The sequence below is a fragment of the Motacilla alba genome, chromosome 3 (assembly GCF_015832195.1).
Source record: "Motacilla alba alba isolate MOTALB_02 chromosome 3, Motacilla_alba_V1.0_pri, whole genome shotgun sequence".
Classification (NCBI taxonomy): domain Eukaryota; kingdom Metazoa; phylum Chordata; class Aves; order Passeriformes; family Motacillidae; genus Motacilla; species Motacilla alba.
The window spans coordinates 99,496,836-99,640,175 of NC_052018.1; the positions used below are offsets into that span (position 1 = coordinate 99,496,836).

Consider the following 143,340-nt stretch of genomic DNA (forward strand, 5'->3'; position numbering starts at 1 on the left):
CTACGGCATGAGAACATTTTATGCTGTCATCTCTATATTGGTACAAGCCCTCAGTGTAATTTTAGCTCAGGAGGAGGTTGCTTATGAAGCAAATATAAAATGGCAAGAAGCAACGTAGCCTCCAACCAAACGTGTGTACACACCTTCCAGTCAACTGACAGAGCAAACCAGGAGCCAGGATTGTCGCCTTTTTAAGGACCACCAGGCAGCTCTGCTGGAAGGAGATCCTGCCATCCTGCTCTGTCCAAGTGCTGGCCTGCTCAGGCTCAGCTCCTGCTGAGCCAGCTCAGTGTGGTGGGACATCCTGCTGTGACCAGGCTGGCAAGGTCACAGCCCTGAAGGGAAAAACAGGGAACTGGAAACCCTTCTGGGAGCCTCTGTCAGCGCAGGGGCAGCAGCTGCTCTGCAGCTGGATGTTCCAGCACAGATGTGGGCACTGCAACAGCCAGGAGCCATCCAGGCAGTGCAGATCCTGTGCCCCTGACCTGCCTCTGGCAGAGTTCTTCACTCACACAAGTGTTTTACTGATAAACCTTCAGGCTTCGGGGCTGCCAAGGGCATTTTCCTTTAGCCACATTCCGAGCTGAGCTGTTCGCACTTACAAACCTTGGGTTCCATCTGAGGCTTTCTCAGGTCAAACCAAGCCATGGAAAGCAGGACTAGGAGCAGCCAAGTTCAGCTGTGCTCTGACAAAGCACTGGCCCCTCAAACACAGCGTGCAGCTCCATGCCAGGGCTGCACCACCACGGCCCAAGAGCCAGGAGGTGCTGAGGCTGGATGGTCTTTGGGGAAGCAGGTCAGAGGTGGCTTTGAAGGCACCATCCAGCAAATAACTGGATCAGGTGCTCTGCACACCCAGGACTGCTCCTTTTGGAAAACCAGCACCTCCCATTGCCTAGGAGATGTTCCCCTGATTGTCCCCTGGCTTCTGCAGCCAGGTTGGCCAGCCCTTGGGAACCACTGAATCCTTGGCAGCACGGAGCCCACAGGTATAGAGAGGTGTGTTTGTGCCTCTGCTCGCTGAACTCCCTGCACTTCATCTGCTTTCCTGGGAATTAACTCTAAGCAGACAGAGCTCACAGAGGTGGATTTGTCCTACAAAGTCCGCGGTTTGGAAGCATAAACATGAGTTCCCCCTGTTCTGCCTGTTTCTTCTGCTCATTTCTCCTCTGCCACAACTGGCCAATTTACCTTTGCTGTTCATCTAGCCCAGCGTCCACAGCATCTGGAAGACTCCAGAAGTGACTGAGGAGATAAAGAGAAAAGCTGTGCTACACCCCAAGGCCTGATTACACAAAGCTTTGTGGAAACAGTGTTGCTGCTGCCTTGGAAAACAGGTTGGGAGGAGGGGATGAGAAAGCTTCACAGTGTGATTTAGCCCATTCTTGGGGTTATAATCTGGATTTACCCAGCACACCCTATTTTATGTGCTGAAATAGGACTTATGAAAACGTACCAAGGGTCATTTTTTTTGTAAGTTGCAATCTCTTTATTTGGTTAAGTAGTCTGAGTCAACAAAGTCATACTCTCCTCTATTTCTGACAGTTTCTTCAGCATCTGGCTCACCTTGGCCTCATCAAACTCCAGGCAGAGAAACTCCGATTCCTACAAAAGAAAAGAGAACAATATTTGAGAAAAACAATTGTTTGATCACTAATTTGTACCAGTGATAAAAATCCAGGTGGGATCTGCCTGAGGCTGATGTGTTTGCAGGAGACTACGTAAGAAAGTGTGAACAAAATCCTGGAGTACATCTCGGAGCATTCCTTGATTAGGAAGCACTGGGAAAGTCAGATCTCAAGCAATCCATGAGTTAACCCCCGAGGCTTTGAGGAGCACGATGCAGAAGACAGACCTAGACCCTTGCTGAGTGAACCATTCTCCATGGACACCAGCAGACCCGGATAGTGTCAGCTTACCCTGAGCAACTGCTGCAAACTGGGACTGCAAAGCCAATGCCTCTTCAGCTCCTGCTGGATCCCCCCAGTTTTAACATCCTTGCTTTTCCAGATCTGACTAGAAAAGTCCAGAGCAGGCTTTCATGCAACAGCTCCTGCAGGAGGAGCAGCTTTTCTCATCACCCCAAAATAATCCCAGTTATCTATAACACATTTCAACTCCTTTCACAGACAAGATCTGACAAGAGCTCTGTGTAACCTGACCTCTCATTGCTCCACGTGTGTTCCAGCCAGGGGCTGGTTTCTATCCTGACCTTTGGGGAAGGAGTAGCAGTGCCATAATACGCAGGGACCTGGTCCTCCATGGGATGACCTCCAAGGCCAAGCTCCTGTTGACACCTCAGGCCTTCCAGCCACGACTCTGCACCCCAAGTCATGTGAGCCCATCCACAGATTTAATCAGGCCAGGGCTGCCCATGCAACCTTTGAGATCTGCTAAAGCTGATTTCATGGCTTAATCCCAGGGGGAATGTGAGTGGACAGGAGGAGATGTTTTTGCCTGAGCCTAAGGCATGAGAGGCATAAGGAGGACTTTTTTTTTTTTTTGTTCCCCTCTTCAGGTTTTGTCAGTCAAAAGGAATGTAAGTTGATCAAAACAAAACACTTTGATTACACAGAACTCTTTGATTGCACAAAGACACTGCCACTGTACAAGTGTAAGTGCACTCACAAAACATTCTTTAGCTATAAAGCAGCTAAAACTCTCCCATGTGGGCTGGACGGTGTCTGGTTAGCCACTCTCATGTGCACCAACCTAACACCTGACCCAAGAGGGCTGTGAATCAGGCTCTCGGAACTGAGCTTCAATTTTATTTAATGCTTTGTCAGTTTATCTCCCCCATGAACAACGGAACAAAAAATAAGATGGAGCCATGAAATACAGAAATCCTTCTTCCTTCCCTAAGGCATCCTCCAGGAGCAGGACAAATGGTATCTGTTATAGGTAGAAATCTAGCAAGCCAATTTAGTAGGAAAATGAAAAAATAGAATTTATTTCGCGACCGCTCTACAGTCCCGATAGCAAATCAATCGAGGGACAGCGCCGAGCCCGGGATCGCAGTGGGTGAACACTGGCCCGACCTCAATCGCATCAAGCCCCCAGGGTTCACGCATGCTGCACGGCAGAGTCCGTTCCTTTACTCTTTTTCTAGCCCGAGGCTAAGTTCCTTGTCTTCTTTCAGTGTCCTCCATATTGATGTTGGTTTCCTTCAGTGTCCTGTGCGGCACAAAACCTCGTCCGGGAAGCGATGTGTGTTGTCACTCGGTTACCGGAATCGGGCATTCCGATGAATGTTCCCGATGGCTCCGATTATCTGTACTGGACATTTTCATGGGCCATCATCGCTGGGTGGCTCCTGGTCATGCCAGCGACGATGGTCGTCTCCGGTGCCGGGCCAGGTCCTGTTCGTATGTTAACTCCCTTCCTGCCAGCTGCAATTCTGTCATCCCGTGTGGTTGCTCTCTGTCCCGACCATGGTGTTTCTCAATATTTTTATAATTCAGACATATTCCGTACACATACAGTTTTAATCCGCACGAATTACTAAATTACTCTTAACAGTATCCCTGCTCATCCTCAGCAGGAAACAAGGCATCCCTTCTGATCCTTCCTACTGCTAAAAAATAATTCAGCCCCCTTGGAGAAAAGCAAAACCAAACCCAGTCACAGACTCGAAGTCCTGAAGCGCAGCACTGCTGCTGCCCGGGCTGGAACCTGGGCTTCAGCTTCAGCCTGGGAAGCCGAGCTCGATGCCCAGAGGAAGGTGTGGGAAAGGACCCCCATTTCCTGCAGTCGCCTTGGTTTTGTCCCTCCACACTTTCCCACCCCTCCTCCCCTTTCACTCCCGAGCCCGAGCTATAAAAAGGAGCTGCAAAACAAAACATCCAAGAAACACAAACTGCCCCCAGCCTTGAATCGGATTTTCTAGGAGCTGCAACAACAGAGTGCTGCAAAAATATTTATATGAGAGACTAAAAGAAGCACTACTTTTTCTGTCTCAGTAACTATACTTAAAAACCCCATGTATTTTTAGAAAACCGACCCTCACAAATTGAAAACTTAAAAAAAAATACGATTGCTCCCTATTGTATCAGTTTGACCAGCTACTTTAAATGCTTTCTAGCAACTTTGATACACGTTATATTTCTAAGTTTTAGCCACTACATTGGAACAACAGAAAGGAACCCCTCAGAATTCGCATATCATTGTATTTATATTCATTTTCCCTTGATTTGGAGGATCTTCCAACAACATTCAGCATTTCAAAGCCATCAGCCAAGGCGCCAGACCCACTCTTAGAAGCCGTCTCAACTCGACGCGGTGCTTGTAAGATCATTAGCGGCTCTTTGTAAAGGAATTATCCCAGCTTGAATTACCAGGAAAGCTCTTCACACAGTGCGAAGGCATCAGCTTCAGGTGCCTGTGTGCAAACACAGCCAGCCAGCCGAGTGCTTCTGGACTTGGGCACCCAGGCAGGCAGCTGCTTCCCGGGGCAGTGGGAGGACTGCAGGGGTTTAGGTCCGATCCTTTCGTCGATTCTTTCGGAGCAGGCAGTGCAGCCATGTGCTCTGGAGAGCCTGCCAGTCAATGCAATCGCACTGCAGGAAGAGATTTTATTCTCTTCTGTTATTTTAGGGTTTGCCTTAGAGTAGGATGTTTTGAAGATTTAGCCTTCTCCTTGCATATGCAAAAATCCAATCTGTAATGTCACCAAAACTTGCCCTCAAAACAACCTGGTACCTTTCACTGTGATTAAGAACCCACATTTATTTTCAGCCTCCCCCTTTTTTAAAATTTTTTTAAATTTTTTTTTTCGATGAACAGAGCAAACAAAAAAGTCAGAATTCCAATGAAAAAGTAGTAGAGTTCAGAAGTGCTGCCTTTTGGGACATTTTGGGCTTGGCTCGTACCAAAGCGCAGGGCTCCGGTTAAAGCAGAGATGTGTTAGCACAGACGAGTATCTGACCGCTCCCGTTAGCAGCAAATTAGGCTGAAACACCAAACCGGTGGGGGATAAATCAAACAAGGAGCTGCTCCCCGAGACATCACCGAGCCAACACACAGTAAACGTGCCCGGGAATTCACAGCACATCAGCTTCCCCAGCAACACCCACGGGCACAAACAAATGTCATTTTGGTTCCAACGCATTAATTAAACACAAAAGACAAAATACTCGTTTCAGAATAAATTTACTGCTGATTTTTTTGGTCCTATTTTGCAAAAAAGTGTTAAGAGATTGCTTCTCTGGAATAAAAGAAAACACCTGCAGGGGCTTAGGTATAACCTGCTGTTGCCAAAAAGTCTGGTTTATCTGGTAATGTCAACTCTCCCACTTCCTCCAAATTTGCTAATTCCATGTAAATACTATTCTAATAAAACACCTGCAGGGACTATCCTGTAAATATTATCCCAAGTCACAAGTGTAATTGTATTTCAGCAGGAAAATCAACCACAGAATCACAGGATGGCCTGGGTTGGAAGGGACCTTAAAGCTCATCCCTGGGCAGGGACACCTTCCACTAGACCAGGCTGCTCGAAGCCCCATCCAACCCGGCTTTGAACACTTCCATGGATGGGGCATCCACAACTTCTCTGGGGAAACTGTGCCTCACCACCCTCAGTCAAGAATTTCTTCCCAACATTTACTCGAAACCGACTCTTTTAGTTTAAAACCACTTCCCTTGTCCTGTCACTCCATGACTGTGTCCGAAGTCCCTCTCCAGCTCTCTTGGAGCCCCCTTTATGTACTGGAAGGGGCTCTAAGGTCTCTCCAGAGTCTTCTCCATGCTGAACAACCCAAACTGTCTCAGCCTGGCTGAGGTGCTCCAGCCCTGGTGCTCCAGCCCTGGCAACAATCACTCTCCTTTGGACTCATCCCAGCAGGTCCATGAGGTTCACTGGTCAGTAATGGACAACTGTGAGCCTCCATCCTCATGGCTCAGCACCAGAGCAGGTTTTGCCTGAGCCAGTACCTGCTCACAGGCTCCCATGGTACACAAATGCAAATCTTAATTTAAAAACAGAAAAAAAGAAAAAAAAATGGAGGGGGAGGGGACAGAAAAAAAATCCAAATGCCCTCCCCAATATAAAAACAGGCAAGAGAAAAGAAATTAAACACCACACCCCCTGCCCCCCAAAATCTCAACATAACCAGAAATTCAAAATGGAAATGAGACACTTTTTAACAGTGCAAGGACACATTTTCCTTGGAAAAGGCACATCCAGAAGTCATTTTTGCAATGATGCTGCCAAGCTGTATCACAGAAGCCTTCCTTCACTGCAGATTGTCCTTACTCATTACCGTGGGAATTCAGTACTGTGCTGCCCAATGGCAGAAAAAAACCCTGATAAATTCACCCCTGCAAAATAAACTTGCTTCCAAACCTTTCTCTGGGTCGCCTCTCCCTGACACTTGGTGCTCACCATTCCCAGGTGACTCCCCAGGGCTGCCTGGGTCAGAGGGACCTGTCCTGTCACATCTGCAGAGCTCTCTCCCATCTCCTCTTCCACTCAAACATCTGCTGCAGGAATGTCACAATACACAATATCCACCTTGCACGAATCATCCAAAAAGAAGAAAACCCTTGGATTTTAGCTTGTATTTCCTTCTTAAAAAAATCACATTTATAGGACATTAAACTGGGTAGTTCCACTGGGTGCAAATATTTCATGTCAGAAGTTTATGAGAGCAATTTATTTTTGCCATTTAGATTCTCATCTTAGGAACATCTGATAAGTGGTAAAAAGAAAATAAAACCACAAAAAGTTGCCCCAAACCAATGCAGAATGACGAAAGTGTGAGATGCTGCATCGATTCTTCTATCATGATCCCACTGCAAACTTCTGGAGTTATTTTTATATTCACTAATATTCTGGAAGATATACTGGGGCATATGATAATGACAGCAAAATCTAGATAATTCCACAAAAAATGCAACAGATTGCAATCCATTGATTTCACAGTCCCACATTTCTGACAATACTAAGTACATTCTTTTTAATTCAATTTAGAGCTATTTTTGCTAGATATCTACAATCATGCCCTTCAAAAACTCTAATGTAAAGTGCAATTCATTTCCATAATAGTGTATAAAATAAAGCACAAACATTTGTAACCGTGAGAGCCTTTTAATTCTCCTTTATTTTGGTATTACATGAACCAGGAACCTCTTAAGCAAATTATTATTACATCCCCTTAAAAAAATTTAACTCGATTGCAGATTTTTAATATTTTAATGTAACATCAAGCCTGTACTATCACAGATTAAGCAGATTAAGGATTGCAGAAAATGGAACAATTCCAAAGGATAAAAGTAGATCCCTGATACTGCATAGCAAATGTAATGTCATTCCTTTTACATTATCAGCCTCCTGAAAATAGTCTACCTCATATTTTACATCCTGCATGAAAATTCAGCGTTTATGGATGCAGCTTTAACCTGCTGCTCCCCATGCCTTTTGAGGCGCAGCTTTCTTTTCAGGAAGTGTTGAAGAAAAACAAAGCCAAACCATAATTTAAGCAGTATAACTAATTAGAAGGTATCATACTCTGTAGCTTTTATACCTTTTATACATTAAAAAGCTAACAGGAATAACATGATTCTTACTAATTACAAGAAAGAAGGACAATACTTTTATGAAAGCCTCTTCCTATATGGCTCTGGTGATACTGACTTTCATTGCTTTCTGTAAACTTTACAATTTCTCTTTTTGTTAAAAAAAAAAATCACACTGATTGATGCCTGTTTCTGGTTTATGACCTTATGCATTCCCCAGATCCCACCCCGAGTGCCCAGCCCTGTGTGCTGCCCCTGCACAGACTCATCACTCCAGGGGTTTCTTATCCACTGTTCCCCCCAAAACCCTTCCACCACAGTGTGCAAATGCAGAGGCTGGCAATGAACAAGTGCTGGATGTCCAGCCCAGCTTTGGGATATGTGATCCCTGATTTCTGTTCCTTCAGTGCTAATCACAGCTCCCAGATGCTGTGGGGACACCGCTCCTTCCACTGTGGATGTCCCTCAGACCCTTGGCTGATCAGGGGAGGCAAACATTCCAGTGCTGAGGGCAGCTCGCTGTGGTCAGAAAGGAAAGGTTATAAAAGCCACAGTTCTGCTGGAACCAACACAATGCAGAAAAAATAACCTGTTTATGCTGAGAAAATGCAGATCTCATTCTCATTTATGGATGATTCTTTGCAAGGTCATGCCTGTGACTTTTTGTGTGGCCTCACCTGACTGACTGCAGTTAGCTAAGCCTGCTCACCTGGTTCCTCCAACACCCTTTCACAACATCTTTAGCTACCTCAGGCTACCCCACAAAATCTGCTGCAGTCACAAGAGCTTCACAGGACAGAAAACCCTTCATGGCTCTCCCTCACTGAAGAGTGGTGGATGTTTGACTCTATGTAATGCTGCATCTGCACTCTGGAACACGCTCAGTTTAGCCTAAATCCTCTTGGAATTGAGCTGTTGAACACAAGCTCTACCTTGTAGCGTTCAGAGTATCCTAAATTTTTAAGGCAATTCTTTTTCAGGAGGGCATCAAGAGCCTTGCAGTCACCTTGAGCTCACTATTTCCAAGGTTTGTTTTTTTCCTCAACACCGACCCACCCCCATTACAGCACTACCTATGTAAAAAAAAAAAAAAAAGGTATTTAAGGAGAAGCCTCCAAAGTACTTTTTTTCCCCCTCACAGTCTTGATCTTGGATTTGTGCAAAGCAGTTTGGGGAAGGATCCAGCCTGGCATGGGAAATACTGAGCATGTAAGCAGGTTATAGCTGAAGGCCACTAAATACAGGGCTGGGTAATCCCAGCCAAAGGCACTGCCAGAACTTCTGCCTTCTGAGACAGGAATGGAATTGAGACAAGGGAACAGAAAGTGTTGTGATCTAACTCCTGCTGCAGGAATGAAAAGTGAAACCTCTCTGTATCTGAACTGTTTCTAAAAAATAATGCAAAAGCACAGACTCTTCTGACCCCCTCTCTACCCCTAGAGACACCGTTTTGTCCAAGAAAGCACACCGAACTTCCCATTTGAATTCCAGCATCTTTGAAAGCACAGCTGAGCTCCAGCTCTTTCAAACCTCTCCTGGCCCTTTCAAACCCTAAAACAGTGAGTGTGGAATGTTTAATCTTTAACAGGAGCGTTTTTCCTCTGCTGCTTGACTGGCTTGAGGTAAATAGGTGTGATAGCATACCAAATAAATCAATTAACCTGCTTAGGCTAATGACACTGTCTTGGAGACCCGGTATGCAACTCTGGTTGGGTCTTGAGCCAGCTGCTATTTAAACAAAGGTGTAAGCAGAGCTAAAATCATTAACTAAGAAATGCATGAAGAGGTTTTAAAAGGAAAAATAAAAAAAAAAAAAACAAAAAAAACCAAAACAGTGATATCTGCAAGCTTCATCAAACTGTACACGGAAGCACATAAAGCCAGCATAAAAAGTATATTAAATTACCTTTGTGAGATTTGAAACAAAACATGTATTAAAAAACTAAATTTAAAATAAAAACTATATGTAACTATATAAGAATATATACATATGTAGTTTATACAGTTATATATACTGCAGGGAAAACTACATAAAAACGATTTAAAACCTCCAATTTCTGGCAGGGCATCAGGCTCTCTCACAAGGGTACCAGTGATGAGAAAGCTCCATCATCACTTATTCAAGCCTGCCTGCTGTGTCAGCTCTCCACTAACAGAGTCTCTCAGTGGAACCACTGCAAGGTGAGGTGCTCTCCTCTCAGAGTCCTCTGCAGGGGACCTTGGATGGTAAATGCTCTTCCTCACTTAAGATCTACATTTTTCTACCTTGTTTGACAGCTGTCCTAGTTTTCTTGCACCGTGTTTTGTTTGGCTGGTGTTTGTAAAGCTGCTCATGGAGCTGAAATATCAGTCTACAGCTTTCCCTAGACATGTTTAATGTCCCAATAACTAGTAACTAGGCTAGCCTTTGTTTCTTTGTTTTTTCAATCTTGTAGCACTTATTGTGGTGTGAAATTAGTCTAAGAAAAATAGTCCTTACTGATGCATCTTCTGCTTTTACACTAAATCCAACTTTTCTAGTGAGAACATTCTTTAGATCTGGAATTAATTTTCATTACATTTACATCTACCTATTACCTAACACGGAAATCATTCAGCATGGCAAAAAATTAAAATCAAACATCACTCATTATCATAACCCCCCCCTCCCACACACACTTTCTCAGAACAAAGTTTCAATGACTTTATGTTATAATTCACCATTTTCTTGAACGTTTCAGGAAGTACCCTATCACAGCATCAAACCCTCCCTGCCACTGGGGCATCTTTTTGTAACAGGGTATCACCAAGACCAGGAACTTGGTTAACTCCTAACGACACAAGGACATTTCTGTGCTTTTAATGTAATTTTTTATTTAATCAGATCAGTGTCAACCACATTCCTCTCTGTTACTGCAATAAACAATACCACTAAAACAGGAGTGAACTCAGGGGGGTAAGAATTACTTTTATACCAAACCAATCAACCCACTTAAAGTAATCTGCATTTAGAAATAATCCCACAGTTAAAGAATGCACCAAAAACCTGAGCAGAGAATTCCTGACCTTTAGGAGGCTGTGTGACTTGGGATTCTGGCATATTCTGGCTGAGAGTACTGCTGGCTTGCAGGCTGAATAATTTGGTTAGCAGCCCCAAAAACAGATCACTCTTGCTCCTCCACAGCTCTTTCATTTTTATGTGTTACATAAATGACTCAGGAATCCATTAATGTCCTGCTCAAATATAAAAGTCGAGTAGAAATGACTATCCTCTTCCAACCCAAATCATTCTATTGTTCTGTAATATTGGGATATTGGGACACAAGACAGATGATGGACTTTGGACCTGGTTAGCGTAAGAGATTTGAAAGCAGGATGCCTTGGCAATAGCAAACAGAACTTTGAGGATTAAATCAAGATTGCAAGAAGATTCAATCAGACTGACTTACCATAAAAAGAAAATGACATCAAGACTTCTGCAAGCAAGAGATGTAAGTTTGTTAATGTGATGATTAACCCAATCATTGTTGTAAAACATTACTAGCCTTCCTAAAATACCATATAAGCATTTGTTCTTCACAATAAATTTGGATTATTTGACCATCACACCGAGTCCCTGATTCATCACTGATACTGTAACCCTAAAAGAATGTATTTTCCATGAGAGCAGACAATGGTGGCTCCTGTTGATGGCAAAGGCTAGAGGATCTTGCCTTTTCCTCTCCAATGAGTCTTCAGTCAAGGCCATAACTGGTTTTCTCAGAGAAGAGACCAAAGATTAGAATTACTCTGAAACAGCATTTTGGAGTAAGATGTGTCTAAAACCCTCCTTTCTGCTCCCTTCTGAACCCTGCACATTTGCCCTGTGGCCTGAAAGGCACCTGGATTGCCTCACACAAGAGCAATGAGGGGTAGGTGGGTCCTCTTGCTGAAATGCTTCAACACCCAGAGCCGAACTAAAAGTACAAAGGTGTTTATTTTCATTGCTGCAAGTCTTGCAAGTAGTGAGTAAAGGCCATGCAAACCCTCTGCTGATTTATGTGTCTTAATGGCAACAGGCAATGCCCCCAGAAAACCCCATTTCAAGAAGTCCCTATGTTCTTCACCTAAGCTCTGGGATCAGCATGACCCAGCTATGGCAAATTTGTTTTGTGCCCACAAAATGGCATTTTTCAGAAATAATTTTTGAAGGGCAGCTGTTTGAGCCCTTCTCTCCTGGCTGTGTTCACAGCAAGCAGCAATGCCAGGCATCCATTTGCTCCCGGGCATTTTACCATCAGAGAAGGGAGAGACAGGGCTGGCACAACAGACAGGCACACACACCACCAGCAGCATCCCCATCTCCTCCCAGAAACATTAACCCTCTGTCCCTGGCACACTGATCCCACACATCTGGAATTACAAGCAAATACACCTTAAAATGGATGTGAAAAGTCACTGGCATTTGGGCAGAACTGCTCATCTAAAAATATATAAACAAGGTACCAAAATATGCCTGCAGTCCAGCATGCATTCAGCTGGGCTTTCCTTCTTAAAATATTTAACAAGACAAAGCAGTCAGACCAAACAGGCTTTTTATTTTTGCTGCTTTTATGGCATTTATCCATAACCTTTCCAATGATCTGAAAACAGAACTTATCAGGACAAAAGAATCTACTCAGAGTTATGTGACCACTGCAAGCACGTCTCCTCAGTGGGACCAAAATAACTATATTTGTTTCTTTTCTGCAATTTGAGTGTGTGAACTTACAAAGGGGACAAAAAAGTAAAAAAAAACAAAACAAACAAACCAACCACTCCAGTCTAAATAATTTTAGGTATTTTTTCCTCATTACTTTTAGAATGCAAACTGCTGTCTTTCAGTTCACCATGAGAAATCTCCCACAGCAAAGGGGGCAGCCACATGTTCAGAGTCCAGCCTGGTTTACAGCCCCTCCAACACTGCTGCTCTTGCTGTTCCAAAGCCTGGGGGACAGGCATCACACCCGGATTTATCAGCAAAACAGCATCTCCTGCTCAGTGTGGTGCAAAGTCCGCTGAAGATACAGAGAATCTCTGCACTGACATCAGTGACCTTCAGATCAAATGCACAGAAATATCAGCATTATGTGCCAGCAGGGAGACACCAGAGGAATACAGCTCTCTTCTGAAAATAGAGGAAAAGATCCAGATTTGCATTTTTCTTTGCCTTTTTTTTTTAAACCACAGAACATGTCCTTGGTATTATTTGCTGCACAATACATAACTCCTTTTTCTTTTTCTTTTTTTTCAGCCTCTTTTTTTTTGTATAAGGTGAAAAGCAAAGGCTCACAGTGAAAGCTGCAGCTGGAGGTGCAACCCTGAAGGGACGAGCGTGGGAGGACACTTCTGCCTGAGCAGAATCTCACTGCAGCCAAGGGACTGCCTGCTCTGCCCACACAGCTCTCCTTGCCTCAGTTAAAACTACAACTTTGTTTTATTTAATCTGCGATTTCACAATTCATTCTAGAAATGAATGTGGGCAATAGAATACCAGCTCTGCACTACACTCAACACCACACCTGGATTAATCTGTTTAAAGGTCTCATTAGGACAGATCAGGACACCAGTTCTCAATATGATCCCCAAACCAGCCTGGCCACAAGGATTATTTTAAGGTTGGAACTTCACAGTCCACTTGACAGGCATCAACATGCTTTGAACCATATTTTTTTCCAGAAAGAGAAAAGGTTTTGAACAGAAGTTATCTAATTTTGGTTGACCTCCTATTCTCAATTCAAGGGCAAGTGGTACTGAAGTAGAAATTATTTCCATAACTGGACTGCACAGCAGTCATTTAACAATTAATAAGCAATCCACTCAGCATATGAAAACTGAATAGGAAAATAAACACATGAGAATCAGACATACCTCTGCACAAAGAAAGGCTTCAGCTCTTCCACATCAGATATTTAATTAGTTGTCTCTTTCTTTTTCTCATTGTGAACAAGGGGAGAAGAAGGCAATAAAAGACCTTAACCACTTCTCCTGAGGAAAATGGAGATGATGTGAATGGCTCATCTAGCTTTCTGTGCCTTTGAAGCAGAGAAGTCTCCTTGGTTTTTTATTCTTCACAACAGCAGTTTTATTCTCTGTGCATTTTTTTATTCTCCACCTGTCTTTCTGGGCCTGCACCCAGAGTTTGGACACCAGCCTTCAGCAGGGTGGGCACGTATCTCCTCGTGGTAAATCTGCAATGTCACAGCCTGCTTCTCCTGCATCAGGAAAATGTCCCATTTGTGACTGTCTCCCCTTGGCAGATGTAAGGTCACTGCTCTTGCTGTAGGACTGTGAGAAATAGAATGTATTTCACCTCCTACCCATTCCTGGGCTCAGGCTAAAGATTTCCTCCTGGGACACCAACCTAAGCACCAAGGACTTTGCCTCGTGGGCCTCATGCTGGCCTGGCACACCGTGACCACGAGGGCACAGGGACATCACTCCTGTCTTCACCACCAGCCCCTGCCTTCTCACTGCAGCTTTTGAGTGGGAGAAGGAGTCACGTAGCAGCTCTCAGATAAAAGAAAACAGAATGCTGCTGTGATTTCAGGCAGGGAGATGAGATGGAGAACAGCATTACACAACTCAGAGCCACCCCTCCTAAAGAAGAGGGAAGAGGAGGATGATGTGCAATGCCAAATGCTGTTGCCTGGTTTTAGACAGCTGTCCGAAAGTGGAGATACAGTAAAATCTGTGAGTGGACCTGTGTCTCTAAAATGCGTGTGGCTTCTTCTCTTTTCAAGCATCAAAACACTGCACAGGATTTTTAATCCTGCCAAGACTAGGGGTTTGTACCAATGGCTGTTCTTTTTGCTGCCCTCTTGACCAAAAGGTGATAACAAAGCCAGGACAACTGTGCAGCATTGTGATAAAAATAGCTGGTTTTGGTTTAAATATCTTGCTTTTCAAACCCCCTGCCTCCGGGGAAGCTAAGCCCTTAGCTGTGAAAGGGGTGGGAGGTATTGGAAACTGTATGGAAAGATTGGATTATTTTGAGGGCTAGTAGGAAAAAAGGGGTCTGCATATAAAGGCAAAAATGCCAGTGAGAACAGGGAATGTCTGTTTGCCTTCCCTGCCTGCCTGCAAGATTTTCATGTCTCTCCTAACCCTGCTAATGCCTATTATTACATCTTTCCATGCCTGTTACATCTTTCTTTAAGGTTAGGAGACAGGAGTTAGCACGTAAGCAATAAATAATTCAATTCTCAGCTTTATTTCCTCCCATTCTTTAAGCCTGCTTTTATCTGACCCCCTGCTGAATGCCTAACAGGGATTTTCACTGACCAGCCAACCCTTGCACCCTGGTTTTCCCTTCCTTCTCAAGACTTTACAACACACACGAACTCAGGGAGGTTTACAAAACCCAAAGGACTGCTTCTCCAAAAGCATAATTTCATCTCCCTTCTGGAGACTTTTTTAAAAAAAATCATACATTAATTAGCAAAGCTGGGTTCAAGTCATGTTAGCTGTTGTCTGTATCCACTACAGAACTGTTGGGATTAAATTCCCAGAGCCTGCCAAGGCATCTGCAGGGAGAGCAGAGCCCAGGACGCTGTGCAGGCACAACACCCTCGGGACCTGCCTGCTCTGTGCCTGAGGCAAAGCCAGAAGTGGAGTTTCATTTTCAGAAGGGCCAAACCTGCTCAAAAATTAAAACCAAAGTTTGATAAACAGCTATAAGGTTATAGGAAAAAAGGTGGCATGCTGGGTTCCCTGCATTCACTCTGCTCTGCTGTAAGCTTGGTAATATAGTGGATATTATAAAATGTGCCTTAATTTCCTTGGAGAAAAGGATTATCCTGAGATAAAGAGTGCTGGGAAGAAGCCTTACATTTGGAATGGCCTTTCATCCCACAAGCCCAATTAACATTTCTGGAAACAAGCTGTAGACATATAAAGACATTTCTAAAATATCAGCCTGAGTTATGAAAAAGGTATTGGTACTGTGGTGCTCCTGAAATAACCAGGGAGAGAATTTGGCATTTCTGACCTCCTTTGATTGGATCCCAAATTAACAAGTTCTTGAAGAGAACTCAGCATTACTGTTTTATGGGTTTGTGCTACTTCTATATGCAGCCACTTAACAAAGGACTGTAATTAAGTGCTGATGAAATACCTTAAATTGACATTACAGATCTCAGCTCCTCATTTCAAACCAATGCAGTGGCAGTGTTTGGATGTGGTTTGGGATTTTTGTGGTTGTGTGGCAGCAGAGCAGGGGAGGCACCACGAGCATCCCCTGCACCTAAAAAGCAACAAAAAAATAATAACTTTCAAAACAGTAACTTCCACTATACTTTTTAAGAAAGCCAGGCAGTCACAGAAAGAAATCTAATACATTTTGAGTGTGCTATAAAACCAGAACAACAACCCCGGCTGAAAAACATCCCAGAGGTGCTTTCCAGAGGGAACACTGAATCCACTCTTAGAATCCTGTGCTACTGCAAAGGGATTATTACAATTTTCAGGCTGAATTTTAAACAATAAAATAGGGACAGACAACATCAGATTTGGATTTCTGTTCCTTAACCTCACTGTGCTTTTCCTATCACACAATCCGTTCCCAAGAGCTGATCCAAGGGACTGCGGTCACAGACCTCGGGCTGGAAAGAATCAGGGGTCAATTCCCAGCAGCAACTTCAGGGATGCACCTGCACTTCAGACAGCGAGGGGCCCTACACCACTTGCCCTCACAAGAAAAAACAACAGGGATGAGAATGGACCTGCCTGTGAACCACTTGAGAGGGGCCATGAGGGACTTCCCTTGCTGGAAACCTCTCCCAGAGGTTATCCCAGGTGGATAATGCACTCCCCTCCCTCCACTGTCCCCCAGCACTGCTCTTCAAGAACATGTCTGATGAAATTTCCATCACGAAATGTCCAAGAAAGCCAAAGTCTTCCAGAACAGGGGACTAATTTTAGTGCTCCCACTGCAGATGAGCCTCAAAACCACGAAGTGGTCCTTGCACTGCATCTCTTAAGAGGAATTAAAGAGGAGGCAAGAAGGTCACTGGCCATGTCAAAAAAACCCACCCCAGACAATATTTTTCACCTGGACCAGACCTCTAATGCAACCCCTCTTTTCTTGCTAGTTTTTGGTTGCCTTGGATTCTGTGCCTCAAAATGGTCATGAATAGAAAATGATAAGGAAATACATCTCCACTCACTCCCACCACACATTACACTTCCTTTGTGAGCAAAACTACCAGGACTTGTTCAAGTGTGGAAAACCATATTTTTAACTGCTACTGAAGATATGGTGAGTCATTAATGATCTGGGTGCCAGGAGACCGTGATTTGTGAAGTCACTGCTGCTCATTATTTCCAGAAAACAATTAGTCAAAATGAAAAACGAAGCTCTAGAGCTTCCAGGAATTGGATACTGTTCTTTGGACCATTCATGAACAGGATGAAGATGTAACAGCTGTCTGGACCATCCCCTCACCCCTTTAAAATGGGTATAATAGCTTGAGATGAGCTCATCTGTAAGGGACAATAAAAATAAGAGATCCCTTTCAGGAGCTGTGGATGGGGAGGATGAAGGGATATAAAGGCTGAAAAATTATTCTTATTTACTGACCTGGCTGCATTAAACTACAAGCTACCTACTTTTTATTTTTAAACAAGAGTCTTAAGCATATAAAATAGCCTGGGAAGGAAACTCATGCTGGAAATAAGTTCAAATAACAAAACCCACAGTGGTTAGAATTGGAATTAGACTTTCAAAAGACAACACATTGAATAGAGACTATATGATCAGAAACAGAACATTTGAAGACTTTTTCTTTTCATTAAAAAATGAATCACCATACTTTCCCCCAGCTAACACCCATTTATCTAACAATAACGAGGGGCTGGCATTTGATGTTTTATTTGATGTCTACAGATTCACCCACCAGAACATAACTACTGCAGGAGCAAAAAGAGCCTGGCACCGAGGTCTGAAGCACCAGTAGCACTGTGTAAAGTTCTTTAGTCTCAGAATAGCCACATCCATATGGACAGATGCACTCAGCTCAATGAGATTTATTGATATGAGATAAAATGGCCAGAAAAGCAGCTTTCCTAATTTTTTGTCTAAGGTAAAAGCTCTAATCACTGTCCTCTTAGTTTTCAGCTATGAAGGGCAAAACGGAGTTATTTGGTGGTTTTTCTCCCTTAACAAAACCCCAATCAAACTCCCAAAACCACAAACCAAAATTTTTGCTTTAAAGCCACCCGTGTGTGATACAGCCAAAATGTCCAGCACTTACAGCAAAATATTTCAGGCTTCACAACTCCAAAAAGATGATCCCAGGCACTGTCCCAAGGCTGTATTAAATAGAAGGGGGCTTAATACCAGCATGTGCTACACTCATTTTGAGTCATGTCCCCTCTCTCCCTAATTCTGCTGTTCCTTTCTTGGGGCTGTTATCCATGGGTTGAGCATTCCAAGGTGTGCAGCAACACACCACTACCCCCCAAGTGCAAACCTGGGGCACTTAATAGCAGCAGTATTTCACAAGTGGTGTCCAAACACGTAGCAGTGGATGTGCTGCTCAATACTTACAGCTCAGCTAAAAGCAGCTTTGAAAAGGCCATTTTTCAGCCACAGGTACAAATGTTAATGATTAATGTGCTTTTGCATGAAGTGGGAAAAAGGAACAGATGTAGCAAAAAGAAAACAATAGTAGGAAAAGGGTTGTTGGGGAAAAATATGGTGTAGAATTTGAAGAATGGAGGAATGGTGCACCCTTGGAGGTACCAAGTGTAGCAACTCACAGTACAGGAAGGAGGTACAGTTTCACTTTGGGGAGAAAACAACTTGCCATCAGCACAAATGCTTTCATAGGTGACACAACAGGCCAGCAGTCTTTGAAGTGAATACAGAAATGTTTCTTGCTGAGGGAGAAGAAACCCCTTCACAACCTTTACAACAGACATAATTACCCAACACACACCAAAGGCTTCTGGCTGAAGAAATCAAAATTAGCACATATTTTCTTCTCTTTCCTTTTAGCAAACAATCAGATATGACAAGGCACATAACTGAGCACTCTGACACTTCCTGTGAAGGACAACACAACTTAGGATGGGAAAGTAAAATCTAAAGCAGCCTTTAAACAAAATCTGTCTCAGAAATATGCTTCAATACCTTAGCATGATTTTGAAGGTTTGTTATCAGAAAAAGCCTGAAAAATAATTCAGACCTTTCAGGAATTTAGTTTCCTGTGGTGAAACACCATGGCTGGGGAGCAGAGGGCTCCTTCTGGATTCCCCTTCCTGAGAAAGGGCCACCAGAAAGCTGCCACTTCTGACTGCATGAGGAGAGCCGTGGCAATGAATTACTCTGCTCGAGATCCTTCTCACCTGCTTCTTGGAAGTTCCCTTTTCCTCAACCCAACAAGTTGTTTAATTTATCTTGTCATGTGCTTGAAGCACTTAGGAAAAGCACGGTCAGGAAGGATGTACAAAGCACCCCACTCATACGAGGAGAACAGTAAGACAGCCATGTATTTTAAATATCTAATCAAGGACTGGTTTTATTACCAGAATTTTATATTCTGCAGTATCTGAGTGGTCTACACAAGAAAGCGAACATGCCCAATTCAATAATCCTGTTGCAGCAAGGAAGTTCCTGCAAAGCTTTTCCTTTAATGCCTGAGCTGGGCTGGTTATTTAAAAGAGATGCCAGTTCACAGGGCAAGTGACCATGCTGAGAGCTTCGAAACCTGACATTCAATAATCCATCAGTAGTCATTAGCCTCCCATTTAGGCTCTAATGCCCTTTCTGCTCTGTTCATGGATTACCCAGTTCTGCTTTAAAAATTGCAGAGATGACATAAGACTCCTGTTATACAAAGCTGTATCACATTCAGCAGGGGAACAGTTTGTGTAAGGCTGCAAACCTGTTGCATAAGCTTTACAGAGAACCAGGTTGTATGTGGATTTTATCTTGCTCAATGTGTCTAGTCTATAATCCAGCTTCCAAAAATATCATTATAGTTCCTTCTTGAAAGAAAAAAGACCCTGAAAAGGTTTGAGATGAGATGATGCTACCTGTGAATGTTTATATTGGTGATGCTTTAATGTTTGCATAAATGCTCATGTGACACTTGCTTTTTATCCTTCAAAGTGAGCTTTACATGAATTCTAGATGTATTTACCTTCCATTAATAACAGTACCCATAAATCCAGACTGTTTTCCTTTGAAATAAAAAAACGCTTTTAAAGAAGCAGGGAAGAAGCTCACAAATCAATTGCCTCCCACACAAATCAATTGCCTCTGTCAGATGACAACAATTGGACTTGTTTTTAAGTAAATGGACTTGTTTTTAAGTCATTGGTGAGGAAGAGATCAATACAAGCAGGCAGCTCACAGCCAAACTCAAGCTTGGATGAATATTCAGAGCTGCAAGATAGGCTTTGTATCCTAAAATTCAGAGGAAGGTGAGAGGATGTGAAAGACCCAAGATTATGACCAATGAATCTTTCAGATCCTCAAATTCACAGAAAAAAAAACCCCTGCATTTGAGACTTGCCACCTCAGAAACTGAAGTCCTGGCAGCAAGCAGTCTTACCTACCCCTCCTCCCATCCAAAATAAGGAAAAAGCCAGTGTTTTTGAGCACCTTTGAAGCTTCCTATGCTGGGAAAGGACTGATCATTAATGACCAGAAGAAACACCAGGCAGAACTAAAAGCAATAGGACTGGCTCCCATCTGCAACTCCAGACATTATTCCTGGAGCCTGAAGGAATTTTTCACCTGTATTTCAATTTTTTGGTTTTTTTTAAAGGGATGCCATCCAGGCATCCATCAAGAACTGAGGAAAGCATCTTGCCTGACAAACGCTTTTCTCCTGGTTTTCATTTTTCAGTGTGTGCTTTTGAAATCAGAGCTCTAATCAGAGTTCCTTCCATGTCCATCAAAGGCCAAAGTACAGTCCAAATTCTGATCCAAATCAAAACCAAGACTGCAAACTTCTGCTATTACATCCAGCAACCTTGATTAATTCAAGGCTTGAATATTGTCAGTACAGCAAGGGTGAGTGTAATGCTCTGTGCTGATGTCCAAGTGCCTCGCTCAGCTGAATGTTACTCCCATTTGGAGGTTTAATTAGCAAGAATTACTTGTTTTTCTTAAGCCTTTACTTGCACATCTTGGAAAATCTAACAGGTTAAAGGTGGACAGAGCAGAGCACTCAATACCCTAATCAATACAGCACTCAGTGTGCTAAGTTCAAAAGGCTGGTAGTAAATTTATCCATAAGGTATGATCTGGGAATCTCAGTGCATGGGTTCAGAAGTGGACAGAGAAAGAGGAGAGGGAGAGGGAGAGGGAGAGGGAGAGGGAGAGGGAGAAGAGAAGAGAAGAGAAGAGAAGAGAAGAGAAGAGAAGAGAAGAGAAGAGAAGAGAAGAGAAGAGAAGAGAAATCTCCTGGTTTTATCTGAGGAGAGCACTTGGCTGCAGCCCACTGGCCCCTCCTGGTCCCAGCTAGGGACTTAACCCCTCTGCACATATTAATTTAATAGGCTTAGGATCACCAGAAAGCTTCAGCATTTGCCTTTTATAACTTTGTTTATTGATACCTCTTAACAAGTTTGTCCTAAAAAATGTAGGAAATGGAGGTCGATGGAATTTGCTAATGAAAGGTTTAATTGAGGCTGATGCTGCATCTGGGTTGGGTTTATTCATTTATGCTGTTGAACACTGATGAGCTCATCAGCAAGTTATGTAAAACAATCCATATTCTGCAACATGAAAAGCAAAATTATTTTCAGCAATCCATGTGAAAAAAAGCAAAATGCATCTCCAAAGCCCTTTCAATTTTGCTCCCTGGGTGCATTTGTTTCAGCAGTCTCGCTTGCTATCTACGTCCTGAATCTTCTCACAACTGTGATCCACAAAAAAATGGGGACAGAGTAACTAAACACTGTTTTCAACTTATAAAACAAAGTTGTTCACATTTGCTGGTAAAACAATCCCTATTCCTGTTGGACTGAACTTCAAAACACCTCTGTTAACTCACACCACAGATAAAGCTCTAAAAATAGCTTGTTGCCCTTAAGACCAAAACAAATGCTCCAGTTTAAAAGGCATCGTTCCCTCCTTAACCTCTGAACGTTATGCACGCCAAAGGAATTAGAAACAAAATTAGTGGGTTTATCCTCTATTTTCCTCAGAACTACCAAACCTACAGGCTTCTCTGAGAGGGCTCCAGTGCAGAGGAGTGCAGCAGCCTCGGCTGTACAGTATCGGGAAAGAAGGACAGAAAATGGTTATTCAGCTTTGCAGGTACGTGACAGTGCAGGATGTATTACAGTCAGCAGCTCCCCAGGCTCAACCTGAACTCCTGCTCCTGGATTATCAGTTGCTGACACTCTCCCCAAGGCACAGGATTACAAATATTCCCTCTGAAGCTTGTCATTAAGCATTCCAAATAAACTCCAGAACAACCCCGAACCTGACGGTATTTTAAGTAACAGATGACTATGAAAAATACAAAGTGAACATAGGAAAAGACTGTGACCTTAACGAGGCTTTTTTTTTAATCCATCCTTTCTTGAACAATCTGTTTTTCTCCCAAGTGTTTTTAAAAGTTAAATAAAAAGGTTTAAAAGGTTAGTAAAACCTGACGGTTTATTCATGGTTATTTATGTCTAAAACATAAACTTTTGTTATAGGTGTTTTTCCTAAGAAAAATTACCGAGGAAGCAGAGATGGCTTTAATTAAAACAACGTAAAATGGATTGTAAGTGATTATTTACATATGGTTTAAGAACTTATGGGAGGCGTGGGAAGACAGCTGGACAAATATTGAACACTATCAGTTTCTCCCTCCTTTAGGACAAAGAGCACCCACTCTTACCTAATTCTAAGAACAAGTATTATTTGAAGAATTACCAATTATTTCTGAAGCAAAGCTTAGTCATCGACTAAGCATGAAAGATCAGAGTATTTTTCTAAATATGTAATGAATTCCAGATTTCCTGAACAACAGTAATAATTAATTTTATAAGATGTAGCACTAAAGTAATAAACAGTATTCTTAGAAATAGGTACTTTCATTTAGAATAAAACATAAATTCATTAAAATCCCCTCTTAGAAAATGAAGCTTAGCAGCTCAGGGATGGGTGATGGACATCTCACAGGGGTAACCTGAGATTGCAGTATGTGTCTGCCCAATAAACTGGTGTCTTAAATCAAAGGACTGTTGGTGCATAAGTAACTTCATGAGGGAAAAGCAAACACGTAATTGCCAATAAAAGCCTTGCCGCACGACTGATATGTATTGTCTAAAAAACAAAGTCCAAACCAATTAAGTTTATTTGAACAGCAGCTGATGTAAACCTTCCACCCTCAGCGGTGAACACTGCAAACAGGGGGAGGGGCTGGGTTCACACTCTGAGCATGGCTTCAGGTCACAAAATGCCCCTAAAGCTTTTCGGGTGACCTGGATGTGCCGTGGGCATATCCACAGGGCATTCTGACACCGGGATGTGTCGTGGGTGGCTACCACAACAGCTGCCAGAGCTCTGGTGCAACAGGACAGCGGGCAACGCCTTGGGAAAACAAGCCCTGTCCCTGGGAAAACATACCCTGCCCCAAAACCTTCTTCAAGGACCCATGTGTAAACAGTCAGGCATCAGCATCTTGATAGTTAATGTCCTCCATCAGATCCCAGCCCAGCAGCAAGGCTGAGACAATCCAAATGCTGCCAGCTGGGCAGACAGCGCTGCTCCCAGGACTCGGCCACCAGCACTTCACCAGACAAACATGCCTTTCTTGGCAGATGGGACTTTACAAGCAGGCACTGCAACAAGGACTGCAATTCAGTGCCCAGAAAACAACAGGAGACTTGATCCTTCCCACGTGAACATGCAGAAAGAAAGTGTAAGGCAAGCTAAGCTTTAGCCATGGTTTCATGGAGAAAAGCCTGAAGGTGCTAAATTGAAACCCTGATAATGAAGGAGATGCTGTGGTGCTTCCTCTCTGAGAGTGCCTCCCCCACTACTCTTTCACCAGGCACTGAGCCAGCCACCATGGAAGAAGCTGAATTTTGTAGGGAAACATCTTCCCTGCTAGAATGAGGAGAGACTCCTGTGACCCCCAGCTGCCACAAGACGAGGCAAAAGGGTTTCTCCTCCCTGCACTCCTTGCAAAACATTGTTTTGCAGAGGTAATTCATAAGTGGTTTAAGCCTGGTGTGGAACTCACCTCATGCAGGTGCAAATGCTACGATAAATTATACTGTGTGCAAAGGGGACAGAAGGCAGAATATCATGCCGGAAATAGCCCTGTCTCCATCACTGTTTACTGTTTTTCTTTCATTTTCAATACACTTTGGAGATAAGCATAAAAGACATTTTTTTCTCTTTCCAGGTCAGATACAATGAACTTGTCCTGAAAGAATTTAACCTTGTTCTCCAGAAACGCTACAAAAATAAAGTTTTCCTCATGCTGAGAAGAACAGAAACAAAACCGTAACTTTAAAATCTGGCTGCTGTGGGCTGAGCTCTCCTGTTCCAAAGCCAAACACTTTGCTCATCCTCACCACGCTGCACCCAAGAGCTACAGCCCAGCACTTCAACATCATTTTCTGCTTTTTGTCCGTGTCAATACACGCAACATTGTGATAACACAGACAGTTGATAACATAAAAATGTGAGGATTTGGGAAGTTTTTTTAACTTGGTATCAGCCATAGTGCAGGATTTGGCCAGACAGGTCCTTCCACAGAAAGCCATGCAATGAAATACAGAGGTTTTCCCTTAGCCATGAATAATCTGATATGTAATTTCAAAGATAAATATTTACAAATTTCCTAAGAAGCAAAGGCACACAACTCTTGCTGGTTTATAAGTACAACAAATATTCTTGTAAAGGAATATTAAAAATATTACCAATAAAACCTTGACTAAAATTTCCCTCTTGTTGACCTATGTATTTCCTGGTACGTTTTTTTCAGACAGTTTCTGGATTCTGAGTATCAACAGGGCTGCTCCCTGGCATGAAACTCCTTCACCCAAGGAGTGCACAGGATAAACAGGGAAAGCAGGCTAAGTTAAGCCAGAAGTTCAAGACACAGAGGTCAGCAGGCATTCCTGTGGATTTATCCCTGGTGAAAATACTCCATAGATAGTGCTGGCTGCTTCCTGCTCAGACAGAAAGGAATTCATGTTGCCATTGTAGGTGATGCTTCAACGTTGAATAAATGGTTGGTTTTTAGAACACACTAACATTTTCCAATGAAAAAATAAAACAACCTGGGTATAATTCTGGCTGTCTTCACAGTTATGCTGTCAAATCCAGTCCCTCCTGCTCCAAAGACCACACAATCAGCAACTGGATACATAACAGTTTCCTACTGTTTTTAAAGACAGAATATCTAGGTAATTTTATTAACCCTATGATACATCTTTTATACTGTAATGGGTATTCACTGCAAAAATATTGATATGATGTTAAATTTATTCTATTTATTCAATTTAATGATATTAAATTATTCCATATTCTTAAGATATAAAAATACACTTGTTAAAGACTAATAAAGGCAAAACAGTCTCAAGCAAAATAAAGAGAAAGGAAAGCAGAATTATAGAGGTTTAATTGTTTTTGCAGAAGTGCTCACATCTTTGCTTGCAAGTCTAGAAAACTGCTTGGAGCCACTCAGAAATATTTCTGGGGGAAACAGATGATCAGTTGGTGGATGAAGATTTTGTTTCATTTAGAGCACTAGAGAAACAAATTCCCTCTTTTTTAATCTATATATAAGTATTTTCACATTATTTCTATAACAACTTTTATAAATGTGCAATCCTCACCAAAAATGGCAGTCACCTAGAATGTCCTTCCTGTTTTAAAAACTGAGAAGTCAAAGTGTAAAAGACACAGGAGGGAACAGGACACCACTCCAGCTCTGGAGGGGAACAATCAGCAAACTCTCAGCTTTAACTTAAGGATAATGTTACAGGCACGGCTGTTACAATGTCACCGAGTTAACAGGAGACAAATACCTCACTAAAAATCCCTTTCATAGCAAACCCTTTCTTTTTACCCTTTCTCACCACTGGCGACAAGATTAAATAGTGTGACCTCCCAAAAGAGGCAGGAGAAGGTTGCCACTCAAAGCATCGGTGTGTGTGGCTTTGGAGGGATCAAGGGGCAGGACAGGAAAAGATGATGAACAGTCGAGTTCACTGAGGATGTACAGCATGGGTACCACAAACAAACTTCTCTTTGCTGCATCACTTGAACTTGGAAGGTGGCTTTTGGAGGTGCTGGCTGAGTAACCAACAGGCTTTTACAAATATTTGTGCAATAAACCACACAGAGGAGTATTCACCCCAAGCCCCGTTAGCTGCAGTGCTTAAGGCAGTCTTTGTCAGGCTGAATCTGCCCTCTGAACTGACCCGAGCCACTCCCTGGAGAAGCCTCTCCCTCCACTGACCACACACGGAACCTACAGAGACAAGACTCAACACACACCATTCAGAAGCAATTCTGACTGCCAAAATTTAGGTGGGGAATAAATCTTGCCAGATGTCACCTTGTACTTCTTGGAGGCAGCCGTTTGAATTTTGTGTTGTTTTGTTTTCTTTGCTGTTTTTATTCCGACTGCCCATCAGGTCACAGTAATTTTGTATCCTCCTAGGGAAAAGATCTCTTCCAAGGATACCTCTGGTATCTTGGATACAAGCTCCAGGGAACTGTTCCCACTATCAACAAACTTGAAATAGCCCAAAGGTGTCTATCAGGATCCATAGCAGAGGGGGAAAACCACCCTGCTTGCAGATGGAGACTCTGTGGGTCCAGCCAAGCTGAAAGACAATGAAGTTCTGCCATGTCTCAGGAGAACAGCATCAGTCACGAATATCACTGATATGCTGGCACTGAACTTGGGAAACAAATCCTCTCCTTCAGCTGCTGGAGGGGGAACAAGCTAAACTCTGAGTAATTCCACTCCTTTCACCGTCATTCACATTTTCTGATATCATCCCAAGCCCGTGTGTAGCAGGGAAACAGCAGCCCAGGGTAGGGAGGCTACACTGGGGAAGATGATCATCACATAGAAAAGCTGGAATTCAAGTCCTCATGGACATAAATAAACCCTGCAATATTTTCAGAATTCCTGCTGTAACAACCAATACCTCTTTGAGGCAGCGATATTGCCCCATTTCAGCTACATCCTCAGTGAAACACAAGCCTTTAGTACAACAGTAATTCATCTCTTCCAGCCTTATCTTGCTCTCTGGACTCTTTTACAAAAAATAAGGCCAGCCACAGACAGAGCTTTAGCTGAATGAAGACAAAACCCCAGGGATTTGCCCAGGAAACTTGACCTCAGGTAGGTGTTGCAAGCATCAGCCCCAGGAAGAGCCTGTGGCCTTCTTTTTGAAGTAGGAGATAAAAAATAAACTATTTTGAATCTCAGATCCTGAGATTAATAATGAATAACGCTCTCAAAAATCAGTAGAAGTCCCCTTTTACTTCAGATGCTGAAAATTAGCCTTTGTCAAGCCAACACAAGTTATTTAGATATTACAGAACCAGATTTTCTGTGTTTCGATATTTATATTTGTAAAAGTTCTCCCAGAAGAAAGCTCTCCCACTCAAAGATTTATTTCCAGCCCCTGCCCCAGTTTCCCAGCAAGTTAGTTTCTGGTGCTTCTGGCCACTTGATCCTTATGAGAGCCATGAATTAGGAGGGGGAAAAAAAAACCAATTATGGCATGCTTATACTTTGTCATTAACTTGTTTGTTGGCTTTCTCAAACTTCACAGCCCCTCAAAAGAAAGCCTTTTTGATTGCTGAAAACAAGACATGCTTCAGGTTAGGAAGAGCTAGGAATCCAACCTCACTGGGTTAGAGACAGCACAAACCCTTGCCAGCAGCATCCTTCACAGGATAATACCAGCTGGATCATGGTACTAACCACTCTCATACTGCAAGGAGGAGGACACTGTTCTACCTGGGACTCCAATATGGTTTGGAATCACAGGAGGCTTAGCCATGTTCTGGGATCACAGGGGAGGGAAATTACATAGCCCTGGTGCCACAAGGGATGTCTAAAGACAATTCTGAGTTGGTTCTGCTCTTCCACCTGTGGCTATGGCCTTGAGGTCTGTGTGCAATGCATTTTCTGCATTTTAGAATATCATTTCAAGCCCAGAACAAGACTGATCAGAACTGCTTCCTGAACAAGTTAAAGGCCAGGGAAGTTAGGTGAATATTGTTTTGTATTTCTACTTCAGAGTTCCTTACCAGTGTTCATCTGAAATCCATGTCCAGAAGCAGAGCTCCATTTGTATTTCAGTGATCAGCACTTTTACACAGGCAGATTCCCATGTCAGAAGCTGCTCTTGTGCAGCTACAGTAGTACAAAGGAGTAAGGAGCTGATAAGCACTAAGCAAATCATTAAAAATTAGTTTCTTCTCAGGTAAATAGCATTGACATTGTAGTGGGGATTATATAGGCCTCTTTTTTTAGCACCTTGGAATCAAAGCAATAAAAAACACCTTACAAAAATGATTTGACAAGTACATGCAGGCAGTGTGACAGTATTTAAGATCACCATGGTACCTGACTACAATGCTGTTCAATGATGACAGTGACAGCAAACCAGAAATCTGGAGGTTTTTCAAACAAGACAAGCTCCAAGGCTCCCTTTTAGATTCTGATTTCCTTGGGTGGAAAAAGAAAGGGGAGGCAAGTGCACAAAAAAAAAGATGTGATGATGATGATTGTGTTGAGTCCCCAGGGGCTGAAACAATTCCAGGGTGATGCAGCTTACACTAATAAGCAATTCAGAGATTTAAAGGCAGCATGTACTCCCTCTCTTCCCCTTAAAACATTTTCTTAATATAGGAATCATTAGAAATTAAATGCTAGAGGAGAAGCAATATCTTTGAAAACACACAAATCCAGTATAAAAAAGCATCTCTGTAAGGTTAGGATTGGGCCCATCCATAAGCATCACATATGGGATTAACCCATAGAATCACAGAATGGATCAGGTTGGGAAAGACCTCTGGGATCTCTGAGTCCAATCCATACCCATCACCATGGTGTCAATCGGACCATGGCACTGAGTGCCACCTCCAGTCTTCCCTGAAACACCTCCAGGGACAGTGACTCCACCACCTCCCTGGGCAGCCCATTCTGAGGCTTGATCACCTTTTCTGGGAAGAAATTCCTTCTAAAAATTCCAGAAAATACCTCGGGAAAGAAGTCAACAGCTTCTCCCAACTTAATTCCATCAACAAACTTCCTTAGTATCCCTTAAGACCTGCGTCCAAGGTATTTATGGAGATGCAAAGAGCTCTGGGCCTGAGTGAAACCCCACTGGTGCCAGGTTGCCAGCCTGATGTCACCCCATGGAGTGTAACCCACTGAAATAACCAGATCTCTATCCTTGCAAGAACCTCAGAAGAAACACGCTCTGGGTATCTCCAGGGCCTCCTCCACCCTGGAGATTTCTCTCGTTGTCAGTAATTGATAATTTGCTCCTGGCACACCCCCACACAGCAAGTTGGCAGGGGTGCAGCCTTGTGAGTTTGAATACAATTTTCCAAAAAAAGCCCATGGGCATGTATGTTTGTGAGGGGGTGAGCTACACGAGTACCTAACACATTGCAGTGACTCAAATGGGAAAATAAGATAGGAAGGAAGCTAAGAAGGAAGAGGAGACAAAGTGAAGAGCAGAAAAAGCCAGAACAGCTTGTTTTAGCTAGCTGTTTGTGCAAATGGGAGGCTGCACATGAAACCAAATACACTGAGAATTTATTAGGGGCACGAAGATGTGCCATTAGCTTTGTAAAGTGTGAGATTTTCACCCCATGAACACAGCACAGAACTTACAGTGGCAACTGTAAGATGCAACTTCTTTAGTGGTATAACATACCCATGATCATAAAACCTTTTTTTTCCTGTTTAGGTTCTTATGCTATTACTTTAATAAATACCCTGGCAGGACATGAAAATCTCCTCCTGCTTAACCAGAAATCCAGACTGTATAGGTAAAGCACTTTGCTTCCATAGAAAAAAAGCCCACATCTTTTCCTCAACATCTGACTCTCTGTTCTTCACCTGATTTGTCTCTAATTAGTACCAGCCAAGTCTAAAGATTAAACACAAGCCTGAGAGATAAAGGTTTGCTTGTACAGAGGAGTGTGAACCATGGACAAGACACATCTTTATAATCTCAAGTGTAAGAGATCTCCACGTTCTTGTTTTCAGCACAAAAAGTCATGTTCCATCCACTTTGGTGACCCAACCCCTGCCTTCATCAAAAATACCACTGAGTGTCAAAAGGATGCTGGCATTTGCATTAACAATGCTCATACTATGAAGCATGTTTACCACTGAGGAGAGGAAAAGAAAAAAATACTTATTTTTGTGTGCAACGGACTCATTTGTTCATATTCAGTTCTCAAAATCTATTTTCAAGTAAGGCCAACTCACAATAAAGGTCTGAAGAGGGAGATTAGTGCAGGCTACAAACAGATGACAGATGAGGTTAAGGGGAGGAGAGGAGAAGGGATAATGACCCTTTGGTTTGCTGATGTTCAATGAGGCATCTGAAGACTTCATCCAGCCCGTGCACAATCGATTCTCTCTGTAAATCCATTAAACCCCTTGACAGCATCCTGTTTGAAGCTGGGATTGCCGCATAATTCACTGCTCCAAAGGGGAAAAGCCATCAGAAAGAAGGAGCAGTGTCGTCATGCACCCCGCAGCCACACGTCCTGTCACCAGTGTGAGGTTCCACTGCTCCAGGCAGACGGACAATTCTAACTGACAGGGCGAGCACGCTTCATTGCAACTACAGCTCACTTAAATGCAAACAGGCTGCTTACTTTCAACTGCCCTCTGCCCAATTCTAATCAGGTCTCCAGGGTAATAAGCCTTGTTTGAACCCACATGCACCTCAGCTAGCAAAGCTGGTTCTTAGCATAATCATCACTATGATCAAAATTTTATGGCTTAGCTACACAACTGTACCACATAAAGCTCATTACTTCAAATATATTAGAAGAGGCAGGTGCCAAGTAATTCTTCTGTATTCCACCCTTGTTTTTGAAGCTCTGTTCACTAAATCCACAGAATTTTAGACAAGGAATTTCACTAAAAATTTCAAGTGAAGATTTCATACACTGCTTTAAAAAAAAACTAAACATCAAACCACACATAACCATAAGAATACAACTGATTCACAGCTCCCCAGAAAAATGAGCTGTGCTGCAGAGCAAGAACCACACACTGTTTCCATAACACCACTGGGGCTCAGTGGGATGATGTAAAGCAGCAGCACAGGGAGACACCCTTCAAACCTGAACCTTCCCCAGGACAGCCTCTGTGCCTTCATGTGCCCATGGGCAGCTTTAACCTGGGACGCTTTGTGGTCTTTTGTGGTGTTGCACAACTCCAGTAAAGGAAAAAACCCAGTAGCTCTGCTGATACAAAACAAGGAACCAAGTTTGGGAGCGAGGAGAAAGCCAACGGAACAAAAAGATGGAGGAAAGAGACAGAACAGCAGCCTGAGGGGAAGAAGGGAAAAGAGGAGAGGCAGAAGAAATGAAAGCAGAACCAGTAGAGAAAGACTGGAGGGAAAAGAGGAGAAGCAGAAGAAATGAAAGCAGAACTAGCAGAGAAAGAGAAGAAAGAAATGGGGCCTCACACACAGCAAGGCAGTCTGTGCTGCTGCCAAGGGGTGACACCTGCAGCTCTGGACCTGCTGGACTCTGAGCTCACTACATGACTGCTCTCTCCTTTAGCAAAGCCTGAGAGTGATTGACAGTATTGATTAGAGAGCATGCAATATTACCAAATCACTACATTTTACTAGGTGCAAAAGTTATTGCTTCACACTTGAAAATTTGGAAAAAGAAAGATGTTCAGAGAAGGACAGAGGATGAATAATACCTGGAACTGGCATGGAGCACAGGTCTCTGGGGAAACCACTTCAGAGAAAAGGCAGCATTTGACGTAGGTTTTAACAATGGGGAAAGGAAAGAGAAGCACTAAAAGCCATTTCCCAGATTTTGGATGGGGAGCATATTAATAATCTGCTCCAATACACCTCCATTTCACATATTCTCTGGCTGAAAAAAAAAATTCCAGTAATATTCCCTCCAGTAGCTTAAAGATATGAGTATTCTGCCATTATAATGCATGGAGCCATTAAATAAACTTCTTGGCCCACAGGTAAATGTTCTTGTGTGCATACAGGAGGCCCAAGCCAACATTTGTCCCGGTGATAAGTCACTGTGTGTTCCATGTTTTTCCAGGCTTAGCCAGAGGCTCCTGGGGGCTAGTTTGCAGGACTGATGTCCATCAGTGCCACGGCTGCACTGTCAGAGATGTACCCTGGCAATACCACAAAAATTCTGCACTCTGGGAACTTGGGTTGAGGGTTTTTCACACCAGCCACCAGAATAATGTAAATCCTTTTGTTTATGTTCTCCACCTTCTGATTGTATTCTTGAAATGGGAATTATAATACCATCATAACTGATTATAAGTATTCATTTATGAGGTTTTTTTATAGCAGTAAGAGGGGTTGTATGGGAGCCTCCATAATAATAAATACCATTGAAACAAACTACAATGAAATTAATAATTTTGTATTCAAAGCACAGTTAAAACAAACATTAAACAAAGAGAGAATGAATGAAGAAGACAAATTACTTAGCAGTACCCTTTCAACAAACCTCTTATTATTCTGGGCAGTGAATGAAACAGAGTCAGTGTGGGAGAGAAAACAAACACACAAGCAGAGCCAAGCAAAGGGCACAGAAGAAAGGAGGGTGCGGAGGAGCCGTGCTCAGGCAGGGAGTGCTGCCAAATGGGGAGGGTGGTGAGGCAGCAAAGGGAGAGGCCTGGTGACAACTCCCTGTCTTCGGGAGAAAGCCCTACCCTCTGACAGGACCCAGGGCTGTTGGACAATGCTGTGGGGCTGCTGGACACTGCTGTCTCTTCCTAGGATGGAACATGATGAGCCAGGCTGACCCGGAGCACAACAAGTACCTGAAGTCAGTGTAAATTCCTGGCTGGCAGCAAATCTCTGTTTGCACATAGAAGCACTGGCCATCCTCAGCCCTCTGGCCAGGAGCTCTGTGCGCAGCCCCAGGGAAAGGCAGGAGCTGAAAACTCTCCAGGGAGCCAGAAAAGTTCCTGCAGAGCTAGCTCTACATGATGTCATGCAAATGCACCAAAAGGGGTAGAAGGAAGGACCAGGCTTGGATCACAGCATCTCAGTTCTCACAGTACACAGATCTCAGCTCTCTTCCAAAAAGCAATGCCAGAGAACAGCAACATCTCTTTGAAAGAAAGTACTTGCCTGCTCAGAGCAAAAGTCGATGGTTTAGGATAAAATACAAAGATTTGCTGAACAGTTTTCTAACCAGGTAGCTTTTGCACAAAGATCATGGCAAGCCAAAATCTTTCAGACAACCCAAAGGCCACTGGGATGTGACAGCACCACCTAACACCCAAGTCCTTCAAACTGAGTTCTCCTCCAGCAGCTCTGGAGAACAATCCCCTTCAGAAGTGAGCAAGTCCTGTTGATCTCCAAGCTCTATGCCTGGAAAAACAAGCATCTTCTTTTCTTTTCTTCACTGCCTCCTTCCCCAGAGAGCAGCTCCAAGGCCTTCAAACTGATCCATTTGTCCATCATCTTCCAAAGCCTTGCTCTCAGCTGCAGGTATTGTCTTTCTTCTCCCTTAGCACCCACCCAGCTTGACTTGGTGTGCTTGCAGAGGAAAGTGTTGGGGAACAAAGCGGCCCAGTCACACCTCATATCCAGGCCATGACATATCTCAGTGCTCCTGGATTACAGCTTATCCATGCTATTAATTGTCATGCAAAGCACTTGGTGTGCTTAAACCTGCAAATACTTCTGCTTAGTAAACTCACTGCTTGTTCAATATGACTTTTAAAAAGAAACATTTAAAGAGGTTTTCTTTATAATTTCATTTATAACTTGCATTAATTTTTAGCCCAAGAGTTTTGATTTAATGCAAATACAGGTCTCTCACCCAGCAGCCCGCACTTCTCTGGCTGACAGTTTAATGACATTCACTCAACTACACTTCCCACAGTGTAATGGGAGGTGCTGCATTTCTTTTCTGCTTTTACTTCCTAAAAAATGAAGGCTGAGGCAGTTTGCCTCCACTGCCCTGAGCTGAACAAAGTGACGAGGTTTTATTCATATCACTCATTTGAGAGGAGTTGTCAAGCTACATTAATCACTAGGCAGTTCAGACAGAGGCTGGAATCTACCTCACCAAACCTGAGGCTCCTAGAGCTGACCTAGTAATGCTTGCTTTCCTTTGGAGTCCATATTCTTTGAGGGAATAGTCCAAGGCAGACAGATTTATCATTCCCTCAAGCAGCCTGGGTTTCTCCAGCTCCTCTCTGGTGAGCTTACCAGGATGCAGATAGCTCATAGCTCATTGCTCAGCTCAGTCTTCAGTGAGAAGGAGCATGTGAATCCACACCTCCCTTTCACATTCTCACAGCAGTAGCTATCACAAAAGATAATTCTGTCAAGTGGCGTGTCTCTTTGTATAATCAAGATATTTGTAGGCAGGAACAGGTTCCAGTCTAATTAAATTTGATCAGACTTGAGCTTTCTCCCAAACAGTTGCACTTCATAGCTGTCTTGGAGCATCATGATGATATTTACTGGGAAACATGAGAGTTCCCTTTCTGTAAAAGCAGGCGGTTTACAATTAGCTGCAGACAACTCAAAATGACTGCTTAGAGCAGAAATGTAATTTTCTGAAAGGGGTTATTGGTCCTGACCATGATGCACTGCACTCCTGATCTGTCACACCTCATTACTTCCGACCAAGGAAGTCAGGCCCGTGTAACTGGCTCTAACTGGATACGTTAGAGACTCTCCTCAATGCTGAGTCCTTTTAAGATGCTGCCTTCCAGGCTGAAGTCTTCCAAAAAAAAGCAATTATCAAACTCATTCTCTCAAGTCCTGTGGCGTATTTACAGGTTAAATGGAATGAAAATTTTTAATAGTCCTTAAAGCACAGCTTCACTTTTGAGGGTGATTCAACAGAAATGGAATCAATTGACTGAAAAGTTTATTGCCTGTAAGCATTCAAATACCACTTCAGGGCTTTAAAAAAATTCAGGATATTATACCAGCTTTGCATGTTCAACCAAGATTCAGAAGCTGTCTAATTCTAATTCCAGTAGTAATTTTTATCTCATTTAGTAAGGCCACTGCAAATTAAATACAGGGCAAGCACATCCCTGATTTGCATTGGTGGAGCTTGACCATATTTGAACACAAGGAAACTTTCTTCATCTTCTATCTGCCTGTCTAACTCCACCTAATGCAGTCTGGGAACTCAAATTACAATACCACAATCCTCACTGGGTCTCCACTGATGCAATTTATTACAATTCAATCATTAGGAATGTGACAATGTGTACAAGGAACACTGATTCTCAGCATAAAGGTCTTTTGGTTGTGCATAGTCAGGGCAAAAAGCACCACAAAGTTATTTCTGTACATAAAACAAGAGGTTTTGTACTCTCCTTGTGATTTAAAAGGGAAAAAAAAACCCTGAAAAATTGGTATCAAGTACAGCTACTTCTAAAATTGGGACTGTATTTCAAGCATTTATTAACCAAATTAGGCATATGCAATTTAAATTATGCTTTCCTTGTCATATTAACATATTAATGAATCTACATCAGTGAGTTGAACTAAAAATATATTGAAGATTTGCATGTCTGATTATCTCTGTGGAGTTTTGCAACTGATAATTTGAAAGGAGGACAGGAAAAAACCCCCTTGTGTCAAGGTCTATGCAAAATTACAGCTGCAAGAGGTTTCTTAATCAAAGGATTGTCTTGTATCTTTTGTAAGCTAGAATCTCTTTTTAAATGAAGAGGATTTGCTCCAGGAATTATGTTCAAAGTAGTCATTTCCTCAAGTAGTATATAGGACAATGATGTCTTAACCAAAAGCACTTGCCAGTGATCTCCTCCCAACCATCTCCTTTCAGAGAAAAGCAGGGAAACTTATGCTTCACCCCACTGCCTCTCTAAGTATTTTCAAAACAAGCAAAAAGAAAAAAAAAAAAAAGGAAAACTGGACCAGATGCATGCAAGAAAACAGAGAAAGCTATTTTGAGGATGAAATTGTCAACACCAACCAACTTCTTGTAACTTATTGAACAAAAAAAGAAAAGAACCCTGAACAATAAATGAGTTTGTTTGTTAAAGCTGTGAGTAAGTCAGGACTGTTGCTGCTCCCAGACTTACAGGATCACTTCAGGCAACGCAGCCAAGCTGTGGCTCAGCTCACCACATTTCCCACTAACATTAGACAAAATAAGCAGGCAAGGAATAGGACCAGTATTTCAATCATGCTTCTCCTTACTGCTGTCACAAATCCACGTAGCTGAGAAACTTTCTAGAAACAAAGAATATCAACGCTGTTAAAGCACCCAGATTCCCCCGTTCTTGCAATCTGCGCAGATTGCCACCTCCAGATCCCCTTCCAGATCATCTCCATATCAGATATCTTTTCCACCCTTCTCCAGATGAACTCCACAATACAAAATGCATTCAACAGCCGTGCCTCTCATTTTCTATTCCTCCTCCATTCTTGGAAGAAAAATTGGCACTTTAGAGAAATTATCCTCAGCATTGAAAGAGAGCTGCTTAATTTCTGTTCAAGAGATCACTAGCTAGAATTTAAAATGGTGGCTCTTTCAACATGTATGCTTAAATGAGCATTTTTTTCAAGGCAAGACAGAGCTCTCAATTTCTTTTGCTCAATTTTGCCCTCAACCTGTCCCTTCGACAAATTGATCCACACTTAAAATAATGTGGGTGAAAAAAAATAAAAGGGTGGGGAGGGAACAAAAATAATTTCATTGGGACTCACTCAGCCACTTTCAGCTCCATGAACACGTCACTGCTGGGGCAGCACAAGGCTGAGGACACGCAGCAAAAGTCAGCAACTTTTCAAGTCCACCTGGCAGCAAGGAAAAGACCTGACACCACAACCCACTCAAACCCACTTCTTCTGTGTCATCTTCTGTGGCAGCTCCATTTACTGCCTTTCTTTCAGTCTACACTTTGACAAGATGAAGCCAGCATACCAAGGAGCAGACAAATCCATTTAACATAGAGGTAAGTGAACCTGCAAAAAAAAGGCTTTGTTTCCTACAGTCTTCATTCACTCCCTTGGGAAGGGGCATGGGCCTCTCCCAAAACTTCTCTGCTGGCCTCTAGAAGTCTCTAAGCAGCACTGCTAGTGGTTTGTAACAGCAAGAGCAACTGCAGCAGGAGTGAGTGCCCGCTTTTATCCAAACAGGGTGCCAGTATTCCAAGCCTCATGCCAATTCACTGCATTTCACACAGCACTTCAGCATTAATGCTCAGCTACCAACTGCCCACCAAGGGCAGCTTTGCCCACCAACAGATTCCAGCCAGCTACCTGTAGAATCACTCTGTCAGAGGTTCTGTAAACAGAATGATAAGAGGAAAAGAAAAGAAAAAAAAAATGTTTATCTTTCTTCATTTTTAACTAGGATGAGTAGAAGCTCTAGAGGGATGGAAAGCCCTAGTTTGCAGAAACTAGAATGGAAATACCTGCTCCATGAAAAGATTACACTGAGAATTAGCCATGAACTGAAGGGATTTTGCTTTGCCACTGTGGACTGTGTTGCCTCTTCTGTTACATCAATTCTTGCACAGCAAAAACTGGGGTCCATCTTTTACGAAAAGTGTACAAATATATATAGATATACACATATATTTAAGATAGAATAAAGAGAATCCAAAGGATTAAGCAGCAAAAAGACTGGCATGCTCTGCAAGTGCTTCTCCCCAGTTATGCGCTAGCTTTTTTCTTTTGTATCTTCTAATACTCCCTCCTGCAGTAGCTCTTCCTAATTAAAATTAATTAAGAACCTGTTTGTTCTTACTTGCACCCCGAATGCCAATGCTCAGAGATCTCAAAAGAGATCATGACACACCTGAAAGGATCTCCAAAGCATTTCTCAGCAGCAACATGGCATAGTGTCAAGAGGGGCCAGGCTGGCTAACTGGCAAAACAACAATTTTAAATGTACTTGGCCAGGCTAGGCCTGTAAAAACAAGATGCCTTGTTAGCCAGTGCAGTGGGCATTTATGTTCATAACAACTCCATCTTTTCCTGAGTTTCCTAAGAACAAATTACTTGCTTATGTTGATATCCAAGTCCTCTAAAGAACAAGAACACAGATGGACAACACCACCAAAGCTAAGATGCAAAGAGGCTTTGATTTGCTGTATACAGGCTCTCCAGCAAAGAAATTTTCCCTTTTTAAAACGTTTTTCAAGAATCATGCAAAACTCTTGACTTCTGTTAAATAGATGCTAGTGGAGACTACAAATTTTGGTCCTTCAACTACATTTCACCTCAATTACAGACTGGCTTTGCTGCAAGGTCATGCAGTCAAATGGTGCCAGTCTGGCATTCTGTGCAAATGCAGTGCTTCAATTTGCATGTTTGCAGACACTTGCCACCCAGCCCCAAGTCTGTGGTGGTGGGAATTGCACAGACAGTGGGACTGCCTGTGATTATTTACACAATAATAGAGCAAGTGTCGAACAGAAACTGCTCAGCCAACCTGCCTCAAACAGAACAATTCCTTTGGTGATGGGGGAGATGCAATTTAGGGTCTCTGACTCTGCAGAGCCAGCTCCAAGAAAAGCTTTGTGGTGAAACACTTTTGCGGGACAAATTTTCAACAGCTGGGTCTGTTGACCCCAGCTGCCCCTGTCCCAGCCTCGTTGCAATCTGTTTCTCAAGGCTGCAAGAGATGCTCTGGAGGACATTTCATCAAAGCTATCCCAAATTTTATTGCTGTGTGTGAATGCCAGATTGATGTTATATTGCAAAATATTTGTTGATACCACTGATATTATATATAACAGATTGCAAGTCCTCTGTCAATAATGTGCAAGACCTGAGAAGGTAAAAATTTCAAGGGTCCAGGACTGAATCTGAATTTAGGCAATCTATCTTTAGATGAAAAGCAATAAAACAGGCATCATTGCTGGCTTCACACAGCTCACTTTCAATTAATGCAGAATTTCCCCTGTAATACCCTGAGCTCAGCTACAATCAAAATTACTTATATCTCAGTTAACTTCTTCTACTTAATTACTTCAGCTAATCCAGTTCCAGAGTAAAGACAGGGAATATATGAGTATGCATGCACTTGCACATCCACATACATAGGGCCCAAATAAAGCAGCATGGAAACTGTCAGCACTACTGATTACAGAATGTCCTTGCTTTGTACAGGATGTATACATGAGGTAAAAAATACTGTCAAATATACCCAGTGGAAAAGTGACACTTTGAGTCAGACAGTTATTTAATACCTCCATTTAATGCTCTTATCTCCTTAACATACTTATTACACTACCACGTCCCAAGAACCACAAATAACAAAATTCTCTTCTTGCTCCCCAAATTTCTCTCCACTCCAAGAAGGTGACAAAAACTGACCTGTCAAAGCAAAGGACTACAGAGAGTGCCATGCAGAGGATTAAGTAAATAACAGAGCTAAGTCAGTCAGCTGTGTTCATTTCCTCTCTGTGGAGTGACCTGCTGGTCTCTCCATTTTTTATTTGCTTTTGCACTGTACTGCCCTTATGTAACTGTTCCCTCCAGCACATAAATTTCCAAGGTGAACAAAAGCTCAAATGATTACATTCGGCTTGGCCACAAAGATGATTTTTTTCCCAACTGACTTCTACTTACCAGATTCCATCATTTTAATCATATAAAAATATTAAGCCCATTGGAGTTGATTAATTTGGCTTCTAAATGCCCATGCTTTTCCCATTTCTGATGGGAACATAGTTTTTGATGATGTTAATAGCTACAAAGACTAAGACAGATTATGGCTGGAAAGGGAAAATGGTTTGGTGGTTGCTTTTCCTTCCTCTCTGCAGGCCTGGCTGGAGTTATTTTGGTTTGGGTACCTGGAGCTGCTTTTCATCTCCCCACACATTGCTTTGCCCACACCGATATCTTACAAAAAGCAATCCGCCTTTTCAAACAGTTCCTACATAAAAAAGACTGGAGATCCATTATCTGGGGCTATTTTCAGCCATATCTCTGAAGCAGCCTGACCTGCAGTCACACAGAGGCAAAAGCAGGCACAGCCATAATCCTTCCTCCCTTTGGCATGAGTGTACTCCTGATGTTCTCTTGGTCTGACCTCTCTGCAGCGGTGACAGCTATGGCTGGGGATAACTGTAGCTGACAAAAGCCAAGAGAAAAATGCACAAAACACCACCACATCCTCAGCGGCGTTCAGCATGTACTCCCAGCAAGGGAACGAGTTTTTGTAGAAGATAAATTCTAAGACTTTTTTCTTACATCGTGAAAGCGTGCTCATATGTGGATGCTAAAAATATAATTTGTTTATAGCACAGATAATAGAAATTTCAGCCTAGATTTCTGTAGCATGGACATAATTAACAAGTCGGGAAAAAATTATTCTCCCAGAAGTTTACTTTGAGACCTACTTTACTCCTTCTCAGAACATTAATTAAACCTTTATAATCATTGGAACTAAAACATGAAATGTCAAGCTCCAGACCTTCAAAATACTGGTAGCATTTTATCTCCAACATACAGCACATGACAATTGTCCATACTCCTTATGAACTCTCTCCAAACATGAACTAATAGAATTATTACCTGAATTATTATTATTAGTATTATTTTCTCTGAATTATCAGGGTCTGGACCCAGCCACCAGCAGACAGCAGGTAAACTGCCAGTTGGCAGTTCCTACTTTTTCAGCATCAAGTATGCTGTTGCACTGGCAAAGGTGCACTTCACCTAGCAAGTCTTTCATCAGAAAGTATTTTATCTCACTGGGGAGAGTTTTAAGTGACAATCAAAATATAATCATAAGTATTGAATATTTGACTTTTACTGAAAAGGCTGTTTCTAATGCTTGCCTCTTCTTTAAAGAAAAACACTTGTTTTTTGTGAAGATACACTTCCCTGGTGATTTCAGACCAGAGAAAGTATATCGAATAAAAGGCTGCTGTTTGCCCTGAACTTTGAAAGAAACTAATGCTAATTTCTTACCTTGTATGTAGCTTCTAGTATTTGCTACATTGTGGTATTTACTTACTTTATACCATTAACTGTTATGACCCCTCTGTCAGGTAGAGGCTTTTAGAAAAGGAAAGAGAAGAGAGATACAATATTTTGGGGAAAAAACCCCTTTAATCCATAATCCTGATGTGATTTTCTGGGAAGAATGGTCTTTCTGGGAAGAATCCTACAGGAGAAGCCCAGCTTCATATTAAAAAATACTCTTTGATCATAAAACATGCTTTAAGATCCAACAAAGCCCTAAGAGAAGTGATATTACATGGATTACTGGTATCCTAAACACTGAAAAGAAATGTATGTGGGAATACCCATTTTGTAAATAAGCTAAAGCAAAAAAGCCAAGAACAAATTCTCAGCTAATCTGTAATGTCTGATGAGTCTCAGACATTTAACTGCAAAATATATAATGCTATATATTTATACATATTTATATTAAAAAGTAAAACTTATTGGCAAATCATCCCACAGGAAGAACACAGTCCCTGGGGAGAGGCAGATCTCACAAGGAAAATAACATGACAAAGTCCAGAAAACAAGTTTAAATATAATCTTAGTGCCAAGCCACAGTGCAAAAGCAATGCATTAATTTTCTGTCAGTGCCAAGGTCATGTATAAACCTGGGACTGAAATGTGCAGGTAAGCCAGAATTGCACAGCAGTGGCTGCCCACCATGTGGAGCACTGCTGGTGCACAGGGGCAGGAAGGGCATGAGAAGGAGGATGCTCCAGCTCACTCTCCCATCCCTCTAACCAGATTCATATCTGCCTGAAATTTCATGCCAGAAGAGCTTTATAGACATGCTCAGAGAAGGAGAACAAGATAAAAAAGGACATAAAGAAGGGGACAGGTAGCTACAGATGTTTTAAGAGAAAGCCAGTAAGGTAGATAAAAAAACCCAAGAGGATAAAACCATTGTGCCAAAGAAAAGATGGGCTGTTCAAATGGAAAAAATGGACCAGCAGTGATGAGCACTAAATACCACAGGATGAAGGCAAATGCAGGCCAAAGTGCAACTGCTTTACCATTTTATTTTTAGTCACATTGTTAAAGAAAATGGGCTTTCAAAGCTGGTGGCTAGCATGTTCATCTGCCTTTAATCTTAATATACACCTGCTAGGATCTATAAGGACTACAACACCAGCATAAAGGAAACTTTTAATGTTGCTTTAAAATCTTTACTGAAGAAGAGTTCAAACTCCAATTTACAGGTCTTGAATCAAATTTTTCAAAGTTCAGAGCATGGTATTTTCAAATGTTCCTCATTAGAAGTGTTTTCAAGAGCACTTAGGGAAAAGGGTTCATTTTTTTCTCTTATCAGTAATGGCAAGGCTAGCAAGAATTAATGCATGCAAGTTGTGATGGATTCTCAAACCCAAAAGTATCTCTCTCCAGCTGGAAAACATTTACAAAATTTTACAAAATTCTTGTAAACTCAGTTTAGTGGCATTTATGAACCAGTCACTTCCAATTAATTCCCCATTCCCAACCACATCAGGTTTCACACAGAGTCTTCCTCTCCTGAAATAGCTGACTAAAATTTGAAGAAGGCAAGCAGGAAGCAAAGTTATTACTGAAGTAGAAGGAGCAGATGCTCCACCAAGCAGCCTGGCCTTCTGCTGGGCAGAGACCTAAATCCAACCCAGAGGCTCTGAGAAGAATCAGTGTGACTTCTGGAAAGGTACATTTTCTACAGAGCATTTCTTTGCTTCTGTTGAACCATGAAATATTCATGTCAATTCATTACATATCAATGCATTTGTATATTCCCCTGTTATCATGTGTCCAAATGAAAACAGTCTGTTGTGAATAATTTACTCCTGAATCATCAGCCAGCTTTCTTCTTCAAAGCCAGATCTTCATTATTCATCAAATCCCATCTATGGCTGACAACTGCTTAGAAAATGTTCTCTGCTAAACTTAAGAAAGGAACCGGTATATGTGTATTTGATGTGCTACAAAACTTGATATTTAGAAGAGATGTGCTAACAATAAAGTAAAAATACTTATAAAGACTATAAAACATGACAGTTTCAATTTAGTGGGCCGGATCCAGTGTGCAACAACAACTTGTTCCGCCTCCAGTAGGAGTCCCTGTGACCAGTCTTTCCAGGAGGTCTCCAAAACCCTGTGGTTTCCCAAACCTCATCCCATCACAAGAGCACAGAGCCTGATGCAGAGTGCCTCAACCCAAAGATTTACAGCAGAGAACTTATTTAATCCACAACCAAAGGCTATGTGAAACCATTGACTCAAGTGGTGACAATGCTAATTACTCCATGGCTGCATCAATAAGGATCAGTTTAAGTCACACAAAGTGTCAGGCTTGCTACAGCTCACTGGTATTCTCAGGGAAGGAGGCAAAATTGTGTTTGATGGTAGTTCCAAAAATGCATTTACACAACCATTTCCCTTTGCAGCGTGAAAGGGCATGGCTAAAATAATTCATTTTGATTTTGCTGTGGGGCTCTTTGGTAACAGACATTACAGTGTCTCAGATATGCGTATTCTTCCTCCATCCCCTGACTCTCTCTGCAGAGGGTGAAAGAAATACAAATATCCTTGCTGCCTGATGTTACTGTAAAATCCATTACTGGGAGAAAAACAGTTTCAAAACAGGAGTCACTAACTACATCATCACCTTGTGAAACACAACAGTGATTCTGAGTTAAGGATGCATTTTTTAATGAGTGTAGGTATTTCTCCCATTTGCTCACTAAAGTACTCAATGTACTCATTATAATGTGCTCCCTTGTAACCTTCTTATTCAAAGTAACCTTTTTTTCCATTTGCTGCTAATAGAACACAATCATTTTCAATCTCAAGATCCTGAGCAGAAAACTCCACTTCTCTGAGGTTAGGAAAAAACCTGAAGCCACACACCATTATTGTATTGGTCACTGCAGAGAACCATGAGTGGAAGGCCCAGGGAGGATCAGCTTCCACTGACTGCAAAGAAAAGTGAACCAAGAGAACGACTCCAACAACACCTTCTGTCTCTGTAGAATCTCAGATTATATGTACCTTCATCCTTGTCTTGGCTTAGCCACACAACTGGAATTCAATCATTTCTATGCACATGTATATTCCAGGTGTATGGATTGAGGCATTCCTAATTCAGACACTCTTGCTATTACAATACTATGAAATACAAGGAACCTTGCTAAACATTAACTATTAACATCAAAATTCTCAAATCAGCTCATGGCATGATTTGCAGTAGCTACTGCTAAGAAATGAGGTTTTGAAATTTACTAAAACATCACAGAGAGAAAAGATACCGAATTGAAACACATTTCCTGTTAGAAAACAACAGCAAATGTGAAGATGGGAATCTGTGCCTTTAGCTGTACATTCTTATGGACTATAATAATAAAAAGAGGAAGGCAATGTTCAGCACTGATAGAGCTATATATATGTCAATATATATATATATAGATATCTTTCAGGCAGATAAGGCCAGATTGCATAATGTGACAGGTAATAAGTAACATAAGAATAGGTGTTACGTATAATAAAAAGGAGTCTTTCCCCTCATTTGTTCTAAAATGTAATTTGTGAACTTTACTCTTTTTCAGTTCCTACTTTGCATATTTTAACTAACTTTAATGTTGAATTTAAAGAAAAGAAGACTAATTGAATTTGCAGTGCGTGGTATACAAATGGAATTATAAGATCATGTTTGATTTCAACATCCTCTGATTTTTCAAGCTTAATGTAAAGAGAGTTGTCAATATATATGTCATATATATATATGTCAATATATATGTTGTATCTTCTTTATATGAAGATATGAAAAAAACAAAAATTGCATTCACCACCCAGAATGTTTCTTTGTATCCAAAGATGGACCCCAATTTCAAGTCCATTAAAGGGTCAGTGGTGATGAATCAACTGGCTTGATTAAGATGCAGTGAATTCAGCAATAGGTAATATGCCTCAGTGCATGTGTAGCTACATCAGGTTTATGTACTTTGCAAAAGGAAGCTTACCTGCCCATTTTTTCCCAGTTCCATTTCAACTATTGCAACAGGAGTGTTTATCTGATCAATGTGCCTCAACTGTGACTTCAGGTCCACTCTCCAGTTCATGTTTTTCAGGACATTATCCCAGCGGCTCTGATTGATCAGGCTCTCGTGGATTTGAGTCCGGTGGTTCTTCCAAAATTTTGCAATGACTGCAGCCTGATCTGATGTGATGCCACCTTGTTTTTTGGTTTGGGCAGTGAGGAAAGCTTCCAGCTGATTCAAATCCATGTCTGCTGAAGCAATTGACTGTAGGAAAATAAAGGGAGTAAAAGGGAAAAGCTTGCTTAACTGAGGACTTAAAGGACACATCTTTAGGGTTTGATAAATACAGGATCTTAAAGGGGTTGCACAAACAAACCAGGTTATGCAAATAACCTGACACCTTTCATTAAAACTCAGTTTGCAAGTGTCTACTGCTTATTCCAGATTCCTTCCCCACAGCAGCTGGAGGGGAGTGGGTTGGCTCCAGCAATGAGCCGGGAGCACCTCTGGGAATTCAGCACTGGTATGGGATAGCAAGGAGGCTTCTCCCTGTCTCCTGGCCCTTTCCCCACTGTGCCACAAGCATTCCAAAAGGACAATGCTACAAACACTGTGTAAGGTCTGGCACTGCACTGCTGCTCTGCTGGGCCAGGACACAGGAAGGCTGGGAGAAAAAAGGTGTGCTCGTGGGCTGGAACAAGTGAAGGGACAGCCCAGCTCATTGCAACACCCACAGTTTCATCTGCCACCTCCACACCACAAACAAGGAAGCAAAACTGGTAAGTGCTGCAGCAGCAAAGCAGGGCCTGTAGCAGCAAGAGCATGAGCCTTTCAAGGGAGAGTCAAAATGCAAAATGCAACTGCATTTTTTTGTCTGTATTATTCTATCCATAAGGCCCAAAAACCCTTAACAATGCACCTGCAGCTTATTTTATAGCATTGGTGGACTTTGTCGGGCTTTATTTGTATTTTGCAACAGAGTGGAAGCAGTCATTTATTCCTCGGCCCTGTGTAGCAACAGAAATTATTATTATTATTATTATTATTATTATTATTATTATTATTATTATTATTATTATTCCTAAAAACCCTTTTTTATATAGCTATCCAATTTTCCATCTATTTTTTTTCAAAACTGATAAACCCAAAACTGATAAAGCCTTGTATTTGTATTGCCTCAGTGGCAATAGCTGCTACTATATATGGTCACAAAGGGAGGATGGGAGGTAGAAAAAGGAAGCTGTGGTTAAATTTCCCCATCGTCATTTCAAGCAGATGCTTTTGCTTCATTTTCACACAAAATGGATGCAACTTCTCCAAAATGAACACAACACCTCCAAGCACATGCTGACATGGATCACAGCAAGGTGAAGTGTAGCCAGTTCTTGGGATTTGTCTCAATTTAATCTTCCTTGACTTGGTACTGCTACAGCTGCATTCCAGGCACTGGGGAAACCACAGCCTCATTCCTTTAGCCAGGGGTGTGACATCATGTGGCTTTGGGCTGGACACACACACTGTGCACCTCACACTGCCTGTCTGCAAACTGGGCAGTGCTGATCTAAAAATGGAGGTGTTTGTAGTGTTTTTTTACAAGGGATGAGCTGCCTTGCCTTGCTTTCACAATAGATCAGCTGCCATCTGTTATGTGATTGAGAAAAGAAATGGCAATCAACACTAGGAGTAAACCCTTGGCTGTATTAAGGCTCCAGCTTAATAGGAGCATCTGTGATTTTATTATAAAATCCGAGCTGCCTAGTGCTTTATTCTGGCTTTTCTATAGGGCATTTGACATATTGGTACATACTGCTTGCTTTATAGCAGAAATATGTAACTTAAGAGGTAATTATCCTGTACTAACTCATTATGCTGGAAGTGAAAACAGCACTTCTTTTCACTTCCAGAAGAACAGCTATTCAGACTTACAGTCCTTTCCTACAGCCACATCTTACACTGTCTAGTAACAGCAGTGGGGACTATTTTCTGCTTCAGTATTTTTCACATCACTACATCTGTGTCGGTGTGCTGTGTGACACCGCTACCGCTCGTGCACTCCTCCTGTGTTGGTTGATGTGAATGGGGGGAGGAGGGCAGGTGAATCAACAAGCACAGACCCCAGCACCTTAAGCAAGCCCTGTCAAGATCAAGTTCAGATGCAAACTTTCTTCCCAGTTCAGCTGTGCAGAAAATTGCCGTCTGTTTTATTCCTGTGCAGAAACCAAGAACACGAACTGTGTTCTCTGCACTGAGTGAAGCAAAGGTGTCATGGCAAAACAGCTCATCTGTGTTAAATGTGAACCTAATGCAGGTTCATGGCGATACCAGGCACCGCTTTTCTAGGCTTGATTTCATAACCTTCAAGCATTTCACATCTGCAATCCTCCGGAATTTTTTTTAACCTCACCCTCTTCACAACAACCCTTTTTGCAATATGCAGCAAGATTTCTGGCAGTGCCCTTCTAAGCTGATAAAAAACTGCAGACACAAAGTTCCTTACTGTGCTTGACACGTGATATAAACCTGACTTTGAAGTGTATCCAGACAAGGAAGCTTAAGACCAAACTTGAAATTTTAAGCATAAGGAACACAAAACAATATTACTAGAGCATATACAGGACAGTTCAGTCTGCCTATTTGGTAAAGATCATCAAGAGACTGACAATTAATTAAGGTGTGGTGTGAGCTACATTTAAAAACTCTGCACCTTTATGTATTATAAGCACCCTGATATAGTTTGCTACCAAAAGAGTGCCACATAAAACCAGAGGAAGAAAACCATGTATGATAATTAGCCATCATTTATACCCCCCTCATATACATGTGTACATGTACACACAATAGAGATAGTTTGATACTCTACACATAAAAGAAACTTACTGCACACAGCCAAGAACCCAAAAGGTAGCAATGATACTGTATTTTGGTGGAGTATTTATCAGATAATGCATACCTTAAATAACACAGCCTTGCAATCCATCACTCAGACTAGAATCTCTCCCTTCTTGGAAATATGACTACTGCTCAAAAATTCCTTAAAAAAATTAACTGGAAGTGGGTACAAACAATCCATGAATTATATTTTGGTACAGCTGCATGAAGACTTTAATTAATGGAGATATATTTTCTTTGAAATTCCTAAACAAATCCCACTGGCTCTAACGGTTTTCAAGTCACATAAGAACAGTAACTCATTTTAGTATTCTTTTTCATCTTGGAAACATTTCACTGTGGACAAAAATTGAAAGACTATTTAAAGTCTTTGCTGATCTTTTTGGTCTCTTGTTCCATGAACGTTTACACAACCTACTCTTTAAACAAATGTAGTTCTACTCCATTGCTTATATGAAGGGCCTCAGTTCAGAATTTTTTTAAGCTTGGGAAATGTTTTATTTTAACTTGGAAAAAATTATATTTCAAATCATATTCTGCATAGCATTACAAACAGTTCTTTCTATTACTTTTACCAGTGCTCATTTATTACATAGAATATCCAATTATAGTGGATACATCTGATTGATATTTCTAAGGATTGATTTAAGTTAGAACACAAGTGGTTCTTCTGAGCTTATAACTAGAGATGGATGAAATATATCTGATTATAACTCTCCCTCTCATGCTATTAAACTCCAGGAGCTTCAGAGGAGCATTTATCAGCCCCAGGACAATGACCAGCTGTTGTTCAACTCCAGCTGCCATGGTGAGGATTGTTTCACTGCTGGAATAAACAACACATGCACAGTTTAGCATCCTAACTGGAAAATTCTCAGAACTTAAAGGTATTGAAACATGTTTTATCCATCTGCTGCTACAGCTGAATCACTGTCAGCATTGGTTCTAAGACTGAAACATCTTATTAATGCCAATTACTTGGCCCAGACAGACCTTAAAGTGCAGAATAATTGCCATATCTTCAGTCACTGTACTGTTAGTGACACATCATTATGTTATAGAGACTTTATACTCTGAGGTAATTTCAGTTTTTGCTGGTAATCACAAGTAATATACCATTTCAACATAAAAATCTTCAACTAACAAAAACCAGAGAAGTTCTCTTAAGAATGTATAGAATCACAGCTGTTCTATGACAGTGCCAAATGTAAATTAACTTTACTGTGACTATTCACTTAAATGTCTAAGTAAGAAAAGAAATGTCTATTTCAAAACTAGAGTCTGTAAGACAACACCACTAGATATTAAAAATTTCCTGACATTATGTATTTTGTGATTTGATAAAACACTTTTTCTTTTCCCTCCAAGAAAGCACAGCTTCTGGACAGTATGTCATTACATGCACACAAATCCTGACCTTGGTGACTGGCAATACCTTCCTTTCTAGAGGCTGGGCAGATGCTTTTGAACAGCAAGAAACAGTTTTAGTCATACTGAATTCTCCTTGTGTTCTCCTTCAACACATACCCACTGTGTCTTCAAATACAATTCAGCCAATAAAAATAAGACTTCAAATACCATTTCCTTAATGAAACAATATTTGGTAATCTGGAGAGTTTTGTATTAGCCTAATTAGATCCATCAGACATGTGCCCTGGTACACAGAACAGGAAAACAGACTTAAATTCATTATCTCTTCTGAGAAATAAAGCCTGACAAGCATGCAGTACTAGTGAGAAACAACAACTGGTAAAACCCACTGGGAAAAAAAGAACACATTTCATTTTCAGAAGAAAAACATTACTTGTCAAACATCACAGAAGAGCTCTAAGAGCTGGACATAGCAGCACGTGGAGGCATTTCCTCCAGCTGACCCCTAGAACTGCAGGCTGCTGCCAGCCTGTAGCACAAAGAAACCCCAAGCTCAAGGAAACAAACAATTCAGTGCTGTGGACCGTGCTTCTGAACTTGCCTCCTCAGGCTTTTGGTAGGTGGGATAAAATGTTATTCCTGCATCACAGCCCCTCTCATTCATGTGCTTTTAGAAACAGAACCCTGCAAGCCATTTCTCAGACCCCAGGAATGCATGCAGGGAGACGTGGAAGCAGCTGCAGACAGGAGGAACATGCCAAGGAACCTTGCTCAGCTGAACATCTTCACCACACAAAGCCCATTCTGGGTAACACCAGTGTGCATCTCTTTCACTTATCAGCCTGAGAAAAAACATTTCCTGGATTTGGGGGCAAACAGCAGCTGCCTGCAGGGGAAGAGAAGCAGCACAGAAGAGCACTCGAGTGCTGTTGACACTGTGCTATCTGTCACAGTCAGCTCAGCACGTTCCTCTGCAAAGAGCAGCTTCTGACAGGAGGAATCCAACATCTTCCCAACCCTGTGGTTTCTGGGTCTTCCTTTGCACGTACGAGCCTGACTCTCCCAAGGGCTGGTGAGATATCCAGCCCTGTAATAAATGAGCTGTTCCCACAGATGGTCCCTGGATATAAGTCAGAAGACTTTCCCACGTTTCTGGAGATAGTGGAGGTTTTCAACTAGTTGGTAGGCTGTGCCTCACAAACACTGTTTGTTACAGTCCAAAAGCTCTCCTGAGAATCAGAATTAAGATAAAATTAGATACAAAGGCCTGCAGCCTGTCTGCACTTGGAAATGGTGATCCATCTTTTGGGGAAAAAAACCCCAAAATAAAGGTTTCTACACCCCCCACAAATTTCTAAGTCAGAAATCAAAGTGAGCTTAATACATTTAGTAATTCTACCACAAAGTAGAAAAATTTTAACTCATCCTCAAGTCTTCATTGAATGTATGGGAGATCACAAGAATTCTTTTACTCACATTCACCATGCCCCAATATTACTTTTATTTGCCTCTTATGGAGCTATAGTGAAAGCTAAAAGTGAAATAAAACAGTTTGCTAAGAGAAAAGAACCACTGAACCTGTGAACCATTGAGAGGTTAATAAATACATTTATTTAAACCCTGTGCCTTACTTTTTTTCTAGTATGTAACAGGTCTTCTGCAACAACTATTATTTTATTCCAACCTTTTGGTTCCTTGTCAAGGAGGCACTCACCAGGTCAACAGAGGTTCAGCAGACTTGCAAATATTTTTGAATTTGACTTCTGATTTTCATCAAGCTTTCTTCTTGGATGGGAAAACTCGCAACTCAGACCAACACAAAAATTATGGAACTGCTACTGCAGATGAGAAAAACGTGTGTGTGGATGATGAAGTTTCAGGCAAAATTACATCCTTCCTGTGTTCCTGATCTTATTAAGCTTGATTCCACACAGACTTGTCAACTGTGCACATGGAAAGAAAAAATTCTTCTCAATGGATCACTTCCATGCTTCTTCACTGACTCCTCCATCTTCACCCCCACAATTCCCAGGCTCTCACCAAGCAGAAATCCTCTAAACACCAACTTTTTTGCTTGCATACAAGCTCACCAAATAATGTTCTCTGTTAAAATTACTCTTTTTTGCTCAATCACAAGGGAGGGAATACTCAGCTATTTTTGACATAGTTTACAACTGAACACAAAAGAGACCATAGCATTAGTTTTTAAAAGCATGTGAAGCGACCACAACATTTTTTCTCCAGCCTGCCCCTGCCAGGAGTCTGTGCAGCTGCGAGAAATGCCCTGTTTGAACTCACAACACCATAAAACACCACTTCCTAAATTTATTTGCAGAAGGTGTCATTTTACTGTGGTGTGAAGATGCATGTGATGACAAAAGAGGATGAAAGACTGATGAAAACAGGCAGCCACCAGAGGAGCCGCAACCTGAGCTGTGCTCCTGCAGTCACATAGCACTTCCTGGAAACCTCAAGTGGCTCCCCCACTCCAGAAAATGTCTTTAGCTGAAGGAAAACTGAGAGTCATCAGGATTACTCAGGCTGGACCTACTCTGTCTAGGCCTTGCAGCACTTATAAAACAGGAACAAGCAATAATAACAAAAACAACAAGCCCACCCACGGATAACACCACTCATAGGTAGATATCCAAACGATGTCTGCAGACTCCGATTATGAGTAGATACTAAAAGCTTGGATTTTAAGCAATAAACATAAAAAAAAGCACCAGCCCTTCCTTCCTTCCTAAGTTTTCAAAACACTTGTATTATTTAAAATAGAAAGAGGAAGAGTTACACAAGAAAAAAAGGCAAAGGAAAGTGCTTCTCAGAGAGTACAGATGGGCTGGACGGGCTGGAGGGAGATAAAACATGGAACAAACCAGAAGTTCTATTAATAGCAGATAAACTTGCAACAACAAAGGTGATACAGCAGGATTAAAAATATAAACATACTGAAATTAAGAATACAAATATAAATTGTCCAACCTGACCTGTACTCTACTAAATTACAGCAAACAAGAAAAAAATCCCAAACTTCATCAGCAGTTTTCCCCCCACTCAAGTTCAATTTTTTGCTGTGGTTTAGAAAGCATTTTGCCACTTGGGGTGGAGGGAAAGAAATGTCACTTTTCCAGTAGTTCTTAAACATGCAACCATATTACAGGAAAGTTTGAGAGCTTCAACCTCTTTCAAAATGAATGTGCACACACATGTGCTCCCTGAACTCTGCTTCAGCAGAAGGGAGCTGTTTTTTGGGAGAATATACAGATCTTTAGAGGTTACATTATTTAGTCTAAAATGGTTTCTTCTTCAGTCCTGAAAGAGCTGGATTCAGAAGCAAGAACCCTCATCAGATGAAAGCCATTTAATGGACTATTGCCAAAGACAGAGAGGTAAATAAAAGGCAGAAGAAATCCAGATAGGACAGAAAATACCAGACGGTAAATAAATTTAAAAAAAATATTCAAAGGAGGGAGTAAAAGCAGGAAAAGAGAGACAGACACCGTGACAGTCCTGGAACTGGTGACATGACCTGTCATTCCCTTAGGAGACCACGTGCTCAGCCTTTTCTTCTTCCCCTCTGCTCTTTTACAATAAAAGAGATCTGTGTTTATCAGGTTTCTACAATCATTCTGGGAAAATTACTTGCTGCTGCGGACTACTGCTTCATGTCTAATTCCATTTCACTTAGGAGAGTTAAAAATAGAAGTTGGAGCACTTCATTTTGAAGACACGGAAAAAAAAAGTTGTAGCCCTACCCTGAGTGCAGTAATGGTGCAGACATTAGCAGAGCTTGTCGGAGCTTTGCAAGCAGTGATCCTGTCAGTGAAATCAGCACGAACTTGCTTTTTATGAACCAAGCACAGAAACAGACTTAGTATCATGAATTAAATTTCCACTTTTACTCAGAGTGCCTTGATTGTTTGCGTCTTAAAAGTTAATGGTTACCTAATCTGTCCCTTGGCTTGCATTTGGGCATAAAGCAGAGATGTTCTACCAGTGAAAAACATGAGCCACATGAGTCACATCCCTCCACTGCTCCCTTTTAGTGACAAATTCTGACTCCAATCTCTGGTTTCCTTATTTCCCAGCATTATTATGCATTACCTGTTATTGCCACTCTAAGCAGCAGCTGGAGCTCCATTTCCTACCGGGAAGAAGAAAGATTTCTGCACTCCCAGCCCAGGCTGGGAACACATTCCTGCCTTAGCCATAACCCTGCAGACCCTGTGTTTCAGAGCAGCAAAGAGATCAGCCAGGAAAGGAGGGAAGCTTACAGACTACACTGCTTTACAGGAAGCAAGCAGCAGCTCTGCCAGCTGGTCCTTCACCACCTATTTTGACAACTCATGTTACATGCTGACAGAGCTGACAGGTGAGAGGGAAGCTTCCATTCTCAGGATCCCAGCCACCAGGGCTTCCTTTCAGCACAGGGAAAATGCTTTTCCCTCCTGTCAGCTCAGTGAAACATAAAACATGTTCTCCAAACCAGCAGCAGCCACAGTGGCTGCGAACACCCAAGCCTTTATGAGGAGAAAGGAGCAGCAGGTCAAACTCCTCAGCACAGGAATCCCAACTGTAAATCCTCCTCTCCATCCCTGTTGCTGGAAAACATCACCCGATCAGAAGCAAAGGCCAAAGCAGGGAGCTTGGAAGAAACCACCTCTCACTTTCCTATAAAGACCTAGTTGCCATTTCCTATACCAAAAATAATCTCTGCACTAAAAATAATTAACATTTTGGGAAGAGGAAAAGCTAAAGACGTGATGAAACAGCTAAGACATCAACCAAAGCCCTCTCCAATAGAATCCCATTAAACATTATTGACTGCTTTGAGTACCCCAGAGAGGGTGGTTCTCTGTCTCTATCAGGTTGGGCTGCTGGAGTCATCCATCAGCAGAGCTGGCCAAGCCATCAGGTTTTCCCAAGCTGGTAAGAACCCCTCCCCAGCCCTGTGCCTGCCCAGCCCTGTGCTTTGCTGCACACTCTGCACACACTGTGGCTGGCAGAGCTTGCAGGGACACCACCAGTGGAAACTGCTTGGTGCTGAAAATCTGCTTTTAGATTTCACATTTTTAGGCCTCAACTGCTAGAAACTTCAGCAATCAATTGCTCCAAGACACTGCAACCCTTGGCATCAAAAAGAATTCGATCAATTTTTCCTGTGGCTTTTGTCTTTTAGTCAAATTGGGGGCTACTCCTATTCAGTTAACTCCCTGCCATTTGTCCACATGAACTGGACAACTTCATTAGAGCTTTCTGTTCATTATGAGACTTTTCACAGATTTCTGACATGTCATAAAATGAACAAACCCACTTTCCTTGCCAAGCAAATGTAAATCATAAATGTACCATTTTTTCTTTAACAGAAAAAGGGAGTTACAAGCATTCTTCTCACCTCAAAAATGTTAAAATATTGGGCTAAATGAACAAATAAAAAAGGAATCACAACGAATCCAAATACACAAAATATTTCTGCCATGTGTGACTGTGTAAAACTAAAAGGTACTTATACAAACAGCTTGTCAGAAGAGAATAAAAACTACTCTTGAACCAGAAATGGCAAAAAGAGTCTCTGTGCTGAGAGAACAGCACATCTGATGTGACAGTCTGAAGAGAGACAACAAAGCCATGTGTAAATGTCAGACAAGGAGGAAAAATGTCTGTTGATTACTTGCCTTTCACACAGATACTACTTCAGTGTCTGCATGTATCTTCAAAACATATTTCATAATCCTGGCATCACAGTTCAGAGAGACTGCAAAGAAAGGAAAGGAAAAACTACCCACCAAGCTGAGGTAGAAATCTTTGGCAAAGATCCCGAAACATCTCAACCAGAAAAAAATTCTAACCTTATTTGGAAAAAAACCCACAGATTTTGCTCAAACTATATTTGTATTGCCACTTTTTACTGTCAGGGAAGAGAGAGAGAGGAAAAAACGTGCTTTCAGAAATGTATTAACATATGCACAATGACATGACAAAATGACAAAAATATTTTTTAAATAGTTAGAAAAATACTTAAGGCTATAAACTGTTTGGACAAGTTGGCTGTTATGTCACATTTTCTCTGAATAATATATTTTATGTCTTGTTTTCACGAGATTGTTACAGTCTGTTTTTACTTAGATGAAATCACATATAAACCAGCATTGTAAATAGGAAAATATAGAATATGCCAAAGAATTAGAGGAATAAAAAAATGCATTCCAAGATCACTGTCACCTTTAAAAATTCAACTTGAGTCCTCAAGCACAGCAGATAAACAGATACTGAGCTCCACTGGGAACTGAGAATGAGGAGGGAGTCCCAGGCTTGCTGTACAATTCTAAAACGAACAACTTTATAAAAGATAGAATACTCTGAATTAGATCTTGGCTATCAACCCGAACCAGGTGCTCATGCACTGTAAACAAAGAAAAAGGCAAGTCCAACTTACATTGTTCAAACAGTCCAATTTTTAAATAGTTGGGTAGCTAAAATAAGTAAAGGAAGATTTGGTTTCCTTGTTTATGACTGGTAAATACAATGGTAAAAAAATATGGGAAATTACAGTGCTTAAGCTTCAGGTATTGAGAATACAAAACAAAAATGCCTTTCCCTCAAAACAAACAAACAAACTGCCAAAACAAAACAAACCCAGCAAAACCAACCACACAAAACAAACCAACCAACCAAAGCCCACAAACCAACCAAGCCAGTTTGGTTTTCCCAATAATGAACCCTTAACCCTTCACAATGGAGGCCATTAATGTTCTATTCATTCTTACTTACCCCATAAATTAATCCTTTCCTTGAAATTCATAGTGTAAAAGCATACATTTATAATGATAATTATAAAATTAAAAACTAGGTATTTTAGGCCCTGCCTTTAAATAAAGTGACTCAATTCACCTTGTTATTAAATAAGTCATACCCCAGGGATGATCTTGGAGCCCTCCCAGGAAGCTGCAGCTAATCCTGACTGCCCAGGGAGGCTCCTGGGGAAACACAAAGGGGCCACTCAGTAGCTCGAGCTGTCAGATGTCCTTACCTGACAAATTCTGTCCCATTGAGTTTTAGGACTAAAACATCAAGGAAAATGGAGTTCATGTAACATTTGCAGTGCCTGGTATTTTGTGCCACAAAGCTTTTCTTATTTTTTTTAATTAAATAAACTATTGAAAAAACAAATGTCATCCAAATGTTGAAGAAGTTAGGCTCCATCAAATTTGGTCACCAGACTGGAAGAAATCCAGAGTACAAGCTTCAAACTGCAATAATTCTAGCCATACAAGCAGATTCTAGCCTTATCACACAAAATTTTTAGTCTTGTCTGCATTTTTTTTTCTAAAAAGTTGTTGGATATACTGCACCCAGTTGCTACACACTAGTACAGTCAAAAATCTAAATTACATCATGCCAAGATTGTAGCTAAGTGTTAAAAGGAATTAAAAATTTCAGATGTTCAGCTTGTAAAAAGGTTGAGTTGTGTCATCCAAATTTCCTTCTCAAACACTAGCTGTGAACTTCACCCAAGTGCATACCACAGCTCCTGCATCTTTGACAGAGTGCTATTCAATGTGTTAACCACTCTCTCTGAAGGAAGGAAGAAAGCAAGCAAGCAAGCAAGAACGGTCTATTTTCTGCTCAGCTGTGTGGCAGCCTCACATCAGACCAGTGAGGTTGAAATGAATATTTTTACTTCCTTGACACCATCAGCTGGCTCCTAGAGCAAGCAAGAATCTTCCTTCACACCAGTTGTAAGAGACGACATTTTTAGAGTATCATTTAATAAAGAACAAAACTTCAGCACTGAGCCTTTCCTTTTAGTCTTTCTTTATGCATCAAATTGAAGATGAGACAGCTCAAGTTCTCCCCTTTCCAGAGTCCCACATTTAAAAGAGGAAAGACAACTCAAAGTAGTCCAGAAAATCACCAATGCTGTGAGATGATGGCATTGAGCTTCATTACCCTCTTCATCATTTCCCACACACTTTGAGGAGTAGGGAATGGAGCCTTGGTAGTACTGAAATAAAGGCATGAAACTACAAGTGAAGCCCAAGGGAGTCCTTCTCCCTTTTCAAATATATTCCATACAGCATGTGTTTGATGAATACTAATTAAGCATAGTAAAAACATTCAATTTGGAATAATGATCTTCAAAGGCAAGATCTGACTCCCTGTTCTTCAATCAGAGCGTACTCTTGTTCAGGTCAAGAGAAACACTGTGGGGAACAGATTGGAATAATGAATTTCAGCATAACCAATATATTTCCTTTCTGTGCATGGGAGTGTCTGTGTGCACACACCCCTCTATATACACAGAATATGCTGCTTGCAGACGCACACACATGTGTGTAACTTACGAAATCACACCTGTAGGGTTTGGTTTGTTGTTGTGTTTTTGTTTTTGAGAAATGGTGTCATTAATGATGAAAATGCTACGTACTTGCAGAAGTCCTACAAATGCAACAAACGAAACCACATATTTGGATGGGAAAGTGGGAACCAACAGAACATGAAGCGCTGCCACCACCAGGGAATCCAACTTCCTCAGCAGCATGCTGTTCTGGAAGTCCATTACCTAGCAATTAGCAAATTTAAGATCCAGTCGGGCATTCTAAAACTCAGAGGTAGAGCAGAGGCATTAGACACGAGAAGAGCCAGTACTGACCTGCCTGCTCTAGAAACACACAGGTAGCACCTACCTCCCAACTGGGGCAAAGCAACCAGATCTCAGCCTGCAGAGATGTAATCAACACTGTAATTAGCGGGGAGAGGGAGGGGGAGGGAGAGAGAGAGAGAGGGAGAGAGATTTGCTTCTTGTTTGGGCAATACAGAGCCTACCACACCTGTTATAGATCAGTGACGCAGATCTGACAACGTTTCTTTAATCTACCACTTTTCCGTAGCTAACCTTAAAAAAAAAAAAAAAGCACTAAAAAGCACTGCAAAAGGTCAGGTAAACCATTAAACTTCAGGTGAGCTGAGGTGGCACAGTCACAGAATATCAGCACTTCACAGTCCCAGATGAAACGAGCCTTTCTGTCTCAGTCAGTTACAGAAAATACCACTCATTAAATGAACAATGCAATAACGGTGGGACGGTGGGAGCCCTTCTGTTTCTGTCTGCCTGGAGGATTTGCAGATGTAGTTGAGGTTTGTAATGTACAGGCTCCTTGTTCACAGCCTGTTGTTTAAAATAATGCTCGTGGTGCAGAACACCATCACCTCCAAATCCCAGAGCCACCAGCAATAACACCACCTCCTACACATCTCCTCAGGAATCACAGTACCAGTGAAAACAACACTGCAAATGTGAGAGGCTCTAACAACACAAATCCCAACTTTTGCAACTTGAGAAATCACAAAAAAGTGATGAAAAAAATCCCTAATGATGCAGGCACGCTGTTCTTTCTAGCTGACATACCTAAGCAACAAATTGCTGCGGCAGGCAGTGGAGCACTGATCTTATCACTTCTGGCAATGGTCTTCAACCCTGTCACATTCTGCACCCAGCCTTCCTCTCCACTTCATTGTTTTCAAGTATTTTCCCCCTCCACTTTATGTGACCTGCCAGCTGTGCCAGTTCCCTTGTGAAGTGACCACACGTACACCAACCTAAAAGCCAAAATAACTCACATTAAAAGCAGTAAGAGTGCTTTGGGATAGTGCCCATGCACACTTTCATCACTGCAATTCAGCAGGTGCTAATTCCAGTAAACATTACATTTTCTACCCTCCTAAGACAATGCTGAAAAGGGGGGAAAAAGAAGTAATAACTGTGGGATTAGAGTTTATACAAGAAAATGTATGCTGCAACACCAGATACCGGTGAGCTGCCAATTGAGCTGTGCTCAGATTAGTGAGCTACATAATAGTGGTGTTTAGATAAATTAAAAAAAAAAGGCTTATGATTTTAATCTAGTTGTTCCAGGCAAACATTAACTCAGATAATAATAATAATAATAATTTTCTCATGTATGTCCTATTATAACACTATAGACATTCCCTCGCTCACAAAATTCTGTGCAAAGTTATTAATATATTTTCACCTAGCCCAACAACAAATAGAATTATCCATTACAAGCCCAGTCATTCACTGGAGTGAAAAGTATAACACTACATGGGACACATTTTTGGGTAGGAAATAGGGGGACAAGTACTTGTTTTCCTTTTCCCTGAATCAAGAAGAATGAGTTTGCTTAAAATATTTTCTTTTTAGTTAGTAGATGGAGGCACAACTGCAAATCTAGGTGGCAGAAAGCAAGCAGTCTCCCCTGTTAGCTCTTCCAAAATTATTTTATCTCAGACTGAAGCTGCTCTCTTTCTCAGCCTTCCAGAAGTCTGGACAACTCCAAAGTGCTCTGGAGTTCATGACCCAGCCCACACATTTGAGGAATCACAAGGTATCTGAGGAGAGGGAAGAACAGCAACTCTTTTCCCTTATTAAAAAATGCAAGAAGTCATTTTTTCCCACCAGCTAGCAGAAATTGTTAGCAGACGTTTCTGTTAGCAGAAATCCTTGCTGAAGAAGCAAAGGCCTTTATCCTCCACAGCTGAGGGAACCTTCCAAGGGTTTTTCTGCTCTGACTTTTCCCATGAGGGCAGGTTCCTGTTATGAAGATCAAGTTGTCTCTTCCTTGTCAAACAGGGGTAAAAGTGCTTTGGAAACCCCTCTTGAGGTCACAACAGCAACTTCATAGAGAAAGGGCTGCAGTCCCTGGCAGGAGGGTGACAATCTTTAGGGACAACACATTTATATGCTGGATATCAAGCTCTTATTATTATTTATATAACATTATTTATAAATAAATTTAACAATATATAATATTATATATTATATTATTATATAATATATAATATTATATAATTTTAAGATATTTTTATATAGTCTATATACCATTCACATATCAGGATATTTATTACAGATGGTAACTTCTTCAGTATTTGTCAAAAAAAAACCCTAACAAAAAAACCAAACAAAACAACTTATAAATCAAATACAATAAAACATTTCTACTCCTCATGCTGAAATTTTTATTATTGTTTAGCCTATGTAAAGTTTGTTCCAAAGCAGAAGAGTGAAGCAGGATACTTTAAACCCAGCAGCAAGGGATCCCGTTCAATAAATGCAAGAGGTTACTGCCACCAAAAGGAAAACAGTGGGATTACTCCACATGGAAAGGAACTATGGCCGGTGGACTAATACTGTAAATTAAACTTATGTAAGAAGCAGACAAATGTAGTGTTTTAATCAGGATGAAATAACGTTTGAAAAACCCAAAAATGCTGGGGGTGAGAATTCACAAAAGCTGGTCTCCGGTTTCTCAGTGCTTTGCAGCCTTAAGGGACAGGAGGCTGGGAAAGGTGAAGGCAGAGGGCAAAAAACAATTAACAGAACAACATTGAAATCATATGGTTCTCCAGAGCCAGCCTTCCTAGGGCTTTGTCCTGCCTTCCAGGATTCTCCACACAAGAAATCAGATTTTTTTTCAAAAAAGTAAATTTAATAAAGAAACATGATTTCACTACAAAATAAATGTGGCATTTTAGAAAGAGGTCAGTTGATTCATGCATATTCAGCAGATGGATGGGCAGCAAAGGTGGAAGAAATAGATCATAATGACATTTTTTATAAACATAAAGCCAGCACTACTCTCTGTATAATCCAGGGGGAGAAGATTTTAATCTTTTATTGCTACAGTAAATAATGATAGACTTTTTATTCATCCCCATGCTTTGCAGAGGTGGAATGCAGAAAGGTACTGGGAAGTCCTTGAGCTTGTTTAAGCTCAGATCCAGTGAAAGCAAGAGATTGATTTATGGTCAGATCCATGTTTACTGCTTAGAAGACACCAATTACTACACCACTTAAATCACAGGGGCAATGAATCTCTCTGCTTCTAGACTTTGTCATCCTGCTGTTTGCTCCCCTTCCTCCACCACCCAGAGGAAGAAGGAAAAAACAAAACCACAAAAAGGTAACAAAGACATATTTTTCCCCCAGCTTTTGTAATTTTAATCATAGAGATTCTTCACAATCAAGTACCAAAACCGGAATAAATAAGCTCAGAAATTCACATGGCAATTGACAAGGAAGGGAAAAGGCAGATCTTGCAGTAAGTTTTGCTTCTTCAGTAAGGTGCTGAGGAGACACCAGCACCCCAGAGGTGCATCCAAAGACCAAGATGTCATAAGCACAGAGGATCACTTTTGAAGTTTGCTGCTATCAGCAAATACAGTGCGACACAAAAACCCTCCAGGTTCCAAGTCAGGGAGATACTAAAAGAGGAAGATAAGTTTAAGCTTCCCTACTTCCAAAGCACAGTCCCAATATCAACCTTTCCCCCTAAAACTGGCAAGAATGAAGGAAAGGGGGCCCTCAGAGTGACCAGAAGGCCAAGGGGCTCTTTTAGGATGCTCTAGAGCACAGGTCCTGTAAGGATCCATAGATCTTAGCTGTCACTTCCTTTAAGTTACCCACTAGGAAAAAAACCCACAGAACCCTGAAGGAAGCAGTTTTTAGGATTCAGCTTCCACTGCAGGCTTCTCGAGGCAGCACCTGAATCTGATCATTAAATAAACGACAGAACCTTCATAAAGGTAGAAAGCAAGTGACATCATCTTCATCAAATTCCAAACCTCTCAATTCTGCTTAAAACTACCGACCACGTTTATAAATCTGGCCAATCCCAGCGTGCATTTACCCACAAGGTGGCAGTGGCGATGCACGGATTTAGCACCTGGAGGCTCCCTGAGCCGCACGCAGCTCTCGGGAACTGCACAACGCTGTTCGCTTTGAACGGAGACCGAAAGGCTCCATTACGGGAAAAATTAACTTCTCCCTGCACCAAAAGCAAAATCTGCTGACTAAGTAAACTGGCTTGCCTCATAAATGGTGGTGCTTTTCTTTTCCTTACAAGAAAACCGCAGTTCTTCTCAGAAAGGAACAGGTTGGTGCTCCTACGAGCACGGAGCCCAGGTGTGCCGTCCCTCCCCTGCCCAGCCGGAGGAACTGCGGCTCCCGAGGGGCGGCCACAGAGCCCGAGCGAGGCGCAGGATCGCGGAAGGAGAGGAGTTTTATGGGACCCACCACAAGGAACCACCGAGCCCAGTTCCCGGCCCCGCACAGCCCCATCCCCAGCAGCCACACCCCGTGCTGCAGAGCACCGTCCAAACGCTTCTTGAGCTCTGCCAGGCTGGTGCTGTGCCCACTGCCCGGGGAGCCTGCTCAGTGCCCAGACCCCCTCCGGGTGAAGAGCCTTTTGCTGATACCCAACTAACCCTCCCCTGACACAGCTTCAGGCCGTTCCCCGCACCGGGCTGTGCCCGCTCGGGGATGGAGCCGGAGATGTCACCGCGGGCTGGGCAGGGCAGGGCAGGGCAGTGCTCGGGGCCCTGCACCCAGAGCCCCCCTAAGGAGGAGGATGCCGGACACCGGCGGGAGTGCGGCCGACGGAGCGGCTCCCCCCAGACCGCGGCCCCTTCCCCCGCGGCGCCCCGGGCCCGCGCCGCCAGTACCTGCAGGAGGCCGCCCATCTTGGCGCGCAGGGCGCGGAACTCCTCGGGCGGAGCGTCGGGGTAGAGCTGGGCGCGCAGCAGCTCCTCGGTGATGCCGGCGGTGCCGTGGAAGGCGGCCTGGGCGATGCCGCTCAGCAGCGCGCTCAGCGGCCTGGAACCCTCGGGCGGCGGCGGCTCGGGCGCCGCCATCGCGGGCAGGGCGCGACCGCGGTACGGCGGCCGCGCGGGGCCAGAAACGCTCCCCAGCCGAGCTCCAATTCCATTGCCAGAACCCAGCAATCAGCTGAGTGGGTACAATAATCTCCGCTTTTTGAACAGGGTTTTTCACGGAAAATACTCCACTACTCATGTATTTTAAGGAAACGTCCACAGGCCCTCTAGCCTTTGCTGAAAGATGCGGGGCTGACCATTAAAGACGGGGACAGTTAAAACAAAGGTACTAATAAAGAACAAGTGTTTTCTCTGTGCACCATTTCACACAAGTTTCAATATAAAGAAAGCATTAAAATGCTTTGTCTGTACAAACACATTGCCACAAAAGAGACTGTGTGCTCTCCTACAGAAATTTTTCTTTGCTAATATAACAATAATACAGTGGTATTATTTACCTCCTGATTTCAGTCACTGAAACCCTTCATAGTTGCACTTTTTTATGACACAAAAGAAAAATACTGTTGCTCTCAAAGAGAAAATATGAGTTTACGATCAACTTGACCTGTTCTGCCTCGCTCTTTCTTCGGTTTTGCAGGTAGAGAACAGGCAAAAAACAAGTTGTCCTTGCATGAGGGGGAGCACAGAGTACATCTTCAAGCTGGAAGTACAGAAGAAATAACAGCAAACACATCTAAAATTTCTTCCACTGCCTCCATTCATTTGGACAGTATTTTAAATGTCCTCTTCAGCCAGTGGTATTGGGATTAAACAACATCTTTAGAAGCTTGAAAGAATGTGGAGATACAGGAATTTCTTCCAATCACTAGAAATTTATAGAATGAGAAACTTAACTCCATTTGGATACAGACTCCTCACAGCATCACTGATCTTTCTCAAAAACCCTGAGTACAGTTCATCACTGTTCATCTTTAAAAAGAAAAGAGAGCAGGGTAGGAACTCTTCGTGGCTTAGCAGTATCACCCATGGAATATAAAGCAAAATTTCTCTCCGCTTTGAATTTCTGAAGATACTGTCCCTCGATGACATGCTTTCTTCTGCTGCAGCCTGAGGCGAGTCATTAAGTCCTAATGAGCAGTGCTGGTTTACTGACTTAGGCTGAGGTACAAACTTGTTCTTGTAATTGCTTTTTCTTCTCAGATCCCAGGGTACTCAGTGCCTTGCATGACTGTGGCAAAACCAAGCTGGTGCCAAGTGTGTGTCTTGACTTCAAAACCAGCATAAAATTACTCAGAATGCACATGGCAGCAGCAAGTAACCCGTGTTTTTAAGAATTATTTATTTTGTTTTTGTAAACAACCTCATTTTTAAAGAAATTAAAAATACATCAAAAAGTCTGTCTCTACATATATACACAGTACATGTTCAAATTTCACTTCATTGTGATGCCATGGTTTAAGCAGAAAAATAAAGAGTGCTTTGATCCAAAACTCAGCTGCAATACCACCACCTCTGGGGGCACAGCACCTTCCTGCCTTTCCAGGAACACTTCACCTTTTATCACCTGGACCACTTCATTTGTTCTTGATCACCTGGACAGTTTTCCTGCCATAGTGGTAATAGCTGTAGGCAGATGTCACCGTCGTGAAAGCTGTGATGCACCTTTGGGGAAAAGAGTTCCTCTAAGTCATCAGGGTCTGTGGACAATATAAAAAGTGCCTTTTTTTTTTTAGCATCTGTTTTTAACTACACAGTCAGGAACTATGCTCCACAAAAATGCAGCTTACAGTTTATAAGCTGAAATTCAGTGCTATGGGGAGGATTAGATAAACAAAGGCTCTGCCATCCAGGGGTAAGCAGCACGCTTCAGTGTAACCGCATACCAGGACAAATCATCACCACACCAGCACTTGCTTTAGAGAAGGGAAAATAAAAGATTCAGCGTTTGCAGCCTACATAACTTTTACCAGCTTGTGAACTGACAGATGTGAGAAACTACTCCTTGGTAGTGTGAGCAGGGAGCGTTGAAACCACTCAAAACTCAAACTTACCATTTTCACCAAGTCCCAAAGCTAAAGAACGAGTTCCTGCTTCAGCCTCTTTTGTTCCCCTCCCAGACCACAGATATCCCTAAATGAGCAGTGCTCCTCTGGGTGACAGGCTGACACCACCCTGACGTGGGAGTCACTGCTACAGCCCCGCCTACCCCTCTGCTCCCTGCTGCTCTTCCTGAGCACTCTGCCAGGGAGTTTCTGAGAGTATTCACAGAACACTCGGGCAAATTACACCCAGAGGCAACTCTAGATTTTGTCTTACCACCAGGATAAAAAACCACAAACTGTTAAGATCAAGGTTCATTCATAGTTCCTTAAATGCTTCTTGGTTTGGGTTGGTGGTTTTGGTTTCTTTGGTTTGGCAGTTTTTTTTATCTCCCTAGAAGACAAGTAACAGTGGATTTTGCACTACTTTAAGTTACTAAGTAATTCTGACATCTGCTGTTCAGAACTCTTTGCTCTGAACTCTTGCCAAACAGCTCAGGAAAAACAACTGCACTCATAACAGCTGCAGCCAGCTGTAGTTCAGACTCAGTTCAGAGCTCCAGTGACAGCAGAAAGAACAGCATTTCTTAAGGAGGGAAGCTCCTTTATGCCTGTTCTCATCCCATCCCTCTGCTTCCTTCCTAAAGTCTAGCAGGAATCACCATTTCTCCATGAGCTTTTCAAACAGGCTGCAGAAACCCAGATTTCAAGACAGCAGGTACAGTATAAAGCAGAAATAAGAATGGCTATTATTACCGATCCCAAGGTTGCTCGTTCAGGGACACTTCTGGCATGAATAAATGAGGAATTCGTGCTGCCTTTCTTCATCCTTTTTTCTCCACTGATCTGAATTTATGTTTTGCCTGTGTACACCATGCCTACCCCAAAGATTTGTTTCTAAGCTAATATTCCCGGATCTTAAATAGTTTCATTAAGTACCAATAAATATCTAGCTCTGGTGCCCTTTAAGACTAGAAGTGTAAAAATTCAGGCATATGGGCTTATTGCATCTTCTGGGCACAGAAGATTTTTTTGTTCCACACAAATTAATCTCGATTACCAGTTTCTTTAGGAGTGCATTAAATTATCTGGGGAAAAAAAATGTAAGATATTAGTTACCATAATGTCTGCAGATATATGCTGTCCACATAATTGAAAACAGGTGCTGCTAAAGAAGCCGCCACCAAAATCAGCTGAACTGCTGTGTTCATCTGAGAAAAGCAAAACAGGAACTGTGAGCAACATGAAGAAGTACAAGGAACACCAACACACACTTTTATTACTGCTTTAAGGATTAGTTTATATAAAGAAAATTTATTTAGAAACCTTCTTAAAATAAAGCATCTTACTCTCTCCAAATCAGCACATGATCTGACACAGCATAGTTGAAAACCTTTCAGGATCTAGGTATAGTGGGCACTATTTTGAAACTCTGCTCAGCAGCAGTGGTAAATTATCCCCACTCTCCAAACCACACAATGCTCCAAGTACCCAGGAGTTATCTTTTGTAACGAGTTATTGCTCTTACCTTGCTGATGAATGTTGGTTTTAATTGTGCAGTAGCATAACAGGGGTTAAAATACCTACTCAGTGTTCTCTGTGGGGGAGAAAAGAGGAAAAAAAATGCAGCCCTTGTACATTCAATCTGATATACCTGTTCACATGACAAAGAAAAAGCAACTGTAGCACTGAAGAATTACACTGCTCTTTTGTAAGATTTATTATTACACATAACTTTTTTCCTGTGTGTAATCAGTAGCTCTGACTTATCTTTACAAATCGTGTTTTATTAAAACACTGCACTGCTTAGAAATCTACCTGGCAAAAAAACAAGCATTACATCTTGTAACCATCAAGTCTTAAGATGACAAATCTCTTGTTCACAACTTTGCTATCAATTAAGCTTATTAATGTGTTTTTTGTTATGATTACACATTTTTAATGCTGTTCACTCACCGGTGGAGAAAGAGTTTTGTATCGCACGTAAAAAACGGCAGCAATGAGCGCCGCATCTCGCAGGATAATCATGGAAGTCAGGGGAACTGCAAGATAAGGCAACACCAGCCAGTGAAAAACTGTGTCCATGATTAAAGGTACAACACAACCAAAAGAGCATAAAATTGGAAGCGAGACAAAATAACCACACCCAAATTCTCTTGAACGAGTTCTATGCATTACTGAGGATGTTTAACACAACTCCTAAAAGGGTTTAAGCTGAAATCTTAAAACAATCCAGTTCATGAAAAACAACTTTATAGAGGTACTATTATTGCTTTAAAGTAAGAGCACCTAAAAATGACAGTACATGCCATTTTGTATGTGGCAGCACTTGCTTGCTGTGGGGTTCCTTTGGAAGGGTTTAATGGGAGCAAAGGGCAACCAGCAAAGCAAGAGTTCCAAGAGGTACACAGTTTTCCTTCTAGAAACACAAGAAATGTTGCTACACATAAACTGACCTTCTTTACCTTACCTAGAGCACACAATTGACATTTCCTCACCTGGGATAAGATTTGCACAAGTTAGGCTCACGTAGAGCACACTGATGAGGATTTTATCCGCCAGGGGATCGAGAGCACTTCCCAGTGCTGATTTCTGATTAGCCCAGTTCCGTGCAATAAATCCGTCCAACTGCGAAAACCAAAATTCAATTGCTCTCTGTTAGAAGAGTATGAATCAAAACAGCTCGTGTACTACTTTAGTGAGGTACTTAATGAATGACACCAGGTAAAACAGCAAGTTTAACTAGGATAAAAAGAGATCTCTCCTAGCTGATACTTGTATCATTTAACACACCACCAGGTGCATAAGCACTGAGTGGCCAATGCCCCCCTGGGGCTGCTCAGGGAGACCTGACATTCCCCTTTCCTCCACTAGCATTAAGTCCCCTTACGGTACATGCAAATTCCCTTTGCAGCACCATAAAGCATTCCTAGAAACTAACAAATCTAAAAACAAATCTGTTTTGTCAGTTTCTATTCTATACAGGAGTCTATTTCAATGCACGGCCACGGGATCCCCGTGAGCCCCGTGTTCCCAAAGCCTTTCCAAACCGATGCAGACATACCAGGTCTGTCACGCCAGCCAGGACAAAGACACCGAGTGCAACGTTGAAATTCTCTTCAACAATCAAATAGCCTAAAACTGGCGCCAGACCCATTCTCGCCATGGACAGGATATTTGGGATGGTCCAGGGGTTTTCATACTGTAAAGCAAGAAATGAAAAAACTTCAGGGCAGGAACTCAAACCCCGCCCTGGCACGTAACAGAGTTTTAATCGCGACAAATACTTTTCCCACTTAACTAGCCAGAAAGCCTGCAAAGTTCTTGGAAGCAGCCTGCCGCTTGCGCAAGGCACACGGCCTCGACCTGCTAAACATTAACTTCGCCTTCTAGGGGAGAACACCTCGCCGCGAGAGCCCCCAGGGAGACCGTGCCGCGGAGCTTCGGCTGCGACACCTGTTCGCCCGCCCCGTCCCCACTGTCCCTCACGTACCAGCTCGGCGTAGGGCCCCGCCGCGCCGCGCTCCCGGCCCGGCTCGGGCGGGGCGGCCCCGCCGCTGAGGAGGCGCCAGGCGGCGGCGGGCGCGCGCAGCAGCCGCGGGAGCCCCGCGCACGCGGGCAGGCACGAGGCGCCGCCGCCGCGCCGCCCCCCACCCGCCGCCGCCGCGGCCGCCGCCGAGCCGGGCCGGTCGCCCAAAGGCCTGGCTCCACCGCCGCCGCCCGGCCGCCTCCGCGCCGCACCGCGGAGGAGCCCCCAGGAGCCCCTGCCCAGCCAGGCGGCGGCCAGCATGGCGCGGAGGGGCGCGGGAGAAGCGGCGCGGGAAAAAGCGGTGCGGGAAAAGCGCTGCCCGCGGCCCCTACGCGCGCGGCCGCGCTGCCCGCGGGAGCGCGCGGCCTCGCGCCATCCGCCCCGCGGGACTGAGCACGGCGCGCGAGCCGCGCGCGGCGCGTGTGCCGCGAGCGCTGCCGGGGACGCGCGACCTTTTGCGGCGCTTTGCGTCAGCCCCGCCCCTCCGCCGGGCCGCGCGCTTTACGGCAGGCAGGCGAGGAGAAGGGCCGGCGCCGGGAAAGCGCTGCCCCGGGGCTGCCCCACCGCGGTCCCGGCACAGCCTCTGCCCCGGGGCTGCCCCACCGCGGTCCCGGCACAGCCTCTGCCCCGGGCTGCCCCACCGCGGTCCCGGCACAGCCTCTGCCCCGGCGGCCCCGGGCGCGGACGGCCATGTCCATGGCGGCTGCCCGGGCTCATCCCGCTCCTCCTCACGGTGGGGCCGCGCCGTTGTCGGACAAGCCCTTGAGGGAGGCAGGGGAAGGTTTGCTTTACCTTAAGAAACCTCTCAGAGAGCGCAGGTGGTCTCTGGTGCTCGGTACTTGCTTCTGGCTCTCGCTTGCCCGCGTTTACTTTGTCTCAAGGAGAAAAGGGAATGAGTTCAGGTGCAGTCGTTCGCTCGCTCCTGAGGCGCCTTCCTGTCCCCAACACTGTACTGAGCCAAAATCAGTCTCTAACACCTACTTCCCATTAGAGCAGACCTTGCCCCTTAAGAGCTCCGATGTAGAACTATAATTTTGTACTTAAAGCATTTCATCTGGCTGACCAGTTTTCAGCTTGAAGTATATTTGGTCCCTGATGTCCCTTAAATTAGAGGGTGAGGCAGTAAGTTTCAGTAATTCTGCTTTTTGTCATCTGCCCTATCTTACCTGAGAAATGAAAGAGGGAAAACAAGAATCAGCACTGCAGTCCTGATTTTTAAAGTACATTTTTCTTTAGGGAGGGAGTGTTGGTGTTTCTGGTTTTTCAATTCTTACACTGAAAGCTTCCCAGCTGCTATTTCATTGCACCAGACCATGGTTCTGATTTCATCAAAGTCAGGAAACATTCAGCCTTCACCCGTGCTGAACACACGCGGTTCTGTGTCAGGAACAGTTACACAGAAAGGAACAGAACCCGTTGGTGTTACAGATCTTGTCATGGTCATTAAACAGCCTTGAACAAATAATATTTCTCATATATAAAGTTTAATGAAAGTCAAAATCCAATCCCTGCTTTACAAATTTAATAAGGATATTTTCTTAAATCAGACTTGGATTTCAAATAAAACTTTGGCTTCAAAGACTGTGTTTCCAAGCAGAAAATTAGGTCAGTTTCAGTAACAGCTATCCAACAGTGTTGTCACAACCTACTGGAAACATTTCTAGACTTTAAATGAACTACAGTGCAGAAAGTGCAGCTCATACCATCCTCTCATGAAAGATTTCTGGGCTGAAATTTGTGGGTCCAGCATCTTTTTCAGAAGTCAAGTCCCTTACAGCACTGTAACAGAATGAAAACACACCTTCCACTCCTGGAGGATGATGAGGTCCCATGTGGAACAGAGAGCTGTAGGATGAGCCGGGCAGCAATACCACGTGCCAGTTTGTCCTGTTGCAGCTTTCCAGTTTAATTTTCTGCAGGGCAATCTCCAGCCCAGCAAACCCCAGTGCTGTGGCAGGTGCAGCTCAGCTCAGGATGTGCCTCCCTGCTGCAGGTCCAGCAGTCCAGGGGGACAATCATCCCAAGGAAGTTCATCACAGTGACTCTTCTCACATGGTCTGGAGCTGATAAACTCTTGAACCTTTCTTCAAAAGATAACCCTGATCATTTAGGGATCCAATAAAGCTTTCGAAATCAGATACCTGGGAAGATAAAAAAATATCAAATAGGAGAATGACATCTTACCTGATGTAAAGCAACATAAACCATTTGAAAGAACTTAGTGAAATGAATGGGCTAAGAATAGGCCAGTTTCCTTAGCAAACTCTTCACCGACCAGGAGGTCTCACACCATCAGTCCCCCCTGTTTTCTGCTTTAGTTACACTCTGATTTTACTGCAGTGTTACACAGAAGCAGCATTCTCTCCTTTATGATATGAAGAAAGGGTGCAGCTACATATGTATAAATTCCACTTCTGAAACAGAAGTATCTACCACAGAAATGCATGATTTCTACAACTCTCCCTGATTTCCAGGTATAAAACTTTGAATGGGCAAAAATACTCTGTATATGAAGGGAGAATTAGAGTTAATTAAATTAACTTCAATAAGTAGTCGATGGAGCAAAAAGTACAGTTATCTATCAAAAGTTCTGTTTGGCTGAAGCCCCCACAAGTACAGAATGCAAATCAATTACAGGACAGAATACATTTGCCATGTGTCCTAGATGAGGTTCCTTTCAACACACAACTTCAGGGTGTCTGAAGCAGGAATGGAAACCTGAAAGGCATATTTAATCCAGAGGAGGTGATGCAGAAACATTGCACTGCTGAAATAGAGCACGGACACCACAAGTCTAAACTTGGGAACAAAAATAGGTGTGTCCACTGGGGAGGCAGAAGGAGTGCAGCACTGAAACCACCATTGCCTTTCACAGATCAAACCAGAATCTCGCCCAGAACCTCATCAGCCTCATCAGTCGAATCAGCCCTTACCAGTGCAAGGAGCTGCTATTGCAAACAGCTGTGGGGTCAGTGAAGCTCACAGAGACACTTCAGGAGCTCTGCTCAGCCTAACAGCGGCACATTGGTTATTTCTGCCGTTGCCAAGAAGCACACCAGAGGTGCCTTTGCTCCTCTCCCTTCGGCAGTAATAGCTGTGGGTGGCCTGGCAGCGTGTGGTTGCTGAAGTGAGCTCACCCGTAGCTGCAGCTCCCTGGCGATGTGGCGCAGCTGCTGCAGGTCGAAGAGGTTGTTGTAGGTCCTCTGTGCCACGCTGCTCAGGGCAGACACGAATCTCTTGGCCTGCGAGCGATTGCTCATCCCAGACCCGTGCTGGGAGCGCTCAAAGTCCAGCTTTCCAAACTCATCCGAGTAGGTGCCCAGCATGCTAACAACAGGTTACAAAAACTCTCACCAGGACATAAAAGCAAACATACGTGGGTTTAATTCCCAAAATGTGACTGCTTGAGAGAGCTTTCAGAAGCCACATAGAAAACCACCCCCTATCAGGTCACTCTCTAAGGAGCTTAGACTAAGCATTCATCCAAATCACTTTAATTGTTCACCTGCACCAGAGAGTACTCGCAGGGGAGGAAAAACCCTTCAGCAGAGCCTCGCGTGTGTGTTACCGTGCCCAGACACCCAGAACCACTGTGACCACACAACTCACAAGCCTAAGCAGTTGTATTTGACTTAGAGCTGCTGGCAGCTTTTAAAGAGCAGCTAACAAATCCAAATAGCAGTATCATGGCTCTAAGCTTGATAAAGTGATTTCTTCATTGTGTTTGAATATGTAAAGAAAATAAGTTTCCAATGAATAGCACTGTGATGCTTTATTTATTTTTAAAGCAGTGTTTTCTATTACCTGTATTTCATTATCTCTATTACATCCTCAGCATCTTCCTTGGTAGATTTCTCTCTTAATTCCAGCCTTGATCGAGCCTTAAAACAGAAAAAAATACCACACAAAGGTTTAAGATATATCATAACTGATGAGAAAAAGGGCTACAGTCACTCTACAAGGGCTACAAGCACAAATTTTAGGAGCAGAGATAGAACCTAAGCCTACAGGATTAGAGGAAGATTTTTCTATTTTTTGTTAGCGTGTCAATGTGTCCTCCTGCATACTTGCACTTTTTTTGGGCTGTGGCTTGGAGTTCATTTGCTTTTTAGCAGTGTAGCCTTGTGAAACAGCAGATCACAGATAGTGTTGTTAAGGCAGTGTTAGGGAAAACAGAAGCAGTCTAGGTTCCAGGTGGGCAGCAGTTGTTTCTGCCTGCACCTACTTTTTCTCCTTTTGGGCAATGTGATAGATTCTCTTTCCATCTCCTCAAGGGTGTTTTGCTTTATAAGAAGTTTTAAGGAACAGCAGCTCTTAAGCACTTCTAAGCCTGATGCATTCTCACTTTCTTTTTTTTTTTAACAAAACAGAGAAAGCATAGGGGTGAATAAGCTGTGAAAAATGATAGGATTTGGGTAGTACCTCAGGAATAATCTCTTTGCTTTCAATCCCTTAAGCATTCCAGCTTGCATTTACCTCTGTCAGTCGAATCAGGGACTCCAGCTGCCTCGTAGTGATGGGGGTGCTGTCTGCCCCTTGGTTCTGTTTCCGGAGCTCAAGGTAGAATTCCTGGAGGACTTGTGCAGCCTCTGGAGATAAGCTTGGGTGCACGTACTGCCGAGCGTATCCGACATACTTCCTCAGCAGCTGATGAGGAATGGCATCAAAGCTTTCTCCTGTTGAGATCTATTACACCATTACAAAGACTTAGATTTCTGTCTGTCAGAATTCTATACAATAAAAATTTTAATATTAAATCATCATCTTTATGCTTTATCTGGTGAAGTCATCACTATAAGGGCTTTGGTGCTTTGTATATGAACAGTGTACTTCAAGTCCCCATGCTATGCTCAGACATGTAAACACACACACTTGGCCATTTCAGAAAAAGCAGCCAAGGGTTCTCATCTGCAATGATAGGAAGTGCCAAATAGAATTCGTTATAAAGTTAAATCCCTTCTCAAAAAGAGAAAATCCCAATTCCCACAGCTCCAGAGAATACTAAACCATCATTGCTGATATCCTGTTTCCAAAAGTGCATGGGTTTGCCTCTAGTAGGAGTGTTTCTCCCAAGACCTGGCATTTGACAATATCAGTTCTCAAAGCCGTCACTGAAGTCTAATGAGAAACATGCTTCCTCTCCTATACTTCCCTAATCCATGGATTTGCAGATGCCTGAGGATTTGCTTCCACACTGCTGTATTTTCATGTTATACCAAATTACTACACCCAGCCCCCTTCTGAAGCTCCTTATTGAAACTCAACACAGCAAATTGGCTTTAGAGCATCTCACGCAGCAGCCCCAGGACAAGTCCCACCTTCAGCCTCTCGAGCAGGGGTCGATCTGAGGTGGCCTGGAGGACAGAGTGCTCCTGGGAGCTGGCCCGTGTCACCAGGGCGCTGCTGCAGGCGGCGCGCCGGCCGGCCCGCATGGCCATCACGTGCTCGGACAGCAGGTGGTCATGGTCCTCGTTCGGCGTGTCCAGCAGGATGAAAACCAGATCAAATCTTGACAGCAGAGCACTCCCCATTCTGGAGGAAAGACAAGGAACTTGGAGTGCTTGGAGAAGTGGAAAAATTATAGCAACTCTGTTCCACTTCAACCATAGGTAAAAGATCCTGTCCTGTCATTCTGAATAAAGTACAACAGCAAGTTCTCTCTCAAAAGCCACTAAAAATTATTAAAGTTTGCGTTCACACTCCAAAATTCTAGAAAGCAATTAAAGCTACAAGACTGCCAGAAGCATCTACTCCTGAATGTGAATTATAAAAGCGGCATTTCAGAAAGGGCTCACTTTAGGTTCTCAGACACTGTTTTAGCTTTGTTATAATGTCCTCCAACGGGGTTTGCTGCAGCAACAATGGATGTCCGAGCTGGCAGACTGCAAACAATGCCAGCCTTGGCCAGGCTGATGCTCTGCTGTTCCATGGCTTCCAACAAAGCCTGGTGCTGGTTTCCCATCTTATCAAATTCATCTATTCCACAAATTCCTGGAAGCAATTAGAACAGGACAAAGATTTATCAGACAACACATTGACTGAAGGACGAGCGTGTCCTACAATCTAGGGCTACATCAGAAGTCCAACTTAGAACCCTAGGGACTGCAGGAGACACTGGAAAATCTCCATTTCAGCCAGCTTTGTTTTCATTCCATGGTAAAGCAACCAAACCACTATGAACTCAGCCTGACCTGGGGATGCAGCATTTTGGTGATTTGTTAAGATGACGAAACAAGCTTTTTAAAATTAGACAACATATCTCATAAGTGAGTCCTTTCTCAAAACCAGTAAGAGTGCAGCAGCTGATATCAAGTCAGATCCCTGAACAAAAAAAATCCCAGTTCTTTGACACAATAAGTCTAGTATATGAACTGGAGAACTAAAGTTTCCCTGCACTCTAGGAAAGCAGGAATTGCCCCCAGAGAAGCCACTGGAGAAGCTCAGAACTTCCCATGGTGTGGAACCCAGTATCAAACTTCAAATAGATATTTTTAGTCCACAGTTAAGCAAGCACTTTGGCATAGCTGAGACTCAGTAGCACACACTCTCCTTACATATGGCTACACAGAACCTGTGGCATTCCATGGATTACCTTGATCTCCAAGCACTAAGGCACCAGCTTCCAAGGCAAAATCTCCAGAAGTGCCATCTCTGGAGAGTGTAACAGTCAAGCCAGAGCTAGTGGAAGTATTACCACAAACATACACACCTCGAGGAGCGATGTTACACACAGCCTAGAAGAGAAACAAATACTTTTTCCCACCCCAAAGTGAAGAATTTTGTAAGCCTCATTCTAGAGAAACGATTCAAAGTGAACCCAAATTTGTTTCTTTCCACTGAATATGGCCCAACAGTAAAGTTCTAACTCCTTGCAACTCCAAGACACATACTTCTGCAAAGCAGTAGGAGTAACTTTTCTTGGATGGCATTCTTTTTTTAAGCAACAATATGAAAAAACAAATCAGTTACTCTATGCTGGTGAGTCCCCATTCAACAAAAGAATAATTTGAAATTTTTGTTTGTTAAGATACTTGCATGCAAATCCATCACTTTGGCTAAGTGCAAATCATATCCTAATGCAACATGTCCACGTTAGAAAGACTTTTTAAAGAAGGTCTAGGTAAATTCTGTCCCTCTTGCACTTCACAGTAACCAGGGAAAAAGACATGGAATTTAAAAATCATTCAGTTTAAGGAAAAAGAAAAATCTATTACTATTCATCACAGTCATGCAGAAATACCTACGTAGATCAAAACCCAAACACAGCATCAGGTCTCTTTCCCAAAAATATCTGTGCTAGCAACATAGAAATAGGGTAAGGAATGGAAGTAAACCTCACAGGAGGAGAGTCACAGGGTATCTGAATTTGCATTTATTCAAAGATTAATTACTTCATTTCACAATGGACCAGCTAAATGAAGACAGGAAGGAGTGAACCTTCTCAGTGGGGAAAAGGGTTGGTGACAAGAACTGTATAAAGGCAGGACAGCAAGCCTGTAAGCCTGTCCTTGAAAGTCCATGGGCCTGACCAAGGACACTGCTTTGGTGTTTTAACAGGCTCCCTGGATGGCAGAAGAGCCCTCTGGATACTCTCCTATACTAGAGGCATCCCACATGAAAAGATAGCTCCAGCAAGGCTCAGTCAACCCTTTGGTCTCAGCACAGTTATCCTACCATGGTTGCAAGTCAAGATAACAAGGAAATAGAGGAAAACAGAAAGTAGTAATAAAGGAAACCATACTTGCAACATTTGACTTTTTCCTAATCCCGGATCTCCAACAACCAGAACATGTGGATCTCCTCGCACTGGGATTCTGTTCTTGTCATCCACAAACTTCTGACATCCTCCAAACAAGGCCAGGGCCAACCCTGCCTTCACAATCTGTTGTGGTAGAGGCCAACACTGGTAAGCATTCAATCGTGGTGACCAGCACTGACAGCTCCCTAGAACTGGCTGCAATAACCTTTCCTTCTGGATCACTGAACTCAAGGGCATAAGGCTGCCACTCCCCTGACACCAAAAGAGACTGTGAGCCACAGCCACTTGTAAAAACAGTCCCTGCCCCTTCCCCTGTCCCAGAAAAGCTTTGTGAATCCTTTAGGAGTTGAATGTGGCACAAACATTTTGAACTGGAATTACAAGTAGAGTTTTTAGATTACTTACCTCATGGCCATAGATTGCAGGACAAAGAGAGCTGAAAAGCAAAGCACAAGGTAACATAAGTGGAAGAAAATCAGGTATTGCTATAAATAATCACTTGTCCTCTCTCTCATCACAGAACACCTTAATAAACATAAAATTTTTTTGGGTAGCTGTTGCTGAATTTCCAACAGAAATCAGCAGCATCAAGTTTCTTGAAATTTTTGGATAAGCAGAGATGACCGAAACAAGGAAAGCTTTTCACTTGAGTCCCCACAAAGACAAAGGAGAACCAGCTTCCCAGTGGTATCTGCACCTGTTCTTGTCTTAATCAAGTAACAACCTGTAACCCTCCTTTTAAAGTGCTGGGTTTGTGTTCTTTGACTCCACTGGGAGGGCCTGAGGGACATCCCAGGTAGAAGAGTACCTTTCAGTCTGAACTGAGGGTCTTTCACACCCTCTGCTCAGTTCTTGCACCTCTTTCCTCTACTGTAGAAAACTGGAGGACAAAATGGTACTTGTAAAGTTGAATTTACACGGTGAGGAACAAAATTAACTAATTGTTTTTCTACCCAGAGCTTTGTGTCTAAGGTTGAGCTAGAACACAGGCAACTTCTTGAATCTCTAAACTGGCTCTTAAAGTCCCAACATTCCCACTGCAATACCTCCCTCCCAAGTCACTCGCCCACTGCAGTTTCTTAGATCTCTGTGGTTTCTATTGCATAAAGCATTTCACAGCTTTAGGATGAGCTGTCACATTTGTCTGAAGGTGGTCACACCGATTCACATCTAATCCTAGACCCAGTCTAGGTCTGATACAACTTACTTCACAATGAGCCTGAACAGATTTTCCTCAGCTTGAATTTCTTGGATAGCATAGAGGTCTTTAAGGGAAAACTCCATGAACGATCTCTGAAAGGTCTCATCGTCAAAATTCTTCAGTTTTTGTCCTTTACTGTTGCTGACAGAATTTGCCTCAATGTACAGTAAGAACATACACTTGTCGTTCTTATTTTTAGAAGCTCCTGTTAGAAAAATTGAGAAAGGATGATGGAGCATTTTTTCTATCAGTAAATACTCATATTATCTACAAATGGCATAGAGCAATTCAGAAATATCATGTACAGTCATGTTCATATTTAAGTACTAAACATCTGCACTGGGTAAAATTGATGCAAAATAAGTTTCTAGTTACATTTGTTCTTTTAAGTTCCCTCCACTTATGTACACAATAAATATTTTCCTGAAATTGAGGATACAGGTCTAGAGAGAATTTTGTGCCAGAATAAATAAATTTTTCCGGGATTTTAAATTATTACGTTATTGTCATCAAAGCAAAGTTGAATATAAAATGTTTCCACTCAATATTTTGGGGAAAAAAAAAGATGAATGGTGTGGAAGCATTAAACACGTAGTGCAGTAATTATCAATTAATAATGAATAATTTTCTATATAGATTGATTACTGAGCAGAGAATGAAGTCTCAGAGTAAAACAGTCTTGCAGTTATTTGCAATGTATTCTTTCAGAGAGTGCACAACATATTTCTCCACTTGGGGAAAGGAAAAAAAAGGGTTGAAAAATTTCTCAAGGGAGGCTAAGCTAAGCTAACTCTCCTTCGCAACACTGTGACAGTTCTCTTAATGTCTGAAGGAGATACTACAGGGAAAATGCTAAGCAAATAATGCCCTAAAATAACTCCCCATTTAAAAGTTTGGTAACTTCCAAAGAAATTTACACTTTATGGACTTATGGCACCGAGAGCTCCAATTAAGGGGAGTGACTGTTGTTGTTCTTGTGTAAGCACTACCAAAAACCCCACCATAGCAAACAGGAGTTCTCAGATGCTGCATTTCACCTTCCTCAGTGCTTGCCACCTTCACTATGCCTGTGACCGTGACCATGTCCCCTGGGACACAGCTGTCCACGAGATCCTGGACCAGCTCACACTCGATGGTGCGCGGGATCCGTCCCGCTTCCCGCTGGTCGTCTGACATGAGCTCCTGCACCCTGCAACACACGAGGGGAGCTGGACACCACGCAGCACCTTCCAGTGCAACCGCAGCACACAGCACCTGCAGCTCTGGGCATCTTCCTCAGGCCAGCTTCACTAATGGGTATAAACCACGCAAAAAGCCCAGAAATGCAGTAGCTATGAACTCCGAGTTGAAATTCAGATTTTCTACCGCTAATGAGCATGTTCATGTAGAAATAAGTACAATACTTAAAGTAAAAGGGACCCATATAAAAAAAAAATTAAGAGCTCAGACATTATAGCCCCCATGAATTCTTAATAGTTATTCCAACCCTGGAAAAGTCCAAGGAATTCCTCAGACCATAACAAGAAGAGCAGTTGACTCTCTGGTTGTGACAGTTCCAGTTCTAGCTCTGCACCTGGAGCTCTGAGATTCCCTGGAAGCCAAGCCGAGCTTTACCGAAGAAGCTGTGATGAACAGCGCCCTCTGGAGCTGCTAACAGCAGCACGAGTTTTTACACGAGTATCACTTCAAACTAAGATTTTTAACCCTCCAGTTCACTTCCAGCTCATTCGGGTCAAGTGGCACAGCTGACCAGTATTACCTAATAGGGTTTTTCTAGCTGACTCACAGCTTGTTTAAGGGAATCATGAAATCGTAGATGCAATTAGAAATTACGGAGAAAAGCAGCGAAGAGCACAAACTGAGCATCTCTCCAACACCTGGGTAAGGGCAGAAGGAATTTCCAGGAAAGTAATAAAGGGTGGGTTACAAAGTATACCAGCACTTGGATAAAACAACTGCTTTGTGATACAAATGTTGGAGAGTGCTTGCTGCATAAGAGTAAGATTATAAAAATCACACAGTGTAACACAGGTTGAGCCATCCTGTCACTTTTTCAGTGTCCTGCCACATCACATTTTTGTGCTTACTTGACAGACTGCCAGTCCACTGTGGTGGTTAGAGGAGAGCTCCTGTCAGCTGTGAAGGACCGGCCGCGGCACTCGGGAACAAGGCACTGCAACAACAGGAATTCTGACTCATTCCCAGCCTTTTTTAAAGTCCTAGGGTGAAATTGTCTTGTTTGATTAAAAAAAAAAAAAAAAAAGATAAAGAAAGGAAAGCAAAGCAATATAATTCAGCATCATTTCAGGAAAAAAGACAATTAAATTAGGGCTACAAATTAGGATGTACATAATTAATGAGGATCTATCAAGCACAGACGCTGGAACTCTGACTCAGCTGTTAGAGCAAACAAGCAGAATTGTGAGACTCCCCTCAGTGAACTGGTTTGAGAATAACCAGGCACTGTCCTATGTCTAATGACTTCTTAAGTCCAGATAATAAAAGTAAAATTAAAATAGAAAGTTCTAAACAAAAAAACAAACAATGTAAGCATAGAAAACCACCACAGCAAGGTGGGTCTTTTTAACACAGCTGGTGAAATGGAAATTAAGATATAGTATTTTTTCCAGATTTCAGGGAATTTCTATGACAAAATTTCTTTTTGTCACATCTCCTGTTCCAGCAGCATACATTTTTTACAAGTAACAAGCGTCTGAAGTAAGAAAAGCTGCAAGGTATGTTTAGTTATTTTTCAATGTGTTTCAGTTGTTTAACCTAGCTTTAAAGACTTTTTTTTCCTTTTTTTAACACCTGTGGTGCTGCTTTTTGTGAAAACACAACAAAAAGCATGAAGTTCAGTGGTTTTGTCTTACCTTGGTGGGAAGGGTGTACTTCCCATCAGGGAGAGGAACACCCTGCACATCCCCACAGGCAGCACAGACAAAGGCCAGGTTGGTGCACAGGGGTTTGATGTTGCTGACCCTCACCACGGTGCCACGCAGGGCGATGTACTTGCCGTAGCAGTTGGCCCTCACGTTTTTCAGCTGGGTGAGAGGCTCATAGTTGTACACCCTGCATTAGCACAGAGAAAAAAAGGACAAAAATAACCCCCAAACCCATCCAAACATAAACAGACAAAAAATCCTACTCCCAATTAAAAAGGGTAAAATCTAGGAAAAAAACTACTTAGAAGTATTTTTTTTGGCGGATCCATGGTACAGTCTTTGGTTCTTGCTCTAGAAAGCAGCAGAACATTCAATACTCTCACAGGAATCAACCTCAACAGCCTCAAACAGTACAGTTTGTTTATCCAGTGACACCTCTGGCCTAGCAATACATTACTTTAAGATCATCCATAACTGTCTCTTTCCATAGTTTCAGATAAAGCCTGGAATTTAGACTTGCGACACAGAGGGATCAAAGTTTTATTGCAGCTCTTGCTGCTACCAGCAGGGAATTCAAAACAATGATTAAAAAGAAAATAATTTTTAAAAGGTAATTTGAACTCCAATAGAGCTTACACACCCAGTTCCCTCAGACACTTGAAGTGTGAGACATCACTACTTCTGATAGAGAAAAAAAGTTCTAAGGACTTGTTTCATTAAAAATTTCTCCAGTTAACAGAAATTTAAATCATTCTGCTTTTAATCAACACAATTCTATTTATAGAACAGTTGTTCTGCTTATAAGCCACTTCTCTACTTACAAGCTTTTCTAGTTCAAGCTGTTTGTTCAGCTTATAAGAAGGTTTCATTTCACTTTTTTCTTCACAAGGACATGAAGTCACAGTGAAGAGAAAAAAGCAGAATGTAGAGTGTTCTCCTGGAAAAAGCTTCACAGAGCCCAGTTTTCCCTCAAACATGAAAGCCATGCATGGACACTGGCAAGGATTAGCCAGGAAGCAAACAGCTCTTCTTTGGGAAAGAAGAAGTGCCCAGCACCCCTTACCTGGCATGGATGAGAGGCACGTTTATGACAGGTTCCCCTTGCAGGGGCAATCCCTCCTGCACCTGCAGCTCTGCCGCGTGTCTCTCCAGGTCCTTGGTGAGCACCTGCATGGAACAGGAAGGGGAACTCAGATGCCCACAGGAATTAAAACTCCCAACAGGGAGAGACACAGGTGCTTGAACTACATTCAGTTTTAGTCAACTGCTCCAATGATGAATAAGAAAAATGCACCAAGACCAAAGCAACTTCAAAATGTGATTTTGTGGGTCATACAGGAGGAGGAGAGATGGAAAGATTTGAGTTTTAAACAAACAGTAATTTGCCCTAAGGAAAAAAAACACTGAGATGTGGGGTTTATAACATAATGGCCTTTAAGTGTCACAGATCACAGATTCTTTTTTGTTGTGAGGGTTCTGCTTCCACGTATCAGAACCTCGTGTTTACCTGATGAATTGCCAGACCCATACACTGCAGTATTTTCTGAGGCATGTCCCTTAGTTCAGCAGATATATTTGGTATTGATTTAGTCAGCTCTCTGTCCTGGATTAGCTCCTTATAATCCACAAGAATGCTTCCTTTTCTTTCTATTTCATCCTGGGAAACATCATAAATGATAAAATACACTTCAAGTTAGAAGTGAAACACCTAAATTATGTCCTAAATGTTTCAGGTCCCTGATGGAGGTTAGTTTGATGTGAAAAACCACTAAAAATCTGTAGTGTTCTTGTATCAGCAACAGGCTGTTGGGGTGGGATACGTTTGGCTTTGTTTTTTACCTTGTCATAAAGCTCGATGCGCTGCATGAAAAACTTTTCAAAAGCTTGAGTCTTCTGGACAAAAGGAGACTTGTCATTGTAAACTAATTAGAAACACACCACGTTAGTGACAGAAATAATTCTTTCCACTTCACGAAATACGTAAACAGGTAATTTTACTTCCATTGTTTTTCTGCACTGCAAAACTACAGAATATGATAGATCTTCACAGGATCCCAGTAATGATCACAAAGGTTACAGTATATGATATGAGTGAAGTCTTTATTGTATTTATGTATTTATATATGAAATTTTAGTTGTTCTTTATTGAACTTATAACTCTACTAACACTACATGTAATCAATTCTAGAAAAAATTAATTTAAATACTTGCTACATGTAATTTTGGTTCAAAAATACCTTCAGAGAAATAAAGTTTCCAGCCCTTATAGGGGATAAATTGGTCCATCGTTGATTGGACTAGTCGAGATTTTGCTGGGGGAAGAAAAAAAAATAATGTGGATTGAATACGGATAGTGAAATGTTCCAAGTTTTATTCTCAGCGATTCTTTTGACCACGGGAGACAAACAGCTGAAATTGCCTCACACAGTGCGTTAGAAGAAAAGGATTATGGCTTCAGAAAGCAGAAGCACAGGGGCTGGCTCACCAGGTTCGGGCATCCTTTTGGGCTCTCCCTTCTGTCCTCTGCCTCGCCATCCTCCTCGCCATCCTCCTCGCCATCCCTGGAAGCCTCTGCCCCGGGCGCATCCCCTGCCTCTGAGGTCCCTGCTCATCTCCCGCGGCCGGCGCCAGTCCGGGGACGCGACAACAAACCGAGCTGAGGAAACAGATTTTACCAGAAGACACTTAATTTAAGCCAGTGCTGTTTTCCAGAGGGGACCCCGCGGCAGGCAGGCCCTTTCTCCCCCGGCACAGCGCCGGGGAAGGCCCGGAGCAGCGGCGCCGCGGAGCCCCGGGGTCGGGCCGGTGCTCGCCGCCCTCAGCGGCGGCTCCCGCCTCCCGCGCTGCCGCACTGCGCAGGCGCGCCCGGCGGGGCCCCGCCCGCGCGGGTTCGGCGCCTGCGCGGGGGCGCCTGCGCGAGCGGCGGCGGCGGCGGCCATGGAGGGCGGCCCGGGCGTGCGCATCCGTGAGGGCGACTGCGCCGTGCTCAAGCGGGACGAGGTGTTCAAGGCGGTGTCGGTGCTGCGCCGCAGGTGAGCGCCGCGCCGCCGGCTCCCGGCGCCGCTCGGGGCCTCGGCCGCGGTTTGCGCCTTCCGCCCCCGCCACCCTCGGTGCGGCTGTGGCGGGCCCCGCCGCAGGGAAGCGGGTCCCGGTGCCGGTCGCTGTCCCGGTGCCGCCGCGCCAGGCAGGAATAGCGGCCCCGCGAGGCTCGTGTGACAGGCGGCGGGAAAGGTTTTAATGTTGTCTCGGTCCCTGGGGCAAAAAAAAAACCAAACACCTAAAACCCGGCAGATCTGCTGGGCGCATTGCTGGTGAGACTCTGGAAGAGGCTGCCGAGGGTGTGGCGTTGCCGGTGTCGGGCTGGTGCCGCCCAAGCGGAGCTGAGCAGCGTGCTCGCCGAGGCGCGCAGTTGGTGCGAGGCGCTGATCGGCAGTGCTCATGGCCCTGGGCGTGCTCGGCTCCGCTCTGGTTAGCTGCTGCCTTGGAGGGGGTGCCAGGAAAGGGCTCCCGTTTCTTTCTCCCAGGCCAGCTGGCATGGCAGGAGAGCGCCCGCAGCCCAGCAGGGAATGCTGAAATCGCTGGGCACAGCCTGGGCTCTTCTCCTGGCAGCAGGCAGTTTTGTAGAGCAGTGTGTGGAAGTCAGAGTTGGGTAATGTGGCCAGGTGGCTGATTCAGTAGGATGGAGATTTTAAGGTGGTATGCTTGAACGGGACTGGTTTGAAAATGGTGTCGTTCAGTATTAGTGATGAGTATAATTTGCATAATTACGGCTCATATTGGCAAGTTTTGATTTGAATGTGAGTGTGGCATAGAGCCTGGTACCTATTTCATTTGCCGAGATTGGTATTTCCAGGGATAGCAAGGCAGCATTTGTTGGTCAGTCTGAAAGTTAAAGGCTTTGTGGATCCTGTTTTTAGTGAAGGAAGAGAAAATGCACACCTGCCTTGGTGCAATCAAAATTAAAGGGATGGTAAATTTAATTTTTTTAAAATGAAACATTTCAAGGATTGCTGTCTGTTTTCTTCATAGTCTTTTGGCAAAGGTTATTTCAGAGGAGCTTTGCAAAACACAGGACCATGTTCATCTTTTTTGCTACTACTCTGCAAAACCCAGCTTGGATTTAATATATTTCTGACCTTCTGAAAAATGATGCTGATAGGTGCCATAGCTTTATTTTATCTGTCATTTGAAAATTCTTTTGAACTGGAAAAAAAAAAGCTCTTCCTATATGGTCTATTTAAGTTCTTTGTTCTTTTCCTGACCAATTTCAGTTTAATGTGGGTTTTGTGGTTAATTTCACTCTTTGTGCTTGTCCTGCTTTTCTTCTGTGATATAGATGAAAATGTCATATAGAAAGCTGTAGTTTAGGCTCAAGTATAGTGGGCTTCAGGTACAATAAAAATAATGCTTTAAGTATTACTCACTTTTCTGTTATTTCAGAAAAATAATTTTTGAGAAGCAGTGGTTCTACCTGGATAATGCCATTGGACATATTTATGGAACTACGTTTGAAGTAACCAGTGGTGGAAACCTCCAGCCAAAGCAAGAGGTGGAAGAGACTACCACAGGTATCCCAGAGGACTGACAGTTGGAAAAACTCTTTCAAACTAATTTGTTTCTTTGATGATACCAAAGAAATTGGGAAAGCTTTCTATTAATCATTTGTTAACTACATGCTGCTCATATTCTTTCTGTCATAGAAGTGCATGGTTTTGTCTGGATCAGTGGTTTCACCAGTCCTGTAACAAATACTCTTTTTAATGTGGGAGAAAATTGGAACCTTAGTCTGGGTGATTTTATTTACATTCAGTTTTACCTCACATATTACATTTCCTTGCTTAGGCTGTACTTTGCAAGGCCATGAAAAATGTGTGCTTAACCATGAGAAATCTGCTTTCTGTGACACTAAAATCATGTGTTTCTCCCACTTATTTGGAGCTAGATTTTACAAATCTATATCCTTTTCCTTTAGAAACAAAGGAAGCAGGGACAGATAATCGTAACATAGTTGACGATGGGAAGTCTCAAAAACTGACTCATGATGACATAAAGGCTTTGAAGGACAAGGGTATTAAAGGACAGGTAAAAATAAGGTTTTGGTGTCATTTCTGTGCTTCCTTGATGGTTATATTTTAGTTTCTGAAAAAGGATATTCTTTTTATCTGTGCATAGATTTCAGTGCTTTTTCTTTGTTCATCTGGTCAAGTCTTGTTTTTTTTGGTTTTACAAAAATACCAAAGCTGTTTTCAGAGAAAACTTTATGTAAGGTTGGCGATTTTGTCAGAGGAGAGTAAAGAATAAATTTTTGTGGCATCAGAAATCATAACAGATAAAAAAGTACAGCTCACATAATCACCATTCTGTTTTGCTTGTGTATAAGGTTCAAAATACTATTTCTGTATTACAGAGATATTAAAATTGAGCAATAATTAAACTATCAAAGGTGTAGGAAAAGATTATGGCCAAGCAAAGAGGTTTTATCAAATGACACTGTGTAACAAATGTACCAGCGGTGTGCCTGTAGGCTGTGCCTGCCACACAGGGGTGATGCTGGTGCTTTATCTGTACCTGGAAAACTGAGAGTGCTCCCAAGAGATCAGTTCTGCTCTGTTAGAAAAGGGGTTGGTATTTAAGCCTGCACCTTTCATAAAGTAAGGGATCTTTAAGCCCTCTTAAATTGTTACCAAGGCATTGCAGCCAGTTCTGTTCTGCAGATGGTTTCAGGCACAATCCTCTCTGGTCTTTGGTTTATCCTTTCTAATAAAACCAGGAAATTGCTCATGCTTACCTCAAATTCATCTCGTTTGCATCTTGCTCTTTGGAGCAGGTTTTCTGCTTTTGCCTGCTGAGTTCAAGGAGTTTGGAATGGTTCCTCTGTTTCCGTGGTTGTGCTGCTGGTTGTGTTATCTCTTGGAGAAGAATGTGCTAATCAGGCTGACAGCTTTGATGGTTTTTGTTTTCACTATCCATGGCAGAAGATCCCTCTGACTTTCCTGTGTGTCCTCAGCAAGCCTGTGCCATGCATCTCCTGTGCTTTTATTAACTCTGCTTTCTGGACTGTAACTGAATATTCATTTTAAGCTACATTAGCAGCAATAGATATTATTCCTCCCTAAATGTCTGTTAAAATCTGAATTCCTGTTTGTGAATGGTGTGTCTTGGTGATGCAGGATGCTTCCCTGTTTCCTCACTGTAAATTTTACTGGAACATTAAAAAAAAAAAAAAACCTACAAAACAACATAACGCAGGCACTGAATTTATTTTTTTTTCTTAGAATAAAGCAAAAAATAAAGAGATTCTGTTTCAAATCATTAATCACACATATTAAATGTTGGAAGGAATAATGGCCTGAAAAGCACAATAGGAAGTGAGGAATACTTGCACCACTCTTATTTGAGCAGGTTTTTAAAGCACAAGGGGAGCTGCAGTGTCCACACTGAAAACACTCCCTTTTTCGTTTGTCCCCTCCATGTTTAATCAAACCCATAATTTTAGCAGTTAAACTACTTGGATCACAGAACCCAAAACAGCAGCATTTTTGTCCTTGTGTTGCTGGCATGGAGATAAACCCCAAGCAAGGAGGATTGGTTTGGTTTTGCTGGAGATTCTAGTGATCCCTACAGCTGGAATCTGAAAGCATGAGAAAGAGTTGGGTTGACAAAGGGTGGAGATTAGAACAGGGAGACCAAGAAACCAAAACTGGAATTCTGGGAAGACCTGGGAGCTAGAGAAGGAAAAAAATCAGGAGGAATATTGCAGGAAGTAATAAATGCTAGGGAGTTGGACATTGTGCAAGGAATTGGTACAGTAGTGTGGCAAAATCTGTGAGACTGAAAACATTATGGGAGTGAGGGAGATGTCTGGTGATTAACCAGAGCAGAGGGAAGGAACTACATGGAACAGGGAAAAAAGGTACCCTCAGAGGTACTGGAATAATCAGAGAGACCCAAAGAGGGAGTTGGATTAAATGAAATGTTACTGAATATTTCAGGATGAAAATTTTCATTTCTATGATTTTTAGTCAAAACAATGTGATTAAGTTCCTACACATAGTCAGTGTAATGCCTCTCTGGTCCTGTTGGTTAACTGAGATTGGCTTTGCCATCAGTGTCAGGAGAAGTTCATGTGTATAGAAGTTCCATGCCTCTACTGGAAGAAAATATTTTCAGTGCTTGTTTGAAAAAATACTGTCTATGAAATGAATGAGAAATAAATGCTAGCTGTAACAAAAATGAATTGTCTCTTCCAAGGAAATAGTTCAACAGTTAATAGAGAACAGTACAACATTCAGAGACAAAACAGAATTTGCTCAAGATAAATACATAAAGAAGAAGAAAAAAAAGTAAGTGAATTTTAAAATGTGAAAAATACTTGGTAATTCCCTAAATTGTTGAGATTAAAATAAGAATATTACTATGTTTTTTTACAGATATGAGGCAGTTATTACAATTGTGAAACCATCCACTCGCATCCTTTCAACCATGTATTATGCAAGGGAACCTGGAAAAATTAAGTGAGTTTTCATTTTGTTTCTTTTTTCAAATGACAACAGAAAGATACTTTAATACTTTTTAAATACCTGCACTATACCAAAGTATACAGGACTCACTTTTCTTCTCTTTCCCTTGAACGTAAAGATTGTGATTTAATGAAAGATAATGTGATACTGAAAATTAATTAATATGGCAGCAAACAGTAGAACTCTTTTGCATGCAGCACCAGGATTCCCCATTTCCCTGTCAGCGCCACCTTGCTAATTGCGCACACGGACAGAAGTTCTTTGATTTTCTAAGGTGCCTCTTACCTGCTTTGGTTCTGGCTCAGTAACAAGACAAGCAGCCACTTACCACAGGCAAGAATTGTTGTCTTTAACCTGTCAGGGATTCAAAATCCTAAATCTCCAGAGTTTAACAGCCTGTGGGTAACACCGGGGTCGGAGTCAGACGGGGCCATGGCTACAGGGATCTGGCCCTGTTTGAGTTTCACCCACCTCACCTAAGAGATACATTGTTGCAGACATTAACAGTGGACCGATACATTTTTTAATGAAGCAATAGTAGATCTAAGATGCTGGGATTTTAAATCTTCAAATATATGTTATTTAAGGCTTCTCAAACCTTTTCCCTACTCCTTCCAACATCTCTGCACTTGGCTGCTTTTCACTATTGAAGATGAGTTGTAATTTCTGTAGCTTCCACCGAGTCTCTTCAGTGCATGTGCTGGGTTTTGATCCTGGGTTACAGGTGATGCTGGCTCCTGCAAAACAGGTGAAAACTGCCAGGGACTCATTATTGGATCAGGAAATTCATCCATACCATTTGCTCTTTACAAAGCTGACATGCCAGAGAAAAAACAAACAAAAGCTTGAAAAAATACTTTCTCTGACTGGCACAGCACAAGATGCCCACTTTGCCGTGGGCACCCTACTGCTTATCCTGCTTTTGCTTTTCCCGGCCGATTTCTTGTTGGCTCCAGTTCTAGTTCTTCATTATCAGATGTGTAATTACAAGTTTCTGTGTGGTGACTCTGAAGGTCATTGATGCTTTTTCCAAACCTGCCTGCTATCTAACTTTTTTTGGCAGGCTCCTGGGCTAGTAGGCAGCATCTGTAAGCAAACTGATGTTTGTTCAATGCCTCTTGTCTTCCAGCCACCTGAGATACGACACCCTGGCTCAGATGCTGACTTTGGGAAACATCCACGCTGGCAACAAGATGATTGTCATGGAAACGTGTGCAGGCCTGGTGCTGGGGGCTGTGATGGAGAGAATGGGGGGTGAGCTACACCAGGGGGGATGGAAATACACATCTGCGGGACACTGCTGAAAGCAGCACTCCAAAATGCTTCCTCAGCTTTTGAAATCTGGTCTACCAACACCAGAATTCAAGGGAAAACTTGTTTTTCCACTGGGGAAAGTTTTTGCATCAGTTGGATTTTTTTTTTGCAGTATTTAAAAAACCATAAAAAAAGAGACTTAGATTTGATATAATTGTTTATATAATTAAATTTATAGCCTTGTATGTAGATCTGGTTTCGTTCCTTTCTTAGCACTATGACATTAAGATCAGAAAAAGCTGTAAAGAGCTTGTGTGGAGATTCTTCCCAGACACCTGGGAGTCCAGGAAAGTGAATGGCAGAAAACAGGAATAGTGCCACTGGAATTCTGACAGCACTGGAAATGTTGCAGTTCCTCTTGTTCACCGCACCAGTCCTAGTGTGTGTTTTGAAAGTATGTGACATTTCCTTTGCATAGTCTAGGAGAAGTTTGACTACTGATTTGTCTTTGAAACTCAGTTATCACTTTCATTATTCTAAGACACCAGGTAGAGGTGACAAAGGTGACAATTATATTCCAGAAGCCTGGAAAGGCAGGAAGTGATGTGATGTGCACACCGATGTGCTGTCTGTTGTCTGGGAAGCACACAGGCAGTGCTGCTACAGATTGGTTTTTTGGCCATAGGGCTACTTCTTGAAGTAAAGAAGATGCAATTTCAGTTCACTGTTGAGTGTGTTTAACATCTCACAGCTCTTCCTTTAGGGCCTGGATATTCAAGAAATTCCCTGCCAAATAAGGCTCTTTAAATTAGCTTTTGGGTTTTAACCAAGCAACCCCATAAATAAGTAACGGTGACTGTACCATTTTGCCTTTTAATTGTTTATTAAATTAGGTTTTTTTAGCAATTTGTCACTGCTTCTATGAGCTACTAGCTCATATATGAGAAGAAAGAAGCTAATGTCAGCGTCTGAGCTAATCCTAAATACATGTTTAATACACAAATATTCCATGAGTTACCTTGTCCTTCTGTGTTTCAGTAACTGTTGTTCTTTCAGTAAAGGTTTTCTACCTTGAGGCGTACTTCCACAGCTTGTTAAATTTGATGGTTTGATTAAAAGAGGCAATTTACTTCCTTTTTCTTAAATGGACCCTTCATTTAAGCTTTTTAGAAAGAATTTTAGATTTTTAAGAATTCTGGCTTTCCAATGTGTTTTGATTCTTTCCCTCCCACAGGCTATGGATCCATCATTCAGATGTACCCAGGAGGGGGACCTGTTAGAGCTGCCACCAGTTGTTTTGGATTTCCCAAACCTTTTTTTGATAATCTTCATGAATTTCCTCTCAGCAAAGTGCAGAGTCTCCTGTCTGGGACATTCAGTACAGAGACTCTGCCTGCAGACCCTGAGGAGAATGCACTGGTGGAAGAGGAAAGCAATGGCTTGAGTGAGGAGAAACAGACTTCCCTGCAGGAAACAGAGGAGGAACCTGCTGCTGAAGCACCTATGGAGATCAATCCAACAGAAGAGCAAGACACGATGGACATTAATGCTGAAGATGTAGAATTTAAAGAGAACAAAGAAAAAGAAAATAAAGAAAATGTAAGAATATTTGTTGTGGCTGCTCAGGTTTCACCACATACGTGGACATAAAATTCTGCTGTCTGATTCAGCCCTGCTGAAATGCAGCTTAGTCAGGTGTTTAAGTGGAACTCTGGAAGTTGTCTTTTGTCTTAAACTAAAATTCAAAAACTGAAAATGCAGTCCAGGCAATAATGATTTGATAAATAATTACCAGTTAAAGTGCCAACTGTTTGTGTTGTTGTTCAAAGGTTCGGGAAAAGCAAATAAAACAGTGGGAGAGAAGGAAAAAGCTGAAAGAAGCTGCTGCTTTGCTGAGAGAGAAGAATGCTGATGGGTGAGTCTGCTTAGAGCTGTCATAGTTTGGGAATGGTGTTCCCAATTTAGTGCTCCCACTGCAACACCCCAGACCATGGGGGCCATGGGATGGCACAGAGAACTGGGGGCACAAAAGGCACTGGTTGAGATTTTTTTCTTTCATTTAAATGGCTTGAAATGATCTAAAAGCCAACTAAATATGAGGAAATAGTAAAAATTTTTAAAAATCTATCCAAAGAAAACCAGAACACAGGTAGAATGTAGTTCAAAATGACTCCCAAAAAAACCCCAGGATTTTAATTAGCAAAGTAGAACCTGAGGTTTTAAGTTCATTAAAGTGGAACTAAATTTGTTGTTCTGGGTTGTTTTGGTTTTTTGGTTTTTTTGGGGTTTTTTTTGTTAGCTTGTTTTTAGAAACTAATTTCCTTTTTACACAGGGAAAAAAACCACATAACTTTATTTTACCTGCTTTAGCCAGGATCAGTTATTCCCAAGGAACAAATTAGCACAAAGATTTAATATCATAAATTTAAAATAAATACAATCAATGTATTCCCAGAAATTGAGCTCCAAAATAGTGTAAGACGATTTGTTGGGTGTGACTTTTTCACTGTGTTCTTAGCAAATGCTGAAGTGATTCAAGATAACCAGGTAACATTGATTCAGTTAATTTAATAACATATTAATTTGTTTTCCTCCAAAGAGTATTGGTTCACTGGCAATGGAGCTGTTCTGCTTGGATAAATTTTACTGCACATTTACTGGTTATTTTCAAATGCTTGGATATAATTTTTGGGTTTTACCACTATGAAATGTTTTAACTCATGCTCATTTATATACCTCATGTGGCGTATTTAAGTGCTAGCATTTACAAACATGCAGAACCAGGTAATTCTGTGTTCTCTGAAGCAATGAAGTGCTCAAGGAGGTTTGTAAAAGCTCTGAACGTCCGTCTGGCAGTGCCTGTGGCTTGACCGTGGAGCTGCCTGAATAGTGGCAGTGTTTGGTGCTGTTTGCTGCACCATCACTGTAATTAATGTCTGTGCATGATCTGGCAAAGGCAGAATTAATATTTGACTTCACTTGTAATTTCCTTCTGTGTAAAACAGCACATTCAGTTGTTGATTGAGTTCAAGGAGGCCTGTTTAGTATTTGTCTCTTGTTTATTTGTTTTCAATCACTTTTATCCTCCTTTTGTCCTCTGTAATGCGTGAAAGCTGTAATAGATGACATTGCTGAAGGTATGAGTGATTCCTGGCTTTAGGAAGCCTCCAGCAGGATGGGGGTAAACAGAATTTATGTTGCCTGAGAGCACTGTCCCACAGGGCTGATCCCCTTTCTTCAGTCATCTGCCTTTTATAGGCACTGCTCCTTGAGATCAGGAGCCCCAGAAAACCTGGCACAGAATAAGGACATGCTTCAAATTAAAGACTAGAAACAGACAGGGAAAATAAGGGTTCAGAGATTTTTTGCAGGAGAGAAACAGGGAAAGGATAGGGAAAAAGGTGCTTACCATTGGAGGTGGGGAGAAAGACTGTCACTTACTGGCAGAGTAAAGAAAAGCTGTTCATTAGGTGAAGGTGGGTACCAGCTTTAGGTACCTGAATTTAACAGTACTTATTACTGAATGTAGAAGATACCATTCCAGTTAAATTTCTACCTTCTGTGCTGTTGTGTGGTAAAACATTGTTTGTCCTGGATCTGTTGGTTCAATTCTTTTGATGAGAGCTGAGGTCTGATGTTAGGCCACTGAGGGGAAAAAGGCAGATGTTCATTGGGTACTTGGTATTCTTTTAAAGACTTTAGAGATACACTGTTCCATTTTCCTGACACTATGGAAGCAGAAATCCTGAACACATGCCATGTGTTCAGAATTAGACCATCTCCCTCCCTCTGCCCCTTCCTGTTCCCCCCTCACCCACTGCATCCATTTTGTGCCTGGCCAGGCTCCCTGCTGGCAGCAATCTGTGCTGCCATATGAAAGAGCAGCATTTGATTTTGCCCAGTCTCTCAGCCCTCATTTCCCTTCCTGGAGCCCCTGACAGTGCCAGTGCAGCATTCCAAGGCACAGGATGAGTCTTTCCTTTGTGGCCTGCTTGGTTCATGATGGAGCACAATTCCTTTGAGGTTTGCATTTGAAGTAAATGGTCTGCAAGGCCATGGCTGGCAAACAACCAACGTGAGAACAATTGAAAAAGAATTATCTCACCTCCTTATCTCTGTTGTATTTACAAAATTGAATTGAATCAATTTTTACTTCCCTTTTGCCAGGCAAGTTTAACTCTGCTCCAGTGCTGCATATTCCCCTGGAAAACAAATGTTAATTGATGGGGCATCTCAGTAGTGTCTGTACACTGTGAAGGAGTTTAATTAGCCCCTTCTTTCTGCACAAGCACAACCTAATAGCTAATTAACTAATTATCAACCATTTCTTGCAGTGTAGTTCAGCAGTGACATTTTTGGATTAAAACTGGAGACAGTGGTAGAAAATGTCAACCATCTCTAGATCTAAGTTATTGTGTGATGTTTAAATGAGGATGGAGAACAAAACATGAAGGCTTTAGGTTATCAAGGACATAGTTTCTTTTTAAAAGGTTTTTAGTCATGCCTATTAAGGATTTGTTCTCTCTTTAAATATTGTTTTTATATAAACCTATTAAATGAAGACTACTCAGTCTAAAGAGTCATGACTGAGGTTACATTCTAAGCAACATTTGGCAGTCACAAAACTTAAACTGTATTTGGAAAATGGTCTCGGGGCAGAGCAAGCAACGTGACATTTCTTAGACTGTAGGAATTATTGTGGAACCTGACACAGCTGAAGTGAGTGCTCCTGCAATGTATTTAATATTCTGCACTTCGGGGAGCAATGCTTCAGCCTTTTAATCACACCAGTAGGAAGTAATGATTTGCTTTTACGTTTGGGGAGTTGTCAGAGCAATGGAAACATGCTGATGAGACACTTCTGAGCTGTAATTGATTGCTGTGCTAAGTAGGAGGAAATGTCACTAGGTGAGCAGGTTTCAGAAGCAGAAAACTAATGTGCATGAAACTTTTTTTGCAGCTTAATTGTAGCCAGCAAGTTTCATCCCACACCCTTGTTACTTTCTTTACTGGAATTTGTTGCTCCTTCGAGGCCTTTTGTTGTCTACTGCCAATATAAAGAGGTAAATCAGGATGTTACTTCAGCTGTTACAGTTCAAGCTTGGTGCCATTCTGCCGTGTAACCTCCTTTCTGGTTTTTGTAAGCCATTATTAGAATGTTACACCAAGCTGAGAGAAAGAGGTGGAGTCATCAACCTGAAACTGTCTGAAACCTGGCTACGGAACTACCAGGTAAGGATGGCAGTAGGGGGCTGCCAAAACCATGGGAACTCTGGGGAGCAAAACGTTCCCTGAAACTAGGGAGGAGGGAGGTTGGACTGACTGAGACAATGTGTAAGCTCAGGCATTTGCTCTACCCTGGAGTACTGCGTGTTCTGAAGAGCTTTAATGCTTCACTGTCACCATTTCCAGTGGAAAGACTTTACTTGCTTGCATTTTATTAAACAATTGCTGAAATATTTGTAGGAGAATGACAGGGTTAATAATCCCTAGATGTCCACACAAGGTGGGCCTGACCAGGGGTCCTGTGTGCAGGCGCAGTGAGAACAGCACTGCAGCGTCCTGGACACAGGTAAAACCTCTGAGACCTGCAGTGGCAGTCAGGGCAAGGGGGAGGCACAGCTGGAGGGACAGTCCTTACGCAAAGGTGTGACATGGCTGAAAGGGATGGCTCAGTGCTGTGGCTGCAGAAAGATGACAGGGACAGAACTGGAAATCACAGAATCCCTTCAGGCTGGTTTGTGCAGCAGCTGTGGTTTCTTGCAGAGTACCTCACTTCTGAGCACATCATGGCACTTTCATGGGCCTCAAACCTTGCCTTTATAATATATATTTATATTTATTTATATAGATATTTATTATATATACCTTTTTTTGCTGGCAATGCCATGAAGAAGTAACAAGTGAGGCAGCAGCTTGTATTATTATGGATTTCTACAACTGGATTCTCCTCTGCAGCTACTTTAAAGATGTAAACACTTCCCAAATGGCTGTTTGTTGTTGTGCCTGGGAAAAAAAATTACATCCTGTCCTGTAAGCTGAAATTACTCAACATGATGTGCACAGAGTGGATTTTTACAGGCGCTGGTTGTGGGATGTGTTTTGGGTGTGTTTTGTTGTTGTTTGTTTGTTTGTTTGTTTGTTTGTTTGTTTTAAAGGTTTTACCAGATCGCAGCCATCCCAAGCTGACCATGAGTGGAGGTGGCGGGTACCTCCTGTCTGGCATCACTGTCATCTTGGAGAAGGGCAAATCTGATTCCAGTAACTCAGAGGCACTAAAGATGGAAGAGCCATCATCTAAAAGATGCAAACTTCAAGACCTTCCTTGTTAACATTTGGAGAATGACTCATGGTTTAGATCTCAGGAGTTTAGTGAAATAACAAGTCCTTTCTGTGCTGTTGGCAGCACAGGGCTGTGCCTGTCGTGCATCTGTCAGGGAAAGCAGCAGAACTGTAGGAGAGGGAGGACTCACCTGCTCCTTAGCAGTTCACATCATCTGAATGTCAAGGAAAACCCTTGGGAGCAAACATCCCACTAAACTCACAGGAACTTCAAGAGGAAGAGAAGATCAAGAGAAGACAAAGCCTCAGTGCAGGCATTCTGTTTGTTGCCAAATCTGAGTATGAGGTAGGTTTTAAAAGGTTGAGTTGGAATCAACACATACAGCTTAGCTTTCCATTCTCCCAGAAAGGCATCATAGGATTCCTCTCAGGATTCCACATGGTGATCTGCTCCCACTTGGGACATAGAACTCAGCTCTGTTCAGTGATTTAAGAAAGTAGAATGAATACAAAAAAATCATACACTTTTTGTTATCCCAAAGGAACAATAAAAAGAGAAATCTAATAGTAGAGATGATCCCATGCTTACAGCATGACTTCACATTTTTCTGAAATACAGAGGAGAAAGTGCATGTTCTTAAATTAAAATACTAAATATTTAAACAATGTCACTAATAATATTATCTGTCATTTTCCGAGACATTTGCTGAGAGTTGCTGTATGTTTTTAAGATATTACTATTTTGAAAACTGCTGTATGTATATTTATTTATTCTACTGTTAGATCTTTCAGATGTCAGGCTTTTTTAATTGATTTTTTTTAACTTTGCATTTGCCATTTCAATTAAACTACAGGGTGTTTTCCCTAATGAGATTCATCTTTTTTTTCTTACTTTTCCCTCTTTTTAGAAATAAAAAGGTCCAGCATAGGCTTTAGGAGGACAGTACTCTGCTGGCTGCACCCCATTACACCCCAGAGGGAGCTCATAGGGCCAGGAGGGCTTGGAGGGCCAGGAGTCCCATTCTGGAATTCCCTCATCAGTGTCTGGACTGACTGGACAGAACCTGGAGCTTTGGGATCAAGTGCTGAGACTTGATAAAGCTGTAAAATTCAGTATTTTGAGGAGAGTAATGCTCTTTTAGGGCAGCCTTAGCTGAAAACAGTGGTTGTATTTCGTGGAAAGCAGCAGTTTATTAAGGTTCCTCTTGGGAGAACAGGTACACGACATCTTCAGGTTTTATCTACCTCTGCTTTTTGTAAACTTCCCAGTGTTGTTTTTCTACTTTTTGGGAAATTTCTCTCTTTTCTCCTCCTCCTTATGTGAGCAACCCATAAAAGGAGAGGATGTAGATTTCACCATCTCTTAATTTTAGACAGCTGCTTATCCGAGATACTGTGACAATAAAAAAACAGTAACATGGGAAAAACATATTTGCATAATAGATCAGTCTGAGAGATAAACAATATCGGAACACATGAGGAGTTAAATTTGGATCAAGGCCAAACTGGCTGCATTTCACCAGTAGTGACACTGACACAGTCTCAACACTGAATCCCAATTTTCAAATGTGCCATAATCCTTGTAAAATGCAGTGAAAATGAGGAAGGAAACAAGAAATAAATCACTATTGAGATTTCAAATTCCTTCTTCCCGCTCATGCAAAGGGGCAAACAAAATGCACAGATGAGCTCCTTTTAACTTTTAAAAGAGTGGTGGAGCACCACGGTTCTGTGCACAATGTACACACCTGTGCAGCTCACTCTGAGATCACCCCATCAGCCATATGAACAAGGAGAAGGTTTGGTCCAAGATCAATGGTTTTTATTATTGCAAACTCAGACAACTATATTCCTGAAGAACACTAACACAATTGTCTCCAAAAGCATATTAAAAATACCTGCCCACATGAAAGGTTATGTTACTAAAATTCATGCCATTCAGGTCTCAGGAGCATAACAGCAAATGAAAGACACTTTCAGCTGTGTAAATCACTACACAAGAGTGGACAGTGAATAGAATTTCCTGGGTTTAGGGCAAACAACAATCCAGTGGCAGTGACTTTACCACAGAACACATTCAGCCTCTCCTGAGGCTGTTGATCTTCTCTGCTATGTTCTGCAGCTCCAGATCCATGGTGGCCAGGTTTTCCAGCTGCTTTTCCTGTGAAAACAGAGAGCGTTTCACACATAACTGTTAATGCTGGGAAATGTTTTGTTCCACAGAAAGCAGAGGAAAAGCCATTTCTAAGGCACATTCTGTCCTGCCTCTTCCCAGTCCCTGAGCAGAGCGGGTGTTAAAACAGCAGTGCAGCAAAGACTCGGGAGATTGGTCAAATTCCCTGCTTTGGACTGAACATAGGCTGGGGAAAGCATCAAATTTTTTATTGTGAGAACTGGCCCTAATTACAGCCTCATCTTTGTAGACTTAAACCATCATTACCCTCCATTAGGTGGCCTCCTGCCGTGTCACAGCTGCAGGTGCTGGCCCTGGGGGGGTCCCACAGCCAGCACAGGGTGCAGTGAGGGCACAGCTCCACAGGCACAGAGAGCAGGAGAAGCTTTATGCAGCCAAGCCTTTAGCAGGATGACTTGTTAACACCAATTAACACCTGTATAAACCAGTGTCCAGCCTCTCCTGCTCCCAGCGCAGCTCTGTGCAATGCACAGACACAGTGACACACACCAGGAGGATCTGGCTGATGGGAGCTAACTGATGGCCATAAGCTCAGTTTTCCTGGGTACTGGAGCAGAACAGGAAGTCCAACAAAAAGAAGAGGATTCACTACGTGTGAACTACACACAGGAACTGGACTTCCAGGTGCAATGCAGGTTCTGCTCTGCTACTGCGGCTGGGAAGTCCATGGGCAGCTGATTTCCTCTAAACACACAACTCGCTTTTCAGCTCGGTATTTTAAACAACCCGACAGCCCGAGTGGTGCTTGTCAGTTTCCTCTCTGCTCCTGCTGCAATGGCACCTTTGTTTTGTCAGTCTGTAGAGCCTCGAGGGAGAGGGCAGGGCCCAAAGGGGAATAGAATCTTTCCCTTCCTGCCTTGCAGCAGACAGGAGCTGTGTCTTTATCCCACAGATTGTGCCCTGAGGTAGTTCAGCAAACTCAAACTCCACTTTTCAAAGAAAGCAGATTTTTAAATCACTGAAGATCTATTCTCAAACTGTAACTTAATCTTGTGTTTTTCTGTGCAGTTTCTCAGCTGCCTTGGGAATGGATTTGGAAGTGTGTTTCCCTCAGCTTTTCAGAGAAACTGCTGTGCACTTACCTCCTCTTCTGTCAGGGGCCTCTGGCTTCGGCTCCTTCTGTCATTCCCAGCCACGTGACGCTTCTTCAGGTCTTCTCCAGAGCTGTACAGCCCTGGGAGTTCAGCTGACTTCTTCTTGTAGTTCAGAAGTTGTGCGAGTTGATCCATCTTGTTGTACTGCCTTTCCACATCGTATCTGTTCGTTTTACCAGGATTCCTCTTCTCGGTGCGCCTGTGCTTCAGAGCACTCTGGATTTGCTTTTCTGACCACCACTCGTAGTCATTGTATTCAGGGAAAAGGCTCTTCTCACTCAGGGCAGGCCTGCCTTCCTCCTTGCCCTCCAGAAGCTGCTCCCCTGCACTGTCCCTTTTGTCCAAGTGCTGGCTTTTCCACCACAGCAGTGGGTAGAAAGGCCTGTAGGATGCTGCGGTTCTCTTCTCTTTCTCTGCAGGGAGATGGCCTCTGTACTCTTCTCCCTCTGCAAACCTTTCCTCCTCTTCATTTCCCACCTGGTCACTGCTGCGATGCTTCTTTTCCACCTCCTCCTCCTCCTCCAGGCTGTCCTCAGTGCTGTAGTGCCTGCTGGCCTGCCCCTTGTGCTCTCGAGCCTTCTGGGACCCTTCCTGTTGCCTGTTCCCTAAGCGGGCTCTCCCTCCAGCACGGCGCTGCTTCTCCTCGCTGAGGTACCTGGCCAGCTCCTCCTCGTTTTCATCAGCCAGGTGCATCCTCCCCCCAGAATGGTGGGCCCCATCGTGCTGCCTCCTCTCCTCAAGCCACTTCTCACTGCTCTCCTCGCTGTGGTGGTGCCTCCTGTTTTCCTCTTCCCTGCTCTCCTGGCTCTGCTGCCAGCTGTCCCTGTGCTCCTCACTGCCCTGCTCTGCAGGCCTCTCCTCCTGCAGCTCCTCGGGCCCACGCCTCCCAGGAGAGCCACCCTTCTCCTCAGACTCTTCCTGATGTTTCTGACGGTGCTTCCACTGCTCCCAGAGATTGGCCTCCCCTGGGTGTGATCCCCCTGCTGGTTCCCCCCTCTCTCCACCATGGCCCCTCTTCTCTTCATAGGAGTCACCTGCCCTGTGCTTCCCATGATAACCTTTGGCTTTGAAGTGTTCCCTTCCCTCCTCTCTTTCTTCACTCTCCTCAGATTCTTCATGCTCCTGCTGATGGGAGAAACCACGCTCCTGAGACTCGTGGTGGTATTTCTCACTCCTTTCTTCCTCTCCCTCTTCACCTCCCCGAATTTGTTTGGAAGGGCTCTGCATTCCCTCCTCCAGGTGCCAGTGGCCCCTGGGGCTCTGATCATTCCCACCATGGAACTCATCCATGCTCATGCCCTCAGAGTGGGACTTCTTGGTGAGAACAGCAGCCTCTACATCCTCACAGCACTTGCCCTCTTTGCTTTCCTCTTCACTGTGGTAATTCCTCTCCTCCTCTCTCCTAATTTCCTGGTAGTGCTTTTTTTCTTCCATGTGAAGTGTCTCATCCTGAGCAGGTGTGTGGTGTCCAGCATCCTCCTCCTTGCTTTTACCTTGCCCATTAGCAAGTTTCTCCTCATCACCTCCTTCCATGTACTTTTTAGATTCCTCTTCTGCCTGCCTTTGTTCTTTTTCCATGCTCCCAGAAGGATGCTTTTCAGTCTCTGCTGGGTCTTGGGGATGCCTCACTTCAGGCTGTTCATTTTCACTTCTCTCTCTGTCATTTTTATCACCTACAATAACAAAAGCAGCATCATGGACTAATCCAACCCTCCACTGAAGTGTTACTTCAAAGAGATGACTGGCTTCCCAAAGTACCAAGGAACTTTGGACAGAACTGATTTCTTAATTCTGCTTTCAAAATCATTCGTTTGCCACTATTCTGTATGCTTGTCTGGAAAATGATTAACTAACTAATTAACTCCACTTAATTAGGCATTTTACAAGTTCCCCTGGAACTTCCAGAATAAATTTCCTTCTTTGGCTTTTTCTGTGATCACATTTTTAGTACTGAGCCAAGCTAGCTCTCATTCCCATTAAAAATCAATGGGATCTGGAGTTGTGTTCTCTTCTTTGAATGCCAGACCAGGCCCATCACAGATGCTTGTTCACAATAAAAAGACAACCATCTATTCCGAGCTACCAAAAACCACCAGGGATTCTTTTTAGCAAATTTTAAAAGTTTTTTTTAAAAATTAACTGAAAAAAAATCAAAGAAATCTGATGCTTTGCAATAGTTATGCTTCATCTTCTCAGGCTACCTAAAGAGTTTCTCAGGAGTTTCTCAGACTCTCCAGGTGGTTCAAGGAGGGAGCCACAAGTGTCAGGCAAGAATCCCTGAGAATTCCCAGGTCAGGCTGTTTGTTCCCTGAGTGAGACAGACTGAACAGAAGGAAGCCAGAATTCTGGCACTGAAATTTGCAGGCACCAGCTTCACACAGGCTGAAGTAACAGTTCACCAGCTCCAACACCAGAGAGAAACTATGCACCAACTTCCTTTCCCAAGTTCAGATAATGCTGTACTTACTCTTCTTCAGGATTTCTTTGCATTCAGGATTAATTGGAGGTGCATTTGGCTTAGACAGAGCATTGGACAGAACCTCCACAATGCACCGGGTTACCTGGAATAGACAAAACAGGAGAGAAAATCCTCATGGCAAAAATGGAAACTTTTACTTCTGACCCAGCTGGTAGAAAAGCCTGTTGGAGATTAGAGTTCAGGCCATTATTAATGAGTTTTGAGTAATCCTGTACATTTGGGCTCTGCCCCTCACTCCTATACCAGCAGGAAGAGAACAGACAGGTCTTTTTATCTCCCCTTTTGTTTGCAGAGCAAAGGGGTTTCTTTTGTACCTTTTAAAATATTGAATAGCCTACTCAGTACAAAGGAAAGTCAAACAACGTGTGATAACACACCCTATAAAATAAAGACACAACACACATTGAAAGGATGAGGATTATCCTGTAGGATCTGTTCAAATGAGGATACTGCAAAGACAGTTTGGACTGCCAATACACTAAAACACCTCCATGTCCTCGGTAAGGGACACACTCCACACCTTTTCACGTGTGTGTGCTCCGAGTCCTGCCTGGATTTTAGCACTGAACATTCAACTGGGTTGTCTGGAAGCAGAGAAGATGGATTGATTTAGGAAAGTCACACAATGTGCTCCAATTCTAAGCATTACCAAAGTATGTCCTGTGTATAAAATGATTTTCAGGTGCTGAAGTTGATGGTGAGAACAAGTGCTCCTGTTTACTGGGGGTACAAGAGCCTCAGGCTGACAATCTTTGGGGATGACTGGGAGGAGACAGTGAAACATTTACAGGGCCATTTGTCTTTTAACTATTTCTGGTTATTACCAGGTGTTTGCTAATGATCTAAACGATCACAGCAACAACCAGTGCAGGAGTTCTGGTTTCAGCTCTGGGAGCAGCTGATGGCATTTATTTAATCACACAGGGTAAGATCTCTTTCCAAAGAAGGAGAGGAAGGACTACATCAGTGAGTCTGTTACACAGTTGGTAACTGTATGTATTTCATCTCTCCCCAAAGCTGTCAGTACAATAGCATGTACTGTGCAATATTTCAGATCACTTTTTAAGCAGCTGTACAATGCAGAGCTTCACAAGTACCACACCGACACAAGAACCAGCTCCCATTTCCACCAAACACACTGAGGTGCAAGCAGGCTTCTCCTGGCAGCTAAAGGCACTCTGAGTTCCACACCAGCCATCAGCTTTTAAAAAATTGGCCCTTAGGAAAAAAAAAATGAAGCATTGTCCTGAGAGTTTAAAGAAATGGAGAACACATCACTGGTGTTTTCTGAGGTTGGTTTGACAAGCAGCCACTCACCATTTCTTCAGTACGGTGGTTTTCCACTGGAACTGTGCTGGCACCTGGAAGAAAAATCAATTATTAGAGATTCATTAACATGAGCATCACTAACAGAGTCCTCAGTCAAATTGGTCTGATGAGGCAGCTTGGGTTTTGGGTTGGCAGTCAACTAAACCAGGCACATTTCACATTACATCCTTCCTTATTTGGATGGAAAAGGCACATAAAATTGAGGCATAGCAAGAGAGAAGAGGCATGGTAACACTTGTAGCACTAAAATAATATACACCAAGAATAATCCCACCCACAAAAAATGCAATACCATAGAAAGTCACATTTAAATTCCAAAATGGAACTTTACTTCAAACCAGGTCCTTATGTAGTTGCATCTATTAAAAAAAATAAATCAAACCCAACAAGCAAGGCCTGTTTGCACCCCAAGGATCTTTTGGCTTCTTGAAGAAGCTCTAGGTGCACCCCTTGCCAACAGCAGACCATTCTTTAAGACTTTAAAGCAGCTACTGTCCCAATCTTGCTGGAGAAATGTTGTCTCACTTGGAGGTGGCTCCTGCAAGGATGGAGAGAGCCAGAAGAGACAGGAATATTTCCATTCACTGAGTGGTCCACTATCATTCCAAGAAATAAGCAAAACCCCCTCAAATCTCAGTGGAAAACTACTCTGGAAGGAAGCAGTACAACCCATCCTTCTCTCTCTGCCCTGAGGACATGTGGGATAACTCACACCTCCTTACACCAGTTCTACCGTACCTGGGCCAAGGAATTTGCTTTTGGAAAGAAGCGACTGCCAATAAAAGCTCCATGCTGCCCGATTTTGCCATCACTGCTGCAATGTCTCCAGCTGGTTAATGAGCTTGGCTGCGGTGTGTTATTAATAAACTGTGTCAATTCCCATGCACCTGGAGATTTCCAGGAGTGAGGTTAAGCACCTCTGCCAGCCCCACAGCAGTGTGTGGAAGCAGGGCCTGTTGAATCCTGGCTGTGCAGGCCTCCCACACGGTGCAGAATCACAGCACACACACACACAGAGCTTGAGGTGCAGCTCTGAAGTCCTTACATGGGTCAGGAGAGTCCTAAATACAAGCATGACCTCTCTTTGGCTGGGTCAGTGAAAGACCTCCTGAAATAGATGAACACACAGCACATCATGGAGATAAAAGAGGTCAGTTTTACCTCTCAACATCAGGAGAATGAACATTGTCCCAAGGAAGACAGGAGCATGTAGCCTTACACTATTTAAAGCAACACAACCTTTTTATTCTCTGTGCTGGCAGAGGAAGCAGACATCCCCTGGAGCACTGACTCAGAGTGCAATAGCTGAGCATCATACACTAATAGCTCCTGATATTTCTGTGCTCTCCCACAAACACATATGCAGGGACGTGCTTCTCCAGCCCCCATCCCTTCCCTGCGTATACAAGTGCCATCAGAGAAGGGAACCCACACAAGGAGAGCACAGAAGGGATTCCCCTAAAATAGCACTGCATCCCTCCCCCAGAGCGCCAGATGGGGTGTGAGGGGAGATGGTGCTGCTCAGAGCCAACCCTGCCCCCATCCCTGGCGTTCAGAGTTGGCTGAGGCAGCTCCGAGCTCCTTCACTAACCCAGTATGCAAATGATCAGCAGGCGGCTGCAGGCGGGAGGAGCAGCCCCTCCCAACAAAACAAGTGGTATTCTTCAAAAGGCATTCTCTCAATCCCTCAGCTGTTGGGGATGCTGCTCTTAGAGGAGGAGCTGCTCCCCGGCTCCACTCGCGTGAAAGCACAGGAATGGGCCCCTTCACAGGCTCTTTCTGGGGAGGCGCCTCTGCTCCTCCAGCCCCCATGAAAACCTGACAGGCTCCAGGGCAAACATCTGATTTTGTCCTTTGAGTGATGCAGTCACAGCACATCTCCTCTGAGTGACACACAGGTGATGCGATAAAGTACAGAGCAGACAAAGTCCTGGACATCTTTTCCTACTTCAGGCCACCCCCTGAGTGCTGTCAGTGGCACAGGAAGACAAAGTCAGGTTGCACCCACTGTCTTTGCTGTCCTTCAAAAGCTTCCAAGAGCTTGGTTAACAATGAAAGCCAGCACCAACAAAGAGGGAGCATCATAACAATGTCAAGAGAAGCAAATGGTATTGGACAAATGTCATAATAACCTGTCTGGAGAAACAGGATGAGCCTCCAATCCATGCCAGAGCCTGAAATAACATACTGAGGCAGCTGCTCTGTGAGGGCTGAGCCAGGAAGACAGTGGGGAGCCAGCAATGCCCCACTTTACCCAGGTGTTGGCAGTGCCAGCCCATGCCAGCTGGCAAGAGCTCCCTTGGGGCCACCTGCCACCTGAAGGTGGTGAGGCCATCACCCTGACAGGGACAGCAGGCTCAGGCAGCAGGGCACCCACCCATGGCCTTGCAGGAACACAGCAGACGGGAGCACGGCAGGGTTCCAGAGCAGAGCAAAGCCAGAGCACGTGCCAGCATGGAAACCTTGCACCTGAACACAGCAAGAAACAAACCACAGCCCCACCAAGCAAAGCTAAGCCCTAGCTCTGCTTTACCCTCCTGAACTAAGTCTGCCCAGGCAGCTGTGATCAGATTATTTGATTTTGCCTAAGTGCTGAGAGTTGATGAATATCATGAGAAGTGATAAAATGCAGGACAGATTCACATGGTTTTTGCTTGCATCTCCAAGATTAGAACAGATCTTCAGGTGGGGGTCCCTGATGAAATCCCCACATGGCTTTGTGTTCATCAGTGCAGATGACTCAGTGCAGTGTCATTCCTCACCAAAATGTCACAGTGTCTTCCTAGGCAGGATCACTGATATTTAGGCATATTGATTTGCAGGAGTACTAGAATGTTCTTGAAGTTAATGTTTAACCGAGTTCAACATTTGAAAGCACAACAGCCACAAAGGATGTAAAGAAGTACCTGATCTGTGTGATGGCATAAACAGGAAAAATATTTGGTAATAAATCCCCATAGAACCTATGGTATAAGCGTGGTGAGCTTCTCTGTGTTGGGGTCTCTTCCCCTCCGTATTCCACCCTCCTTCTTTGATTTCAATAAAGGCACTTGAAGGCAGTCAACTTCCTCACAGTCTCTGTACAAGTCCCAAAAGTGTGGAGACTTCTGACAGACCTAAAGCCAAATACTCAACCCAGAATGACACTGACTCTTTCAACCAATGATGTAAGTATGCATAAAACACTACAGAGCCAAGCCACCATCTCATTCTATTGTGTTTAAGGTTCATTTCACCGCGGGGTTTTAGTATTTAATGCCGCGTGCAAAAAAATTGAATATCCTCTTAGTTAAACCCGCAGAGCCGCTACTTTGCCATCACCTCCCAGTATCCAGCAGCGGCTGGCAAAACCCCAGCAGCACCGCTGTAACGAAGCGGCACCGAGAAGTCTTTGTGCTAAGACGCTGCACTGGGATAAAAATAAAGGCGGAACAGCCGGGGAGCTCTCGCCCAGCGCCATCCCCACGTCCCGGCCCCACCGCCCCTTCCCGAGAGGCGACCCCGTCCATCCCTCCACCGCTCCCCGCGCCCGCCGGGGCTGCTCCCGGGTCGTTCCCCGCCTTTCCCAGCGCTCTCCCGGGGGCGCGGGATGTGCCCTCGCCCCGCTCACCTGCCAGGGCGGCGGCCGCCAGAAGGGCGAGCAGCGCCGGCGGCCCCATGCTCGGCTGGGCTCGGTGGGCTGCGCTTGGCGGCTCCGGCGCGGTTTTAAAAGGGGGAGCGGGGGCGGAGAAGCGGGCGGGGGGGCCCCCGCCGGAGCTGCGTCACTGCGAGCCCCCGGGGGCGGTGCCGCCGCCGCCCCCCGGCCTCTCCTCTCCTTCCCCCGCGGCCCCGGGACGCGCCCCGGCCCCGGCCGCCCCCTCCCCTCCAGAGCAGGGCAACTTTCTCACCGGCTGGGCAAGCCGAGCTCGTTTTCCCCTTCCTTGGCAGCTACCGCAGCCGCCCTTCCCGTGCCCGACTAATACTTCCAAGACCCTGTACATCCCCCCCGCCCCGCCGTGCCTCAGAAAAGGGGGAAAGAGGGGCTTCCCTGCCTCTTTCTCCAGCTCAGAGGATGCGGTAGCATCCTTAGGTCTTTCCCACCGTCAGAGGATGCCGAGCCTCCGCCGAAGGGAGGTAACCCATCCCTCTGAAACGGCTTCCACAAGAAATCACCGCCGCGCTTCCACACCCTTTTCCGATCAAGCCTCCTCAGATGCTGCTGCAGCCTTTTCCTCCTGCGAGGTTTTTGTCCCTTCCCCTCCCCTCACTGCTCCCTCCTCTCACAGCCTGCCCCCACCTCCTATCCAGTACACCCAGACCCCGACAACGAGTGGGAAGTAATCGCAGTACTTTTGGCACCTGGAGAGGGAATGACACGCAGTATTCCCCAAGAGTTCTACCAGGGAAATCACTGCTCTCAGCATCCCTCTCCACAGGCAAACCTCTTACTTACTGTGATGATGCTCTGGGGAGCCAGAGGAAGCATACAGAGATCAAGTTTTACATAGTTTCCTTTAACAGCCCCTGCTGCCCCAATTAGTCCGTAGTGGAATAAAAAGCTTCAATGACAAGTTAAAACGAGGAAGTCTGAATGTTCCACCCGGTTCCCTTCAGAGCCAGGCAAAGACCAGAACTCCTTTTGGTTTTCATTAACCTCAGAGGGCCATCTCCAATTTTAAGTGTATTTACAGTTTTCTTTTTTGTTTGTCTTCAGAGCCAAGCAGATGGCCCTCTAACTGCCAGTGTTCCCGGAGGACAATGGATCTATACACCAAGTTGGCAGTTCCCTCTGTTATCATTCCGTGCGCCATTCTATTGTCCATTAACAATGGCAGGCTGCTACAGCCACACAGCTTTTAAAGACAGAAAACAGGACACAAGCACAGCACTCCAATCCAACTCAGCAGCAGGAAGCAGGAATTCCAGCTCCATTTGAAGCCTGTTTCAGGAGACAGACTAGAGGAGACACCACGAGGCCAAGCCAGACACCTTGTTCACCTTGCATTCAGTTTACAATTTCTGCAAAGTAACACAACTCAGTCACCTGGCCACCACTGAAGACAAACCACCTGCAACGTCACCCAGTCTCCCTCCTGCAAGCTGTTCTGTACTGCCTATGCCAGCCCCATCTCCACAGGCAGGTGCTTCTTTGGGAATCTCCAGTCTTGGCTTTGGGAAGTCAAGAGCCAGTTTCAAAAAATACTGACAACTTTTGACAACAATTGACAACTGACAAATTTCCCTGGCTCCAAGCCCCCATATCGTCCCCTGTCTGTGTGAGGATTCAGCCTGGCCTCAACCTGTAGTTATGATATTTTTATAAAAATACTTTTGCTAGGATTTTCTTCTCCTGAGAAGGCCTCAGGAACAAATAAAAACAATTGTTATCTGCTACTGTGGAATGCAGCAGGTGCTTCCTTGATTGGTCGATGTGGGATGTTTCTACTTAGTGACCCACCAAGTAGGCAGCAGCTCTCGGACTCTCTGGGAGTCACAGGCCATTGTTATTCATTCCTTTCTATTCCTGTCTCTCCTTCTGATGCATCTTTCTCTGTGTTCTTGTAGTGTAGTTTTAGTGTGGTCTTTTTAATATAATATATATCATAATATAATAAACCAGCCTTCTGAAACATGAAGTCAAGATTTCTCCTTCCCTTCACCCAAGTCCTGGCTGCCCTGAAGACCACATCATCAACCTCTTCAGCTGCTCCTGAGAAGGAATTTTAAGTGAAACATTTGCCTTTTATGTGCTCTCTGCTTCTGCAGGCACATAAATAGCATGTTTTGCCATCAGTTACATCAGGGTCTGCATGGGAGCACCTTCACACCTTCAGATTTGATCAGGTTTGAGGTTACAAAGATTTGCAGATGTTGTAGGAGGCCTCTGACAGGAGTAGGGACAGAACTGGTTGGAGTATATCCAACTCTGTCTTCAGGGTAGGACTCCAAAACAGGATCCCACAGACTCTTCTGTCAGCACTGGAAAACCAGTGCATCCAAGCATCTTGCCCACAGTTAATTAAGTCATCTCCCATTTTCAAAGCAGTGTCACTTCCACATGGACTTTTACAGCCAGGTATCAGCTGGGGTGAGTTTCTCTGCCGATCAGGAGAGAGCTGTGACTGCACTAAATCAGGATTACTGCAGGCAAAGGCACATTTCATTTGATCAGCTGTGAGTGGCATACCCCAACCTCCTTTCTCAGATGTGTCAGTACTCTGACTGCAGTGACATCCACGCCTCACAATGTTGTGACAATCTACTGCTCTATGAATAAACAGTATTTATCCTGTGGGATTCTCTCAAATACAAATGCTTTAAAAATTACACATTTGGCTCATGCTAGAAGCTGGAACTTCAAAGGATGACAAGCAAATTTCTGTGCCTGAGCTCCTTCTAAATTGAGAGGAGACTGCATGAGGAAAATGAGGATTGCTCTTCTAATTAGGTGTGCTAGTGGGGATTATCTTCATTCTTACATGCCAATTAGTTTTCATGGCATTAAAATACTGCAGCCTGTTTCATGAACAAACTCATCTCTTTTATTCAGAAGATACTAAGAGGATGGGTCTGGAGAAAGACAATTGCACCTAAAGGTCACTATCTATCCAGTTCCCCTAACAGAACCAAAATCCTTTCAGAAACCTTGCCATATGCAGTGTTCATTGCAACATAAGGGATGATGGAGCTTTACAGCTGATACATTTTTTGGTCCTTCTTCCGCAAAAGTGAAACATGACTGTCACCACCTGTGGCCTTCGCGCATGGCACCAGTGCCCAGCAAACTGAGCTGCAGCTGAAAGACCCTGTGTGGTACAGATGGTTGATTTCTGTAGCATGGCAAAATATCTTTTTTTTCTTTTCTGTATTTATATAGCACCTCACACTGTGGGGTTTTATTCATGCCACATGCACTTAGGCAGTGCAAAAACAGCTGCTAGAAACCGACTTCCAGTCTTCAGTGTCAAAAGACTTTCTTCATAAAAAAAGTCCAAAGAATTTACAGGGTATTCTTGCTTGAGAACCTTAAAAGTTCAGTCCAACTCTTCCTGAATTGTCTTTCTTAGTCTTCTCAAAAAACCAAATTTTCTTCACTTGTAACCCTCTTCCATGCAGGATCCTTCCAGCTCCTGTTTTTCAGTGATGTACTTACTCCACAGAAACGAGGTCAAATTTTGTATGGCCTAACTGAAAAGAGGTTTAAAATAAGCCTACAAGGGATGTCATAACTATTAAGTGGTATGAAAAATACAGCAGAGACCCTGCTGTGGTCTTCTGGAAAAAGCCCTGTGCTACCTGATAGAAATCCTGAGGGGTTCTGGATACACTCACAGGCTGCAGAAGGAATGAAAAGAAACCACCAAACCCAAACCCAAAATAGAGGTGAGAAAGGGAAGACCAAATATAAACACAACCATTTATCCAACATCCCAGGTTTTCCACAGAACATTTTCCCATATACTGCTCACACATACCTCTCTTCCTCCCCAGTCATCCTTCTCTCAGTTTGTTAGCCCAGATGGCAGAAAACTGTATTATGCTGCAATACAAAAATAAATATCTATTTAAAATAATAAATAGATAAATAAATAGCATACTTTGGAGCCTAGGGGCAATTTTTCCATTCTGCAGTCAGCATGAAGTGCCACTTCCTAGGTCCTTCCCTAGAAGCAACTCGCTGGCATTGCTTGCTCCAGGCAGGAGTTAGCTCCCGCAATTCCACTGGTAAATGTCTCCATGGGAAAAATGATACAACAGGCACATCTCCTCCTAGAAGAGAAAGTTGGAATTTGCCTAATAATGTGAGCACCACTGGCATTTTTAGTCACAAGACTTCATTTATTCTGAGCTGCCACTTCTCACCTGATTGTCCGTCTGGAAATGATCTGATGGACTCCAAGTCAAAACTGACCACTCCAGAGGAACTGGCCATCAAGCTAAAATGCAGCTTTTGGATCTGAGCAGGGGCACAAGCAGCCCTGACACGATTACTCATGGCTTTACATTGGGCTATGACTAAACCTTCTCCCAGCCTCAGCTGTCACCAAATTGCCTTGCTGACAACACAAGCAACCTCCACAGCCCTGGGCGCCTCCTCCTCTACCGGGGGGAAGTAAGAGCACCCAACAGCCCCCTGACCAGACCAGGAGTCCTGGACAATGAACAGTGCCCAAAAGCTGCCACCACACCTCTCTGGGCTGGCTTTTGGAGCATTACCATCACTGCAGGACTGGAGTTCCCAGGCACCTGATGCCCAGAGGGCAGCTGGAGATTGCTGGAGCATCTCCCCCTGCAGGCTGGGCACGGCTGAGCTGCACACCCAGGTGCTGCCCCAAAGAAAACCCTTCATCAAACAACCCCTGCCAATGCCCCCTGCCCTTTTTTTACTCACACTGGTTAACTAACCTCCCTGGGGAACTTTGGGGCCTCTGTAGGAGAATAAAAAACAGGATAGAAATTTCTTTCAGCAAGCAAAATCTGGACACTTAAGCCCTCGTATTTTGAGTACTGCTTGTCATTAAGCAAAAATTACTTTATTAGTCGCCTTTGCACTGCAAATAATTACATTTAGGCCATTAAATTTCCCCATTCAGTGTTTCTGCCTCCTTTTTGTCAACTGTGCATGTTCCATTTAATATTTAAAGACTGGGGCACTACTCTGGCTTATTTAGTAATTAATTTCTTTAAATATTTATAGCACTTTGGCTCTCAGCAAGGGTTCTGTTTGGTAAGAACAATACTGTTCTATGGTTGATAGTGTCATGGAAATTTCAGAGGCAAATTTCCATTTTGCAGCATAAAAACATATAGATTTCTGCAACAGACTGTAATGATTGCAGAATAAAGTTTTTATTACTGAACAATGTATGTACTGAAAAAAAAATCCAATTATGCCCTTGCACATAATTGCAGACTGAAAACACAGTGTTGAGAGATCTATTTTATGACAGCAGTATTCACACAGCAAAAGGAATCACCCAAGAAATTTTCCATCACCTTTTTTTGAATCGCCACTGGCACAAAGAACAAAACCCAATTTCAAAAAAAGCCTAAGAAAGATAGAGCAAAACCTACAAAATGCAGGGGGATATTTTGCTAGCATCTTTTCCCTCTAGAATATCCTTTTCCTTTTGCATACCCTGATTTTAAGACTTTTAGGCCCTTTTTGTGAAATGCTGTGTGCTTATCAAAAACCTTAAAAGGCTTAAGCTTAAAGGCAGCCTCGGGAAATGAAAACAGCAGGAAGATGCTCCATCTGTGTAAATTTTGTCTAGTAATCCTGATGGTGGGAAGGTGATCCAAACAGGAAAAGAGGCTCTGAAAGAGACTCTGCTACCCTGGATATAAGAAAGAGCAAGCCACAGTGGATGGCTTTGCCAGCACTCAGGCGAGGCATACTGAGCCTGATTTTTCTGGGGAAAAATCAGCTGCAGAAGCACCCCATGGGAATGGGAACAGGAGGGAGTGGCACAGGAATCACTCTGATGCTTGTCCATTGCATTTTCGACCATTGCATTTTCGGCCTAATTCACGGCTGCCTTCGGAAAGACTCCCCCAGCCCTCAAAACAGCAGTCTGTCGCCTCATGCCAGAAGAACTTTTCTTTTCCCTACTAATTCTTGTGCAACCAGGCTATTCTTGAGCACCAGACAAGCAGCATTAACACTCCCAGAGACAGAACCCGGCACTTGCCTGCCCTCACACGTTTATCACGTGGCGCTCAACTTGTCCCAGGGACCAGTCAGACCCGGGGAAGATGAAAAAACAAGGACCAAAACCAAGCTGGCCTCACAGAACACGTGCTGAATTGCTTCTTAAACAGGGGGGCCTGGACCACAGATGCAACATCTCTATTATTGTTTGAGTTTCTAATCGCAGGGTTTTGAGGGGAATTGCTGATAGAGACGCGGGTGTAAATGCCCTGCCCTTTCACTCTTTCTCTGAAGCTCTCAGATACTCAAAACAAGCTGCTGGCAACTTAGAAAAAACTAATTGGTGGAAGTCACACTGAAAATGTGTTGCAGGGCACAGCACCCCCACCTCAGTATCCTTAATTACAGAATCACCCTGCTTCTCTGGCCGGGAGGTGCTGATTTTAGCACCATTCCTGGCTCATCTCTCACAGCAATGCAGGTAACATTGCAAAGTGACACCTGCCCCAAGGCTGACTGACATTTCCCATTACGAGAACCTACCTTCCAATGCAAGTGAAAGTTTGTTTGGCTTGTACTGAGGGTGAAATTTTCTAGGACAGTTGTTCTTTCATTACAAGAATTTCCCTCCCAAGTACCAGCATCTGCAAACAAACAGGCCATTGCAAAGGCAATTTTAAAAAAGGTTTGACCTTTCAGCCACAAGTTTTCTGGCTTTGGTTAGCTCCACCTATTGCTTTAATCACATCTTATTACTTCATGCTCTGTGTACTATGTGCCAGATTTTACTTTTAAGGAAGAAATGCTGGCATATGCTGTTGCCTAATCAATGTGTGTGGGAAAATAGTCATTAGGGAAAGCCTACAGAACAGGGTATTTTTAAAATGAACTCCTGTGTTGTGGGAAAACACATGCCCCACACAAAATCACCAATGCTCAGTAATGAAATAGCCACATTTACACAGGATGTACACTGCCTCTCGTATAGCAGTTTTAACAACGTATGTCCTGATACATCCAGGCATACCAAAGCACCTTAAACTCCTGGGGAAAAATCCCCCATGGTCTAAACAGCCCTGGCTCCATTCACTTCACTGAGGCCAGCTCAGGGCTTGCTTCAGCACCTGTGGCAGGAGCTCAGCTCTCCCTGGCTGCCTTTGGGCTCCAGGACTGGGTAGGTCGCTGGCATGAATCAGCACCTCCCACCAGCAGCTGTGTGGGAGGGAAAATAAAAATGCTGTTGGAATAAGCAGCAGAGAGGCCATTGATACCAAACGTCCTGGAGCAGCTCCCAGCCAGGGAATGACTTAACAGCAGCAGGATTCAGCAAGGATGACAAAAGAGCTTGGATCAGGCATTTATGGAAGGGAGTAGAGGCAGCACTCTCAGCCTCCCAGACCTGGTCTTAGGCTGAGCCCTGAGGCCACTCCAGTGGCTGGAGTGCACGGGCAGGGGCTCAGTGCCTGCAGCAGCACCCTCACCCCTCTGACACACTGGGGATGCTGGTCCAGCTCAGGTGCCAAACACCCAACCCAAAGCACACACACCTCTAACAGACCTTGGGCGGGATTTGGATCTGGGATGTACAGCAGGGAAACCCCTGGGCCAAGGCAAGTCCTCACCATGTCCTGTGTTCCTCCTACTTGGCAATGGGGGATCAATTTTGGCCTTGCTTGTCCTACCTTAGGAGACTGATTCCCCATCTTTTACTTCACTTACACACTTTGCCTGAGGATCTTGTATACCCAGCACCCTGAAAGTTGGTGTAGGTTTTCAGGAGTTGCTCTAAGTTGGGCTCAGAGAGCTGCTCCTCAGCTGTGAGCCTTGAACAAACAGAAGGGAAAAACCCCCTTAGATTTGTTCTGCAGTATAAGCCCCAAAATGGCTTTGCTAAAGCAGCTTCCACACACAGGGGGATGAAGAGAGGTGACAGCAGCTGGCTTTGCCAGCAGAGGTGAGAACCACCAGTGCTGGGGAGGCCAACAAGCTGGGGAGATAGGGTGAGCTGAAACCACACAAGTGTCAAAACTATGTGAAGTGCAAGCCAGGGAGAGAGGAAGGCACTTCACCTCTCAGGAATAAACTCAGTTTCTCAGATTAGTGCACAGGCTGGGGGAAAATAGACAGAACATGGGACATTTCTGTGAAGGCTTCATACCACTCTTGGTACTCGCCATGCAAAAACTGTCTTTTTACCTTGAGGAAGCCATGGATAGTCATATCCATGATCCACTGGAAGTGAGCAGTGCACAGAGCTGCAGCACTCCTGACTCTGAGGGGTGCAAACTTCTCAAAAGACTGCCTGTTTCAGCAGCACAGAGATTACCATGCCCTCTGCAAGATGCCAGACAAGATTTGTAGATATGAGTCATAATCCAAATTTTTCAGCTGCATCCAGTCAGTTCTGCCTACGTTGGTCCTTAAAATTGAACAGTTTCATGCTCTCCTCTGCCAGTATCTCTCTTCATGCTCTTCCAGCAGTCACCTTTTCTCTATTTTGTCATTCTGAGCTTCTTTTCTCTTCCATCAAAACCCAGTAGGGATGTCTCAAACATCAATAGCAGCAGGTCTCTCTTGAAGAGCAGGAACTTCCTATTTTTCTGCAAGTTTTCTTTGTGGAAATTGAATGTCTTTGGCTTTTTTTTTAATTAAACTATTTTTTTAAAGTTTGAATAGGAGACCAGATGGTTTTCAAGCTAACCTAAAGCACTGACCAATTCATCAACAAACCAAATACAGCAGCTAAAGGGATTCAGATGCAGATCTCTGATTTTTCCATCTCTCTCTTCATGGGAGTTTACTTCCCTTAAAATGGCAGTTAAGAGGTTTTGCACAGCAGCTAATTTAACTGTGTGGAACAGCATAAACACTGGCAAAGATTAAAAGCCACAACATCTGATTCACAATGAAGACCTTCCTTCTTCCCTGTACATCCTTAGCAGTATCTCCCTACATCTGTCAACACCAGTGCCCTTGCGGCTGTGACAGATCCGTGGGGGTTATGCAGTGTGAGCTGGCAGAGGGGCCAGTGATGTTACTGTAATTACTGACAGCACACTCAGGAGCATGCTTGCTTTTTCCAGCTGTATCTGTAGCTAAACTAGCTGATATTACCATTCTCTACAGCTTTTACCAGCAGGATGCTTTCATCTGGATTTTGATACACAAGCACCTGTGGGTTTGTTTGCTACTACAGAAATGATGCTACATCCTCACCTCTTTTTCTCCCCCTCAGCACCATTAACTTGAGTAATGCTAGGAGAGCAGCTGAAGGTCTGCTCCAATATTCTGTGTGCCCTCCAGCACACGTACAACACCTTTGCCATAAAAGCAAGCAAGCAACACACAGAGCAAGACCACCACAAAGCTGCATGTATTGGTTCCATGATGACTCAAGGACAGGAAACTAAACCAGGCACTTCCAATATAAATCTATTTGCAAAGAGAAATTAAACCAAGTCCTAAGACTTTGGCAATAACTTGCAGCCAGCTGTGCCCCCTCCTGCTCTGACTGAAGGCAGCAGCCAAATTTCCATTGCCTTTGCTGGAAACACCTGCAGAGCACAGCAGCTGTGCCAATCTGCCAGGGGCAGCAAGGCAGGAATAGCAGCCCCATGTGGGACTGCAGTAGGGAATGTGACAGGCAGGAACACAAACACCCACTCTGAGATCTAGCCAGTGTGGACAGGGAGTGGATGAGAGATTTGCAGCTGGGCTGGCAAACAGTGGACATCAAATACCAAAACTGATGTGAGCACTGTGGCTGTACTGGAGCAACCACACTGATGTTGACCTTTGAGACCCCAACCACCCTTTCTTTCTTGTTTGCCCATCTGCTATCGTCTTAAACACTTCCCTTCCTTGGGCACTCTGTGCTTCCCTGCTCACACCCACGCTGGAGAATGGCCTCCCCAGTCAGCAAACAACACCACTACAGCAAACTGCTCTTTCAGACCACACGCCAGTGGGCGGAAAATGTGCACGAAGACATTTATCTGCCTGGCAGAGGCAGTAAAGCAACAAAGAAGCCACCGAGCTGGGAGGCTTCTCAGAGAGAAACCTTGAGTGTCTGTGCGGGTTCATTGCTCAGTTGCTGACTGACATCAGCCTCTTTGGGCTCAGAGAGATCCATTTCATTTTAAAGGAAACTTTCCCCCAGGGATCTCATTAGCACCACCATGAAAGTCAGAAAGGAACTGAAGGTTGTTGGGGGAGTAATGGTGAGGAGGTAAATAGGACAGAAGCACTGTCAGAGAGCATACTCAGAGCTGTATTTTCTCTTTCTCATGCACACACACACTTTTTCTGTCAGAAAAACTCACCTGGCATTGCAGTCATGAACTGTGGGGTTATATGCCTGTAGATAAAAACACAGAGCTAACAGGCACCCCGTGGAGACAAATATTCAGAACAAAATCTTAACTTTCCCTCTGCAGGGCTGGAGCACACCGTGCCAAAGTCATTCAAGCATTCTCTTCTAGCCAACAGCATTGGACAGCAATGCCCACCCAGTGGCTGAATTTGGGCTGGACCACTGTTAACCTGGGGTAAGGATGGAGGCCAATTTTAAAGCCTGGTAGGTATAAATTATCATGTTTGATGTCCCAGCAACAAACACTGCATGACCCCTCCCAATTAGTCAACACATCCCAAGCAGTTACACAGATGCTCCTTATGCAGTTCTGCCCTTCAGAGAGCAAGGTGCAAGGTCTGGTGTGGGTGAATCCCTCCATGGAGCATCTGGTGCTGAAGATGGTGCTTGGAGAACAATGTCTGTCTAAGAAAGTCACCTCTTTCTGGAGTGAAAGCAAAGCTTCCATGACAGAAATAAAGCAGTGTCTTGCTCACTTCTCGTGTGACACATCAGGGCTACGTTCTACCTGTGTTTGTTTCAAGAGGAACTGCAGGACATCATCTGAGAGTCCAGGTGTCCTCCTCCTGTTTTCCAACGAGACTTCTCCTTCAGCTGGCTTTGAAAAGCAAGCAGAAGTGGGGTGGTTTGGAAAGATCTTACATCCATCTCTGTTCAAGACCAACTGTGCCATTTGCAGGCAACGCGACACATATTTTGTTCCGTCCTTTTGCTCCAGCTCTGAAATCTTCTGTGACAGACACCGTGAGGCAGCCTCGTAGGTCGGATCCTTTCTCTCTGGCTGCTTTCTGCAATACATTTTGTAGAAGCCATCCAGAGAGTCCCTGATGCTGGGATCTTCTGCACCATCACGCTCATAGATCCATGAGAGCACAGCATCATTAGGTTCAGAGGGCTCACACAGCCCTGCTTTTAGGTAACAGCTCACGTTTGCTTCCTCAGAGCCTTCAGCAGAACAGCCCGCAGGAGCTGCAGATGATGGATTGCTCTCTCCTGCAAGCAGAGGATCAATGAAACTCATTAGTCACCGGTCATCCCTGTGGCAAAGTCTTTTTCTGTCCCCCTCCCACTGCAGTCTGGCAAACAATCTCTCTACATGAGCAAACCAAGTGCTGCCCTGAACACGGCTGGGCTGCCACAGGGCCTTCCTGCACAGGTTGATGTAAGATGGGCTGATTTGGGGACCTCACAGTTGTCCCAGCCTTGACACTGCAGTGACTGGACCTACTTGGTGGTACAGATCTCCTGGCTCCTCTCAGTTACAGTTCCAAAGAGGTGGAAATTGGGATCTGCTGCTCCTGGAGATGACAGCTGACCCACAAGGAAGTCTGGTTTGCAGCTGAAACAGTTCTGCATCTGTTTCAGTTTTTTTCCTCATCTCTGGGTCTAATCCTTACTTTTAATAGTTCTCGACTTTACTCCAGCACAATGTGCATTCCTGACCTCCAGCTTTCAGCCAGATTCACAGCCTTCAAACCAACACTGTTCTGGTGACTGTATGGAGTTTCAGAATAAGGACTGCAAAGGGGGACTCTGTGCTTCCTCATGAAATCCCACTTTTGCAGCCCCACTGCACTAAACACTCTCCCTACACTCTGATGGAATTTCTATGGATAAAATAAATGCGAAGGCCAAGGACTTGTTCTTGCCTAGCTCTTCTCCTCCTTCCTTGCTGACCCACATCTCTGGATAACAGGGCTGTGGTTTTCTCTTGCTTCAGAGCAATCAAGGAGGATGCTTTGCACTAACACAGCACAACAGGGACACTTGGCAGTGACAAGTCTAGGATGATCAGCAAGTTTCTAGGAGGAAGAAGTTCCACAAAGAGACCTTGATTTGGGCTCTGGTAGCCAGGTAGTGCCTCTGACTGCAATCTCATCTCCAAGCCCACTGCGCCAGACCGTTTGCCAAGCACCTGAGTCACCGACAAGGAAATTTTCCAGGGCTCAGCCAGAGGTTGCACAGCCGTCATCTGCAAGTTACATAAGCAGGATGCAGGCAGTCAGAAAATAGCTTGGTCTTTTCTAATTCTGTGAAATGTGAAGCAGAGTGCAGTCCTTCATTCTGGTGGGAGGCCACGTTCAAAGGGAGTCTCAGTGTGGTGGCAGAAGGCTGTTTTTCTCTCCTGGTACAGAGAGCCCCCCTTCCCTTCCTAAGCAGAGGTTCATTAACATGAAATTAAACTGTCTGCACAGACACACTGTACCTCGTCTCTTTATTCCTGTCCCTACTTCCTATCTTTGATCTTTCTTCTCAATTGCACTTCATCTCCGATTATGTAATTTTAAATAGAGCTTTCTCTCCCCTTGCAATGTGTCACTTCCAATGCAGTACAAAGAAAAGCTTGGTGCCTTCTTTTAACAGTGATCTGTGGCATCAGAATAGCAGATCGGAGAATGGGTCCACTTTTCCTCAGTAACCCCTCAGCCTATGCAAAGTTAAAACTGAAGCCTCATGCATCTCTGATAATTCAATCAAGTGGCACTTGGACTCCAGTGCCACGGGACTGTGGCAGTTGCAGACCCCTGGGTCGTGCTGGCTTTTTGCTACCTCCTGCTGACAGCCACATTTTGTGACAGAGCAGCAGCTGCCTCCAGCTACACACACCAAGCCTGCATGACTCGGGAAAAGAAGAATTCTGTTGGTTTCATGTTGTCAGGGGAGACTTTAGCAATGCTGCTTTGCCTTTCACCTACCATCTAAGTTTGGGTATTAGGAAAGATTTCTTCACAGAAAGTGTTGCCAAGCACTGGAACAGGCTGCCCAGGGAAGTGGTTGAGTCACCATCTCTGGAGGTGTTTAAACAACATGTAGATGTGGCACTTGGGGACACGGTTCAGTGGTGGACTTGGCAGTGAGAGGTTTAGGTTGGGCTCAATGATTTCAAAGGTCTTTTCCAACTTCAGAGATTCTATGGCTTTCTATTCCACAGTCAGTATGGCCCATAAAGCTGACATTCTTATGCTGAAGCACAACCCACCACAGAAATGACCAGTAAGTGTCTCAGGGGTATATTCTGGGGTGTGATTAGTCAGAACATATTTCATCATCATTATTATTATTGTGAGAACAGTCTTCTTTCAGTTACAGGTTCAGATTTATGCATCTCAGTTTCCCAACAGCAGGCCCTATCCTCCTAGTGGATTACTTTTCCAGCAAAGCCTTCTTAAGGCAAGATAGCCAACAGGGTTGGATGCCCCAGCCCTGGAGTGTTCAAAGCCAGGTTGGATAAGGCCTTGAGCAGCCTGATCCAGAGGGAGGTGTCCCTGTCCATGGCAGGGGTTAGGACTACATGGTCTTTAAGGTCCACTCCAACCCCTTAGCATTCTATGATTCTAGGATATGAAAAGTTGGATGAAGAATTCCCAGAACCAATTTACACTTCACAAAGTGCTGCCCTTCCTCAGCTTTCCTGACAATTTTCCAATACATTTTCTGTGTGCCAAGACTGGTGTTTGAAAATACACCCAAACCTTTTCCTGCCTAAAAGTTATCAGTTAAGGTAGAGATCCTTCCTTGATACCCTCTAAAGAGCAGTACGGCTGTTGAAAGGTGCAAATCTCCTGAATGATTTATAAACCACAGGGAACAAGCACAGCAGCAGGATGCCTGCAGGGTCCAGAAAGAGCTTTTCAGCTGGAGCACACACAGAGCACACAAGCACACGCTGTAGGCCAGCAAACGTGCTGCTAAAGGCAAAGACAGCATTCAACTCATCAATCCCTTTGTCTCTCCAGGCACATGCAACCCTGAGAAAATCTGGGACTCTCTCACAACACACAGCAGTGTGGCTTCAAAGGCTAGACCTCTCTGGCCACCTCTCAGCAGCAGGAAAAATGTAGTTTTATAAATGCCTTTGTAAAATCCTTCCATGGCAAACTTAACAACACAGCTGTCACACACCCTTGTGCTGGCTTGGCCCAACACCTACAGGGGTCAAGGCAAAGATGAGCAAGGCTGAAAACTCTCACTCTTTGCCTCCAACAGAATTTCATCACCAGAGAATCTGGCTCATTATTTTTAGCTATTTTTCACTCATTTATACTACTGAGTATTAAAGGGAGAAAAAAAGCACCAATAGAAAAGCCCCAAAAAACTGAAGCAGTCATTATTGATGTCTATTTCATTCTCACATGATGGATAATCATCACTAAGAATGTATATTATTTCATCTGTTCCTCCACTCCATGCTAATTGAAGTTCAGCATGTGCAACTAATTAGTAGAAGAGCTGGGGGCAGATAAAAGGATAGATATTCTTGTGTTTATAAACCTGCTGATGAAAATTTAAAAGCTCCATCTGGTACCAGCACATAACCCTACCGCCTGAAGCGCAAAACCAATCCTGCTTTGAACCTGGGCCACTTTCAGTGAGGCAACAATATTATTAGTTGCACTTACAGAAAATGTAGCTGTTTGAGTTTCTGTATAACTGTGTTCAAGCACAGTGAAGTTCTCACAGATTGCATTATTTCTCTTATCCCACCAGCCTGTCAGGATCTACCTGGGGTGACTGCAATCATCTACAAGAAAGGGTCTGTGGTTGCCATGAAGTGCAAAAACAACAGAAGAGTAAACACAGATGCTGTCCCTGATAGTTTCTCCAGCCCTCACCCTGCTCTTAGAAAATCCGTTCTTGCCCCTCCATCAGACATGTCCATGTGGCATGGGAAAGCTCAAGGAGAGGTGATCCTACTTGGACTAGAGCAGAGCTCCCAGCTGACACCAAACCTGTTCAGGGGTTCACGGATGCATCCATCTGCACAGGGGGTGAGAACAGGTCCCATGCTGCAGCTGAGCTCCCTACATGTATGGAGCACTTGAGACACTTGGTGCATAGAAAAGCATATTTTGTTCTTTTTTTCTTTCCACCTGGCTGCTTGCCAGTGGGAGTGCATGTATCACTGTGGGAGTGCAATTCCTCTCTGCTCAGGGAAGAAATAAGAAGTTTTAGGAGAATTTGGCAGGAGCTCTTTCTACCCCAATCTCACAAAGCGCTTTAGCCTGCCAGTAATCACACAACTGAGTACTCAGAAATTGCAAATCTAGACATTTGACAATCAAATTCTATTGCTCTTGCTTGTGTTAAGAACATTTCCTCTGATTACAACAGTTAAAAACCCATGTGTGAGCTGCTGATCACATTCCTTTACATGAGCTGAAATATATTTGCACTATAGGATTTTTATTACCACATTTAAATTGGAATAGCACCAAAAAGACAAGTATCAAGGAAATAAGTATCAATCTGCTAAATACTGCACAAGCACGTATGACATTGAGTAAATGACAGATCCTAAAGCCTTTTGGTGTATAGTATTGAATAACTGTAGAGATTACAATATCTGTGCCTAGCAGAAAACAGCTGTTGTCTTCTTGGGCAAAGGGAAAATGAAATTGCTGATGATATTATTATTCGAAAAGACTGTTATGAGCAAAGCAAATTTGGTCCTTGTGGGTATTTAAATTGTGAACTGAAAGTGAAAATAAGAATATAATAAGCCTTGCTACTTTGTTGTCTCCCTGGTGCCACACAAACCAGCTTTCTCCTGTTGTCATCTGCAGTAGGCTGCAGCTCACAAGATGGGATCTGTGAGACTCTGCTTTACACATGACATAACCAGCTATATTCTTCATCCTCCAGCCCACAGGAGTGGCACATGTGGCTGTGTCTGACTCTGAGTGCTGGCCAAGAGCTCTGCTAATGCCAGCTGCTCTGACAGGAGACCTGGAGAAAGTGAAGGTGGGCAAAAGGCAGCAAAAAGGGAGGAATTTGGGGATTGGAGCAGAAAAAGGAGACAGTGACAGAGGAATAGCACTGGGTATGGCCCAGTAGTGACTCAGGCTCTCTGTTTTTTTCTTCTTTCTGCTGCACATTTGTGGTGTGAAAACTTGGGGGGGCTTCAATTTGCGTGGAATAAGACGCAAGCACTTATTTTAGGGAAGCATAAAAACTCTTCCCTTTCAATCTAACCCCTTAGGAATCTGAAATTCAAGAAAAATAAAAAGGCTGGCAAATAGTAAAGTGCTCTTGAAATGCAATTTGCAGGCACAGTGCATTCCCCTAGACACTTTTCCAAATGTCACACTGGTATTAAACCCTGCCCTGCTCCAAGAGCTCACATCTGATGCCTGCTGCGCCAAGCTTTTAATACAGCTGGGAAACTCAGCTCAATGAAAGCTTTCCCTGCTTAAACACACTGGATTTAATAAACCACAGAAAGTCAGCTACAATATGAACTACAAATTAACACTCCTTATCTGCTGAAGGCCAAGAAATAAACACCATTGCCACCTCACAGATCTGTTCCTAAGCAACCAGGCCCCACAGGCCAGGGCAATAGGTATGGGCAGAAGCAGGAGCAGATCATAAACACCATCACTTAGAGCTGTGCCCCAAGAGCCTGAGGAGGATGACACATCCCCAGCCAGGCTCCAGAGCAATGGGGGCTTTGGATGTAACTGTGAACAGCTTCTGTAAGTGCAACAGCGTACAGGGACTTCTGTCACTGCAAAGATCACAGGTGCCTTTGAAGGTATGGGGAGCAACCTAACACTGGGGTGCCTGAGATTTTATTTTCACAAGGAAACTCCTTCCCTTGGAGCTCATAATCATTCTAAAAATACAAACAGCAAATTTCAGAACTCTTCAAATAGGTATACTTAGAGTGGTTTAATTTACATTATTCCTAAGCCAGTAAAAAACCCTAAAGCATCCTATTTGTCTCAAACACTGCTTAAGATCTAAGGTTAAAGATTCTATTATTTAGGGTAAACCTCCTTTGAAACACACATTATAATTTTTTTTTAATTTACATAGCTGAAAACATGAACTGTCAATTGAAGTTATTATCCAGCAGATGAGGGCATCAAGGGGCTTTATTAAACTGCAATTATCTGCTGCTTTCCTGTGACATACAAAGTCTTGGGAACTCAGCCTGACTCACCATGTCTGTGTGACACTAAAGGCACCAATTTCCCAGAGGAAACTCTGATAAGGCTTCTTGAGCTAATTGCTCAGCTTCTAGCCAGGCATTAGGAGAGCTCAGGGAAGTAAGTGAGTGTAAGAACAGCAGAGTGCAAGCTCACGTGCACAGACAATGCTGTGCTGGAGCAGCCTCTCCTTACCCAAACATCTCAATGGGAATTCCAGCTCTGACAGACAGGATCCAACACAGGATCCAAGAGCATCCCCAAGCCAAGCCTCTGCCTTCTCTGTTGGTGAAAATTAGAGCTGTCCACCCATGTCAAGTCCTTTATCACCACAAACACAGCACTGCTCTGCGCACAAGGAAGACTCACCATTTGGATCAGCTTTGACTTCTGACTTCCTGCAAGCAGGAGGATTTTTTAGTAAAATGATGGATTTTTCCTTCTTTTGATCCGTGACTTGCAGCACTGGTTTTTTAATACATGAAAGGCTATAACTTAGCCCCAGATCATACTTGTCTTTAAGCTCATCCTATTTCAGAATAAAAGTCTGGTGCTTGAAGCAGGTGAGATACAATCCTGTCTACCTGATTTTCCCTGTTTAAGATTTGTAAAAATTTTATGGAGGAAATCTGTGTTCTATGGTGACTGAAGAAGCTTTCTCACTTTAGTTACATTGTACAGATAAAGCAAATGATAGTAATTTCTGTTTACATTTTTCTCCAGCCTAGAAGTTGTCAATTCCAGTTTGTCTACTCTCTTTTTTTCCCCAGCCAGTTCTAAAGAGTTAGCTCTTTCCGAACTGTTAGCTTTCTGACCCAAGAAGCATTTCCTAAAGAACTCTATTTTACTAAGAGCAATGAAACTCCAGAACTCAGAAAAGTATTTTCTATGCCCACCTCCTCAGCCAAGAACTGAGAAAGACCCTTGGGACCCTGAGTCATCCAAGGATACCTGTCCTAGAGAGGAAGAGGGTCTGAAGACAACATTCTCCATGGTTCTAAGGTAAAAGACAAGCAGGGAGAAATCCTTCCTGTTTCAGCAAGGCTCACAAAGGTAAGATACTGAACTTTTAGACATTTTGCTGATGTGGTCATTCAGAACTGATGAAGTCGTGAACTGAAATTAAATATATCTACATGAGAATTAGTGATCATAGACAAGACTAGCAAAAAAACCAACCAACCAAACAAACAAACAAAAAAACACAAAAAAAACCTACCAATATCTGGGAGAGTTATTAAATCCCATTTTTCTGGGCTTTAACAAACCCTTTCACAGAGGCAAGAATGAGTCCCAACAGCCAGGACACTGAATGCTGTAAACACCATTTGGAGAACGGGGCTGACATAAAAAGAGGAAAACTGCCACTTATTCTGAAATATTCAGTAATGGCCACTGGCAATGACAGGAAACAGCCCTAGATTACTAGTATTATTGAGGAAGTATCACTCTACTTGTAATTATTGAGAACAAAACTCAAAACAATATCCTTTCTTTATATATGAAATACTTTGTCTCTCATTCAGTTACACATTTTCAGCAATCAAGAGGACCAATAATCTTCAGCTAATGCCTTTGGCAAGAATAAGCAGAGAGCTCTCACTGGAGATAAACTGCTCAAGTCCCACCATCAGTTTACAAAAATTCTACCTTCTGCATCTCCTTGGAGAGTTATGTTTATGACAGTTTGCCTGAAAAAAAACAGGAAATGATGCTATTCATACAGCTAAAATACAAGGGGAAGAGTCTGCCATGACCGTGTTCTTTAATAATAAGAATAGACTAGAAGACTGACATCTTATGTAAAATTTAGCAAAATATTAGCTTTGTTCACAGATTGTGTGAACTTGGAAAAGGAGATGGGGTGAGGGGCTGTTCAGGGCACTCTGCCTTCCCTTGCTGTTATAGCACTGAAAGTTCAACTCATTAATCTCAATACCCACAAACACACAGAGAGGTCACACTGAAGACATTCACAGGCATTTGAGCCCTGCACACCTGTGGAGAGCAGTGACTTGAGAATCACAGGCAGAAATGCAGTTTCTTGACCAAGAAAATCCTGCAAAGCAAGGTATTTTTCAAGCATCCCTCTTGACTTATAGGTGAAATTACACTACTTGTAAATACTTTTACAAGTACAAACAAGAGAGTTATGACCTGTAATGCTGTCATTACTCATCTTCATGGGAAGTCCTGCACTTGGAGACCTGAATCCTGATGTGGAGTTGATACCTGGGTACCTGTATCAGCTGATCTACTGTAAAACAGCTGCTGTGGGGAAGGGAAAACGCTCCAAAATTGAAAAGAGGTAGAAAACTGAGTCAAATAAAGCAGAGGAAGGTGAAATTCAGTTAAATACAGCTTCCTCTCAAGTTTTTACCCCTCCTACCCACAGACTTGTATGTCTCCTAGGTGCATTTGTGTGAATTCATTCAACTTTGTACCAACTTACAATTAGGTTCAGATCTCAGACTGGGGCATTGATTTTCAGGAGTGCTGAAAACACAAATGCTCTTACCAAATTCAAAAGAAGCCATAGATATTTTACCTCTGTGGAAAACAATGCCATCTAAGCTTTACCTTTACTAGTTCTTCAGGAGCAGAATCACTGCAAGTTCTGCAGCAGAAGAACAAGAGGGTACCTTGGAGTTATCAGATTTTAAGATCATGGTCTTTCATTTTTGTCTAAGGCCAGAAACATGAATGTGGGAATACTGCAAGAAATGCTTACAGATGGACTTATTCCCTCTAGATGGGAGTGAAACAGCTGAATGTGTGCACTCTGTACCTCTTCAGATCAAAGGTCTTTACCTCCAGTCAGGATTGATCTTTCACAAAGAACAACAGAGGAACATTTGCAGAGATGGTTTTCTGAATTTACTTGCAATAAGATGGCTTTGAAACCATGCTTCTTGTCTGTGTCAGGCTCCTGAAAATATGCTGCACATCAGACAAACACAGAAAGGCTTGTTCTTCTTTTAGAAGCAGGAATAGAAAAATAAAAAAGAGCAAAGAAATTATCTCAAAAAGCACAAGCAAATAGCAGGTACAAAGGTAAATAAAACTACTGATATTCTGGTGGAATCTGAAGGTGGAATGAGGCACTTTCCCAGTCTCCCTGCAGGCCTGATGTGGCTGTGAGCACTGAACAGGCTGTGCAGAGATGTGCCAGCCTGCAATGCCTCGGCACAGAAAAGAGCAGACTCACATCCTCTCCAGCCATGGGGGCTGTAAGATGACACAGTGGGGGGCTTTCTTCCTCTGCATTGTCAGTGAGAGCTTGTGCACCAGACATTGATTAAAAATGAAAAAACAGACTCAAAAACAAGAATGGAAGCAAGATACAAATCTCCACCTATCAGCTTTCCACAGGCTAATAAATTAAATAGCTTGACACTGAAAAAATCAGTGTCAGATACATCAAACAGTCATCAAGGAAATTTTCAAGAGACAGAAAATACAAACTGTACAGACTACAATGAAAAGCAAACAAGATATACAAGTTTAATAATCTGGGAGACATTTTCTCATCACTAGTCTGTGACATTTTGGCTTGCAACTCTAAAGATATATATTAAATAAATATTTGAGCCATCTGGTTTTACTGCAGTATTACTAAAGATCAAGTAATGAACAGAAATTGGACTACAGCAATAGGCACATTTATTGATCATTCACAAATGCTGGAGGCTTGAGGACCACAAGGGCTTTTGCGTAATTATTGACATGCTGGTTTGGGAATAACAGAAAATCTCTTCCATCAGAACTGGCTTGAGACAAAATTGGGCTTTGAACAGAATGGTTTTGCCATTTAATCAACCAGCTTTCTGCAGGAATTGCTCTGTGGCTAATAAACCAAGCACCTGAAAACTGAAATTGGAAATGGTTATAACTCAAGAAGGATATTGGGAGTGAATCCTCAGGCTCCAGGGCTACACACGCCTACCCAGCTTTTTCTAGGTGGTGCCATGCTGTGATACTCTCTGTGCTTCTGAATGGACTGAGAAAACCTGAAGTACAGAGCAGAAGGGAGAAGGTCCTTGACAAGGAGTATGACTTGAAAAGCTATAAAGACGAAAAAACACTGAGCAAGCAAGTCTCCATCCCCATCTTCTCACTCTGTCCTCTCAGCCAGTCACGAGGAAGGCTTGGCAATGCAGGCATTTCCCAGCTTGACCCTCAAAGGCAGACAGCAAAAGGTTTCAGTCACTTCAGACCTGTTTACATCCTTTTACCTGGCTCTACAGCCTATTAGTCCTGCTTTTTACGAAAACTTCTTAGCCATGAGCAGATCTGGGTGCACCCAAACCTCTCAGCTCTGCCCCAAATCAAACATTTCACCGGAATTAATTGTGGATTCAACTCTGGGTAAACTATGAAAGCAAGTGAAAGCTGAAATCCTGCTTACAAAGCAAACAAAATAAACCAAAACTTACATTGTCCATCCCATATTATTATCACACAGCACCAGGATGACTCTCCTAGGAGGCTGCACATACTGTCAGGAAAGAGCCTGGGGCTGTGTGTGAAGCGCTTGCTTAGAGCTTTTTAGCAGCTCCTTGAACTACTGACGAACTGTGGCTAGTGATAGTTACTGCAACCAAATACTTGTCAACAGAAAAACTAATTAATTCCTGCAAAATAAGGTGAATAAAAAGACAGATAAACCAGAGCAAGTTAGGGCAACTCCACTGATCCCTTAATTAAATGAAACATTTTTCATCCACCTTACACCGTAAGATTGCCTAACTGAAAATACCTACTTCATTCAAAAATAATCATAAAAGTAGCAAGGTAGGGAAAGAGAGGAAACTTTTAAGAAGTAAACCTATCTGATATTTGCAGGTATAAATATTTTGATCATATACAAATAGTAAGAACTACTCTCCACCTATTTTTCAAGGTGATGTGGGAGTCTTTGTATGACTTTCACAGAGCAGGGAGATGAATAATGCTCATGTTTGTTTAGAATTTGTTCTCTGAGTAGGGACTAGAGAGACTACAGAAGCAGATATGAAGAAACACCAGCAAGTTCAAAATTTGCAGATTATTGATCCCAAAACTGCACAAAACTTTAAATGTGAAGCAACCAATGTAATAGGGGCATTTAGCAATTCCCATTGCTCTTGTGTCATCCGGATGAGAACACAGGTGCAACCACACTGAAAAATGTCAGTGAAATCATGACAACTATTAGCACTCCTGATAAACATTAATATAACCACAATTAATAGTATTAACCATATTAATATGGCCATTCACCTATTCGAATGAAAAAGCAAACATTTAACATAATGAATGTCTGAAAATTTACATTTTTTTCTATAATAAAACTGTGTATGTATGGTATGTACAGATAAAACAGATCCTTAACAGGGAAGGTAGATTCCATTTTTCAAACAAAAAGGCAAAGTTTACCACTGGGCAATTACCACTGATACTCCTGACAGTTGTGTTCCAGTACAAGCTCAAGTCTCCTTGCTCTTTTTTGACACTGTTGGTGGGTGGGATTTGACAGCCCACACGACTTAACAGATCACACCTTGGGGTAATTTTCTTTTAACTTCTTTTAAATCCCAAGAAGTTCATGATCAGCTCAAGAATTTTGTTCTAAAAGGCCTAAAGAGTACGTAATTCAAACAGATTGGACTCTGTGATTGTAGCAAATACATTTGTTTATTTCTAAATAAAATGGAATTCTGAAAGAAAGGCTTCAGTGAACCTTTTCAGCTCAAGTTTTGGGATTTGTCTTTAAGGCTCCTTAAAAGGGTTTTTTTAGATCACATGTGGGCAATGTGAGGACATAAGTAGTTAATCTGTGTTCCATTACCTTGACAACCTGCTACCTTAATCTCTTTCATTTCCTTACAAGGCATCTGAAAGGCTCAGCACGTTTGCAAGAGGACACTTCTGCACAGAATATAGACACCTGAGCCTCTTAAAGAAGGTGTAGCTGCACATACAAGAGCACGCCAGAAAATGCTCATATTCAAAAGTGATTTAGACTTGATTTGGAATTACAAAAAAGGTGTCTATGTGCATTTCCCATTAATTAAACTAATTCAAGAACAGCTGTCGGAAAACAAAATTGACATTTAGGAGATCCCTCAGCTTTGAGATTTCAAAATCTCTATGTTTACAGCACAGGAGTTTTTTATTCCCTCCACTCTACACACAAATCCACCTCCCAACTCCACATTCTTCCAGTTCTCCTTGGCCACGGTCACTGCTGAAGTTTAATTGTGACTCTTAAGACAATGGAAAATATATCTGATGCTTCCTTGACCTGGAAAAATGTTTAATGCATTAAGGACACACACACAAAAAAAAAATTCGTGCCCTTGAGTAAGCAATTGAATCAGGATAAAATAAAGATCCACTGAGAATTAAAATATCTGCCTGCCTGCACAGGGGCTTAGTGCCCTCTCTGCAGCTACTGTCACTCTTTCTTTATAACAAAAAAAATTAGAGGCCAGTCTGCCGCAGCACAGCTTTGGCACAGTTCAGAGATTAAGGTATTCACACGGAGGTGGAGACAAAAGGTATATTTTAGACATAGATTTTGGCATTAGATCACAAATGCTAAGTCCCAAGAAGAGCACAAAGAGCAAAGTGAAGCCATCCTGAAGAAGGCATGCAAGGTTAATCGTCAGATGCAGTCTTGTCACTTATTTTTTAAGTCTACCATCACCACCATGTCCTACAGAATTTAAAACAGCTTGGTTTTTTTTTTTTTTTGAGGTTTGGAACTTTTTTCCCCCTCAACCTTTGGCTCGCCACTTCATGCTCCTGCCAAGCCATGAGGAAAAGAAGGCACGGGAAAAGTTGTTTAAATCTGCTCATGGTCAACAAAACAGACATTACAGGCAGCAGAGTCCATCTGAAGACAGCAAAGGAGTGGTCTGTCCTGGTGAAGCAGGGACTCTGCAAAGCAGGGAGAAAGGCATCATTTGCTGCCTTGCAGAGAGGAATTAGGTGTCAGTGTCAGTGGCTGCTTTCTAACACCCACTGCCCATCTCAGGAGGGTCCCTCTCTACCTCCATGCACTTGGTGCACACATCTCACTGCCTGTGAGTGATCAGTGTTTATTTTCTCAGCTACAGTAGAGAATTATTCCTCATGTTGCAAAAAACTAACTTAAAGGAAACTTGAAAGAAATACAAATAATGGCGTTTCTTATGATTGTACAAAGAGCCCTAAGTTTTTAAAATGCAATTTACATGACAGGAGACAAAAGGATTTTGAACTCTTTAGCAAAAACCATCCCAAGGAAAAAAAGTGACTGAAAAGAAATTACATTCTGACTACAAGTAAATTGTATTACAGACAGCTAGCTGTCCAACAGGAACACTTTGGACTGTGATACACATCAAAATAAATCTAATTACCCCTAAAAATCAGAGAATCTGTAGGTTTACCTAAAAACCAGGAAATGAGCTTTTAATTGTTTTCACTGCAGACACAAACAAGAGACACTGATTAACTTACTGGGCTCAAGAGAGGTAATTATTTTGCAGCAGATGCATCTGTAAGAGCAATTCTGTGACAGCTCCAGATTTAATCTGTCTTTGTTTTATGAAGACCATTGGCACAAATTACTTTTTCCCTCAGATCTTAGGTTTTGAGGTGAACTCTGCTCAGACAGAATGCAAAAGTCAATTATAGCCCAGTATCAGGCTGATACTGATGCTAGAGACACATGCTACTGACTGAGTCTAATGAAAAGCCCCTAGCAGAAGACAGAATTTAATTTCCTTTAAAAAAACCCAAAAGCTCTCCAGTTTTGTAAAAATATTAAAAATATTATGAAAAAAGATGAACAGATTACTGAGCACATATGAAAGGGAGAATATTTGAAAAGTTTCTTGCCAGGAAACAAGCTAAGAAGTATTTTAATAAAATATTCTCTTACAGCTAATGCGCTATTTCATTCTGCAATATTAGCTCAAGAGCAGAACATCTAGGTAACAATATTCTGAAACACTCTAAACCCACAGACATGAAAGAGTGTTTAGCAAGAGATGCCAACATCTCCATATTAACTTTCCCAATGCAGTTTCCTAGATCAGTGCTGACTAGAGCAAGGCTGCAACTCTTACAAGCATCCATCCCCACACCCCTCATCTGCAGGGCATTTAGTGTCTGGAGCTCTGTAGAGACAGAAGAAGTGCCTTAGGTTTTATTTATTCCAATGAAACCTCTGAATGAACTATATCCTCCACATCAAGTGGATGGGCCCTGAGCAGTAGGATTTCAGGAGCTTTCCAGAGAGTAAGAAGCCATACAAATTGCAGCTCCTTTGGATGCACATGCTCTTCCCAAGAGAGCTCTTTGTACCAAGGTATAGCTAAGGTGTAACAGGTGATTTACTGCACTGCCTTTGTCTTAGCTTTTTGCTTTTAAGCAGGACTTAATGTGCACCAAAGCACATTTTGGACAGTGACATGTTTTAAAGGCTGCACTGAGGTTTAGGGAATACTCACATGAATGTTAATGAGACCAGAGATGTTCCCACAAACACTCTCAGAGGGAGGACACGGATGGTTTTGGGCAAAGTTACAGAAATAGACAAACCAAGAGTTAAATCAGCATAGTCACTTTTGTCACTGCAGCAAGAGCAATCAGGGATACTATGGTGTCCTATAGAAAAGTAAAATCCACAGGAACACACTGGTCCCAGAAATAACGGTTTTCAAATTGGCAATCAACAGTGTTTTGCAAATGGAAACCCCAGACACATTACCAGATGTAACAGCTTCCAAAACAGCAGCAAAGCCTGACTGCTTTCTCATGCAATAATCAAGTGAGGGAACCAGATTGCTGCAGCAAGTTAATAACTTACTGGCTGAGAAAAGCTGCACAGGTCTGTGTGAGAGGTGAGGAGAAAGGGAGGGCCCAGCTATTGCCTGGCATGGCTTCAAAAAGCTTGGAAGCTTCAACTAAATGCCTTCACTGAGGCTGCTAAAGCAAAGTAAGCCACTTGTCTTCCCTCAAATTTGACCACCCCCACTGTTTTGGGATCACTCTTGCCTTAATACCTGCTCCAAGATCCCACAGCAACTGAGATAAGCAGGATCTTGTGGCACACAGAATTGCAGTATTGATAAGGAGGTCGAATTTGGCTCTAGTTCCAATAGTACAGCCATGAAATAATGTGTTTCTTTTCATGGCTTTTCTGCAAGAGCATCTGGTTCAGTTTGATCCCTACACATTCATTCAGTACCACTTTGTAAAGGCAAATTGTGGTTGTAGTCAATAGGTGAGAGACTCCTGGCAGATCCTCTCTGAAGGATTTCCTTCTGAAATCATATTAAGAAGTGGTTAAACTGGTTTGTTTGTTTGTTTACTTGACAGGAGGATCAAGAGAGGGGAAACCATCAGTATAACCCCAGAAAGCATAGGCTTCCACACTTCAACACACAGTTGGACACTGGCATCTAGAAACAGCACAGTGGCTTTGTTCTGTGATGGGAGAGAAAGATTTTGGCAAACACAGGATGTAACAAAGCACGTTGTTAGACTGAAGTATTTAAACCAGCCACATGCACTTTTTAAAGACAAACTATTGCCTGAAAGATACCACCAGGTTTTATATCCCCTCATTCTAACTCTTCAGCAGCTGTAGAGATGGCAGTCAATCCATAATCAAAGGTTCATCTATAAATATTCTATTGCCAGGTATTGTTAATGAAAGAGAAGTCCTGAAGAATTTACATGATTGACTATTTTGTGCAGTGTGTGGGAATAGCACAGGCAAACCCAGCATTTTACTTTCTGCATGAAGAATCTCATTTGCCAAAAGCACACGATCGCCCTCTTTCACCACACGGTCTAACTCACCCTGGTAGGTATGCAGCTCACAGTTGATAATTATGGAGCATGATGCTTTCATTCTGAATATCACACCCAACTATCAACCTCGTTTTTGCTTTAATCTTCTGCAAAAGAATGATTCTTCAAAATCAAAAAAGTCCCAGCTAGAGTTACATCAGAAATAAATCACTGTCTCCATTAACTGTCAGCAGGTTGTTGAAAGCTAATAGCAATAGGTGATTACTTAACAATGCAAACATATTTCCATTTATATTCCAAGATTTCTGGGCTTAACAATGCTAATATTTCCTTCCATTCAATTCAACCCAGGCATGAAATTCACTGGCACAAACTCAGTGTCTCAGCCACTGGAGCTAACTTCACTTCTAGAATGCTGCCACAGGCTCTGCAGATGATTCACACGCACACACAGATGCTATTGGGCAAGTGCCTCATACAAAATAATAATTATCAGCTGTAACAAACATCCTACCACAAAGCACTGGTGCACCACAAAATGGATCTTCTCAAGTTATTTTATTTTGCAACTTCTGCTGCTTTCTTTACATTTTAATTGAGACTGCATCCGGAGAAAAATTAACCTAGAAATAACCTCATTAGACATCTAGAGAAGCAGCAATGTAGAACAATGTTAAATTCAGCTGGGATTGCAGATGGTAGCTCTGTAAATCAGATTCTGCTTCAATTCAGCTCTTCAGCAGAATGTTCATCTTTTCAAGAAACTGCTACTGAATGGTAAGATATCATGAAACAGATCCCACCTGCGCTGCACCATGACCAGAAGCAGAGATGATACATTTCTTTGCAATCTTAATAGACAATAACTGCTTAAATAATTGAATTCAAAATAAGTTTGTATTATGAATAGTACAGAAGGACTTGGGCTAGGCTTTGGGTCAGCATATTAAGGATGAGTATTCCCTAGGTCTGTACAAGTTACTGTAGTTTTGGTTTATCTATCTGTGGGTTATTCATTAATAAAGTAAAACACCATTGTAAAATTTACACATACACAAATACAACCCCCCAAAAATTTTTCCCCTCCTTCAACTCTGCCTTGCCTGCTTCTCTGGTCCAACAATCCCCTTCGGCTCCTGATTCTGGACATCTTATCCAAGGATTTATTTTCAAGTAACAGTGCTTAAGAGGTACAGTCTAGTGAAGGCAAGAGCTGTACCTATGACAGCACTGGTATCAGCTTTGTCACCTGCAGAACAGGAATACTCTTTTCTAAAGGGGAAAGGACGGAGGTACCAGGCAGGATTAGATCAATCTGGAATGTCCCCTCCACTTGTGGTCTGTTCTAGGGGGCAACCTCGTGGTGAGGATATGTGGGTGTGACCTGACACTTGAAATTAGACAGAGATTAACAAAAGCCTTGAAACACCACAGATGTATTCAATAGCTCAGCAACACTAGCATCAGCAAGAACTACTGGCTGAGCTTGCTCTTATCACCCAAATCACTGCATAGTCCCCTTTCTTTCTCTGCTGAACTCTTTGCCTCAATGATTTCCTGTTGCACTGAGTTTTAAAATCTAATTACCTGCTGTGTAAGAAGTGACTGATTTTGATTCTACTGCCCTTCCTTTTCGTCCAGCAGACACAAAACCAACGTTCAGATTCCTGCTGAGATCATTACTGGTTTAAATTTAATTTTAAAATAGAAAAAACAAAATGTTTGCATCATTGAGACAGAAATACACACATAAAAACAGACCACTATGAGAGTACCAAAGCCTCCATTCATCTGGACGACATTAGAGTATACTTGTCTGTTTTCCCAGGCTTAGTCTTTCTGGTTGTTTTTGTCTCCTGTTTGCAGATTAAGAAACCAACAAACTAACTAAAAAACAACAACAACCACAAAAACACACACACACAAAACCCCAACACTATTCCTGTCAGACACTGCAGCCTGCACAAAGCTGGGACCTCCTTTAGTACTGACACACACCATTTCATTACTTAGAGCTGTATAAAACAGTCTGTAGGCACTTATGGAAGGTAGGAATGCAAAGGGTTTACCTTCTTCACAAACCCAAATAACTTTTGGAGTAAGATAACCTCTCTGACACAGGCAGTGCTACATTCATAAAACACAGTGAACTTGCAAAACTCAAGCCCCCACTTGCTTCCACCTTACTCAGAGTGAACACAAACACAAAGAGCATAGCCAAAAATCCCTGGGCAGGCTGAAAAGAACAGCAAGCAGCACACAACACAAAATATTGTCATTTGCTTGCCAGTGCTTATTGCAGCAATAAATAACCAGCTGCCTGCCACCCTTCACAGAGAAACCCTTAGCATGGAGGCTTGCTGGAAAGACAGCAGCACTGCTCATGCTGACAGCATTCCATCTGTCTGGGAGGAGATTTCATAGGCATGGAGATGTCCATGCATATGAGGCCCAGCTACTAGGGAATCTACAGCACACAACACAAAGAAGGGAGGGCAGTGGGGTGGGGGGTTGTTAAACTCATGAAATGAAGGAAGAAATCAGATGCAGGAGGGCTCCAGGACAAACCTTCATGTACTGCAACCCACACTGATGCTGAATCACTGGGCTGTGTTGTTTTGTTTCAAAAAATATTGTGGATGATGATGTGTGCTGTATTTTATACTTGTAGTCTGCTACTAAGGGGCTATGACTCACTATTTTTTGTGCTGCAGCCTCATCAGTTGCACACCAGTGAGCTCAGTGAAGTAAATCAGAGAAAGAGAAGAAAAATGAGGCCTGAATTAAGACAGAGATCTAATTTAAATTCAGTGCCAGATGCTTCACAGGTAAGTGGTAGAGGAGTCTGAGCTGTGAGGCTTTAGGAACACTTCAATTGGGCTCAATCCATGTGGTATGGCACAAGCCAGATGTTAACAGACGGGAAGCCAGGAAGCACTGAGAGCAGCATATGAATGTAAAGGCAGGGACCAAATAACTGCACACAAATCCAGGAAAAATGGACCACAATGACCCCCACAATCCTGGCATTAATCCAAGCCACATCACTGCAGACAGAAAGGCCCTGCAGCCAGAAGAGGGTAATGGCAGGCAGCACCGCCAAGTCCTACGTCCTCAACCCAGCTATGGAGCATCCCCGGCAGCACTCCAGGCACTGCATCTACCCTGAGCTCTACTCAGCACATGGAACAGAGGCATCCTGCCCACAGCCTCCTGCTCAGCTCACTCAAACCTGCCATGGCAAAATTGGGTAGGAACAATCTGCATCCTTTCACAGCAGTAGGTTTGCCCTCTTACACTAAGCAGCATCCTGAGAGCACAGCTTCTCATTTAAACAACGTCAATATAACTTTTTTTGTTCTCCTCCCTGCCACTAGGCACAGAGGATTCCCTGAAATGTGTTCTTCTGTCGCCAGTTCACAGCAGCTCCTAAAGCTGCTTCAAATTCAGGGAATAAATTCAGAGGCAATAAGGGACCACTGCAATCAGGGCAGATGTATCTTGTTTTCTGTTGCTGCATTTTAACAACTGCCAGTGCAGGGCCTTTTGGGTCCAATAAACTCCAGATGATTTTTCTACCACACAGTCACAGGCTACATCTGAAAAAACATCTGAATAACTGAGAGCTAAATATAAGGAAAGCTTCCCAGTGAAAATGAAAAAGTCAGACCATGCATATTTGATCATTAGTGCACAAAATGAGGGTCCACCAAGGTATTCTGTGTATCAGGACAGGTAAATCTAATAAATTACAAGACAAACCCCCTAAGTTTAGAATCAGACCAGGAAAAAAAAAAAGTAGAAGTCTTACTAATAGAGCTAAGAAAACAAGAGGTTTTAAAGAGACCTGAGGAGTCTAACATTTCTTATTTATGTGTTGTGTATAAGGAGAACATCACATTGCCCTCTAAACCACAAATACCACTCACAACTGGACTGGAGGTGAGATGTCCCAGAGCATGTGAACAAATTTGTGAAGCTCAGAGTTTGTTGGAAGCTCTGTACCACCATTTACCGGGGCTCTCTGCCTCAAGTACAGCTGCATTTCAGGTCAGTGCAACCATTCCTCTGCTCCCCATGTACTGATGCTAACGTGGGTGACCCCACAGCACCGTGTACAGAAGAAATATCCCAGAAGGCTGGCACAGGCTGCCCTCAACATGGCATTCCAAGCCAATTTGCCCTTTTCTTCTGCCCTAGCCTGACATACCCCATTATTTAAATTGCCATTTTTAAGGCACTTTCACAGATCTTTATCATCCACAGCTAAGTGATAGAGTTGAGACAGCAAGGCAGGTTCTGCAGACAGCAGGCAAGGGCAATGCTGGTTTTACACAACGATGTTGGCACAGGCATTCCATGTTTTGCCACTTGCTGGCTGCTCAGCACTGACACCCGCTGATCTTGGGTCATTCTTGCATCATCTGCACTGCAATAAAACCACAATACCAAGCTGCAAAGAGCAACTCTATTATACAAGAAGAAGCCAACATCTTGGGAGCCCCCCACAAAATTTAACATTGATAGAAAGATGCCATGAACACATGTCCAAGTAACAGGGACGGCTACAGCCCTTTGTAGCTTTCCACAGCTATTTCAATTACTAAGGATTCATGGCATGTACTTTCCTTTCTCCCTTGGAAAAAATTAGGCATTTTGTGGAGGTGTTTCAGCTGTACAGAAGTTCTTGCCCTTCAAAGTAAACAGAACAATTCATGCACACGTTAGAATGTTTCACAACCGCGATTACTGCATTATTGGAGCACTTTGTTAGAAAATGACTACCCTGGCTTACAGGCCCCGGGATTTGCCTTGTAGCTTCTCTACTCCAGCTGTTAAGAAAAATTGGGAGTTTCATTGAAATTGTTTCCTACAAAAGACGCTTCTCTTTCTAAAAGCAGAAAGAAAAACAGGACAAGTCTAACTCTACAAGATGGTCTGCAGGAGCCATATTCCAACCCTTTTGTGTTCCCTCTATGGACACAAATTCTCATTCCTATGAGTTCCCTCTCATTCTCCTCTCTGGTCTTTGCCCCTTGTGTAACTCTCATGTCTGTCAATCTTGTAGTGAAAACTTCTTGCATGGTTTTAAAGCTAAAAATACATCCTAAAGGTTTCTTTGGTTTTGGGTTTATCTTTTTTTTAAGGAAACCAACCCTTTTTCTCCCCAGTAGTAAAGTGAACTTTTTTGCCTCCCATCGTTTCAAACACTGAGCCCTGACTGTTCATAGATACACTGAAATCTGGTTCATATTATCCTTGTTTAGACACAAGTTTACACAAATTCTCCACTACAGCAGGAAAGCACTTTGCACACTGCTTGGTGAAATACTTTGTGGACACCTTGACCCAACACAATACAAATACACTTATCAATAGTCACTTCTCAAGGGTAAGAAGCATCTATGGAAGGTTATCTTGGAATTCAGCATATAAAACCATCACTCACCTGAAAAAGAGGAAATGTATTGAAGTTAACATGGTAACCCAAGGTGATGGGTAATGAGCTCACACACACATGCAGAATATTCTCTGCATCAATGGAGACGTCACTGCTATCCATCCTCCTATACCTTTCCAGCCCCACAGTTACATCAGGGATTGTTCCCCAGCTCCAGAGGAAATTATTATTATTCCATTTATTATTATTTCCATTATTATTCAAAATAATGACAGAGTTAATAAAAATTTAGTGATTAAACAACATAACCCCTTCTGCACAGGATTTCTGATCTCTCCCTCAACCTGAAAGTTTAATTTCCTCTTTCCCTTTGTTGAATCCTGCACTTTCATTCAACCCATATCTTTTCTATTGGCACTTCAGCACCTTTGCACAGAGCCACAATAATGCTAAAGGGAGCTGAGCTGGGCAGTGATGCAGATGAAGATCTCTACAAGATCAGCCTGTGCTTCCAAATCTGATTGTGAGAAGGAAATGGCTCAAGGCCAGCACCCGAGCAGAAGCAGGTGGTAAAAGCAGTCCCTTAGCAAGAGTGCACAGATGAGTCTAAACAAGGCATTTATTTGCTTCAGAAAAGAATCGAACCTGAAGAATTTCCACTACAGCTTTGCACTAAAATAGCTGTCCCATGGAAATAGGAATCTCTGATCTGCCTGCCTGTAATAAGCCAGACCCCCTGGCTTGTAGCACTCAGTGGATCCCCTGCAGCCACACACAGAAAAATGGAAGAGCACCAAACCCAGTGTGTGAAACTGCAGTCACAGCCATTAGTGCACTCTGAAGTCATGCTCTTGAGGGACTAATAATGAATGCTATCCATTCGCTGAAATGTCGTCCTAAGCCACGGCTCCCATGCTGGCCACCCAATGCCACACAGACCTGTTAACACAGTCTTTCCTTGGAAATTCTGGGGCCCCACTAGAGACAATTTACAGGCAAGTATGTTTCAGATAGGAGCTCAGTGTAGTGGAGGCAGCCATCCCGAGTGAGCCTTTGTTTTACAGGGTGACTATTCAGTAACCTCTCTGCTGCCTCCAGCAGCCTCAGCTGAGTGCCAACATGCAGCATCCAGCTGCTCCAGGATAGACCCCACTACACTGATGACTTCCAGGGGCAAGAAACAGAGATCATTGCTTTGAAAAGCTTGAGCAGGGCTGCAAAAGCAGCTTCAAGCACAGGAGAAACTTTGCACTACATATGTGATAAACAAGTATTTGCAGAATGGGGAAGCCCAGGGAAGCATCCATAAAGGAGGAACCCAAGCAAGGAGCAGCTTTTCAGACACATCTGCACTGTATTTTGCAGCTTCACAGAGCCAGCAGCATTTGGCTTCCCAAAGACACCCCCATCCCAGCCTGATATCAGTCTGTGTCTTGGTCAGGAAGAACTCCTGAGGTCTTCTTTTACTAGCTTGGAAATTGTTCATTGTTCCCATAATATTTAATGACATTGTAGTGGTTGCAAATGATGGCTGAATTTATCTATTATTCCCCTGGAAAACTCTTATTTGAACAGCTTCTGTTCCCAATTATAGTTTTCCATCTCAAAGGACTCCACATCTGCACTTCAAAGATGAAAAATGCTTAATAAAGAATTTAGCAAACTCTTGTCCTTTCTTGCCCATTGAACAAATTCTTGACATTTATTTACAGGATTTAATTCCTTCTCATTTAAATGATTAATGCTCACAGGTAAGATAAAACAGCACTGGCCTAGTAAGATAAAACAACATTTGCACAAACATGTACAAAGCTGCCTCATAGCTACCTTAGGAACAATTGCCATAATGACATTACTGCAGTCTGAATTGGATTAGGTCACAGCAAAGGACAAACATTGATAGCTGTGATGAGAGAACTAAAAGTCCAGGCTGGAATGACAATTTAGATAAAGGTAAGGAAGAAATGGCCCACTGGGACTCTGACACCTCGGCAGAGCAAGGTGATATTAAAAGCTCCCAGTCCCACCAAAGGGCAGACAGAGCTCTCCACACCTGACAGGTCCTACTGTCTGGCACTGATGGTGTGGGGATGTGACCCTGACTGGATGCCCCCAAAGCCACACTCCCCTCCACAACCGGAGAGAGGCGAAGAAATACAGCGAAACGTTCACGAGTTGGAATAAGGACAGGGAGAGATCACTCACTGAATACCATCGTGGTAGATTCAGGTTGGGGAAATTAGATTAATTTATTACCAATCAAAATCTGAGCAGGGTAATAAGAAGCAAAATAAATTCTCCTTCCCAAGAGACAAACTCCCAAGCTCCCCTTCATGCAGAGAAACACAGAATCCAATCAGACAACTTCAGTGCAGTTGTCTCTGTTACTGAAGCATTTTCTCTGTAGTTGATTTCTAATTATTAATGGTTTAATACAAACTGTTCACTTTAATAGAACACAGAGGTACTCTGAAGCATTAAAGCCTAAAAGGCAAGGGACATGTCTCAGTTTTTTCCCTGATGTATGCATAGTGCCCTAATTCTCCTCAAAAAGGACCAGTTTTCTTCCTCAGACCGTGAAGAATAAAACATTGCCTTTTTTCTGTTCTAGGATTTACTTTTGGCTGGATGCTTTACGTAACACATCCCTGACAAATTAATTTACACAATATTTAAGACCTACAGTGACCCAGTGGTACCCAGTGCTTTCTTTTGTGTGCTGTGCAGTTTCCCTGTATTTCTTTTATGTCAGCTGGCATAAATTCCACCTTGCCTTTTCATCCAGTACTCAACACAACTGGGTCACAAGAGATGCTTGGAGGGTTCATGATGCCAAACTCACCAGAGCCAAGGAGTCACCCACTGAAGAGCCTGCCCATAACTTCAGTGGAGCTGCATGACTTGAAGTCCACTGCCTCACACTATCTATACAAAACTAACAGCGTTGAAAAAATTTGCCTTTCTTTTTCCTCTTGATAAGACTTGAATCTAAGAAAAATCTAGCATTTTGGTCATACTTGAGAGTGCACTTGATTAAAAACCATCACTTAAAAAACCTTCTAAAGTTTTAAGCCTGCCAGGCTGGTGAAATCAGAAATGGGCAACACTGAGCACTAGAGGGCAGCAGGAAACAAACCAAAACCGGGAAAAACCACCAGTTCCCAAAAACAGGGACTATGTTCTTCATCACGGCCAAGTCAAGCACTGTGCTTAACCAATTTCAAACCAACACACTGGTTTCAAAAAAAAAAAAAAAAAAAAAAAAAAAAGGCAAAAAACAAAACAACCAAATTCTGTTGTTCTGTGATTAATAATAATTAGCTCTGCTGTTTGGGACTACAGCTCAAACTGAGGTGAGTTTGCATGTTAACTTCCTGCAGTCAAAGAAAACTCTTCCCATCACAAAGCACCTGTGAACAGCACCCCTCCCTTCACCTTCTAAGCAAACCAAAACCTAAAATATTCTCAGTGTGATCAATATTTTTTATGCAAAGGAGACTATCAGAAGTTTCTGTATCTGACCTGGAGCGCACTTATCAGCCCTTTCTAGCTCAGCTTTGGCTCAGTCTGAAAGTCATTTAAAATATCACACACCTTTTGGATTTATGAAGTTACAGAGACCTCTTGAAGAGAGTATATAAAAAAGTCTTTAGCCAAACAAAAAAGCTGTATTGGAAATTTGGCAACTTTTGGCAGCAGTGGAAGTTCAGTCAGCCAAGCTGTAATTTCTACACCAAGCAATGAGCACTGAGTTCTGGGCTGAACTGAACCTCCCAGCATTCACCAAGAGCCAGCCCTAAAAGGTTGCTGCTGACGTGACAAAACACACTCCTTTCATTTTCGGCCTCTGCATCAACACTTGTGAACAATTCCCAGGCAGGAAAAGCAGAAGCCATACTAGACTTCTTCACCAAACACAAACCCACTTCAGCAAAACAGATTAAGTAACACCTGACAGGCCAGAGGACTTGGCAGAGAGTATTTAAGGTAGAGGGCATTTAAGGACAAGTCAGAACACATGCACCAACAACAGCACCACTCCTCAGTTGCTAATAAAAGACACAGCAACCCACCACAAAACTGGGCATGTAAATTCACTGGGAACATGTAGCATTTTTTTTCCAGAGGAATCCCAGCAGCCTGTAAAACTGACAGCTGTGTTAACAGGTTGAAAACAGGTTCCTGCTTTGTTTTAACATAGTTGCTTGGTTGCCTGAAAACCCAGAAAGCAACTGGAACAGTCCAAAACCCATGCCTTTTAAACTGGGGTAACCTTGTGACCAGATGTCCCCTTGATCTGAGTGGCAAGATCAGCAGCAGTGCCATGGCCCAGGCTCACAGATGTGCCTGAAGCCAGAGAGTCCCCAGCGAAATGGTCTGCCCCATTTCCCCCAAGCTCTCACAACTTGAGAGATTGTTCCAAATGGACTGCTTTTGAAGAAAGCCTACAACACCCCACAAATGACCAGAGAGAACCTACAGCCTGGCTATCCACAAGGGAGAAGAGATTCATAGCCCAACACCACATTTTTCAGAAACCACCATCCTGGAAAGCCTGCAACCCCTGTGAAAGCCAGGACACGTTGCAGAGCATTGGATCTTGGCTGTACCTGTGCTACTGCCAGGAAGAGGAGCTGTCCCCACTTCATCTACACAAATATTCACATGGCTGCCCAGAAAGCTGGGCCAGTTCCCTGAGCAGACTTCCCACAGTGTACCAACAGCAAGGATCAACCAGGAATAGAAAACACAGCCAGGAGCAGCCTGGGACTCCTCTTGCCCTACAGAGGTCAGGGAAGCCCATGGAAAATAACTGAAGGTAAGCCTGGGCTCAAACTTCAAACAAACTGCAGGAAAAAAAGTAGTGCCTTTGGAGAGGCAACTAAAGGTTGAACACCTCTAGCCTCCCAAGGTAGCTTTAATTAATATTGTTTTTTTTAAAAAAAGCCAACCAGCTTTTAGATATTTGCAGGTCTCTTCAAGCACACAGGAAACTCTGTCATACTCTCTCTCCTAGTATCACCCTTTTATTTTCTCTGTTTGTGTGACACACCATTTTCTTCCACTGGGTGACCCTGTCCAACCATCCATTTTAGAA

General features: G+C 43.1%; 5 protein-coding genes across 10 annotated transcripts; 1 reads left to right on the plus strand and 4 right to left on the minus strand.

Annotated features, from left to right (window-relative positions):
• Positions 1-1,465: 1,465 nt before the first annotated feature.
• COMMD1 (copper metabolism domain containing 1) lies at positions 1,466-63,732 on the minus strand. Of its 2 annotated transcripts, none has more exons than XM_038131623.1 (3): positions 62,439-63,732; positions 44,655-44,936; positions 1,466-1,605 (listed from the first exon to the last, which is right to left on the minus strand). In XM_038131623.1, the coding sequence occupies exons 1-3, from the start codon at positions 62,625-62,627 to the stop codon at positions 1,498-1,500; spliced, it is 579 nt and encodes a 192-aa protein (XP_037987551.1). In that variant the 5' UTR covers positions 62,628-63,732; the 3' UTR covers positions 1,466-1,497. The 2 variants fall into 2 exon arrangements, with proteins under 2 accessions (XP_037987551.1, XP_037987552.1); XM_038131624.1 differs by lacking the exon at positions 62,439-63,732 and adding an exon at positions 53,040-53,225.
• Positions 63,733-63,871: 139 nt separating this feature from the next.
• CRLS1 (cardiolipin synthase 1) lies at positions 63,872-68,531 on the minus strand. The gene is made up of 7 exons (XM_038131622.1): positions 68,082-68,531; positions 67,653-67,790; positions 67,087-67,216; positions 66,545-66,630; positions 66,117-66,185; positions 65,708-65,799; positions 63,872-64,211 (listed from the first exon to the last, which is right to left on the minus strand). The coding sequence occupies exons 1-7, from the start codon at positions 68,376-68,378 to the stop codon at positions 64,124-64,126; spliced, it is 900 nt and encodes a 299-aa protein (XP_037987550.1). The 5' UTR covers positions 68,379-68,531; the 3' UTR covers positions 63,872-64,123.
• Positions 68,532-69,584: 1,053 nt separating this feature from the next.
• MCM8 (minichromosome maintenance 8 homologous recombination repair factor) lies at positions 69,585-82,802 on the minus strand. The gene is made up of 18 exons (XM_038133723.1): positions 82,448-82,802; positions 82,200-82,274; positions 81,802-81,884; positions 81,470-81,619; positions 81,026-81,129; positions 79,951-80,149; positions 79,165-79,250; positions 78,115-78,266; positions 77,084-77,282; positions 76,282-76,312; positions 75,859-75,999; positions 74,710-74,851; positions 73,913-74,108; positions 73,436-73,649; positions 72,594-72,803; positions 71,922-71,998; positions 71,255-71,444; positions 69,585-70,258 (listed from the first exon to the last, which is right to left on the minus strand). The coding sequence occupies exons 1-18, from the start codon at positions 82,572-82,574 to the stop codon at positions 70,166-70,168; spliced, it is 2,469 nt and encodes an 822-aa protein (XP_037989651.1). The 5' UTR covers positions 82,575-82,802; the 3' UTR covers positions 69,585-70,165.
• Positions 82,803-82,853: 51 nt separating this feature from the next.
• TRMT6 (tRNA methyltransferase 6) lies at positions 82,854-95,767 on the plus strand. Of its 5 annotated transcripts, XM_038132108.1 has the most exons (11): positions 82,854-82,994; positions 84,403-84,530; positions 84,935-85,044; positions 87,214-87,305; positions 87,393-87,476; positions 88,612-88,736; positions 89,971-90,335; positions 90,566-90,651; positions 93,697-93,799; positions 93,882-93,968; positions 94,895-95,767. In XM_038132108.1, exons 1-11 carry the CDS (start codon positions 82,900-82,902, stop codon positions 95,066-95,068), a joined length of 1,449 nt encoding a protein of 482 aa, XP_037988036.1. In that variant the 5' UTR covers positions 82,854-82,899; the 3' UTR covers positions 95,069-95,767. The 5 variants fall into 5 exon arrangements, with proteins under 5 accessions (XP_037988036.1, XP_037988041.1, XP_037988038.1 ...); XM_038132113.1 differs by lacking the exons at positions 84,935-85,044; positions 87,214-87,305 and having other exon boundaries at positions 82,915-82,994; XM_038132110.1 differs by lacking the exons at positions 82,854-82,994; positions 84,935-85,044 and having other exon boundaries at positions 84,400-84,530; positions 87,214-87,309.
• A 1,051-nt stretch (positions 95,768-96,818) lies between these two features.
• Positions 96,819-116,556, minus strand: CHGB (chromogranin B). Its single transcript, XM_038132107.1, has 5 exons — positions 116,068-116,556; positions 102,103-102,146; positions 100,774-100,867; positions 98,295-99,979; positions 96,819-97,179 (listed from the first exon to the last, which is right to left on the minus strand). Exons 1-5 carry the CDS (start codon positions 116,081-116,083, stop codon positions 97,096-97,098), a joined length of 1,923 nt encoding a protein of 640 aa, XP_037988035.1. The 5' UTR covers positions 116,084-116,556; the 3' UTR covers positions 96,819-97,095.
• Positions 116,557-143,340: the final 26,784 nt, after the last annotated feature.

Excerpts from the sequence above, each read along its gene's own strand:
- CHGB (XM_038132107.1), bottom strand. Across the intron at positions 100,868-102,102 it reads ACCACCGTACTGAAGAAATG|GTAACCCGGTGCATTGTGGA; the intron begins GTGAGTGGCTGC and ends TGTCTATTCCAG. Across the intron at positions 99,980-100,773 it reads CAAAGAAATCCTGAAGAAGA|GTGATAAAAATGACAGAGAG; the intron begins GTAAGTACAGCA and ends TTGTTATTGTAG.
- MCM8 (XM_038133723.1), bottom strand. The coding sequence starts at position 82,574 with ATGAGCAGGGACCTCAGAGGCAGGGGATGCGCCCGGGGCAGAGGCTTC. Across the intron at positions 76,313-77,083 it reads CTGTTCAGGCTCATTGTGAA|CTCTCTTTGTCCTGCAATCT; the intron begins GTAAGTTGTATC and ends TTTGCTTTTCAG. Across the intron at positions 71,445-71,921 it reads ATAGAGATAATGAAATACAG|CATGCTGGGCACCTACTCGG; the intron begins GTAATAGAAAAC and ends ACCTGTTGTTAG.
- COMMD1 (XM_038131623.1), bottom strand. The coding sequence starts at position 62,627 with ATGGCGGCGCCCGAGCCGCCGCCGCCCGAGGGTTCCAGGCCGCTGAGC. Across the intron at positions 44,937-62,438 it reads AGATGGGCGGCCTCCTGCAG|TCAATTGCTTCAGCAGACAT; the intron begins GTACTGGCGGCG and ends ATTTTCCTACAG. Across the intron at positions 1,606-44,654 it reads AACTGGGAAAAAATGGGCAG|GAATCGGAGTTTCTCTGCCT; the intron begins GTAAGCTTCCTT and ends TTTCTTTTGTAG.
- TRMT6 (XM_038132108.1), top strand. The coding sequence starts at position 82,900 with ATGGAGGGCGGCCCGGGCGTGCGCATCCGTGAGGGCGACTGCGCCGTG. Across the intron at positions 85,045-87,213 it reads ACAAGGGTATTAAAGGACAG|GAAATAGTTCAACAGTTAAT; the intron begins GTAAAAATAAGG and ends GTCTCTTCCAAG. Across the intron at positions 87,306-87,392 it reads ATAAAGAAGAAGAAAAAAAA|ATATGAGGCAGTTATTACAA; the intron begins GTAAGTGAATTT and ends GTTTTTTTACAG.
- CRLS1 (XM_038131622.1), bottom strand. The coding sequence starts at position 68,378 with ATGCTGGCCGCCGCCTGGCTGGGCAGGGGCTCCTGGGGGCTCCTCCGC. Across the intron at positions 67,791-68,081 it reads CGGGGCCCTACGCCGAGCTG|TATGAAAACCCCTGGACCAT; the intron begins GTACGTGAGGGA and ends CTTGCTTTACAG. Across the intron at positions 66,186-66,544 it reads ACAAAACTCTTTCTCCACCG|AGAACACTGAGTAGGTATTT; the intron begins GTGAGTGAACAG and ends TCTCCCCCACAG.